Genomic DNA, 144,179 nt, shown 5'->3' on the forward strand with positions numbered 1-144,179 from the left:
ATTTTTAAATATGAAATCATTCTATAATTCGCGTTCAGCTGAGTGAGCGCTCACGAATCAGAAAATCACTGATTGTGACTCTCTGAATGCGAAATAGACGGGTTGCAACCTATCACAATCACTATCGTTAATCAGCTGATGGAAATAATGCTTGGTACATTCCTATCAATGTGCTTGTCGAAGCTGTTGCCATTAGCATCCATCAAGATGAAGAAAGAAGTGAAAAGGAACTGGTGAATGTCACCGATCTGGTATTTTCCGAGATTCACGACATTCAACTTCAATTTTCCTCACATCGATGTTTTTCATCCACCCAAAATTATCAGTGAAGATCAGTTTCCAGATCCAAGATACATCTGTAATTGAATCATAAGACCACGTTGAAATTAACTTACCTAAGACATCTAGGCAATGCTCATATAGCCTGAGCACAACCCATAAGGCCTCCATAGTTTATAAGGAGTTTAAGATTCCTGAAGTAAATCCTAAAAGCCTCTAAAGTTGACCTAAGATATGCCTGGAGTTGATCAATAAGTCTTCCATACATATCTAAAATAAAATAATCATCAACTGAAGTTTACTGTATAACAATTTAGTTCATGGTTTGATCATCCTGTTTTGGATTGAACAGGAGCTTGTCACCCTGTATGCATAAAATTTTCAAATGGTTTATCAAGATTTTTTCTCGATTGAAGCGCCATAACAACGCATGCTTTTTGAAAAAATGTGTCACCACTTAAATGAGAGCGTTTTGTATACTTCAACCACGATGATCTTCCTCGTAATACTTGTAACATATCTGAAAATAATGAAACTGCTTAAAAATATATAAATTTCTATGAAGTTCTCTGATAGAACTTTTTTTAGTTTTCTGAAATCCCCTGAGTTTCTTGGAACTTCTGTAAAATTCCTGTAATTTCCTTCAAGTTTATTGAACTGTCCTAAGGTTCTCGAAGCCAGCCTGAAGTTCTTGCAACTCTCTTGAAAATTTTTGATACTGCCCTGAAATAAATGGAACTGTTCTCAAAATCTTTAAACTTCCAAAAAATCTCTGACCTTCTATAAAATGCACAAAAGAGTGTCAAGAGTTTAAAAAATATCCAGAAATTCTTTGAACCACCCTGAAAATCCTGTCTTGTAAAATTGTGCCCCTTTGTAAAGATATGTTCTGCAACCTTGGGGGCACAAAGGGGTACCATTTGATAAAGGATAATATGCGAAGCGTATCTTCTCCTTTGAAACTACACGTAGCAGAATGATTAAAAATATTTAAACATATTCCATCAACATTGCTTAATAAAAATCTCTGGTCACGTCTTTCTCCGGAAGGGAAGTAAAGCCGTTGGTCCCGGTCCATGTGTGTTGTGAATGGGTGCGATATCCTACGCAGGTGTGGAAGCTGCCTTCCTGCACATTCGATTGCCGTCAATGGATGGCAATCGATGTCCGTCGGTGATTGGCACTAGATTGCGGAACAGAGACCGACGTTAAATAAAGGAAAGAAGAAGAAGAAGAAGAAGAAGAAGAAGAAGAAGAAGAAGAAGAAGATCAAGGAAACGAATACTGGAGACTCTTTAGCATGCTACCTAAAACCACACATCGTAGCATGCATCTACCTGGTGGAGACTAAATTTGAGTACCAATCAAATTGGTTAGGTAAATGTGACATTGCAGTTGGATGCATGCTGATTTCTAGTACCTATTGATTAGTATATAAGTCTTAGATAAAAGAAGAATTCTTCAGTGGTATTGAGTACTTGAAACTGATGAAGTCTGCTAGTAGTAGACGAAGTACGCGTATCTGTAAAAAGATAAGCAATTATAGCGAAATAAATAAATAAAAAAAATCAACACACTCATAAAGCTCTTCATAACGTTCATGGTTTTTAAACTCACCAGATACTCGGGACGTCCCTGAAGTTATTGTGAAAGCCTTAAGATCTCTGAGCTACGCTGATAATCTCTAGACCTATCTTCTCTGAGGTTCTTGGAACTTCTCTAAAGTTTTCACAATTTTCCTGAAGCGTTTTCTGAACTTCTTCAAGGCTTGCTTGACTTACTGGATATCTCTGAAGTTCCAATAGTTTCTTAAAAATTCCTGCAGCTTCCCTGAAGCTGATGGAACCGCCAACTTCTCGAAAATTGCATGAAGTGCCCGAAATTTTACAGAAGTTTCCTTACCATCCGCAGTATGTCCATGAAACCGTCTTCAAAAAAGTCGGTATTTCCTTTCATTATTCAGAACTTCTTCAAAGTTCCTACAATTTTTGTTGACTGCCCTAGTTCTTTCGTCTTTCTTCGAGTTCTCACTGCTCTTCTGATGTTGTTCCTGGAACTGCCTGAAATTAATAAAACTGCCCTAAAGACCTCTAAACTTCGCGACGTTTTCTCCCAAGCAACAATTTTGGTTTCATGAGGGTTCTGAAGACCATGATTTGGACTTATAGAATGCTATAAAACCTTTTTAAAGCTTGCAATGTTGCTTGGCCTGCGTTCTATGAACTTTCCGACAATTTCCTTGTTTTCTCTAACCTGCCATAAAAATTGTTTAGAGCTTCTTGAAGGTTCTCGCTATTTTCCTGAATTTAATCGAACTGTCCTGAAGTTCTTGGAATATCCCATGATTTTCCTGATAATCATGAATCTGCCCTGAAGCTATGTAGAAGCTCCTGAAGTTCTTGCAATTTTCCTAATATAATAGCTATGAAGCTCTTGGATTTTCAGTGAAATTCCTGAACCTTATGGAAAAGGCTTGAAGCTATCAGAACCTACCCTAAAGATCTTAAAATGTCCATGTTGTTTTGAACGTTTTTGGAATTTCCTTTAAATTCTTGGATTTCCATCAAATTCTCAGATTTTCCTGAAGGTTCTCACAATTTTTCTGGTGTTTATGGGACTAACATAAAGTATTGAAAACTTTTCAAAAGTTCATTTTTAAGTATCCACAATTTTCCTGACGTTCGTGTGACTCTTAACTTCTTTGAAATATTTTTGGACTTTGCTCTTCTTTAAAGTTCCTCAAATTATTATGAATTCGAACGCACTTGAAGTTGTAATTATTTTCCTGAAGTTTTTGGAACTTTTTTCCAGATGATTTTGGAACTACCATGCCATTCTCAGAACTTTCCTTAAGCTCTTTAAAAATTTCCTAAAGATCTTTGAACTTACCTGAGGTTTTCTGAAGTTTCTTAAAGGTCTTGTAACGTTTCTGGAATTTTCTGGAAGGTAATGTAGCTGCCGTGATCTATCTCTTATATTCATCTAATTTCAAGAAAATTTCCTAAAAACGGGATGGTCTGATTTTTTTCGGAATTGAGAATCGTGAAATATTTTTAACCGGTGTCCAGAGATGAACCTGTCTACGGCTGAAAGTCTCTTCCATAAAAAAAAAACCAATTGACTTTAACCGGAGTCCAGTTATAATTTTAGGCCTAGTTTGTCAATTGATAGTCATTATTATTATTATTATTATCTCTATTTAGGAGATTTTCAGCCGCAATTGATAGTCATTCGAAAGAAATTAAACTCTGTCCGACATAAACCATGGCCTACTAGTAATGGAACAAACTTTTTTGCTTATTACAGCGCTCATAGTGGACGTTTTTGGAAGCTTTTGACGTCTATTTGTTGACAACAATAATAACAATAACAGTGTATTTTATTCAGTTCGAGAAAACGCTGAAGGGGTATTCAACTCTGCACACCTTAATTCGTGCCGAGTGATTGAGCTGTGCCGAACCTTCTTATTAAGTCCAGTCAAGGTATGCCTATAAAGGTGTCAATATTCCATGAGTTTGGACACCCTGAAAGTTATGACTTTTGTGATTGTGTTTACAATCTCAATTTCTCTGATGGATCATGGCAAGAATTCACTTTAATTCTCTTCAGAGCGTTAGCGGCTCAGGAGGTGGAAGAGGAACTGGAAACCATCAAACCAAAGTGTCTGTCATCAAAGATATAACCCAAGCCTATCGTATCGCTGATTATGATGCCACCTCCTAATTACACATCACCAACCGTTCAAGCCTACCAAAACAACGATCTGATTCAGTTGTGGTACCTTCCGCAATGTACCACCGATGAAAACTATCAAACATCTCCCCCTGAAGATCTGCCATGCTTCGAAAATAAGGTTCTCAGCCACCGCAGACTTCAGCGGAAATGCTTTATCCGGTGCCTGTAGGTCTGTATAGAACTCGAGAAGTTTCCGCCCAATCCACTCAGCTCCACACAGATGACAAACGTAGACGATTCGTGGTTCAAGAGCTTATTGCATTGCTGATGCTTAATTCTAAAGACATCCCTATAAAGTCCTGTGGTTATCCCATCGAAGTCCATACCAATTGAGACTAATGACTGGGAAGAATATACGAGGAACAACGCAGGAGAAAATGTGCATATTTCCGTCCCGAAGTTACTCGGCAAGACCGGGATTCAAATCTAGCCGCCCCCTAAAAGTATCAAATATTAAGTTCAAAAATTAGAAGTGTATTCTAAAATAAAGCCTCCAATGGGTGACCTTTGGGTAAAGATTGTGGGCGAGAATTGGAGCTGCGTGGGAAAAGTTCGCGATATGGCACGAAGTTCATCAATGAAAAAAATCGCGATTCAAAGTGAATTTGGGTGAACTATTCATCAAGCTATAGATGCTCAATTCTCATCGTTCCAAAATTAAATTCGATTAAATTCGATCTTCGCAGGACGCATGGTCCATAACGAATAATATTGTTGGTGTTCCACCATCCCTGTATAGTTGGGATCCATTTGCTTGATATTGATGAAATTGTTGGTGTGGCCTTCCGAATTTTTCATCAAAAGCAACTGTCGGGCATTTTTCATAATTCCATCCTAAATCGAAAACGAATCGTCTCTAGAGGCAACCCGTTTCAGAGGCTCTGGACCTGGTGTAGATGAACGCGACTGAAGTGAGGTCCAAATAGAAGCTGTTATAGATGAAAAACCGATGATTTTTGCTGTGATTCTGAAGAGACGGATTAAGTTTTGCTTGCTGAGATTCATGATTCAGAAAATACTTACAAAACGATTTTCAACACCCGGTGGGTATCCGTTTAACGTATTTTGAATTTGTATTGAACCGAGTAGTAAACCTTAGCAACGATTGGCAAAACATCAACACTCAACAGTGATGCCGTTTTATATTATATTGCGTGTGTCCTACTTATCAAAGTGTGCCTTAATGTACCGAACAGTATGTCATGCTGTGTTCCGGCACAGTGTGCAGAGTTGATTGCCCCTTGAAAACGCTATTTTTTTGGAGACATTCACCATGCAAGAGGAGCGTAGAAAAAAAAATCGTGCACAGTAACCTGGAAAATCCATCGTGGTTCGCGTCCAAGCTGGCTAAAGTGTTGAATTTTCCTAGAAACACCGTATGACGCGTGCTCAAAACGTACAAGGAAACCTTGCCGACGTATCGGAAGCCCCAAAGTAAACGCCGGAGTGGAACTACCAACCGTCAGATCTATGTAAAGTCGTGAGGTCCATCAGAAGTAACCCAGGCATGTCCGATCGCGATTTGAGTAAAAAGTATGATGCCACCCGTAGTACAGTGCAGCGAATTCGGTACCGCGAAGGCTTACAGGCATATCGTGGCAGTAGGCAACAAAATCGATTAATCAAGCAGAATACCGACTTCGGACAGCTTTCAAGACCAAAATTTTACAAGGCGAAGGCTCGAAGAAGGTGTCCCAGGCAGATTGAAATTTATTTTTGCGGATAAATTCGCCCGCAAATATATGATCTGGCAGGGAATTTGCAGCTGTGGCCAGAAGACAAAGGTTTTCGTCACTGAGAAAATTGTTAACTCGGAGGTTTACAAAACAGAATGTCTCCAGCAGAGAATTCTGCCCTTCATCCAGTCACATGATGGTCCGGTGACATTTTGTCATTACAGCCGGGAAGTACAACAATAGTACAATGACAACGGAGTCCAGTTTGTTCCGAAAACCCTCAATCCACCCAATTGTCCCCAGTTCAGGCCCATTGAAAACTACTGGGCAATTATGAAGAGAAAACTGAAGGTAAAAGGTTCAGTCATCAAAACGGCAGCTCAGATGAAAAATTGGTTGGATAAAATCGCCAAAACAGTGGACGAGACCGTTGTGCGCCGTTTGAAAGTAAAAGTTCGAGAAACCGTTAATTCAAATCAGAAATAGATCCAAATGATGTTCCTCCAACATCTCCTGGAAGTTTTTACCAACTTGTTCTGGAAGATTATTTCATCGTTGCCAGAATTTTATTCGGAAATGTCTTCTAATGTTCCCTGCAAGATTCCTCAAACCTACTACTGAAGTATTTTCTGATGTTCCCCCTGAATATTCTTCCCCAGAGCTTGTGACTTGCTTCGGAAGTGTCTTACAACTTCCACGGCAAGTTTTTTAGGAGTTCTCCCGTAAATTTCTTCCAGTATTTCCTGGAAACCTCTTCCAACTTCCTCTGGATATATCTGTTGCCTGGAGGTTATATCGGTTTTCCCTGGAAGTTTCTGAAAATTTATATCGACTTTACTAGAAGCTTCTTCAGACTTCGCGGGAAAGTTTCTTCTAACTACTCCCTCTGGAACTGGGCTCCATCTTTGACAGCTTACTCAAACGTTCTTCTGGCTTCTACTGAATGTGTTTTATAAATTCCACGGGATTTTAACTCACAGTTCCCCCTGAGATTCATTTACATTTTTCACAAGGTGTTTCCTCCAACATCCCTCGAAAGTTTTTACCAGCTGTTTCTGGGAAGTAGAACCAGTTTCCCGGGATTCGGGAAATGTTAATTTCAGTCAATTTCCCGGAATGTCCAGAATAGCAGCAAACACTACTTGCACTTATATTTGGAATAACTCAATTAGGTTGAAACAATCATCGATTTTGTTTTGCTGCCGGAATGTTGAGATCCATGCTTACGTTAGTGCGTTCAATCAATCGATTTGAGGATTTTATCAAACCGGACCGGAACGTATTATACTTGTCGAAATTATTTATGAGAAATAATGAGAAGGTTTGATAGAATCCTCAAATCGATTGTTTGTGCGACATCATCGCCATTCGTAAATTTTGTGTCTGTTTCAACTGTAGATACTCAAACTACTATGATGGAAATATTTAAGGGTATTATAACGCAACCTCCATTTCCAGCACAGTGCCCACCTGATACCCACCAGAACCGAAAGTTAACAAACAGAAACGTAACAAGCCTAAAAGGCCGGGAGATCTAAGCGGTTGACATCCAACAAAACAACAGTGATAAAAAGAGCGAAACGACGAAACGTGGATGAACAGTAACACCCTTCAAACCGGCATAAACCTTATGTAATAATTGTTTTAACTCCCTCGTTGAAAAGCTTTCCCGTCGTGAACCTGAAAGGGGCGGTTAGTGTACGTAGGATCGGTACAACCAACAATGCAACCACGTTGACAACGACATCGACATCATCGCCGACGATGGCCCATCGAGGGAAATAAAAATCAAGATCAACAATTGAAAAGGCCCCATCAGCTTTTGCAAGCAAAACTTCTCGTAAATCGTAGCTCAGTTATGCAAACCCTATCACAAAGTATTGTTGGTATGCGTAGGTTAGCTCCGATTCACGATAAAAGGCCACAAGAAGTATTGTTTGCAAAAGCTGATGGGGCCTTTTCAATTGTTGATCTTGAAATATGCGATTGAAAGGATTTTTCCCGTCGTTTGTTTTTTTTTTAAATTACTTGCCTGCCACAACCCCGGTCCCCGTTGCTGACTTCAATTTTCCGGTGTTTCTCACCTCGTCGCCTGATCTGCGGCGACGGCGGTCATGATTGCTCGGTCAGCAACTGAAAGCCAAAGTTTTGATTGCGTGAGATATGGCTTTTTGATTCGTTTTTTTTATCCTTCTTTTTCGGGGGGTAGAAACATGAGTCACTGGTCCAATAAAGCAACCTGTCATTGCAGGAAACGAAGCTTTTTTTTTTTTGTTGTTTGGGTACAATGTTGTTCTTTGGTGTCTGAATCAATTATGAATAAGCACACAGGGTAGCATTTATGAAATGACCTCGTCGAACGGTTGCACGGCTTGATGTCTTTCTAGTTTTCTGTCGTAGAGCTAATGCCCGGTGGAACGTCGATTTAACATCTCACATAACTCACAGCACGGTTGAATGATCCAGTTCTGCTGTGCCCATGCAAAGCGTTGACCAACCAAACATATCTAATTAACGGAACGAAAATTTACCTTCATCTTGCTTTTGGAAAACCATTCGATTCTAGAACGCTTCAGTCAGTCCCCCGATCCCCGTTGTTATGATTTCCATCACGGCGTTTCTCTACTAATGTATCTTAATGGTTCTGGCAGTTACTATTTAGTTGAAAGGCTTTTAATTGCATCGCTCTTCTTTTTCTTTTTTTTTTGTTCTTGGTGAAACTATAATCCGGACGCTTATTACACTGACTTCTGCCCTGCTGTTCTAACCCTAACTCGCGTGTGCTTAACAACAGTTTTAAGCGATTGTTGACGCCTAACCGGATTGCGTACATAGACATGGCACGGGAACTAAACCCTATTTAGATAGACGTGGAGATGAGAAATGATTGAAACCTAACGAAAAGATGTCCAATAATGTCCAATTCTAAGTAAATATTGCTGTTTTGCTTTTCTTGGAAAAAATCTACCTTCATCCTGCCTCTCGCCGAGATTCGGGATTTTTGTTTTCGATTGCTTGCCTAATTTTTAATGTGTGACTTGTAAATGTATGATTTATCAATTTTAAATGCGCTAAGTACGACTAACGAAAAACTTACGACGAATGGGGTTTTCTGTCTTGTTGAAATTTTCTTTAAATCTCTTGTTGCATTTCTGTTTTGTTCAGCGGTCCGGTTGGATCCAGTACACTGGGGAGACAGTTGGATTTTTGGTGTTAAGTTGTTCAGTGTTTTGAATTGCGTTTGCCATGAATTAATTCTTCGTTTCGAAAAATTGATGTGATTTCAAATGAACAGCAAAGGATAAACGTTTACAATGGTTGTTATCGGAGATCCTTGTGCAATGTATTGTATTTTGCATTTCTAACTTTACTGCGAAATGCTATTAAAAGTGCGCTTTTACGTTGTATCGTATTGGTGTCTTCTGCACGGCTGCTATTGGGTATGAGATATAATAGTAGTGACTTAGTGACTAACATAATGAAAATAGTGACCCAAACGTGACTTTAAAACAGTAAAAAAGTGACCAATAGTGATATTTACTGATCGAAGGGATATGGTTCCAATCTTTCGTTGATTGCGGCCAACTTCGAGAAATTCCATAAACTCACAAATTCATCATGAGCAAATTTTCATTACTTCTCTTTTGCATGCATGGACTCATTTATCTACCTCAATTTTCAGAAAACATAAAATTGATCAAGTTTATTTTGAATTTAGATCGTGAATTGGAGATCAGAACGATAAATTGAGGCACTGAAAAAAATGTTCAAAGTCTCGGCCTTATTCAAAATTTTACCATTTTACGACAGTCAGTTTGAAAGATCTAGCATGTAGTAACTTCTGAAACATAGAACAAAGGTTATAACTCAGAGACAATGTTTCTAGATCGCAGTCTAAGAAAAATCTCATTATTCTTGAACGAAGAAAAATTTCCAAGATAGAAAGATTACGGACATTGAAAATTCAGTATGGCTCTAGGCAAGGTTACTGATATTCGCACCCTTTTTACCAGCGTGAAAGTAAATCATGGATCTGCATGACAGGAATATGCTGCCCATAATCGCAAGTCAATCCCATCTGTAAAAAACTGGAAATGAGAAAACGGCGTTCAAAGATTTTACAACTTTTCTGATTTGACACTTTTTTTGGAGGGATAAATTTAAAAATAAACGTACAATGTGATAGAATGCATCTATGTTTACCATAAAATATAGAAAAAAATATCGTGAAATTTTTATTTTATGGCCAAAATCTGAAGGGACTGACTTGCGGTTACATTTAACGTCAAAGAGAAAAATAACCGCAAGTCAGTCACAATTCTATGACGATGCTGCATTAGTTTAGCACAGTATTGAACAGTAGAAAGATACCATGGTCCCATAGAACGTTATTGAATGTTTCTGGATTTGTTTTGCTGGTTCCAGAGCAAAGGCCGGAACGTATTCCGGTGAGTATGGGTCTTCATCAGACCAGAGCTTTTCATAAACGTGCCAAACCCACCATGCGATAAATCAATTGATTATTCACATAATTCACATGAGAATTCAAAAATAAGATCGATAAGAGTCATTATCAGTGACCAGCACCATGTTGGCCAAACCCGGACATGTTCCGGGTATACCCGAGGAAGTGGTAAATCCTTTTTAAATCAAAATCCATCAAGCGATACATCAAATCACATGAGAATTCAAAGCCATCCATTGGCGGTCAAACTGAGTATCGTAAGAACTATATTGGCCACATCAGGACATGTTCCAGATACCCTAGGGGAAGTGGACAAAATCTGTCTTGAGACAAATCTCATGATGCGATGTGTTGTCTAACATTTCTAACATATTTTTTTCTAATGGGACTAATGACTTGCGGTTACTTTTCGGTGTGGGACAGTTTGACTTGGTATTGTTTTTCATTTTTCTTAAACAAACCACCTTTTTTCAATAGCACATCTCAAAAAACCTAGAAAGATAAACTGAATAATGATGCTAACTCAAAATTGATTAAAATTCAGATGGGACTGACTTGCGATTACCGGCAGTATGAGTGTCGATGCAACACGCAAATATTGCTATTGGGCACTTCCTCGTTCTTCGTATGATGAGCCTAGGAGACGTCAGACGAGGATCATTATGGAAGCTTTGAGTCTTCATCAAAGTTGATCCTTACCATCTGGGCCTTTATTTTTTGACATCGAATTAGTAAGGAATTCTGCCGCTAGGGCGGTGCTGCTAATAACTTTTTTATAGAGCATTTTGAAGAATGGTATCTTCGGCATGTCTTTAAAGAATGCCATTTTGAGGAAATCATCTGAATATACTAGCTTTGCAAGACATACAGTTTTCGAGATTTTTTAGAAACAAAAATATCAATGACTTATTTTTGACCGAAAATAATGTATGCATCATTCATGAGCATAATTCACTATATCGAAGCTACTCAGATATAGTACCCACCATTATAATCTTATTCCGCCCGCGGTATCCTGTGTTATTTTTGAATTGATCAATATATTGAAGCTACAAAGCAACAAACTCGCACAAAATTTGCTGCATCGAAACGCCGCACGCTGTGTCCGAAGCAGTGCTGATAAAAATAATTTCTTCTACACTCAACTTAGGCTCTGCATTTTTTAACTTTTGGTTAAAATATGACAGATGGAAAGTTATCGATTAACCCTGCTATCCGAGCGTGATTATTTCTGACAGACAAGAAATTAAATTTTGACAACCATGGTTGAGTTCTGCTCGAAAACCGATCGATCGGTAACACAGGGATTTTCGAACATAAGAATTGGGTTCTTTAAGGAAATTGAGGTAAATGCATATTCATAATCTGCATTAAAAATGAAACCCACACCCAAAATTTAAGCAATTTTGGTACACCTGGTAAATCACCTTATTAGTGCCCCTCGGTGTCACTTTGTATGGGATCGAGCTGTCAGTTTGTCAGTTTAGTGTCAAACAGTGAAGTTATTATTTTGCTTTAAATCTTGATTTAAAAATCAAGATGGCAGTGTGTGAGTTCGAAAAAAATATCGCTGTGCTCAGAAATCGAAGCTCTTTCAGATGATATATACAACCGATATATTTTTCAAAATCAACTTTAACTTTCGAAATGTCCCTTTTAACCACGAGTTTAATTTAACTGGGGAAATGGTTCACAGGCTTAGCTGAATATGAATAGACAAAACAGCATTCTCTTCATCAAGGCAACCTCTGAGCCGGGACGGGACTTGATAATCAAGCTTCTCACTCTTCTTAATGTTTTTGAAGAATGCCCTTCGGAAATTTGTGCGTGATGTTTGACGGAGTTGACCAAGGATGCCAGGAATGTAAAAAAAATCTATTTTAATTTGGATTTTATTCGGAGTTTCTACCGCAGTTTAGCAGCTTGTACATAATTTTTGCTCAACACAATAAAAACAACAATAAAGAAACAACAATATCCATCGCTTAAAACACACAGTGTACTCAATTTTTCAACTTTCCTTACGCAAATATAAACAATTAACAACGCCATTGACGTCAATTTTGATGCTTTTTATTCCCCGATTGCTACTGTCAAATCGACCAATCAGAAACAGATTTTGACAGCAAATTGGCTCGAAATCGCTACCCGATTGTCAAGTCCCGTCCCAGCCTCTGAGTATCGAAGTAAACATTTGTTTTTCTTTATTCGTGACTGGATGTTCATTATCGCCTTTGATGTTGTCAATGGACGAGTGCATCGATGAATTTGAGTTTATGCACTAACTAAAATTTGACAAGAGAGCGGGGCAATGTTTACTAAAAATGAACACTAAATGTTCATTATTAATGAACATTGCCCCGCTCTCTTGTCAACTTTACATCAGTGGATGAACTCAAATCCTGGACCGATGGCCTATATTAATATTTGTCTTCATGTTGGAGATGATCTTGAGGATCAAATGCAAAATGATTATTTTCATTTTACACAAATATAGCGTTGAAGAACGTATCGTGTTTTTACCGATGGCAAATTATTGCCTCGTGCTGAATTCAGGCATAACATTTGATAACGGCACAAGAGCATTTGTAAACAAACTTTCTAAGGCCCTTTACACGCGAACCAAAGTACACCCACGCAAACCAATACCACTTTCGGAAAGGTGATAGTTGCCCCTATTCGATGATGTTGTTGGTTTGCGTGGGCGTACTTTGGTTCGCGTGTAAAGGGCCTTAGAAAGTTTGTTTACAAATGCTTTTGTGCCGTTATCAAATGTTATGCCTGAATTGATGATAATATCGAGGTTTTAGGCCATGGGGTCGACAATATTCAAAATAATAATTTTGCTCAAAATTAATTTGATTATTTTGGTTTTGAGGATCGCTTCTGATTTTGACAATTTTGGGTTGAACAATCAAGCAATGGTGAATTATCAACAAACGCGTATTCGTTGATGTATACTGAACTCATTTGTTCATTTCGCTCATACGTAACAGCGCGGATAGACGAGTGCACTGGTGAACTTTTGTTCATCTACTGACATAAAAATTGACACAACAGCGGGACCCTGTTTATTAAAAGTGAACACATGAATAATGCTTGCGTAACATTCGAAAAGGGCCTATCAATTTTTGTAACAACTTGCTAGGTCATTTTCACGAGAACCGAAGTACGCCCACGCAAACCAAGAGCACTATCGGGAAGGGGAGCATTAACTAGTTTTGTGTACAACAGTTGATAAGCCCGTTTCAAATGTTACGCGAATATTATTCATGTGTTCATTTTTAGGACACCGCTGTTGTGTCACTTTTTGTCGAGTGAGTGAACTCCAATCCATCCGTGCACTCGTCTATAGACGACTGTACCGATGGATTTGAGTTCATGCACTGATTGAAATTTGACAGCATAGCGGGGCAATGTTCATTAATAATGGACGAGTGCACCGATGAATTTGAGTTCACTCACTCGAGAAAAAGTGACACAAGCTGCGGGCAATGTTTACTAATCATGAACACTAAATGTTAGTGTTCATGATTAGTAAACATTGCCCGCAGCTTGTGTCACTTTTTCTCGAGTGAGTGAACTCAAATCCATCGGTGCACTCGTCCATCGCTCTCCTGTCAAATTTTCGTCAGTGCATGAACTCAAATTCACCGGTGCACTCGTCAATTAGGTACTGCAGCGTGACGTCACAAACATCGCGAACATTGCAAAAGTGTGGTTTACATCTCACTGCAGTCTGAAAAATTATCGAGAAAATCTACCCAAGAAAAAATCGTCTAAATCCATGTAAACAGTACCACTGAGCTTCATCCGATTGAGGTTAACCCCGGCGGTGCAAAACCTTATTTCCAAAACAAACGCAATTCATCTACACTGGGTTGAAGCGCAACTCCTTGCTTGTGATGGTAAATGATAAAAACAGGCACTGATGCGAAGTGGCAGATTAATCAATTTTCATGTACATCCGAAATTCCATCACCAAATGTTAGTTTGGGTGCTAACATTCCTAAACCGGATGGATTTAAATTTTTGGTGCATTTTTACATGAGGAAATTTTGGCTCCTCAGAGTCATAATCTGTTATTTGTACATATTGCAAATTATAATAAAATTGAGTAATAAAATATCCTCTGACAAAATATTTTAAAATGAAGTGATTTAGGAATGTGAGGATCCAAACTAACGTTTAACGCGATGTACATGAAAGTTGATTAATTCACCATTTCGGACACAGCATGCACCGCAGCTCATGTATGGCCATGTATGTATGAAAACCATAGATAAGAACTGTGATTTGACAAATTGTAACCTTCCAATACAAAACATGAATTTTCAAAGTTAGTGCAGACTTGCTCTAGAAACAATGTATAAAAAATGAAATTTCACAAACGGTATTCAACTCTGCACACCTTAATCTGTGCCAATAGATTTAGCAGTGCCGAAAGCTGTGCCAAACGTTGTGCCGATCGTTCCGAATTAGGCCAAGGTGTTAATATCCCTTGAGTTTGACAACCCTAAAGGTAGACTTTTGTGATTTTGTTTACATGTTCAATTTCTCTTATTCATGGCCCTGTCTCATGGCAAACATTTAGTTTCATTCTCATTAGAAAAAGAGCGGAGTGGGTAGTGGAAGACGAACAATTCAACCTATACGACCCATCTTCAAGAAACCTGTGCAGAAGCGAAGGTGTAGCCTGATTGGTGCAAACTTAGAAATAACTAATCTTACACGTGACGGAATCCGTCTTTGACATAAAAGATTAGACGTAAACAAACATGTCATGTAATATTAAGTGCTCCGAGACTGAAACATTTGTTGCTCGACGAAAAGTACGTTTGATTGGGCTATATTTCGCGTCTATTATAACTCAAATTTATGTCAAAATTGACGCTCGTGGTATGTCACTTTCAGAGCACTTAAATTTACATGATTTTTTCTAAGTGTGTTGTGAACGAAATTTTCACCAGCTGCCAGTAAAATCAACAATCAATACGAAACTAACGATTTTAAATTGGCTCACCACTTTAGTAGCCTATTGGTCCCAAGCAAACGATTAACGTACCCTATTCTAGTCGAAATTCTAGTACTACGCAATGTTTGTTTTGATTCGCTATGAAAGTTTGACAGATAAAATGAGGGGTTATTGGTTTTTCCTCTGTTTCGAGGGGTGAATCGATTAGCTTGGGACCGAAGAGAGTACCAGAGCTGAGCCAAAAAGTTGAGCACGTTATTTCGGGACCTTCTAGTCTTAGAGTTACCTCTATGGTAAAATGCTTCCCGACAAAATCAAACCCAGAACTCGAACAGGTCAATGTTCAATCCCGCCCTAGAAACAACAGCCTCGAAACAGTTCTGATCGACTTAGAAGTACGTGACATCGAAGATATCACCCAAAACTATCGTATCGCTGATTATGATGTTTCCTACCACCACTCAATTACCACGTTCAAGCCTACAAAGCTTAAGATCCTTTGCAGTAGTGAAACCTTCCACAACGTACCACCAATCAAAACCGATGGACACCAATCAAAATCCAGTGAAATCCATCAAATGTCTCCCCACTTCATATCTGTCTGGAAATGGTGCGCGATCCAGATAAGCTTCGCATGTGCAGTTCAGCCATAGAGGTAACTCTAAGACCACTGGGTCCCGAAGAAAATCATTATTATTTTTGGCTCACTCAGTACCAGAACAACGGTCCCAAGCAGTCCCAAGCTATTTCACTCACCCCTGCATGTTCTGCATGAATCCACACACCCCTGATGTTATCTGTCAAACTTTCATAGCGAATCAAAACAAACATAGTGTAGTAATAGAATTTCAACTAGAATAGGGTACGTTAATCGTTTGCTTGGGACCAATAGGCTACTAAAGTGGTGAGCCAATTTAAAATCGTTAGTTTCGTATTGATTGTTGGTTCAGCTGCAGGCTGTAGCCTGTGATTGTTATTGTTCATCTGCACGCCCATGGGCTCTTGCCGAACAAAAAATTACTTAGTGCCGTCATGCGGGACCTACAGACCCCGCCGAAACCTCCTTTGCCGTGAATCAAATTTTTTTTTTTTTTGATTGAGCAAGGCCTTATAATTGACTAATTGGCAGGACACCCATTGCACCGGGTCCGTTTGATCCAAACTAGTGCAACAGAAGAGTGCAGATTGGATCGTTGATGATGCGATGTACTTACAGAATATAATTTAATTGCATTCCTGATTGCATTAATCTGTTCCTATAAATCCTATGCTCTTTCGCTAAGGCAATCGTGCATCGGTCAAGATCTGACGGAATATTTGGGGTTAATATCCAACTTTTAATAACTGAAAAATATCTATTTTTCAGGCACCGCAGCGGCAATTTGCTAACTAAATTGCATTTCATTAAACAAACTGGTGCAACGTATTTCAAAATACGTCAGACACCATATTACGATATTACATAAACTGAATATCATTTGAGTAAATATACCTTCAGATTAGGGCTACATTTAAATTTGCAAACATTATGGTACCATTTTCATAACTTTTATTATTCAGCGATAAATGAAAATTGAATATCGAACAAGCCAATATATTACTTTCGTGTAGTCACCATTTCGCATGTAACGACGGCAGTCACAAAACGACAAATGAAATTAAAGATGAAGTCAAACGCAAAGTTCCAGTTGGAACGTAATAACTATGAAGAATAAGAATAAATAATCAAAGGTACACTTACATTCCTGGTGACAGAATTCTGAACTAAATTGTGCACTATCCAAAAGGGTCTTGTCCATCTGAACTACTTTGCCACATGGTGAGGAAATAGGTCTTATAAAACTGAATAACTTTGCCAAAAACAGCATCCATCTGTCTTGTTATCTATCAAGTTAAAGCAAGTAATTAAAAGTCAAATCGTACACTTGTGCCGCCTGGTGGGAGAATTCTGGACTAAGCTGTCCACTATATGTACATATACATTAGGTCTTTGATCACCTGAACAAGTTTACTGAAGACAGTAACTTTCAATCTAGTCGAGATGTAGATCCGAGCAAGCAATTAAAATCAAATGGCACTAGTGGTCAGTGAATATTCAACTAAGATGCCCACCAAAACGACAAGTCTTGTCATTTAGAACCAGTGCGCAAAACATTCCGATTCAATGAGTCATTTCCATATGAATATGAACAGCCATCCGCCTCATCATTCACTGCCTCGTGAGAGTCTGAATTATTGAGAAGTAAACGAGTCACTGACAGCAGAGCACTCAGTCAGTAGCTCAATCAGCACGCTTATTCTTCCGTGATGGTACCCAATCCTAACATTTTCTATGGAAAAATGCCTCAATTACATGCTGTGTGAGCGAAGGTAAGCGGTGTGAGTCGCCTGCTCGCGAGTGACTGAATGTTTTTGTTTGGCTCTTTCATTGCTTCGTCTTTTACCGTTTGGTACTAGAAATACTCAGAGGGAGAGATGCGCGGAGAGAATGTTTTGAGCCAAATGAACTGACAAAATCTGAGCCAATCGAACATTCCCATTAGATTTTGTCCGAGGATTTCTTATTCTTATTAGATTAAATTTAAGAGTATTGCAATCACCTTTATGTTTCGTGTGCTTCTCAAATTCAACTAGTTTTTGGAATCAAAAACAATACATATTCTAACTCTATTAATTAATTGATCTTAGCTGGTTAATTAATGGCACTAAGAAATGTGCAAAATATTGCGATGCAATCAATTATAATTTGGACGTAAATCGAATCAAACATAAAAGTCATGTGAAATGCTGGCTTCTAGCAAGGGTTGCAAGATAATTTAGGTACAAATCCCTGCTGCCGAATTGTATTTTGTTTTCTCCGCCTATCTCTCCCTCTGAGTATTTCTATTTGGTACATACGGTCTGGATAGAGCAATGAATTGAATAGAGCAGTGCTTTCACACTCAGCCTAAGCTGTCAATAATTTAACACTATGTTTAGAACTACTTTACAGTTCTAACCCTTTACAAGTCATAAAGAGTGTTATACCCCGTACAGACTATGGCTTATATCATGTAATATAGGCTGTCTTGCAATGAGCACTCATACATAGGATTTCCAGTGAAAACTAGATGTATGAGTGCTCATTGCAAGACAGCCTATATTACATTATATAAGCCATAGTCTGTACGGGGTATTACAATCAAAATTTGGTTGGCTTAAACTTGACGCATTTCTTTTAATCGAGGATTTAGGCTCTGAACCATTCGTGGATTATTTTAACTTTTAGTTGAAATTTGACAGATGGAAAGTTATCGATGAACCCTGCTATCCAAGCATGGTTATTTCTGACAGACTAGAAGTTAAATTTTGACAACCGTGGGTTGAAAACCGGTCGATTGACAGTACGGGGATTTTCGAACATAGAAAATAACTTTCGAAATGTCACTTTTCACCTCGAGTTAAATTTAACTTGGCAAATGGTTCACAGCCTTAAAAAACCTGAACCCCCTTCATTTTGTAGGTGTGTGTGTGTGCAAAATGGTGCCTCTATTTTGATTTTGACATTTGCTTTTCAGTTATCAAAATGGCGTCCAAGCAAGAAGAGCAACGCATCAAAATTGTGCACGTGCATCGCAAAAATCCGAACTACTCGTACTTCAAACAGACTTTTTCGGCAGGAGTTTTAACAGGAAGGGGAAATGTGGCTGACATTTTCAAACATATGAACAGAACGGAAACGGCAAGGTTGACAGTTGCCACAAACAACATCAAGATGACTAACCTAATACCCCGTACAGACTATGGCTTATATCATGTTACATAGGCTGTCTTGCAATGAGCACCCATACATCTAGTTTTCACTGGAAATCCTATGTATGAGTGCTCATTGCAAGACAGCCTATACGCTTTACGGAATCTACCCAGATTCTGGGAAATGGTTCTAACATATGTAACATAAGTCCTGGGAATACTTTCAGGTGTTTATTTGACGGCATGAACAAACACACATATGTCAACCAATGCACTTGTCGCGCTTATCTATACTACTACTGAACTGTCAAACTCAAATTGCGCAGTAGTTTCCATTTAAAATGTCGTACAAGCTGGATTTATGTGCTCAAGTCACCAACCTTTTTGGACGGCTCAGTACAAGTGAAATTCTAAGCGTGTTCAAAGACAAGCCAATATCAAAATCAACTATTTATCGTGTTTTGAAGGATTGTCGTGATGGCAAAGAACCGGAAAATAAAAAGAAATGCGGTCGCCCAACAAAATTGAGTGCCATAACAACCCAAAAATGTTGTCAAGTGCTGAAAACAAATTTGGTCAATCAACACGCAAATTAGCACGAAAATTTCATGTTTCAAACAAGACAATCCAACGGATTAAAAAAAATACAACGTAATCTATCGGAAACGTCATCGTGCTCTAAAATATACACAGCAACAACTCGAAAAATACCAAAATGTTGCCGTGCACTTCATCGCGAACCGTTTGCGAATGGAAAATGTATCATTTTGGAACTGAGAAAAAAATACCATTTGTACCGAAAAAGGACAATCCATCAAACGTGCCTCAGGCTCGTCCAATCGGGTGTACTCAAGGCTACGGTGTACGACAACGGCTGGGAAGCTCAAATTGAGCAACAATTGGTTGATCGAATCAAGCTAAATTTAAAAGAAATCGTCAAAGACACCGTCCAAACCCTGATTCAACAATTTCGCTGCACACTGCGAAAAATCGAAGATAATGGGACCATTGAGTGTACTGTAAATGCATTTTTCAACAGCTTATAAATAGAATAAAATACCCTGAAGAAGATTTTAAAATTAAATTGTTTGATTTCAAATGGCATGCTTTTGATTTTTTCCCAGGACTTATGTTACATATGTTAATACCAATTTTTCCTATGTTCAAAATGGCGCACGTTGTGAACGGGCGATTTTTTTGCAGTGAGGTTTTTAGAAGTGAAGCAGTGAAAATAAAGCAGCTACGTAATAAAGGGTGATAGGTCAAAATTTGGTCAGTATCAACTTGACGTATTTCTTTCAATTTTGCATTTAAAAAACCTGAACACCCCTCATTTTGAAGGTGTGTGTGTGTAGAATGTTGCTCCTATTTTGATTTTGGAATTCACTCTTCAGTTGTCAAAATGCCGTCCAAGCAAGAAGAGCAGCGTATCAAAATTTTGCTCGCGCATCGCGAAAATCCGAGCTACTCGCACGCAAAGTTGGCAAAATCGCTAAAAGTTGCCAAATCAACCGTTACAAATGTAATTAAAGTGTTTGGGGAACGTTTGTCGACAGCCAGGAAGTCTGGATCGGGGGGAAATCGAAAACCGGAAGCCGCTGAGACGACAAAGAGAGTTGCCGGTAGTTTCAAGCGAAACCCTAACCTCTCTCTCCGAGATGCCGCAAATAAGCTGGGTGTATCGTCTACAACCGTGCATCGAGCCAAAAAACGAGCCGGACTATCGACTTACAAGAAGGTAGTGACTCCCAATCATGATGATAAACAAAATACGATGCCTATGGATTTTGTTTCTGTGTAGTTTTCAATCCGACAAGTTGGCTTACTCAGATTGAACTTTTCCTGGGACGGGACTTGACAATTGGCGATTTCGAGCAAATTTGCTGTCAAATCCAAGCCAGTTTCTGATTGGTCGATTTGACAGTCGCATCAATCTGGCTGGCAGTGATGCCAGAATCAATGTGGACGTCAATAGCGTTGTTAATTGTTTATATTTGCGAAAGGAAAGTTGAAAAATTGAGGGACTGCGTGTTTTAATAGATCGATATTGTTGTTTGTTTATGGTTGTTTTTATTGTGTTTAGCAAAAATGATGTACAAGCTGCTAAACTGCGGTAGAAACTCCGAATAAAATCCAAATTAAAATGAAAAAAAAATTACATTCCTGGCTTCAATGGTCAACTCCGTCAAACACCACGCACAGCTTTCCGATGGGCATTCTTCGAAAACATTAAGAAGAGTGAGAAGCTCGATTGTCAAATCGCTTCCACTGTCATTGCGGTTGGGCCTTAGTTTACAAGGCTATCCATTGCTTTCGGTCAAAACTCAGACAAGAAGTTAAATTTTGACGACCGTAGCTCGAAAACCGGTCGATCGACAGCACGGGGATTTTCGAACATAAGAAATAACTTTCGAAATGTCACTTTTAACCACGAGTTAAATTTAACTCGGCAAATGGTTCACAGCCTTAATTTCTACTCAGTGACTGAGTAGAATATTATTGCCCTCTCTTTTTTTTTATCGCAAGGAAAAGTAGGTCAGTTGCAATACAAATGGGACCCAACAAACAATTTCAGCTGCAGACTAGCTTACACAGGCAAAAATAAGCTGTATAAGCCTATTTTTGCCTGTATATGCTAATCTGGAGCTAAAATTGTTTGTTAGGGAGTTTACTCAGTGACTGAGTAAATTTCTAACGGCGCCGGTGGTGTAGTGGTAAGCGTGATAACCTCTCACCCCAGCAGGCCTGGGTTCAATCCCAGACGGCGCCGCCGGGATGTTCTGAGGCATAAACATCTCTGATCACGCCTTCCTTCGGATGGGAAGTAAAGCCGTTGGTCCCCGGTTCATGAGTAGATGGGTCGATAGGTAGAGTCCAGGTGTGGGAGCTGCCTTCCTGGCACGTCGGTAGCATTGGTGCTCAGCACGGAAAACAAGATCGACGGAAAAAACAAAACCAAAGGAGTAAATTTCTGTGAGAGAAAAACAAACGGCAATACAATTCTTCCCAGCTACTCAGTAGAATTGAAATAGAGTGTAGACCACTTATAAAAAATCATTATATAGTCCATTAGAAATATTCTCTGAACTGTAATTAAATTTGAACGCTAAAGCTGTGAAAAATTGTCTCAATAAGACTTATTTTCAATCAAGATGAACCGGGAAAAAAGTACTTACTAATCACTCAAAATATGCATCAAATCTGACTTTAAAGCAATAGGCTCAGAATAGGAACATGGGCCGGGATCAGACCCGGAAACAGTGCGAACCAAAATGATCAAAATGGGAATTTAAATATTCGATTATACCAAACAACTTAACACCGAAAAGCATTTATGCCCCCATCGTTGCACCCAACTAGCGCTTGTAGTAGTCAATTTGTGTAATCTTTAAGCCTACAGTGTTACCTTGTTTAATCCTACTTAGACTAAGTCTCTTACGTAGTTAGATTATTTGCTACGGATCTCTGCTCTTTTGTTGTTCACGTTGGTTTTTCTTCTTTTTCTTCTACTTCTCGTTCCTAACTCGCTCGGTGTTTTTATGTGTGTGTGTGTGTGTGTTTGAATGTTTTCTTGTGTACGTGTATGTATATAGAATTACCTTACATGGTTTTACTTTAGTGTGGCTCCTAAGATTAGCGATTTTACTTCTTCTATTTTCCTTTCATTAGTCAATTGGTTTTAATCCTATTAGATCGATTTGCTGCTTAATTTGACACCCAGAAGAGACAGTTTCTTTTGTTAAATAGTTTTGCTACTGCTGCTGTTGCTTTAATTTTCTTTTGCTCTATTAGCTGCCCGTGAGCTCCTGTGGTTCGAACTTCGATTGGTCGTAAGTTTAACTGTAATTCCCCATGCTGCTACTGTGGTCGGTATCTGCCATCAGTAACGGTTAAAAATATAAAATAAAAAAGATTCTTCTCGCAAAAAATAACAAACATAAACCATGTTTGACATCTATTACATAGCACCATATTGTGCTCGGTTGATCTTGTAGCATTCATCCAAACGACTATTTCTATTCATATTCATTACTCGGTTATTACTATCATTACCGTTGCGTAGACTTTTGTCACCAGAGATACCCGCACTCATCTTCCTGTTCACCAAACCGACAAGGACATCCGGTGAACGGACAATCATACATACATACATACATGCATACATTACCGACCGTATTGTTCCGGCAGTCAACCGTCATTGCCATTACCGACACCCAACCTCCTCGGAGCGACAACAACAACAAAAACAACGACACCGAGAAATGATAGGTTAGGTCGGAAGCATCATCGTCCTGCGATGAGATCCTCCTGCGTGCATTCCTTCGGCAACTGTCAGTCACCCAACCCCCACCAGTAGCAGCACGGATGGAATACCTCCCTACTAGGAACCTCCCTTCGGCCTACGGCCCGACCGTCTCCGCTTCTTATTTACGACACTTACGTGTGTGTTCTTCTTTCTATCCTCCGCAGTAAAGTGATTTTATCGTTGTCATCGTCGTCGTCGTCGTCGTCTTCTGTCTCGGTAAAACTTACCACCGATGATACCGATTCACCTGTCGTCACACGGCTACCGGGCTCGGATTCGATGTACAGTACGCGCACATGGTGTTGCTGTTTGCCGTTGATGGGGAAGAACCTCGCTAGTTCAAGCAACAGTAGTGGCGTACCGCCAGCAACAGTGCACCTCGTCATAGATCGCTACTGGTCGATGGATTGCCGAGGTTGCTCTCCAGGGTGTCATCCTTGTGTCAGAGGGGTGGTTTGTACACTTCGATCGCGGGCGTCAGCATGTCCACCCGGGTCGATATCGATGAATCACTGGAAGAAGCGGAGATGAGAGAAAAACGAATATTTAATAAGTACGAGTTTATTTGGGTTTTATGATGATATGTCCTAGAGTTAATTTCGGGATTAAAAGAAAATGTTACATCGGAATCAATTACAGACTGAACGCAATACGCATTAGAGAAATTTGGGGGGAAATACGAGGGGGGTGACACATCTAAATCTCAATTCTAGATGCTCAACAAATCTCACACTAGCGAATCAATCTTTGAAAAATCTTCTTTCATTTCTCGCATCGACTTGCATCGCGAGTCTTTTTGCAGGAAATCTTCAGAATCGTCATCAATCTTGTTTCTATCTATTCAGCTTGCGCGCAGCTAACCACAGCAAACCACAATTTTTTCTTTTTTTTTCGATGAACAATCAACCCCTTGACGCTTTCAGTTCTTCTAATTTGCGCGGATACATTTTGACGTAGGATGTTTTTGTGGACTATACTGGGGTGCAAATCAAAACAATTTGTGTTACGAAATAGTGTTAGATTTTAAACGCTTAAAACACAGTCAATTATGAATGTATTTCAATTTTAAATTACACCATTTGATTCAGATTAGATGTAAGATTTGTTTAGTATAAAGATGATAGTTGTCTATCAATTGTTATAAACTGAGAATTGATCAAACTTATTGGCCGTAATCAACCAATCCTGTGCTCGCTCGCTATGACTATCAAGAGAACAGAGAGACGAGCCGATTGCGCGAGGTTATAAAAGAGCGTATCAGTTTGTTTTGTGTCAGTCCGTCAGCGAGTGTGATGAAGGAAGCTCGACACACTGTTAGACGCTATTATAGGTAGACTTCCAATATCGAAATTCCCTTCAAATGGAAGGATTCCAGCAAAGATGTTCAGATGGGCAAGGCCTATTAAATGGAATACAATTCAGTTGAGCGACACAATTTGGCTACGTATTGTTTGCTTCCAATTAACAGCTCCACTAGATAGAAGATTGTGGTTTTTGGCAAATTGGCCCAGATGGATAATGCGTCGGTATCATGCAATATTGTCACAACCAGTGTTGGAAAAATATCAAAAAATCAAATCTCACCAATGCCCAAGATCACGCTTGATTTTCGTAGACAAAAATCAACAAGCAAACAGCTGCGGTTGATTTTGCAAGCTGTGATATCGCAGCTCGGAATATCAAGCTAACAAAACTCACCAACTGCAAATCTCACCAAACTGTGGTGAGATTGAGTTTAATGATTTTTGCTTTACACCCGAATGCAACCGAAACTTCTATAAGGGCTTGCAGCAGTCCCTTCGCGGCTGCCATCGGTGAAGATTAAAAAGAGATAGCAAACTATGCTTTCTCTTTCTAAGAAAACTATGTGCAATGGAATCATGTCTGTGTCGAGTCAACTCTTAGCTTGATTTTGCACGTTGTGAATAGTCTCGCAATATCAAAGGAGCTTGTAAAATCAATATCAAGCATGATATTTTGTTTCAATATCACGCGTGATATTGCGAGCGCATTAGAGCGGAAAAATATCAATTGATTTCTGATTTTGCCAACACTGGTCACAACTTATAATGTACCATTTTTTCCGTTTAATCGGTTAAAGCTTACAAATATTAAACGCCGTACACACTTATACTGTATTGCCGGCACCGTTGACTAGATAGGTACACTGAAAACGAATCTTACTCAGAGAGTGAGTGACTTATACTCATTCGTATGGAAGAATTTTTAAAAGCGTGGATTACTTATGCGCTGAGTGGCCTACGCTTTTAGAAATGTCTCCATACGAATTAGTAAAAGTTGCTTACAACTGAGTTAAAATGACTCGCTGTCTGAGTTAGTTTCGTTAGCTGAATCTCGGCTTGTTTTTTACTGAGACCCAGCAACATAAAATGCCGAGCTATACAAAATTTGACAAAACGGGGAATTCATTAATGAGCATAAGCATATGAGCATGACTTAACTAAGTTTATTTACCTTTTCGTTCCTCTGTCCTCGATAGGAAATATCCATCTAATTAAAGACGATCATTTCAAAACTTACTAAATACGCGTCAATCAAGTATTGCACTACTGCTTGAATGAAAGTTTCAGTACATTATCAATGGTGTATATTTGCACCGATAATGTATTGAAGCGGGGCTTATCATGTGTGAAAATAGATTCGGAATGCTTGCGTTCTTGATATGGGCTATTGTAGCTGCGGTAGAGCTATCACTTTCTAACTCCCGGGTTCAAGCTTCTTGCATTCATAAGAAATGATTGCAGGTAGATTTTATCCATAATGCCACTGCCAGACAGTGGAAGTTAGGCCAAGGAAGAATTTTCATTCTAATCTACGATTCCACATACTATTAAGGTTCAATTTACTTTGATGCATTTGTTTTTAAATTCAAAGGCAGTTTTTTTCGACGCATTATTTTAGATTGCAAAAAGCTCGCGTCATTTTGTGTAAAATATTAAAAGGAATCGAATAGTGCGAGCTTTTTGCAATCTGAAATTATGCGTCGGAAAAAACTGCTTTTGAAATTTTCCAAAAAGCATCAAAGTAAATTGAACCTTAATAACCTTTTACACGTGAGAACCTCCTATCGATCAGAATGAATTGTGCATATATTTAGGATCAACAAACATTTTCAGGCACAAAGGAGCAACAGGATCGAGCTGATAACTTAATTCTTAATTCCAACATCTGAAGACTGATTTGAATAATATGTTTAGGTAATGGGCAGCAACAACGGACAGATAAACTACTTACAGCTTCTATTTATTAAATGCTTGATATAACAATTGCCAGCAACGCCGGCTGGGCGTATCCTATGGCTTACCCTCCATACTAACAAAAATCCACCCTTACCGTGACACTTATGAGGAGTCGTAGAGCTCTCTGCATCTCTCTTAAGCAAGTGTCAGACTAACATTCCTCCCCTTTCCCCACCAGATGCAAGGACGTGGCAAGGACAGCTCTGGTCTGTTGGAGGGAGACACATCCTGTATCTAAGAGGTAGTAATTAATCACAAATTACTATCTAACAGCAACGGATGAAGGTGGGTCTCCATCTTAACAACAGTTTGGAGCTCATACCACCTACGACATTGTGCAACCTGGTTTATGCTATGCTATGCTATGAGCATATGAGCATGACTTAACCATCCGCAGGTTGCTACTCCGTTATTGCCAGATCAGCAGTAATAATACAGAGAACCAATAGGCGATGCTTGGGACCAGCATTCATCCTCAATGTGTAAAAACTGGTGATCTCAAACTAGGCAATACCAACGCCGGCCACGTCCGCATGCAGGTCAAGAAAGGAATGGGTAGGAATGTGTTGACGTGACAATACAGCATCAAAAATGGCCGTTTTTTTGTAGAAATGTGAATGATTGCCCATAAATCACAATTGTTACCAAGTTATATGCAAATCGGAGAAGGTCGAGTTTTTTTTTCGATTGGTTATTTGGCTGATCTTCTCGCAGTCTTCCTAAAGTGATCCAAATTTCCTTAAGATCTCTGAACTCCTCTAGAGATTCCGCAATTTTCCAGATGTTCATAAAGTAATCCCTTAATTTTCTTCGAAGTTTTTAAGGTTACGTAGCTTTCATTAAGATCTCTAAACTTTCGAAAGTTTCTCTAGACTTTGGAAGTGAAGTTTTGAGGACTTCCCTGAAGTTTACTGTGTTTCTTTAAACCTCCCACAATTTTCCTTATGTTAATGGAACTGTCTTGAAGTTCCTAATCTAATCTAATCCAATATAACACAAACGCAGCCAGTACGTGACATCATCCTGGAAAATCATTAGGTTAGATAAGATCTTATCATTTTTCTTGTCAACATTGATGTTTGCAGCATATCTGAGATATTGCAAGGGTAAATGATTAATGTTGATTCAAACAATTTTTTTTTACTATATGAAACAATACTAGAAGCAAAGGCTTCAAATCAAGAAGACTGGCAACTCTGACAGAATCCAAGCGACAGATACAGTAGCACTGCGCTCGAACGAAGGTGGAAGTACAGCTTCGAAAAATGAGCAAATACACAAACCTTTCTTCTGAGGTTGTAATCTTTGCTATCAAATCGTTCAAAGCATTTACCTTTGAGCGGCAGATGACGCGATTGTGTCGGTCTCATAGCGGTCGTATGGAAAAATGGAAGAGTTGCCAGTCTTCTCGATATGTTGTCTTCGTTATAAGGCAAGAACATGTATTTGAGTGGTGAGATATGTGGCGTAGTTTCATGAATGTATAAAGAGAGTTAGTCTCTCCACAAAAGTTGTAGAGTACACTAAAACAAGTAACTGCATCCAAAACAGCAACCTCTATCGCTAAACGTTGACGATATATGATTAATTCGAGGATTAATTGTTTGTGGAAAGTTCATTAAAATCAAAATACACATTTTTGCTGAAAATTGTGTATAGCTATGACACATATTTGAAGGTTTTTATGATTTTTTTTTTACACTTTTTCAATTAAAGGGTGTTCCACATCAAATTGCATCACGGAAAAAACGCTGTAGAAAATTACCTAATTGACCAATCCTTTTCAAACTTTCAGACTATAAAATATAACCCATTAGTAAGCGTTTGGCATATTTATTTCATTCAACTTCAATACCATAACCGTACGCTCGCACCTTACGCTTAACTCTACTCATTAGGTTCTGTACAACATCTGGCTGCAGCTTCTTCTGTACGTAAACCCACTTTTTCTTCATGTCTTCCTCAAATTTGACCTCCTTGGGATGCTTCCGTAGTGCCTGCTTCATAATAACCTAGTATTTTTCGATGGGTTCCGGTACGTTGGGGGAGGAGGGGGGGGGGGTTCATGTCCGTGGGTCCGAATTTGACTCCATTAGCTTCGTACCACTCCAGGACAACATTTGAATAGTGGCACGAAGCTAGATCCGGCCAGAAGATCTTAGGGCATTCGTGTTGCTTCAACAGAGGAAGCAGACGCTTCTGTAGACACTCCTTGAGGTAGATCTCCCCGTTTATAGTCCCGGTAGTCACGAACGGCGCACTCCGTTTGCCACATGAGCAGATCGCTTGCCAAATCATGAATTTCTTGGCGAACTTTGAATGTTTCTGCTTCCTTACTTCTTCCGAACATGAAACTTGTGCTGGGTGGTGAAGAACAGTAGCCCCAGAAGCTGCTGGAAGTCCGCCTTGACGTAAGTCTCATCATCCATGATGAAACAATGTGGCTTCGTCAGCATCTGGGTGTACAGCTTCCGGGTCCATGACTTTCCCACCGTATTTTGCCGTTCGTCAGGATTTGGAGCCTTCTGCACTTTGTACGTATGCATTCCCTCCCGGTCCTTGGCTCTCTGAACGAAAGACTTGGACAGATTCAACTTTTTGGCCACATCCCTGACCGAAGCATTGGGATTCCGCTTAAACGATTTCACGATACGCTTGTGATCATGATCACTATAGAACATTCATTCTGACCTCATTTCTCCTTCCGTTCAATGCTCAGAGTTTCGTAGTAACGTTTAATCATACGACTCACCGTTGACTGCACGATTTCGAGTTGTTTTCCGATGTCCCGATGAGAGAGATGAGGATTTTCCTGGTGCTTGCGCAAAATCAATTCACGACGTTGCTTTCCGGGTGACGCCATTTTTACCAACTTTCGAAAAACTGACAGCGATAAAAAATAGTGTAAACAATACTAACAACTTCTACCTAAATTTTCAAGAGAAAATACCCAATGGGTAATTTTTTACAGCGTTTTTTTTTCGTGATGCAAATTGATGTGGGACACCCTTTAATTTATCTTGAACTGAGGCTAGTTGTGGCAGATCAAAAACTTTCAGGGGAAAATGCTTGTTTTAAATTACAAAACGCTTCAACTTTTATTAGGAGATATTCGGAGGACCTTTGGAATAGAATCACGACTCAAATGGTAAAACGGCATATTTGTTACACAAAATTTATTTATAGAACCAAAGGAACTAAAATATCTCAAACAACATGTAGCAGGGAATGAATCATCAGCCCGTACCGCACAAAATGCGCGTCTTAACCACAAATTTACTGGCCTAGTAGGCCTATTAACACTTTAATTCATCGATTTAGAGCTTTCCATTGCATAGTTTTGCGCAGAAAAACTATCCTACGTATGTCAACCTGTGGATCAGTCCAAGTAAAAACACAGGTAAAGACCGCTACTTTGCACCTCAACGGTAATCACAGTTCACTGTATTTGAATTGCTATATTGATTTATGCCGTCTGTATTTGTTCGACACGACAACTACCGAAAAATCATTTGCAATTCGGCGTCATTTCGCCTACTACTACTGATGGTTCACATTCATTATGCGCTTATCGTCAATCAGGGAAACACACCTGCACAGTTCGAAAAAGTAGTATAATTTTCTGTTTAGTATTATGCACATAAATGGAGCGTCATTTATCTTATTAGTTTACATTATAGATCGTGTAAAATCATGGAATATTTCAAATAAAGTATGAAAACGGGTATTTTTGAATGCAACATTTCTTGCAAGTTGCTAGTTTGCGTGAAAATACATTCAAGTTAAGACGCATGGATGATTACATCACCACAGTAATATTCAGAATTTTTGACTGTGTACGCGCTTTCCGATTCGATTTTAATGAACTTGGTATTTAATCTGAGCCAATTTCCAATGTATTGTTCCAATCCATTATCAGGACCAGTTCAGGATGTTTACCACCGACTGCACCCGCTTGAAATTTTGCTCTTAATGTTTGCAATCATCCTCTGTGCGCTCTACTATGCAAATGATTCGACATTAATCGAAATCTCATTTATATTCAAATCGATTCAACTGCAGTTAGTGGCACGGAGAGGATATTTGGTGGAACATTTTAGGCATCAATAGCATTTTCATGACTTAATCGGGCGTCGCTGTCGCAGCTCAGCTCTGCTGCGTGCCATCATCGATCAGCCGGATGTGTCATACGGGGTCGTCATTAACGATTTAATCGCGGTTATAAATTTCCATCGTTTAATCTTCATTAGGACTTTAAATTCTCTCCCTCTCCGGCACGATTTCTTCCTTTTCATGTTGCGCCCCTCGCAGCTGGTTGACTGCCTTTATCGAATATTACTTTCGTCAAGATTTTCGCTTAACGACCGCGCTATTATCATATTTCTTGTCTTGCCTCCTCCGTTGCGACTCGGGTGGGATTTCCTTCCCGGGTCTTATCAGTAAAATTCGCTCTCTGCTGCAAGGCCCAGTTTGGGGGAAAATGGAAAAGTACTTTCTTCCTGCTTGCATAACTCTTGATCATAAAATTGATGACGAAAGATTTGACATATTACTCCAACGTCGAAGTCTCTCCTTTTGGAAGCAATGACGGTCTTCAGAAGCGGTCACTGCAGTGGCGCCAAATTGACTCAACCATCGAGGGGGGTTAAGCAGACTTCTGACAATTGAATAAAAGTCCCGAAAGGAAATTCTGAATTCAACTGGTGATGTAAACATTCATACATGTAAACTTCCTTTTCACGTAAACCAGCAACTTGCAAGAAATGTGCCATAGTTTAAATGAGTCATAACTATGACAGCAGGATTTTTCCTAGAACTTGAATTTGGTTCTGTGTTCAAAGTCTTCAAAATTTGCATTTGGAAATTCACTCAAAACTTTATATTTCGGATTTAATGCAGTATTTCCTATAAAACAATTTCCCGTTCTTTTCAGAATACTTCAAAAATATATATTTGAGATTCTCTCTGGGAGTCATTTGAAAATTATTTATTTAAAACAGCCTAGAAATTCTTTGCAGCTAACTCCAAAAAAATCATGAAAATTCATCCAAAGATTCTCATTGAATTTGAAACTTTTTCGAAGAATTCACTTTGATTTTATTTTAATTAGCTTGGCGTTTTTAGATTCTTAACTCTTAAGTTGTCTTAAAATATTATTCCAAAACTTCTCTTAATTCTTCTGATAATTCACTTGGAACTCCCATTAAAATTATCTAGAAATTATTTTCGAGTTGCCCTTCAAATTATCCTCGGAATTTCCATAAAATTCTTGGAATTGTACTCCCAAAATTTGATTCCCTTGGTATTTTTCACGGATCCGGAAATCCTCTTCACAATCTCCATGTATTTTTCCACAGAGATACTTAAGAAAATTATTCTGAAATCACATACTGGACTTAGTCAAAACTCTCTTATAGCGGTAAGCTCCATCTAAGATTAACTTTTAATACTGACCCTGTTTAAATAATCTGCAAAATGTGAGCTTAGGGTCGTAATGATTAAATCTAATGTCGACATCAACGTAGCCGGACAATCTTGATCCAAATTTAATCCGAGGATAATACCAGTTGGAGCCTACCTCCATTAGAGTTTCATCTCTAGAATACATTCTTATATCTTGCTTATATCTGCTCAAAGTTGGTTTGAAATTGTTTTTTTTTTTCATTTATAAAATTCTTGAAAATGTTCTCAAGTTTAAAACTGTTTTGCTCGTTCTCAGTTGATTCCCGCCAAAAGCTCTGAGCCAGGAGGGCTCGAGCACTCATGACTCTATCAAAGTTTGTTTGTATACATGTTTCGCCAAAGTATGTTTTTCTGCAATTGAAAATCCAGCTGAGTCATAAAACTATACTGGGTTTTCTACACTCATCACTGAGCATGTTGGTTTTTGTATTTGAGCTTGAAATTAAAAAGGTGTTATGTAAAAGTATGAATCATTTTTATGAGATTACAATGCTTGACGATAGATAACAACAGCAACTGCATTTGTTGCTTCTGAATGTTTGGCTCCCGTTTGACAGTTCATACTGCCTCCCAAATGATAAGCACATTGAGTGAGTCAGCAGTATTCAGGTTGCCTCTTTCTTACCAACGCAAACCCCATCAGACCACGAACACTGCACGGTATAGTGTGCAGACCCCCTTCCGCTACTTCTCATTTCCCTCAACTCTGACGTTATTTCTGCTAGCTCCAATCAGCTCGACTATCTGGCAGCAACTGATGATGGAAGCTTTTTTTTTTTAATTTACATTTATTTGTGAGTGGAGGACAGTTGAGGATCATCCTGAGGATCTTGTTTTGGACCCTTTGTAGTTTAAGGTGATGGCAATCCGCCGTACTCTCCCATATTGAGACCCCATATTCTATCACGGGAAAGATTATTTGCTTATAGACAGCAAGCTTGTTCTTCAGGGACAGACTGCCTCTTTGGACCATTCCACCACTGTGCCGTTCAAGTTGATCTTATTATTCTCAGGCGGAACAAGTCTGGGAGATTTGGAATAAAGAAAGATGATGACCTGGGTCTTCACCACGTTTATACGGATCTTCCAGCTGTTGAAATAATCAGACAGGACATCCAGTCCCAGGCAAGGAAAATCATTTACATTAATTTCATGCATTCATTTACATTCATTCGCCTCTAACTTTTTTCATCAACAGCATTTTGCAAAATGATGAATAGAGCTTTAGTAGGTTTTGTTATTAGCTACAAATTTTATTCATAACTCAAATCTGTATCTCTCATGCATCACGAATTAGAGCGGGCAGAACTTGTTACTGTTTTTCAGTGAATGTAAAATACATTCACTGAAAAACAGTAGTGGCTTCTGTTCTCTCTGTTCGTCATGCATAAGAGATACGGATTTGAAATGTTAACAAAACTTGTAGTTAATATCAAAACCTACACAAACTCCATTTATCATTTTGCGGAATTCTGTTGATGAAAACAGTTAGGGGCAAATGAATGTAAATGAATGCACGAAATGAATGCAAATGATTTTCCATGCCTGTCCAGTCCTCTCTGAAGTTTGTGGTCATAGCTCCGATGACCCTAACCATATAGATGACGGATGTGTCATCTGCGAACAGAGACAACGATCCACCATCAGGGAGAGCCGGCATATCAGAGGTGAACAGGTGGAACAAGATGGGTCGAAGGATGCTTCCTTGTGGAACACCCGCACCGATGTTCCAGGCATCCGATGTGAGGCCATTCAGAGATACTCGGAATGTCCTGTTCGAGAGATAGTTTTGACGTAGGACTACGTCTGTGATTTCTATATGGGGGTACACTTTGTGAAAACCGAAAATGGAACATGTAACAAAATTATGAAAGATTTTGAACGTTAATAACTCAGCTGCCCCTGGACCAATTTCAATAATTTTATCACCAATCGATCAGATATATTTGTACGCATCTTAATCTAGATTTATCATTTTTCAAAATGTCACTATTGAAAAGTGCCTGAATGTGCAACTGTTGCTATAATAATTAATATTATCACGGATTACCTGCGAAAAGCGATGTCCCTAACACAGATTTCAAAGTTGAATTCCATCCGCTCTCACCAAAAGATGTTTATTCAATCACCTCGCGGTGAGTGGTGGTGTTCTCTAGTACACAACGAAAGGCTCCTCGCAAGCAGCTAGCTACCAAGGCTGGCCTCAAGCACTAATCGGATTCAGTTCCAATCACCGTATGAGGTGGTGTCCGGTCGGCGCATGGCGTTGAACATTGTACACAACGAAAGGCTGCCTGCAAGCAGTGAGCTGCAGCTAACATGAGCATCCATGCCCACATGAGCAGCCGCACCGCTATTGATCGGAATCAGTAGCTCTTCGTGAGTCGCTGTGGGCGCATCACCCTCATTCCAAACAACATACAGTTCACCAGCCTCATCTGTGTTTAACACCCTAATAGCTCAGCATTACTCAACCATCACGACAAAACGGTCCTTTTCAGGACCACCATAAATTTGGAAAAGAGTATATTTGGACAGTCCGCATCGTGCTCTCTTGCCGTGCGGATCTATTTGCTTTTTGCTGAAGGAAGTATTACTACTACCTAAAGCTACAACAAATTTAAACAGCACTTTTCAGTGCTCAACCTGTAAAAACTTTTCTACCTTGTTCAACTCTTATTCCTCTTCGATCCTTGTTTGGACCCTACCCGAGGTAATCCTTCTTGGATATCGATTTGGAAAATTCCTCTTCGATCCTTTAGATTCTTATAGTAATCTGCTTGGAAGTCTATTTGGATAAAAATTTACTGCCGCCATGGCGCCTAAACGCAAAAGAAAGGGGCAAACTCTTGACCCCCCTTCTGATGAAATTAATTTGAGTAATCAATTTGATTTGCTCACGGATGATGAGAATGATCCATCATCCAAGAAAAATTCTAGTAAACATTCCCGGCTTAATGCCAAGAAGGAAAAGATTCCCCCTATTGTGATAACCACTTCCGATTTCCATGCTCTTCGCATGGAACTTTTGAATTTCGTGAAAGTTAAGTTTTCACTACAAATTGGACGTCGGGGTGAATGCCGTGTATTGGCTGAAACCTTGGACGGATTTAAATGTCTTCTCAAGTATCTTACTGAGAAGAAGCACAAATTTTTTACTTACGACACCAAAACTGAACGTGTTTTCAAGGTTGTCATGAAAGGGCTGCCCAGTGGTGAATCCCTGGATCAGATCAAAGATGAACTGGCAAAATTACTTGGAGTTGTGCCACTCCAAGTAATCAAAATGAAAATGAAATCCCGTCCTGGCGATTCGCGCAACGGGATTTCTAATGATTTTTATTTAGTTCACTTCAAGTCTAGTGAACTAAACAACCTTAAGGCCTTAGAAAAAGCTAGCCTTATGCTCTATGTCCGAGTGAAGTGGGAACACTTCAGGAAGACTGGAGGAAATTTCCAAAACCTCACTCAGTGCCGTAAGTGCCAGGGATGGGGTCACGGAACTAAACATTGCTACATGCCAGCTAAATGCATGAATTGTGGTGATTCCTCTCACGCAAAGGACGACTGTCCTGTGAAGGAAGATCCTAAGAAATTTAAATGTTCAAATTGTGGTGAAAACCACAAATCCAATTTTTGGGAATGTAAGACTCGCAAAGCGATCCTACAATCTCGTTCTAACCGTCAGGTAGGAAACGCTCCACGTTTCCGGCCAGGTACAAATTCCTCTGCTGTTAACAACGGTCAGCGAGGAATAAATTCTACATTCGTACCCGTAAGTACAAATATCACCCCAGCTTCAAATGTTTCATCTGTACCTACTCCCCTCGCTGCTAACAATGTTCAGCGAGTTAATGGAGCTACCTATGCTGCTATTGCAGCGGGTAGAAATCAAAATACTAACCCACGTTCTAACGGAAATTTTGACAATTTTGACTTAGGAAGCATTACTGCCCCTAAAATGGAATTTTTACAGAATTCATTAATTGACATGATTTCTGATATGCTTAAATCTAACTCCATGTTTGATGCTATTCAAACTGGAGTAAAATTTGCAAATAATATTGTCATGACTTTAAAATTCAGTAATGGATTTTAAAGCTTTAAACATTATAACTTTTTGAGAGTTCATAACGTGCATATTGCCGTTATAACTGAAACGTTCCTTAAACCTGACCATAAGGTTAAGAAGGACTCAAATTATTTAATTTATAGAAATGATCGTCTTGATGGACCCTGTGGTGGCGTTGCCATCATTATTCATAGACGAATCAAACATAAAATACTTTCTTCATTTGAAACCAAAGTTTTTGAAACTTTGGGAGTTTCTGTTGAAACAAAATTTGGACAACTTACGTTTATAGCTGCCTATTTGCCATTCCAATGCGTAGGCCAGCAAAAGAATTTTCTCAAGGGTGACCTCCAGAAACTTACCCGTCATAGGTCTAAATTCTTCATTATTGGTGATTTTAATGCAAAACACCGCTCATGGAATAATGCTCAAAGCAATTCCAATGGTAATATTCTGCTTGATGATTGTTCTGCAGGTTATTACACTATTCAATATCCAAACAGTCCAACATGCTTTTCTTCTGCAAGAAATCCCTCAACTATTGATTTGGTCTTAACTGATTCATTTCAACTTTGTAGCCAATTGGTTACCCATGCTGACTTCGGTTCTGATCACCTTCCAGTAACTTTTGAAATATCCCAAGAAATAATTTCTAATCCCAACAGCTCTACTTTCAATTACCATAGAGCTGATTGGGAGCAATATCGAACATTTATGGAATATTGCAAACCAAAGATGAAATTAATTATGCTCTTGAATCTCTGACTACTTCTATAGTTGAAGCAAGAGCTGCCTCAGTACCAAAATGCGAGGTAAAATTCGATTCAATTATAATAGACGACGATCTTCAGCTCTTGATCCGTCTTAAAAATGTCCGTAGGAGACAATATCAAAGAACACGCGATCCTGCCATGAAGGTTATCTGGCGGGATTTGCAAAAACAAATTAAAAAGCGATTCTCTGCCCTGAGGAACAAAACTTTTGAAAATAATATTTCTAAATTAGACCCGAGTTCCAAACCCTTTTGGAAACTCACAAAAATTTTGAAAAAACCTCAAAAGCCTATTCCAGCGCTTAAAGAAGGTGGTAAAATTTTGATCACAAATTTGGAAAAAGCTCAGAAACTTGCTAAGCAATTCGAGAGTTCCCATAATTTCAGTTTGGGTCTTACTAGTCCTATTGAGAATCAGGTTGCTCGGGATTTTCTGAATATTTTCTCTCGGGAAAATATTTTTGATGATTCCTGGGGGACTGATTTGGACGAAGTAAGGTCTATAACTAAAAATTTTCAAAATATGAAAGCTCCAGGTGATGATGGAATTTTCTATATCCTCATCAAAAAACTCCCAGAGAGTACCTTGTCTTTCTTGGTAAAATTATTTAACAGATGTTTCCATTTGGCATACTTTCCTGATAAATGGAAAAATGCAAAAGTTGTTCCAATTTTGAAGCCGGATAAAAATCCAGCTGAAGCTTCTAGCTACCGTCCAATAAGTTTGCTTTCTTCAATAAGTAAACTTTTTGAAAAGATAATTTTAAATAGAATGATGCTTCACATCAATACGAACTCAATTTTTGCAGATGAGCAGTATGGATTTTGCCATGGGCATTCAACTACTCATCAACTCTTAAGAGTTACCTATTTAATTCGTTCAAACAAATCTGAACGCCAATCAACTGGAGTTGCTCTTCTAGACATAGAAAAAGCATTCGACAGTGTTTGGCATTATGGTTTGATTGCTAAATTGAAAAAGTTTAATTTTCCACTTTATATTATGAAATTAGTTCAAAATTATTTAACTGACAGAACACTGCAGGTAAATTATCAAAATTCCAAATCTAATCGACTACCTGTTAGAGCAGGAGTTCCTCAGGGTAGCATTCTTGGGCCTATATTATATAACATTTTCACTTCGGACCTCCCTGATTTGCCTCAGGGTTGCCACAAATCTTTGTTCGCTGATGACACAGGCATTTCCGCTAAAGGAAGAAGTCTTCGTGTTATTTGCAGCAGACTGCAAAAAAGTTTAGATATTTTCTCTTCTTATTTACAAAAATGGAAGATTTCTCCCAACGCTTCCAAAACTCAACTTATAATATTTCCACATAAGCCTAGAGCTTCGTTTTTGAAACCTAGTAGTAGTCACATAGTCACTATAAACGGAGTTCCAATTTCCTGGTCAAACCAAGTGAAATATCTTGGATTAATACTTGACCAAAAATTAACTTTTAGAGATCACTCAGATCAATCCAAGCCAAATGTAACAAATATATAAAATGTTTGTATCCTCTTATAAACAGGAAATCCAAACTTTGCCTGACGAATAAACTTCTAATATTTAAACAAGTTTTTAGACCGGCCATGCTTTACGCTGTGCCAATATGGTCTAGTTGTTGCACTACCAGGAAAAAAGCACTTCAATGGATTCAGAACAAAGTTCTGAAAATGATTTTGAAGTTGCCTCCCTGGTACAGTACTACCGAGGTACATAGAATTTCGAATGTTGAGACTTTAGAACAAATGTCCAACAAAATAATTAATAATTTCAGGCAAAAATCGTTGCAATCCTCAATTGCAACGATTAATTCCCTTTATACTTAGATAAGATTAAGTTTTAGTTTTTAGTTTTAAGATATCAATTGTTATACTGACATGCAGGTTTAAAAAACCTGTTTAAAATACTGAATTGCCAAGACAGGAACAATGTAAAAATACTTAGATATATATCATAACAATTAAGGCTGGTAAGTTACTGTAGTAGCTGGAGCACCTAGGTTAAAATGAAATGTAATTTATTTTAAATTTGAAACAAATAAAGAGTTAAAAAAAAAAGAGTATATTTGGACATTTGTCAAGGTTATCAATCGGATGTCAGTTCCCATAGCATGATAGAGCTGGAATTAGGACGTAACAGCTTTTGTAAACAACTTCTTTCGCAACCATTCCTCTTCTTCTTCTTCTTCTTGTTCGCATTTCAAGCTTATTGCATATCGCATATTAGCTTATTGCGTGCTCTCAACTTAGTGCTCTAGATGCACTTCCACAGTTGTTCATTGAGAGCTTTCGATGCCTGTACCATTTTTGCATTGATATGATTGTGTGGCAAGTCCAATCATACTTCTATGTCCAGGGAAATCGAGAAATTTTCCAACCCGAAAAATTCCTAGACCGAACCGGGAATCGAACCCAACCACCTCCAGCATGGTCTTGCTTTGTAGCTGCGCATTTACCGACTGAGCTAAGGGAGGCCCCACCGTTCCTCTACCCGACGGTAATATTGGTTTGCATGGGCGTGCCTTGAATTCCTGAAAATCATCGAGAGAAGTCATTGTTTACAAAAGCTGTAACGCCTAATTCCAGCTCTATGTAGATATGTTTAAATATCATATACCATGTACTTTAAGGCAACATTGGGTGTGTGATTTCAAAAAACCAAAGTCGGCCGCGGTATGAAAGTGGTCTGATTTTGATTCAGAGATGATGGATTTTTTTTCTTAATACGCCAATCGATAGGATATTTTCCTACGAATCTGTTAAAATTAAGACTTTATCATTTTTCAAAATGTCACTATTAAAAAGTGCCCGAATGTGCAACTGTTGCTATGATAATTAATATTATCACGGATTGCCTGCGAAAAGTAATTTCCCTAACACAGATTTCAAAGTTGAATTCGATCCGCTCTCACCAAACGATGTTTCTTCAATCACCGCGTGGTGAGTGGTGGTGTTCACCAGTACACAACGAAAGGCTGCCTGGAAGCAGCGAGGTTTAGCCCACATGAGCATCCATAGAAAGAGTAAGAAGCTGCACCGCTATTGATCGGAATCAGTAGCTCTTCGTAAGTTGCTGTGGGCTATCAATGTCAAGTGCGTCATACTAAAGAGTATAAGCAGGGAGAACCCCGCTCAAATTCCTATTCCTACACAAAACACAAGCTGCTGCTGCAGTTAACAAATAAGATTTATTATATAAGACCACATAGTCCTACGTTACCATTGCGTACAACCCATAGGGCTGTCCCTTGTAGTTTTTTATGATCCTCACAAGTAAGATTCGAAGACCGTATAGCTGTAATTTGTTGACCAGGCCATCATGACATATATTGTCGAACGCTTCTTCAACGTCCAACAATGCCATGGCAGATGTTTTAGATACAGACTTGTTCCGTCTGAGAATGTTTGTCACTCGAGTTAACTGGTGAACAGTCGAGCGACCTTTACGGAAGCCAAACTGCTCTTCGAGCAACAAGTTGTTTTCATAGGCTAGGAGTCGGTGGTATACTGCTCTTTCGAACAGCTTAGATAGCCCCGAGAGAAGGCTGATGGGTCGGTAACTTGAAGGAGGGGACGGATCTTTCCCAGGCTTCCAGGTAGGGATGACTTTAGCTGACTTCCAGCACCTGGGGAAGTAGCCAAGTCTAAGGCACTGATTAAAACTCAGTGCCAGTTGGTTGAAGAATCTGGAGTTCTGAAGTGTTTGAGTTCCAGATTCAGACTTTGGTCGATGATTTGATATAGGCCAACAATTCGTCGGCCGTAATCTCGGACTCCACAGGCAAATTGTTGGGAATTTGATGAAGGCTGGCTGCATTTTCAGCAACCGCAGTATCGTATGGACTTTCCATGTTCAGTCCGAAATTATGAGAGCTGACGAAGTGTTGACCTATAACATCAGCCTTTTCTTCAGGGGTTATCACATATGCGACTGAATCATTAGGTTGATTCAACGGTACAAGTGGTGGAATGGGTCATGGCTTATTTTTAAAGATTTTTGTTAGTTTACAGAAGGGCTAGGCACAATCTGGCAGTGAACGCAACCTCCCACTAAAGTCCTCATTTCTGAGGTCCACCTATGCTTTAATAATTTTTGTTAGGCGATTGCAATGGGTCTTCAAGGTGGTCAGTGCAGTGCGATGGCACTGCCTACGTTGGCGTTACGGAGTCTTATAATGTCTTTAGTGGGTCTATCAAGGTTCAGAGTTTTGCTCACCTGCCTGGAAATTGGCACGTGTTGTTCCCTGGCACGGGATATTGCCTCCTCTATGGAACTCAGGCACCGGTCAACGTCTTCGGGGGTGTCCGGATGTTCCTCGTAGTCGATAGCAGTGTTAACGCAGCGTTGACACTGTTCCCAGCTAACGCGATGGTAGCTGCGCCGGAATGCTTGTGACCGGATAGTGGTCGGGTTGTGAGATGTTGTGGCCCATGTTGCTGATGAAGATGTCGATGGTTGCATGAACTTCGGTCCGACTCATTCGGGTAGGAGTGTCCGAGGCCAATATGGTGTAATGCTTCTCTTCCAAGTCCTCGTTCAGGATCGTGCCGTTTCCATTGCGCCGACTATTGCCCCAAGCTTGATGTTTGGCATTTACGTCACCAGGATGATGAAGTTCCCGCACCATCGGGTGAGTTTGATGATGCCTTGCCGGAGAGCCGCTGACGACCCGTCTCTGTTGTTGGTTTGCTTGGGGCAGTAGGTCGCGATGATGGTGATTGGTCGCAAGTGATGTGCTCACCTCAACCCTGATGGCTTCGATTGTTTTTAGCTGGAAGCTTGCTTGTAACCGGCAACTGATGTTCCGTTTGGCAGTGATGGCCACTACCCCACCCCAGAGCAGGTGCGGTCAAGTCTTATGAGCCGAAAGTCGGGAAGGAAGACGTTCAGCTCGGGCTTCAAGCATAGAGGTAACTCTAAGACCAGAAGGTCCCGAAGAAACGAACTAAACTTTTTGGCTCAGCTCTGGTACTATCTTCGGTCCAAAGCTAACCGATGCACCCCTCGAAACATAGGAAAATCCACGAACCCCTCATTTTATCTGTCAAACTTTCATTGCGAATCAAGACAAACATAGTGTAGTACTGGAATTTATCCTAGAATGGGGTACGTTAATCGATTTGCTTGGGACCAATAGGCTAATCAAGTAGTGAGCCAATTTAAAATCGTTAGTTTCGTATTGATTGTTGCTTCAAGTGCGTCTCGGTGATGATAGCGATATCTATAATACGCCCGTTGAGGAAATCAACGAATTCGATGCTTCTTGAGTGAGCAAGCATTCCAGTTGGCGATCTTGATGTTCTCACGGTCCATGATTGTCGATGAAACGTGATGCAGCAAGAATCTGCTCGGTTCAAGTCCTGTAGGAGAGCTTGATGATGATTGCTTCTGTCATTATGGTAATGAGTTCCTCTGTTGTGAGCAGATCTTCGTTTTCATTTGATGGTTGGGCATCATCGCGACGCCAGGATAGTCCAGGAGGAGGGTATGCAGCCGTTGTCGCATACGATTGTCGACGCGGATTAGCCGAAGGGTTTGGGCACCTCAGCAGTTGGTGAAATCAATGCAGCAGTAGCAGCCAAACGGATGTTGAGTGGAAGCGGTGAAAGAACCGGAATCGGACGCCGTGGAAGCCTTTTTGCGGATATCCATGAATTCCACACGTTTTGTACAAAACTTGCTCATAGTCCGATGAGCTGCACTACAATTGGCGCATTGAGGATCAGCGTGCTCCATCCTCTCGCATGCTTCGGATACGTACTGTATGCCACAATCGTTACAGCGATGAGCCATTTGGCAATTATTTGGTCCGGAGTCCAAACATGAGGCAGTTTGGATAACGTTACGGTGGCTAGGTTTATAACGTTCCCAATTAACCATGATGTGAAAAAGGGTCCGAATGCACTGAAGGTCCTTAAGACACGTTGAGTTTTGCTCGAGGTGGACCAAATACAGCTGGTCATGTTACTAACGGGAGGTGTCGTGCCGTTTCATTTTGAAGACTTGGTTCGGCTTTAGACCGTTCTCCTTCAGTTCCTCTGACAGCGCAGTGGTTTCCATGTCGGGTAGACCTCGCAGGACCACTTTGAGCGGCTTGTCCGCCTCGATATCGTGGGAGAAATACTACACTTTTTTCAACAGCTCTTCGGTGGCCTTGTAGTGGTATTTGCTGGAACCATCAGCTTGATACCTTCAGTGCACATGTGCATGGTGCACTTCAGTCTCTTCCCGATGTAGAACTCAATGCTCTTCCAAAGCCTGGGCGGAAATCCCTTCACGAAGAATGGCGGTAGTTTATCCTTCTTTCTAATTTTCGGTTCGTCGCCATTGCCTAGAATGGCGTAACGGTTGTTCGAAAGCAACTTCTTTGATGCTGACTGAGCGTTGGTAGTTTCCTGTCGGGGACGCTTCCCGGAGAAGCTTGCGACCGCATCATCTCACGACAGTTTTTCCATGCTGTGAAATTGATTGAACGATGCTTCGCTTAACACCGCGAAAGAATGGCGCGAACACTATCGTAACGGATTAGCGAGAAAGAAAGAGCGAGTGAAACCGGACTGGACTGCTTGACGGTTGAGCAGAGAAATGAGACGGTGGAAGCGATTTGGCAGACCCTTTTGTGAACAAACATTTCGGCTGCTCTTCTTCTTCTTCCACTATTCTTGGGTAATCAGTTTTCACCGAGCTCCGATCTGTCTTGCCAGTAAGTGCTGTGGAAGGCAAATTTGCGCACGAGCTGGAAAGTGAGGTCCGTGCGAGAGAATATAGATTCATCCCATCCGGACTTCTGATATTAAATTAGTGAGTTATTCCTATTTTGCTCTTAAAATTTATTAATTATTTATCTATTTTCACTATTTGCACTATGCACACAAAAATGCTGGATAAATTCTCCGTTGAACAGTATATTCCATGACTTATTTCTCAACAATGGTTTTGAGAAATATACGTTTGTAAACTTCCCCCATTTTCGGTACATGTCTCATTTTTGATTTCGTCATGTGACCCCCAGTAAGTGTAGTAAAAAAAGATGTAGTCCTACGTCAAAATGAAACCAATAAGTTGTAAATGTAGCTAAATTTGGACTATCCTAAGATAATTTGGAATTCAGATACATTTTGCGTGAATTCTTTGGGTTGCAAACTCATACATTAAGAAAAGCTGTTCTAAATAGAAAAGTTTGTCTTTGACTGCAAAATAGTTGTTAATATCGGCTAAAATAAATGATATTTATCCGATGTATATAAATATATAGGTCCCCCTATATTCGGCACCACTGGCACTGGGAAACAACATCGAGTCCATCATCTGGGCCACAGGGGTTGACGTTAGTGAAGTTTGACGAATCTTTATCTAAGTTAATCAGAGATTAGAGACAAAGAATCCTTAAACCAGCACAGGACTGGAGTGTCTTACTTAACATACGCCCTTTCTGAGTGCCCTGGTGTACTTTGTCCTGACGCTGCAGCACCACCAGACAGAATGGCATCCCCAAACACCCCCACTCCGCGCTGTAGGGCAAATAACATACGCAACAAACGAAGCCCTTTCTCCAAATATCGGCAAAAGGTCGTAAAATATGTAGACATCAGCAGGGAAATTTTTTTATAAACATCGGCAAGTGCTCCGAGCTATCGCTACTAGTTTGGTGGAAAGGGTACACTCCCCTTCACCCCCACCGTCTGCACCCATTTCCGCCCTCCTTCCGGACGGGGAGGGTTATATCGAATGAAGGTTCATTAAGAATTCTGTTGGTGACGACGGTGGAGATGCTATAATAGTCGAATACATAAACACCAAATATACCACCGACAACCAGGAGCGAAGGAGCAGCTCGGCTCGGTTGACTGTTTGTTACTTTGAGACGTCGTCGGTATAGTGGAAAACGCTTGTTAGTGATCCTGCTTGAATCGCCTGAATGAATGACCTTAAAGCGAAGTGAGCCTGCAGTTGCCTGGTCTGTATCTTTTCACTACGAGGGTAGCGGGTAAACAAAGCACAAAATTTAAATGCCAACCCGAGATGGAGAAGATGATAACACGATATTAGTGAACCAGCAGCGTGCGAGATTGCGGCTGTGCCCATCCGTACAATCTGTTGCGGTGTTGAATTGCCAACTTTGAGCGTTTACTACGTCTTGGGAATACTTGATTTCTGGGGATGCGGCTGGGATATGAATTTAATTAATTCTATTAACTTTTTTTCTTTTGTTCTTGGACTGAAGGGGGATGAGGGTTCATAAATTTACCTTTGTTCATATGCCTTTAATATCTTGGCTAGGGAGCTGAAGTATAATAATTTCAGTTATCGTTGTATGTAACATTATGAAGGATTGTATAAACAGATTTCACTAGGGTTGAAAAATTCACCCGGATTTTCACCACTTAAAATGAAACGTATTTACTATTAGTTCATATGAATCAGTTAATGATGTCTAAATAGACAAAACATTGGTTGTTTGACTTGAACAAAATCCACAGCAGCTACATGGTTCGCATTTGCTAGTTATGGGAGGAATCCCTTGGCAAAGCTACACAAAGCACTACGATATCAACGATTTCTGTGTTGTCACAACCGAATCCGATAAGCACAGTAGAGACCTCCCGGTGCTGGGTTGCGATATAGGTCAGGTCACAACAATCTATATGATGTCACCCGCCGCTCTTCGTTTCCAACGTGCTCTCGCGTTGCCTAGCATGATCATCGTCATGGTAGTCGAAATTCAATAGCAAAATCAGCACCCACCCAATCCAGGGGTTTTCCAAGCAGTGGCAAACAGCATAGCGAACCCTTTGAGTTTCGATTTTCCTCGAGGGTAACGTCGTGTTCCTGGAAAAACTAGCTTATTGTGGTTTTAAATAAGCAGTGTGATGCAAACTTCTTGCACTTTCGAACAATGTGAGTTCATTATCCGGATGCCGAAACGTGGAAATTCGTCTGCCGGACCACACAGTTTCAGCACTTTCCTAAAATGCACCCCAAACAACAGGGATTAACTCTATTTCGCTTTAATCGCTTCAGTCGCAACAAATTTCAACAATGAATCCATTTACCCTCGAGCCATTTCGCAAGCATGCAACAACGACCGTAGAGGGACCATCATCGTCATTGTTGTTGTTGTTGTTGTCGCTGTCCACCATCGTCGTCGTCGTCGTCGTCCTTGGTGATGCATTCTCACATGCCATCGGGCAGACCAGACGACTTTTATCTACATACACACACGTACACCGGAGAGGGCACATAAGTGCATTTCTGGTACGGACTGGTACATGGATTTTGATGAGCTGTATTGTTATCTACCCATATTGCACAGTGCGCGCACACACAGAAACACCAAGCCATCAGCTCGCAGTCTGCTGCAGCACGGACATGCAACGTTGCAATATGGGCCATCCAACTCCAGCTGCAGCAGGGATGAGTGGGTACCGTTCTCTGCTATTGCTGATAAATTTGATTGCTGAAACATTTATTGTATTTTGATGCTTCATTAAATTTTCCATTCCGCTGGGAAAATGGCAACGGGCAACGATTGTAGTGACACAATTTGAATCATTGTCTGCTAGGGGGTGTGGGTCGGGTTGCTGGGTACCTACCAACCTACCTACCTACGACGACACATTACCAACCGTAGGGGAATGTACGGAACAGATGAAAACCAATAAAATCAAGTTTGATTTTCGGTGTCAGGTGTGGGGCCCTTTTGAACTCGGTCAGGACATATCCCTAGGAGTCGGTTTCAGTCGGTCTCGGAATGAAACAGCGTTTTTGTAGTACTTTCCGAAGGATGACTCAAGGCGAGTTAAAACCTGTTGATAGGTACATCTCTTGCCCCATGGTGGCAATGGTATTTGAGGGTGATGTTTAATTTTAGGGGTAGGACAGAAGCATGTTAGCCATGAATGTTAATCAAACGCACCAATTCCCCTGGGTATTCTAGCTGGTACATCAGAACCTCTCGGTACAACAGCCCCTGCATAGGAATGCAACCGAGAATTACCGTGGAAATCTTGATGGAAGGCCCAAATCGTCGCAGCCCAGTGCCCCCTACCGCAGCATCCATTCATCACAGCCGTCTCGGTCCTGACCACCCCGGGAACTACTAGACAGCTCCAGTGTAATGTTAATGTACCCCGAAAACTTTTTAATAAAAACATTGATATTTTTTCTAATATTCTTCCAATCGACTCAGCATGACGGGATCGGAAAATGTCTGTCTGTTTATGTGTGTGAGAGAACGCGTAAGACAATTTTCTTAAATGTATTTCTCGGCAACCACTCTACCGAATTGAACGCAAGAACAAGTGCTTAACAACCTGTTCAGGTTATCATCCGAAGTATGTGTGATATGGTTAAACCACAGACAAACAGACATAACTCTCGCAAGTTGTTCATCGAACAATCATTTAACAGACAATTTGAAAGTATCGTAGTTGGTAGTACCGTCACCTGTGGCGCTCATAGTAAATTTCCTTGCGTTTGACGTTTACATACTACCGCCATCTGTTCAGTGTAGTGCCCACCACAGTATTCTCAACAGATGGCGGTAATGTTTTAGCAACTATGTTTTACAGTGAAAAATATTTAATGAGTGATGTCTGTTTGTCTGTGCTTAAACTATTTGGGTTATGGTTCGTGTATGGAACATTTTTATTAGGGTGGTGCTCTCGGGGTAATTTTTTAAAAGAATATCAGAATCTACAGAAATATGGTGGATTAATTCAGTTTTTTTTTATTGTGACGTTTATTGAACTACACACTAATCAATTGTTCCTTCATCCTCCACGGAACAGTATCAGTTTAGAAACTTTTTTACGTAGTGAAATCTTGATCCCACCGAAGTTTTTGGTGTACTGCTCCAGTCGATATTTAAGATAAAAATCAATGCATAATTTGATCAACATATTTCGATGGTTATTGACAGCATCATGATCTAAAATGTGCTCTGCCAGTCGATAAAAAGTGTGAGTATGATAGTTGGAAATATTCATTGGTATTCGATTTTCCATCAAACAATAGAATTTGCGAACATTAAAGTTATCCCTGTTATTAACGAGTATCTTTAGCTCTACTTCCGAAATTTTGCATATTAGAAGAATGCAACCATGTACTTCAAGGCTCTGAGCGTTTCCGGTCAACTCTTTCAGGCAATCCTCACATTTCAACTTCGTGGTGAGTTGTTTTTGAACGTGCATCGCTGAATATATGACTGGTCAATAAAGCTATCATCAACAGGTTCATTTACTACTGCGTCCGAGGTCAGTTCTTCAAAAGAGGTATCTCCTTCATCGTTTTCATGCTCAGTGACCATTGAGCTCCAGATTGAATCAATGTAGAACTTCAATTTTTCCTCTGCATGTAGCATTTTGATTTCGTCAAAATCATTACAGTTGGCATAAGTTGATGATGTTACGACGTTGTTTTTAATGATTCTTTTGTACGAAGCCTCAAATTGATTAAATTCCAATATATAAATAAGGAAAACAATACAACACCAGTAATATGTCTCATTCAAAATGTATTCTTCACTGGATAAAGTTTTCACTTAGTTTCTATTAGGACCGCATATAGTATTTTTCCAAAAACAAAAACAATGATTTTTACCTGAATATCACATAGCATTAGAAATTCAATATGAGAAATTATATAGATTTCATTGGACACATAACGTTCATGTGATTTAATGGTGCAATTTCCAACTATGGGATCACATGAAAGTTATGTGAAATTCACATGGATATTTTCCACTGGCTATGTGATTTATTTTATGAGTGTTGGTTTGCTTTCCACGTCCACATAAAGTGAAATAAAAACATGTCTTCTGATGTGAAAAAAAAGTTCACCAACGATGGCTGACCCCATTGTTTACGTACGGTGGAGACATCTACAATTTGCAAGTGGGTACGTGAAACTAAGGTTTTCTGTCTAGATACTCGGGGGGTGGTCCTGACGTAAGTAGATCTTCCACCATGCAAGTATCTTTTTGATATTAGTTTTTCTTACCTAGATTATAATGAAGCGACGTCGTTTTCTACCACGCTCCGGACGAATGGATTAACTTCTCAACCGGGAAGCCCCAGTTCTTGTAGATCTGTCGTGCCAATTCCAGACAGCTTTCACCATAGCTGTCCCGACCGTGAGTTTAAATTTTGATCGGGCGTTTTCAACTTGTTCAACTTTTTCTATGTCTACAAGAGCAACTCCAGTTGAGCAGCCCATGATGAAATCCTAAATGCTCATCTGCAAAAATTTAGTTCGTACTGATGTCAAGCATCATACGATTCAAAATTATCTTTTCAAAAACAAAAAGTTTTATGATTTAATAAAGCAAACTTATTGGACGGTAGCTAGAAGCTTCAGCTGGATTTTTATCCAACTTCATAATTGGAACAACTTTTGAATTTTTCCATTTATCAAAAAAGTATGCCAAATGAAAACACCTGTTTAACAATTTTCTCTGAGAGTTTTTTGATGAGGATATATATAATTCCATCATCACCTGGAGCTTTCATATTTTGAAACATTTTAGTTATAGATCTTACTTCGACAAAATCAGTCCCCTAGGAATCATCAAAAATATTTTCCCGAGAGTCTCGAGAAACCTGATTCTTAATAGGACTAGTAAGATCAAAACTGAAATTATGGGAACTCTCGAATAGCTTAGCAAGTTTCATAGGGTTTTCCGAATTTGTGATCAATATTTTACCACCTTCTTTATGCGCTGGAATAGAATTTAGAGGTATATTCAAAATTTTTGTTAGCTTCCAAAAGAGTTTGGAACTCGGGTCTAATTTCAAAACATTGGCACTTACGGCACTGGGCATTGGCGTAGCTACTGGGGGGGGGGTGCCAAGGGCCCAGGCCCCTTCCATAATTATCTAGATCCCCCCCCCCCGCAGAACTTTTGGTGTTTTTCACCGGTATTTTGTCAAGCTTGTCAAGTTCGATGTTACTGATCTTTTTTTAAAGTCCTTTATTTGGCTACTTTTCTTACGTTCTGGACTATAAAAAGCAATTTTGATAAATTATACTATATCGATATTTAATCGATGGTATAATAAGACGTCTACATGCTCTACAGGGATTTTTTTTAAACTTCTGGGATCGTAAAACTACAAGGACTTCTAAGAAGTTCAGGGAACATCAGAGAAATTGAGGAAACTTATTATAAATTTTGGGAACTTCATAGATCTACAGAAAAATTCGTAGGAACAAGGAACTTAGAAAAGTTCGAAAAACTGCGAACAAGTGGAAAATTTATTTGAATTTGAGAAGCTTCTTTGAAGTTAAGGGACAATTATTTTATTTCAGGTAAGCTCATTAATGATCGAGAACCTCTATATAATTTCAGAGCACTTTTTTGAAGCCTCATGGTCTTGGAATAGTTGTGGAATTTACGTACAAATGCAAGAAAGTCCGTTCGTGGAACTTCGCGGAAAATCATCGAGAAACGTAGAAGTACAGCAAACTTTGTAGAAGTTTTGCGAATTTCGTAGGATTTTGAGGAGCTGCGGAACTTCATATAAATGCAAGGATTTTTTTAAAGTTCATGGAATTTTGCAGATGATCTAAAGATAGTTCAATAAACTTCTATGAACTTCAGGGATCCTCACTTCAGTATAGAGAACTTCGTTGCAGTTTGTCAGAGATCTTAATTCGAGAAAGCTCCGTGAACTTCTTGGTGGTTTTGAGAACTTCGTTAAATTTCAAGGAACTTTCCAGATGTTCAAGAATATTTGTAGATGATAGGTGCCTTTCCAGAAGTGAAAAAATGTTCGGAGATCTTCGTAGAATTAAGAGAGATTGACAAAATATGGAATTTGGAATAAATTTAGGGAACTTCGTAGAAGTTGAGGAAATTTAGTAAAACTTAAGGGAGTTTTGTAGATGTTCAGGAAACGTAGCATAAGTTACAGGATATTCTTTCAGATATCCTTTCTAGACAGCAGGACATATTCAAAAGATCTCCATATATCCACAGATATAAGTAAAGTTCTCTGGATATTTTTCGAACACTTCAGGTTGATCAAGTTCTGAGGATCTCCAACTGTTTAAAAATTCAATTGAATTTTGAAAGAACACAAGACTGCGTTGCACTTTTAATTGTCACATGGTCGGTGATAGATTTCAAGAGAAATCTTAAAAATATATCATCATGAGACTCCAATAATTGCCTTGATGCGTTATTCCTAACAACAAATTTTGTTTGCATGAATTTCCATTTGATAGAGCTGACGTTATATAATATCAACATCCAAACAAACGATCCTAGGACTGCAACGATTGATGTCATTACCATTCAAGTATCATGTTTTTCTAAACTAAGTGTCAATGAATCCAAATTATTTAATAAATTACGGTATAATGTTTCAAATACCAAGAAATCCAGGGCTTTTGGCAAAACTACCAGTGATTTTGAATTAAATTGCCTACTTTTAGGCGCAACTGTGCATTTAAGACATCTTTTTTTGGCGCTTCTGCTGAAAACACTTTTCACACAAGGGTTTAAACATCTGAATCGGATTCAGGGAACCCACATAAGAACAATTACTAGAAATGCACTGGGAAGCCATTTGAGAAGTTGATAAATTTCACCCCATATTGATATTTTAAAATTTAAGATTTCAAAAAAATTCCTAAAAATTAACAAAACATCCAATATTTTAAGATACCATGCAGGACCTTGGAGCCCTCATAGCTTCTTATTTAAGGGGGGAAGTAAGTAAGTAAGTAAAAAAAAATTTTATCGATTTTTTATATTTTACTTTTAATTTTTTTTTATATGCTACGAGCACGAGGAAGGAGTGATCTATGGCTCCGGTATCGCCGATTAACCTTAAGTTCCATTCAAAGTGTTTTTATGTTACTTCATACGCGAAGTTAACGATTTTCAGAGTTGGTTGGAAATGCTAACATGAAGCTTTAGTGTGATGATTTATTAGCTAGAGAATGATCTTTTAGAAGAGGGTAGGTGGATAGTTCCGTTAGAGTACGGCAGTATGAAAATTGAATAGAAGTTGAAAATGAGCGAAGGGCCATTAATGCGACAGTTTTTAGAGATAGACGCACATTTTTGCCTAACCCGTACGATGTACGCGGGGACTTGAAGTATGTCTCCAAGTCCACAGGCAAAAATGTGCGTCCCTCTTTTTGCTCATAAACTGACTGCGGCTGTGGAATAGTTCTAGCGACGTTTTCATCACTACCTAAAGCCCCACGTTGCGAGAGCATTTCCAGTCGATGGACTACCCTCTTCTAAAAGATCATTCTCTAGCTAATAAATCATCACACTAAAGCTTCATGTTAGCATTTCCAACCAACTCTTAAGTTCCAGAAATCATGGTTTCAAACAACCCAAATGTTTAAACACGATTTTCTCGAAACGGTGTTTTCCAAATTGGCGGGAAAGATAACTCAAAAAGTTCTCATCCAAATGACTTGAAATCTGGCGCATCTTAAAGGAAATAGATTTTTACTCTATGTGAACTACTCATCTCATGAAAAAAATTACAATAAATAATTTTCAGGTCTGCCTAAAGTGGAATATAGAAAGTGAAAAATCAACTTTTTTCAGATATTTTTTTCAAAATTTTTAAATCGTTTTTTTTGGGTTTTTAAGGTTCTCATAGAACAAAAATCTTTTCTGAATAAGGTTGATAAAAGTAAGTTTTGTCCATTTTTCAGGTCTCTAGAACGCCTGCCAATTACCAATCCCCACCGGAGGCGACCTCCTTCCGATGTTACCTAAAGGAGCCAACAATGAAAAAAATCTCAAATCTAGAGGAAGATTTAAGCAATTTAATGCAACCCCAAACGTTTGCGTTGTTTCATTTGCTCACAAAAAAATTTCGAAAATCGTCGAGTTTTTGACGTGTTACTTGTATCTCCCCCCTTAAATACCGTTATTTTTTTCAATTTAGTTTATTGTAGAAATTTATTTATTTACGTAGGGTAATTGATTCTGGTTGGACCTATCCAAAAACTGATGATGGTTGGACCTATTTTTTCAATCGCTAGTTTAGTCAATCTTAGCTAATTTTTTTTTTTTTAAAGATCACTTTACTATCATAAAAAACTCCTTTTCTTCAATTTGCATGGGTGTTTTATTGAAAAAACTTCAAAACAATTGAGTTTCAATGTGTTTTAAAAAAAGTTCACTTTTCACGCATTAGCTCGTCATCATGCCTTACTTTCAAACATACAAAAAAGGAATATTTTTTACATTTATTTTTATTTTCATGCAGTAAAATACTGCTTTAAGGTGTGAACAACACGTTAGTATGCCATTTATCCATTGGGTTCACTAAAATGTTTGAATAATTGACGAAATTCGAATAGATAAATATGATCATGGTTGGACCTACGCATGATGATGGTTGGACCTATGTGTTTCCTAAGACGGCCGCTAGGTGCGCTTCGGTTTGTCTACATCCTTCATGAGCAGCTGATTTGAAATTCGATTTCGTTTTGGCCGAGTGATCAGTTTCTTCGATTGAAAAAATGTCTAAAGAAAAGAGTTATACGGTCGAAAATCATCAAAAGGCTGTTCTTTTAGTAAGAAATAAATCACTTACCACGTATCAGGCACAGAAAAGGTACAATATTCCAAAAATTAAGGGAAGCCACGGCAAGAAATATGGAAGGGAAATAGTGTTGAGTGTTGATTTGGAGAACCTGCTAGCGGATTGGGTTTGTATGTGCGCTGCTTCTGGCAGTCCCAAGACGACCAAAAAGATCTTGGAAGCTGCTAAAGACCTTGCGTCACTAGTTGGGCGTAAATTTAAAGGAGGAATTCCATCGTCAGGTTGGCTGAAAGGGTAACCACCGATTTCCGAACTACCACGAAAGCGCCGAAAGAATCTGTTAATATGAATTCACATTAAGCATTTCTCATACACCTTACCTTCTGTGTGTGAATTAACTTGAAATAAAATATTAACAAACTAAAAATTGCTAACTGAAACTTATTTCCGAAAAAAAAAAAACTGGTAGAAAAAAAAACTATAAAACCGGAATTAAGTTCTGATTTTCTGTCATTTTAAGCCCCTAAATTCCCCGGGGGCACCCAGAACATGCCCGGAAGTGGCCAATGTAGTCCAATGTACTCAATTTTGTTATTGATCTTGTTATCGAATTTGGAAGTAATGTGAAGTGTCGCATGATTGGTTTTATTCCTTCCATGTCAAAATTAGGTCCATGTTCCATATGCCCTGGAAATTGTTCCGGCCATATCTCCGGAACCAGTTGACTGATTCCAAAAATATTCGATAGCTTTCAATGGGACCACAATACCTATAGTTTGACGTTAAAAAATTTCCAAATCGGGTCAATGATTTACGAGAAAATGAGCCACGATGAATAGCTAATGCGTGGAAAGTGAACTTTTTTTTAAAAAGGAAGTTAAACTCAAATTTCTTGATTTTTTTTTAAATAGCAAATTCATAAAAATTTTATAAAAAGGGTATTTTTATGATACCAATAAGCTCTAAACAAAGTTTTTGAACAAATATGGGCTAAACTAGCATTTGCAAAAATAGGTCCAACTATCATCATTTTTTAGGTCCCACCAAGATCAGTATAGGTCCAACCAACATCATAATTCTTTGCTGAATAAAAACGTTTTATAAAATCATTTGTTCATAATACATATTTAACTTTTTATGTTATTATTAGAAACAAGAAAGGTAGATCTTTCCCCTAATCACGCATTTTTTATAATTATATGTTGAATTCATAAAAAAAAATACGACATGAATGTTGACGTCGTGTGAAACTGGCCTAAATAGGTCCAACCATCATCAGTTACCCTATTCCCTTTTTAGTGATCAATTTATCCCCGGATTACGGTATTCAAAAGTTTTTCAGTTAATTGAATCTGATGGAATCTTGAATGATAAATCTAGATTTTATGGACATGTTTGTTCATTTTCTATAGGGAAGACCCGTGCCTTGGTGATTTAGCTATATTGTCAAGAATCAGCACTGCAATAACTGGATTCCGGGCATAAATTTTAACGAAGAGATGGAAATTTCTACATTTAAGGGGAAATGGCTCTAATGTTGGCCTATGGATGTAAGATTGTGCCCATCGTTAAAAATCTGCTATTTATAAATTTTGGGACGGTACTAATGGATATTTTTGGTCGTTATTGAAAATTTAGTCGATTGCTGAATTTATGTATGGGCCCAAATTAGGGGCATTTAGGCCGATATTACATCCATTTCCCCTATCTAATATGTATGCATTTCTTTCTTATCGATGCAATTTATGCCCGAAATTCAACTGCAGAATAGTTTGAATGCCTTAGCGCATAAAAAATCCTTTCTTTTTGTGTGTATTTTATGATTAAATAAATCAAGAACACTGACTTTTTTCGAACTCGTGTAAATAATTAATTGGTTCCAAATGGGTTTAACCAAAACTAACTTCATTTACAATAAAAAAAAATCGCAATGCTTTTGTTAAAACAAATTTAATCATTATCTAATTACAAACAGAGATACAATCATTCAAGTTTCGAGTTCATTCCTTTTGATTTTCGATTATAGGTAAATCTTGATTGATACCGAATGTTAGTTAGTCCGATTCATCGAATTAACATTGTTCTGAAAAAATGCTTTATTACTTTCTTTTCTCTTCAAATATCAGAATCATGACTAATTATAACCAGACTTTTCTATATTTTTCGAAATTTTTAAATGTTAATCTTGAACATTTTCAAATCTTAAATGTATGAAATTTATTCTGTGTGCATGTTTCAAATTCAAACTCCTACACGAATAGACACTTTGTTCATATAAATATAAATGTTCATTCTCTTGACAGATAAATTATTCAATATATCTAGTTCGTTTATTTGTAATGCTCAATCGCGTTAGCTTTACAGAGCCGATAATTCATTGTGCTTTGTTTGTAACAGAATTCACTTAATTCTATGTCTAGTAGGAGTTAAGCCGAATACTCGCGGCTTACCCGAGGTAAAAGGGTACATTTTCGAAGGATAGGAAAAGGAGAGGAGCTTGGGAGTAGGGTTTCGTTGTCTCATCAGAGCGATGTCGTCAGTATGAACGGTAGTGTGATTCTAGATTCGTCTGTAGTTCGACCAGCTATGGTGACCAGTGGGGGGACGATGAGACTCATCGAGACGGGGGACAAGACAAACAAAAACTAATAAAGAGATACAAAAGACAAACTAATTAAATTCTTTTACTAGACATTTGCAGAAACACATAAATCGATTGCATATAGCAGAGATTGCGGGTACCCAACACGATAGGGATATAGGGTTGTCTTCCTTGGTCCTCGAGGGTATTCAAAAGTCGCTCACTGGCGGCGTCATTATCCGTACATTACCAAACTGCGTGATCGATGTCATCGTAACCGTTTCCGTGCGAAGAGCATGGCAATCGGAAGTGGTTATCACAATAGGGGGAACCTTTCCCTTTTTGGCATTAAACCGGGAATGTTTAATGGAATTTTACCTGGATAAAGGATCATTTTTATCATCTGTGAGCATATCAAAGGCAAACATACTTTTGAATATAAAAACTAATAAATGATCCATAAAATATTGGAAAATGTTCCATAAAAAACATCCAAATGATCCATAAAACATCGGATAAAATCCTTAAAAAATATGAATGATCCATAAAAAATATCAATATGATCCATATTTTATGCAAAATTTAGCAACACAATTGTAAAAATGTACCGCTAAATTTCTAAAGAATGGGCATTAAAATTGTACGAATTACCCATAAACATATTGCAATTGATCCATAACACATTCAGCAGGAAACCTTAAACTATAGAAAGTGATCCATAGAAAATCAAGTTTGCACACTTAAAAATATAGCCATGTTCGGATTAAGCTAATATAAAATCTAAACCAATCTTAATGCTTATAATAAAACCTATTTAAGCTTCAAGCTGTCCAAAACAAGACTGCTCTGAGGAAGTTGCTTACATTTATCCAAACATTCTTGAAGAACAACATCGGATATAATCACAAAATGTCAGAGGGGTCAACACCACTGTTGAGTGAAGAACAGAACAGCGATCGAAACTGTACGCTTTGTGAAGGCCATGACCACGTAGAAGATATGGTCCAGTGTGATGTCTGCGATTTCTGGACCCATTACAGTTGTGCTGGTAAGACAACAGCTGTAAAGGAGGTTCCGTAGACGTGCTCAAAGTGCACATATATGCTGAAGGTGCCGAAAGGAACCAAAAAGTCTGTCCCAAAGAAACCACCTAGCAGAAAGAATACTTCGAGGAGTGATGCCGGATCCGAATCTGGAAAAGGAAGAACCAATGAGGTCAGCTTGGAGGAGTTCCTGGACCAGTTGAAGCAGGAGAAAAGCGCTGGAGGAAGAGAATCCTCCATGAAAAGCGATTGGAGGCTGAGCGGGAGATTTTTCAAACCGAGAGTTATCTTCCGTCACTCTTTCAACAAAGATTTTGCTAGCTCTAGGATTTAGGAATTCAATTTTTATTTTAGTTAGGCTCGCAAACGATGTAAAATGAACTACTTACAAGTTACTTAGGGTAAACCAAGTATAAATATAGCGTTTAGGAACAAATGGTAGGTTACCATATTTTATTATCAAATTGTAGTATTACCAAAGCTGTCATTACCCCTGCTACTCGAAACAAACGTTTTGGTTACTGCTTTCCATCACTAAAGAAACTTGATCTATGTTAGGCAGACTTAAGATTATTGAGAAACTGTTCATTCGGGTAAATGATCCACTCGGGCGAACGGAATTCGGGTGATTGTTATAGAATCACGGTTTTGGTTATCTTCACGCGATAAATATTCATCAAATGATCAACTTCAAGATTTTCCAACGCAGTACAAATCTCCGCCCCAACGATTACATTATACATTATCGGCTCCGAAAACACACGTGAAATAAATGGCCCAGAAATTGAACAAATTCGGTAACATCCTTCCAGCAAACGCGAAAATAATGTGTGTTAGAGAGAAAAAAAAGAGCTTCCATTTTCCCGTCACCCGTCACGCTAGTCAACTGCACGACAAAAAAAATACGTATCGAACCGTGTGGGCAGGTAAGTAATAGGTAAATACCGCTCACATGAGAACGAAGCAAACAGAAGGCATCGTGTGCGGCAGGAAAGAACCCAGGGAGGACAACAACGACACCAACCGAAATACATCGCAATCACAACATTAATCGTAATGAAATAACAAATATTCCTCCATTGTTCATTTGTGGCAGCTTATAGAGGGAAGTCACGCGAAACACGCAGCCAGGCGTCGTCGTCCATCGTCGCTATATAGGCAGGTGAAAGAAATGTGGCAATGCCGCGCCGCAGCCGAGCGAGATGAAGTAAAACAATCCAACCACTGAACCGGAAGACTGATGACGATGGTGTACTAAATCAATGCCGATTGGTGGCGCGCAGCTTTTTTGGTCAATCATCGCCACACGTCGTACACGGTCGATCAGACCGAGTGGACTCGATTTCGTCAAAAGTAGATTTACTCAAAAGAGAGTTGAATTTTCCGGCTTTCCACGGATTTTCCTGGAAAATTCAACTCAATTTTAAGTCAGGCTAATCGACCGTGTATGTGACGGTGACGTTCCAATCGCGGAAGTGGAGGCCGTTACGGTTTTTGCCCCGTCTTCTGTGGCTCAACTCAAGCTGATAGAATGTTTGTAGGTAAAAGGTTTTTGGGTCAAGATTTACCGTTCGTTCGTCAAAGTTTTTCGCGTGCAGACGGATGCAGAGGGAAAGCTATACGTAGCTCGTTCCTGCTGCGGTTCGTCAGCTCAAGTTCGGGTAAAATTGAAAGGGGGAAACATGGCGTGGCAGTGCATAATTTTGCTCTATCCGTTACCCCCCGTTCCTCTATACCGATGGTGCGATATGCCATACCATGCCAAGCCATCCATGCCGGTACACTTGGGCTAAGTAAGTGCGGGGCTGAAAATTATGCGTTGTCAGTGTGAGCAAACTTTTGAAGGTTGTTGAAACAGCGCGGAAGGAGTGTCTGTGTCTGTGTGTGTATGTGGAGTGGGGGTGCATTCGGGAAGAGGGTGGCTTCTAAAGTTTCGTGCTCAAGTGTGGCTTTTCTGGGGAGACCGCAAAAGGTGGAACGGATGGTGCAGGATAAAGCATCACCAGCTTGAATGCAACCCTTCATAATTGACGTGCATTTACCACACGCAAGTAAACTGGATTAGGGGCTTTTCATTAACACATGGTTTGTGAGGGTAGAGAGAAGCGTCGCATTGGTTGCAGTTGACTACTCCAGAGGATAAGCATATGAATGAGCTTTTTTTAGGTTCGAGTGCGAGGTCATTATAAATTATAAACATTAAATGGGAATCAGCTGATTTTAAAAGAACAACGGTTTTTGTAGGTTTCGTGGTCGACCATAGCATGCTATAATTACGATTGGCATCAAAATCAATTTTTTTTTAAACATTTTAGCATGTGAAAAATCAAATGTTTTTAGGTTTTTTACACATTTTTTTACACGGTGTAGAAAAAGGCCCGAGTTTAATTATATATTAATAACATTAATTCGTGGTATTGGATTACTTTGAATATTTAAATCATTATTAATTAATTAATTAATTTAGCTTTATTTAGGAGGCTTTCAGCCTTAGGCTGGTTCGCCTCCGTTTAAATCATTATCTCTTTAAACAACAATTTCAGCTTTTTCTAGAACAATCTTGTCTCCTCTTAGATGGAATTCGACTCCTTGATTTAAAGGGGAAGACTGGTTCATATTTATATGTATATGTTTTTGATCACTTCGATATAATAATTAATTACTTTTCCATATTTGAATTCTGAGAGACCTTCAGGTATTATTTGAGCTGAACATATGTACTAAATAAATAAAACCTCTATATTTCAGTTTTACTACCCGTACCAGTAAAGCACAAATATTCTTCAGGAGGTCATGATGAAGCCGAACTATTACAGCTTACAGTTTACTCCTGGCTTGAATACAATTGTTGAGCTTCAAATATTACAAAAAAATCCAGATATTCATTTCGGTCGCAGGAAAGTTAACTTTCATAGTCTCGATAAAAATTAAGTATGCTCGAAAATGACGTATGTTTCGATAACATAATTAGCTCATACCTGGGAAGTCATTCCATTCGTAGTGAATTGTAGTGATATGAGGGGTGTCAGTAGTAGTAGTAAAATTTACGTTTATTTTCTGGGTTTTATGTTTCAACATTTGATTTTACATTTCAATTGGTTAGCCTTTGGCTCTTCATCTTTGTTCTAGTTAATTGGTTATTCTAATGTGATGATTGCGTTTAGCGCTAATTTACAGGATACCCTTTGTGGGATTGTTTTGGTTTGAATTTAAAAATTTGATAACCTACCTACTTGAGCACCTAACTACTTATACTAGGTTGCCAAATCACGAATGATCTGGTGGTTTGATCGCAGACAGGCGACTCTGAACCTTTCCAGCGTGGAAGTCTTTCGCTCCTCGAGTGATTGAAGACCGGCCAGGTGGTGAATCTCAGAATTACGAGTTCGCGGTGGACTGTTAAGGATCATTCTGAGGATCTTGTTTTGGATCCTCTGAAGCTTTAAGTGGTGGCACTTAGCACAACTCTTCGAGATTGGCATACCATACTCAATAGCCGGCAGAATGATTTGCTTGTGGACAGCAAGCTTGTTTTTGAGGGACAGGGTGGACTTCCTGTTTATCAGAGGGTAGAGCGACCTGATCAAGATGTTACATTTGGTAGATGTCTTGTCCACATGGGATCGGAATAGCAATTTGCTATCGAGGGTGAGACCAAGGTAGACTACTTCACTCGACCATTCAATGGGAGTGCTATCAAGATGGACCTTGTTGTTAGCAGGTGGAACAAGCCGAGGTGAATTCGAGTGTGGGAACAGAATGGTTTGTGTTTTAGCTGCATTGATACAAATCTTCCAGCTCTTAAAATAGTCGGACAAAACATCCAGGCCTGATTGTAGTTTACTCGCCAGAGCACGGATCACTCGACCCTTATAGATGATGGAGGTGTCATCTGCAAACATTGACAGGATACCACCACCCGGCAGGGGAGGAACGTCTGACGTGAAAATGTTGAATAGGATAGGCCCAAGCAGGCTACCTTGAGGGACCCCTGCATCAACGTTGAACGTATCAGAGGAGACATTGTTCAAGTAGACCTGGAATGATCTGCCCGACAAGTAGTTTTTGATGATCTTCACGAGGTAGTTCGGAAAGTTGTATCGATGCAGCTTGTACACTAGACCATCATGCCAGACATTGTCGAACGCCTTCTCGACGTCCAACAATGCCATGGCAGATGTATTGGAAACGGACTTGTTCCGCTTGATGATGTTAGTAACCCGTGCGAGTTGGTGGATGGTAGAGTGGCCTTTCCTAAACCCGAATTGCTCTTTGAGAAAGATGTTATTATCATTTGAAAACACCAGCAGACGGCTGAGTATCAATTTTTCGAATAGCTTCGAGATGGAGGACAAGAGGCTTATGGGGCGATAGCTTTTGGCACTGGTAGGGTCTTTGCCAGGTTTGTGAATTGGAATAACTTTGGCTAACTTCCAGCATGCAGGGAAGTAGCCAAGCATTAAACACTTGTTGAAGACCACTGCAAGGTGCTTGAAGAAGTCAACACTCAAGTTTTTCAGCTCGAGGTTGACCACTCCATCGACACCAGCGGCCTTCATGTTCTTTGTTGATTTAATCGCTGCTATCACCTCATCAGCCGATATTCTACTTTCGTCAGGGACAACTACGGGGGTGGCAGCGACACTAGCCATTGCCTGTGATACTGCAGGCTCGTGGGGACTCACCATGGCGTGGCCAAGGTTATGTGAATTTTCAAAGTGTTGTCCAAGAGCATTGGCCTTTTCAAATGGGGTTATTAGTAAAGATGGGTCCGAATTTTGGTTAGGAGAGGAAAGGGGAGGAATGGGCCTCGGCTTATTTTTCAAAATCTTTGCCATTTTCCAGAATGGCTTAGCACAATCTGGGAGAGAGCGAATCTTGTTTGCAAAATCGATATTTCTGAGATCCACCATCCTGGCTTGGATGATTTTGCTCAAACGATTGCAATTGGTCTTCAGATTAGGCAGCCCAGTACGCTGGTACTGCCTACGGATCGTGTTGCGGAGTCTAATGAGGTCTTTAGTAGGCCTGTCAAGGTTCAGAGTGTTACTCACCTGTCTGGATACTGGCACATGTAGCTCCCTGGCCCGGGAAATTGCTTGATCGATGGTGCGCAGACACCGGTCAACATCTTCGGACGATTCCGGTTGGACATCGTAGTCTACAGCGGTGTCGACGCAATGTTGGAACTGACCCCAGTCAACACGATGATAGTTGCGCCGGAAAGCTTCAAATCGATTTACGGAGGATCCCACCTCAGTCACCACCGGGTAGTGGTCCGAGCTGAGTTCCTGATAGGTGATAGGTTGAGCGATGTTGTTGCCCATGTTGCTGATGAATATATCGATGGTAGCGTGAACACCGGACCGACTCAACCGGGTGGGAGTTTCCGGACTCAAGATGTTGTACTGCGCTTCCTGCAGGTCGTTGTTCAGGATGGTGCCGTTTTGATTGCGCCGATTGTTGCCCCAAGCTTGATGTTTGGCGTTCAGGTCGCCAGCGATGATAAAGTTTTCCCGTCGTCGTGTTAGCTTGATAATATCTCGTCGCAGATCTGCTGCTGATCCGTCCCTGATGTTGACTTGTTTGGGGCAGTAAGCCGCGACGATGGTGATGGGGCCGATAGGAGTAGAAACTTCCACCCCTACGGCTTCGATGATCTTCAGCTGAAAGCTGGGCATCAGTCGACAGCAGATGTTTCTCCTTATTGCAATAGCCACTCCTCCTCCTCCAGAGTTGGTTCGATCTAGCCTCACGAGCCGGAAATCGGGAAGGTAGACGTTTGTTTCAGGCTTCAGATGGGTTTCAGTTATGATGGCAATGTCGATGTTTCGTTCATTGAGAAACTCAACAAACTCGATGTTTTTGCTCTTCAAGGAGCAAGCGTTCCAATTTACGATCTTGATGGCTTCACGGTCCATACTTAGTGACAAGGGACAGGGCAGCATGAAGCTGTTCAGATCGAGTCTTGCAGGTGCGCAAGATGATGATGACCTCGGCCACGAGCGTCACAAGTTCCTCCGAGGTGAACGGAGAATCGTCGACAGGCTCACCTGAGACAACACCAGCGTATGATAAACCAGGGGCGGTGGAGGGACCTGGCATTGGCTGGGCAGCAGCAGCAGCAAGACGATGCTGGACTGTTCGATTGTTAGGAATACTCACATGCTTGACTTGTTGGTTGTTGAGCGGAAGTGGTTCTAAGTTCGGAACATGTCGACGGGGCTGGAGAGCTGGGTACTGGACTTCCGTGCGTGCAGGAGGCGAACGATGATTACGGAGGCGACCGGGCTGATTATTGATCGTAGCCTTCCGACGGATATTGATAAACTCCACTCGCTTGGGACATCCGCGATTGGAGGCTTGGTGGTTACCACCGCAGTTGACACACGTTGGCTCGATGTCATCATCTTGCTCACAGGACGCAGTCGAGTGAGTTCCAGCACACTTGCCGCAGATAGTCTTCATATGGCAGTTTTTGGTGCCATGGCCGTAGGAGAGGCAGTTCATACACTGCGTAACATCACGATGTTGGGGTTTGTAATGCTCCCAACTGATGATGACCTGAAACAGGTCCCGGATTTTGGATCTCAGAGCCGCTAGACTGGTGGATCCCTTCGTGAAGTGCACCAGGAACAACTGGTCACGGAAGCTGGTGTTGTGGTTGGAACGCCGGTTTATTGGGAACACCGCCTCAGGTTTGAGCCCAAGCCGCTCCAGCTCGGATTTAACCACAGCCGCCTCGAACGACGGTAATCCACGCAATACCAGCTTCAGTGGCTTGCTCGATGGCAGATCGTGCGTGAAGAAGTCAACGTTGTTTTCCTTTAGGAAACATCCTGTTTGATTGTACTCCTCCAGGCTGGAGCACATGATTTTGGTGCCGATGCTGCAAAGCTTGAAGCGAGGCAGCAGCTTGTGTTTTGCCAGTTCGGCACGCAGCTTGGCAACATCCTTCTCCGGCGTGAAAAGCGGGGGAATCCGCTCTCTTGCAGCGATGTGAACGACGTCACCATCGCCATTTTCTTCGGGGAGCACCGCAAACTGGTTGGCTTGCAGTACACGTTTTCCGGCGTCATCCTGCGACGCGCTGTGCTGGATTACCACCTTCTTTGAAGGGCCCGCTGCTGAATCATTGGTACGTTTACGCACCATTTGTTTCGTGTTGGCAAGTTGCAGTAAACTTGCCAGAACGCGCGAAGGTGGCGACGCTTCCACGGCGCAACGCGACAGCACAAACCGAATCGAAGCGAGAACTCGAGCGCAAAAGAAAACGAACTGAACAGCTCAACAGTCGAGCAAAGAGTGATGAGGGGTGTCACTCATCTGGTACTTCTATATATGCAATTATATTAACCAGCAAAGTCCATCCTTTTTACATATTCTGCACAAAAGAAACTTTTTGCTCCGCCCCATTCATAAAAAAACGGTGGGAAATCCTATCAGGTTCTGAACCTGAAAAGATATAAAAGAGCGCTGCTGTCATGCTTTTGCTCATTGTCGCTTCGGACGGCGTGGCACTTGGTCCTTTGGTCCTGCAGTAAGCAGGACCAAATCAGCGGCTAAAGGTGGATCACGGCGTGACCAGAATGAGGGAAAGTAATGTATGTAAACCCCCTCCCCTTTTCACAACAACCTCTTGCCCTCCTCCCTTCACAATAATCTCTCCCCCCCCTCAACAACCTGTCCTAACCCCCTCCCCCTGAACAACGTCTCAAAAAATTAATTAATCATATTGTCGAGCAGTTTTGGGGCAACCTTCTACCAGCGATTTTACGGAAATGAAACAATAAATTCCAGATTTTTCAAGCATATAACAAATAAGACCCTATTTTCTCGAGGTTGTAGAAGAAAAAATATCAAAATATTGTTCCACGTTAAAGTTCGAGTGGTAGGAAACGTCATTTTAAACTGCTTGAATGATGCTAATATGTGATGACGGATATTGCATTTGATCATTTTTGTCTCGGATCGGTGGAACTTGCGATAAAGCTTTTTAAAATATTTGCCAATCGGTAACAGAGCCTTCTCCACATCATCTCTATTTAAATCGGACTCGTCAATGTTGTACGCTTTATACACTTCTTGACTCATTTTTCGAACTTTTTCAATTTCACTTCCTTGGGTTTCCTTCCAGAGTTGCAGCACTTACGCTTATCAATTTTAACTGAACAAAAAAGTTAGCATGTTCCTTCAATGTTTCACAAATTTCAATAAGTTTTACGAAGATTAAAATCAATACCTGATGAATAATTGGACATTTTCGATGGATGTTTCTTGAAAACGATGTACTGATCTTTTCTTGGTACTTGAAATGCAGTAACAGGTCTTACGACAGCAGCCGACAAACTATATTTTTTTTTCAAATAAAATATATAGTTTGCTTTGATCATTTTTCCTCCTTAAAAACAAATTACAGTCGAATCTCCCTAGCTCGATATCAAAGGGTCCATTGTGTAAGAGAGGATGTCAAAATCTTTTTGTATTAAAAACATCACTTTTAAATTCGGTGTTATGTTTTGATTAATCTTACATGTTATTTTACTTTTAAGTTAGTTTAAAATAAGTAAAAACAAACTAGAAATTAAACAAAAAATCAAGACCATTGTTAGTTAGCAAAATATCGTTTTTACTTGAATAGCCCCATACAAAAATCTTAAATCTTTGTTTCCACCACAGTTTCCAGGATACTAACGGATACTAATGATCTCCACAACATTTCAAGTACAAATTCTGAGCTTTCAAATGAAACTTGTTGCAAGTGCGGCAATTTGCGGCCAGCTTAGTTATAGCTTTTTGAAAAAGGGTGATTTTTTGCTTAAAAATCACTGTATCTCTCGCCAATCAAATCATAGCACTTTGGTGTCTTCAGAAAAGTTGTGTGTTTAGATATTATCTAAAACTTTGCAGAATACACCAAAGAGATACAACGTGAATAAGACATAGAAAAACTCAAACAACTGATTTTAAGGTGGAACTGGCAAATAATCACTTATATCTTCATACAATGAAGTCATGGCAACTTGATGTCTTCAGCAAAGTTTCTTGAAATTGAAAGCCCTACAACTTTGTACAAGACATCATCTCGATATCTGTTAATATAAAAAAGTTAGTTTTTTGAAGTGCAGTTGCACCTTAAGAAAAATTAAAGTGAACATTCCAAAAGGTGCGGAATCCAGAACTATGAAAATCTTCTGAAGACACCTTAATGCTAAAACGTACGTACATCTCAGAAAACAATTAAGTTCACGAATTTGCACTTTTAAACCACTGTGCATTCCTTTCCTGACCTGCATTTGGACGCGGCTGGCGCTGGTATGGCCTAGTTTGAGATCACCAGTTGTTACACATTGAGGATGAATGGTAGTCCCAAGCATCGTCTATGGGTTCTATGTGTAATCACAGCTGATCTTACAATAACGGAGTAGCATCCGCGGGTGATCAATCATGCTCATGCTCGTTATAGCTCTATATTAAGCAAGGGGAAATTTTACGCTTTTGTTAAAATTTACAGATAAATCTCTATTAAAACTAATCGAATGCCGAATAGTTCTTGGAGCAATTATGAAAAATTTGAACACATTTTCAAAATACTCCCATACTTGGGAAAGTAAGCGTTGTTAGCAATTCATACCAACAAAGGACGCTCCATGTTGCAACTTGCAACCAGAAGTCATCTGGTTAAGACAATAAAGTAAGTTTTTTTTGCAATTCCTCTAGTACAAATCAAGATAACTTCTAAAGTCAGCAGCCTGAAGTCATGCCATCAACATCATCATCTTGAAGAAATGTGTAGAAGACCTAGATTAAAAAATTCAGAAAAGATAAAAGCTATTAATAGCATTCTGAGTCTATCTCAAAATCTCGATCCCTGTATTTCATGGAAATTCATCAAACATAATGCACCTTCAAAGTCTACTTGCCCAAGCTTCACCAATATTATCACCGGATATTGCATTGAAAGCTCTAAGACTTCAATTCCGGAGTTTCGACATTTGAAGTCCCATGAGTCTACTCTTGATATCATGCTCTAGGGGATGTTTTATTTATTATCGGAAAAAAATGTGCCCAAGGTTCTCAGAGTTTTATGAAACGTTGCCCACTGGTAGTGATAATGGTTATTTGAACAAACTAATATCAGACACTTTGGAGTGGTCTATTTTTTATTGAAGTTTTAAAATTTTCCCGGACATCACACATTTTGAAAATTAATTAGTGTAAGATGGGGAAGATGCACTCCAGGACACAATGACTTTTTGGTGTTTAAAATACCTTTTTTACTGCTTTTTCAATGTCTGAACTAGCATAATAAATCCACGAAAAAATATTCAAAATTTGCAAAAGGTCATCTTATTCCAGGGGTGCATCTTACCCCATCTTACTCTACTCATGAACCAAGAATTTTAGAAAATATTTTGAAGTTTTAGAGCATGATTTTTCCTATTTTTCTGTGCAATTTCCCACCAACGCAAAAGAGTACTGTGGGTAGAGCCGATCGGTCGTGTTTCGTGTTAGCTCCAGATCTGGTGCGTGATAAGTTAATTAGATTAGTTTTTCGCTACATTTCGTTCCTGAGTTATGAATTTTTCGGATGTGTTTTGGAGGAACGGTGATCGAATTTTATTAGCTACAGACCCCGTGGCGATAGTTTGATGTAATGGAATCAGGTGCATTAGGTCCTAAGTAACATTGACTGATTCTCTTTGTCGACTTTCTCTTTGTGTCCCCACGGCCATTTAATGACATCCACAGGTCTTTTCAGCACACAGATCGTTAAAAAAAAGCTTTTATCTAGCATCTAATAGGACAAACACAACAAGAAACGGTTATGTACTCAAGTTATTAACGAAAGAGAAAGTCGACGAAAAGAATCAGTCAATGTCTTATGTAAAGACCAAACCGAAATTATGAACGTGAAATAAGAATTAGGTGAAGGCATAAATGCTGTAACGTAGCTTCATGTCTCTAGTTCAATCACCACGACTGGTTCTGGTGTAAGGGGCACTAAGCTCTATTCCACTGCCACCCTAATCAAAAATATCCAAATGTGTCATTGATCATATTTCATGAAGATGTGATTTGATATTTCTTCTGTCATATTTAACCATGAGAAACAATCATTTCGACCATATGGAAAAAAAATCCGGAAAATCCAGAGCCGTTTCTACAGTGTTATTGTTTTGTTAGTGCTATCCAGCTTTCCACGCTCGGTAATGGCGGCCTACGCGGGTTTTATAGTAGTTTTTGACACTTACTGGGGGTTTGACGCACTGGCGTGCACAGGGTGGGGCAAGGTGGGGCCAATTGGTAATGGCGAACGTTATAGTTTATTTCGCAGTACTGTGATAAATATTCAATTAATTAAGTGTGAAATTGTGCTTGTGCCGCGGTAGAATTGATCCTACGCGTGCCCCGTAGTGATAATTTATTGGATAAGTAGGAGAACGGTTGCTGTTGCCGCTGGTTCTCGTTCATTTTTTTGTATTTTCCTTCGCCCGGCAAGCTAATTGGTACCCTTTTAGTAAGCTACGGCATTGTAAATTTTTGCTTTCGTTCGTTTTTACTTGTGTCTCTGTAGTGTTGCATGTAAAGTTTATGTGTATAGGTGATATATATGGCTGAGTGTGCAATATGTAATTTGGGGATTTTGGTAAGTGATTTGCCGGTTATCTGTGTGGGTAAGTGTGCTCGTGTATTTCATTGCAAGTGCACTACACTCACGCGGACTCAGGCAAAGCTTATCACAGATAATGCAAATGTTCTATTCAAGTGTAGTAATTGTCTGTCAGATCAGAGTTGTGACGAGCAGAATGTATCGGTTTCGGATACCAAAATGCTGGGGGAAGCAATGAAGCAATTGTCTTCTGTTGCTGACTCTATCACTGCACAGTGGTCCAGAATGCAGATTTAGGTGGAATGATATGTTTTGAGCCTGAAATTGAAACTTTAGACTAAAAGTCTCTTCTACAAAGTTGTTCCTTATAGTTAGGCCCTCATTTTTATGACAATGAATTCTAGGGTGGTTCCTATTATCATTAAAATCAAAAATCTAACTTTTTTGTTTGAATAAATTAAGGTATACATTATTCAGCAAAGTTATAGCTAAGCTAATTGCAAGCAACTTTGTTGAAAATAACTTTTTTGTATCTCTTAAATTGGCCGATTTAGAGCTATTTTCTTGAATTGAGTTAGGGTGGCTCTTAAAAAAACAGTTTTTTTGCTCTAGTTTTCTTATTTCGAATTTCTCAGCAAAAGCGTCTTCAGATAACATTTAGATCTTAAGAAGGCGCAAAAATTTATCATGAAAGTCATCTTCTAGAGACTTTTAAAACTCTTTAAGGCGAATGTTTTATAGCTGGATTTGTTGCCTGTATCTCTTCTAATAAAAAAGATATACTCAAATATAGTAAAAATATGAATAAATTCAAATTGATTTTATACGAGTTTAAAAAATAACATACCTCCAATTTTTTCATATTATTGAGAATAACATACGCCCTTTAAAATGCTGCAAAAAAACTTTTTTTTTGTTTGCCCCAACCAGAGCTGTTAACATTTGAAAAGTGCATATTTTTAGTAAACAAACGTCAATAACTCTTGATCGGCGAAAGATATTGACAAGCTTTGTGTAGCAAAAATTTGCGCCTTCTTAAGATCTAAAAGTTATCTGAAGACACCTTTGCTGAAAAATTCGAAATAAGAAAAATAGAGCAAAAAAACTGTTTTTTAAGAGCCACCCTAACTTAATTCAAGAAAATAGCTCTAAATCAGCCAATTTAAGAGATACAAAAAAGTTATTTTCAACAAAGTTGCTTGAAATTAGCTCAGCTATAACTTTGCCGAAGAATGTATACCTTAATTTATTCAAACAAAAAAGTTAGATTTTTGATTTTAATGATAATAGGAACCACCCTAGAATTCATTGTCATAAAAATGAGGGCCTAACTATAAGGAACAACTTTGTACAAGAGACTTTTAGTCTAAAGTTTCAATTTCAGGCTCAAAACATATCATTCCACCTAAATCTGCATTCTGGACCACTGTGCACTGGTATACGAAACAACGTTGCTGCTCAGATAGACAACGCGTTGAGAATTGGCATGGAAAAAATGCAACAAAATATGAACGATTCTTTAAGTTGCTTTGAAAAATTAATTAGTGAGAAATGGAATACGATGACTAGTTCATGTTTTGAAATTAGCACGGAAAAAAATTTAGCTGCAACGAATGGTGCATCTAGGACGGTTCATTCTGAATCGGACCGAAATCCCAGACGCAAAAAACGTAAATTTCAAAATAGTGACAACGATTCGACTGATGATGTTTTTCAAGAAAATGCGAGTTTTGCGGATGTTGTAAAAAGATCTAGTCATGCAAGTAAAAGTAAAAACATTAGTAACAGTAATAGTAACATTAACAGTAACAGTAACATTAACAGTAACAGTAACAAACAGAGTAATCGTAAGACTCGTCCGGTCATTGTGATCAAACCAAAAGAGTCCAAACAAGCTTGCGAAGATACTCGTAAGTTTTTGAAAACTCAGTTGGATCCAAAAACACACAAAATCAGTAATTTTAGGAATGGTAAAGATGGCTCTATTATTGTTGAGTGTGCAACAGGAGCTAATCTTAATGATGTAAAAACTGGTATTGAAAGCAATCTGGGTGAACAATATAGTGCTGTTGTTCCCACTTCGGTGCCAAGATTGAAAATAGTGGGCATGACCGATCAGTTTTCCTCCGATGTCTTCATTGACTACTTAAAAAGTCAAAATGAAGACATCGCTATGAATGATGTTAAAGTAGTGAACATGTTTGAAAATCCACGCTTCACTTATAACAAGTTTAGTGTTGTAATTGAAGTCGATGTCGATACTTATAAATGTTTGTTATGTGCGAAAAAAGTAAATGTAGGGTTTGATCGGTGCTCGATAGTTCCCGCGATTAATGTGTTGAGATGCTTCAAATGTGGAGAATTTGGGCACAAGAGCATGGATTGCAAAAATTGTGATAGATGCTCTAGGTGCAGCCAACAACACAAAACGTCGGAGTGTACGTCAACTGTATTGAAATGTATTAATTGTTTGAAAACGAATAAAGAACGAAAAATGAACTTGGACGTCAACCATGCCGCATTTAGCTCGGAATGTTTGCTTTATAAAAGACTTTTTGATCAGAAGAAAAGCAGCTTGCGTTTCAATAAATAGCAGCCAAGTTCCAGGAATGTGAATCAATTCTATTTTTTATACTTGAATATTGCGGGGTTGTCAACAAACTACGTAGCATTACGTCAGATTGTTGAGGAAAAACGTCCTCTTTTAGTTTTCTTATCTGAAACTCATATTGTAGAAACTGAAGCTTTTGATCAGTATAGTATTCCGGGATATATTGTTGCTGCTTGTTTATCACATTCTAGACACACTGGCGGTGTTGCTATTTATGTCAAAGAATCAGTTCAATTCAACCTTCGTACCAACGAAGTTATTGATGGCAACTGGTTCTTGGGCATTACAGTTGTACGTGGCATGAAGATGGGTAATTATGGTGTTTTGTATCATTCTCCCAGTTCTAGTGACCAGCGTTTTGTTGAAGTTTTAGAGAACTGGTTTGAGACATTCCTTGATTCTAGTAAATTAAATATATTGGCTGGTGATTTTAATATTAATTGGCGTGATAACCATAATTCGAATCATTTGAAGCGTTTAGCTGAGTTTTTTAATTTAAAGCAAACGATAAATGAGTATACGCGTATTTCCAGGCACAGTAGAACTTTAATTGACCACGTTTATTCTAATTTTGATTCCATTTGTTCAGTTACGGATACTGATTTGAAAATAACCGATCATGAGACTTTAGTGATTAATGTCTTAGACCATGTTAACGATAACGATAATTTTGTAAAATTGAAGTGCTGGAGGAAATATTCGAAGCAAGCTGTTTCGAATCTTGTTGAGAGAAGCCTGGATTTTCCATTCGCGGCCGATAACTTAGATGAATCTACAGCTGTTCTTAATAACGCTTTGAAAACGTGTACCAATCAACTAGTTGAGCAAAAGTTTGTTTCTTTGAAAAACTCGAACAGCTGGTACAATTTGGATCTTTTGCGTCTTAAACGGAAAAGGGACAAATTGTACAAAAAGTTTTGTAGATCTAATAATGACAATCATTGGACTAGGTACACAATCGCGCGTAATAAGTATTTACAATCGATAAAGAAAACTCGTTGTGAATATGTTCAAAGGAAGATTGATTAGCATCAAAACAACAGCAAAGAGTTATGGAAAATTTTGAAATCTTTATTAAAACCTAGTAATTGCAAACCGCAGTCCATAACTTTTAATGGCACATTAGAACAGTCAGAACAAGTAATTGCAGCTAAGTTTAATGATTATTTCGTAGATAGCGTTTCATTGATTAATCAATCTATTGAATTGGTCGATGAACCTGACGAAATAAAACAGCCAGTTAATAGTAGTTGTAGATTTGAAGTTTTTCACCCAATCACATTAGATGAACTTAGAGTTATTTGTTTTTCATTAGGAAAATCGGCTGGAGTAGATAATGTTAATGCTAGAGTTATTCAAGATTGCTTTCATGTCATTGGCCACATCTTGCTGGACCTTATTAATGAATCATTACAAACTGGACATGTGCCACAAATTTGGAAGGAATCCTTAGTGGTCCCTATTCAAAAAGTTGCTGGAACGATTAAAGCCGAAGAGTTTCGTCCCATCAACATGTTGCACACATTAGAAAAATTTTTAGAACTTGTTGTTAAAGGCCAGCTGTTGGAGTATTTAAATAGTAATAGTTTGTTGATACCAGAACAATCGGGATATCGGGAAGGTCATTCTTGTGAAACCGCGTTGAATTTGGTATTAGCGAAGTGGAAAGATAACTTGGAGTGTAAAGATACGATTGTTGCTGTTTTTTGGATCTTAAACGCGCTTTTGAAACAATTTCTAGGCCCTTATTGTTAAGATCAATCAAGCGCTTTGGAATTACGAGTACTGCATATAAATGGTTTGAAAGCTATTTGTCTGACAGAACTCAACGGACTGTTTTTAATGATTCTGTTTCCAGTCCCGTGGGGAATAACCTTGCAGTGCCCCAGGGAAGTGTATTAGGGCGCCTGTTATTTATTATGTATATTAATGACTTGCGACGTGTTTTACGATTTTGCGACATTAATCTTTTTGCGGATGATACTGTGTTATTCATTGCAGCTAAGGATTTAGATGATGCCGTTTTACACTTGAATGAAGATTTGCGTTCTCTAAGTAGATGGTTGAAGTATAAGCAGTTAAAATTGAATACAAGTAAAACTAAATTTATGGTAATTTCGCGGAATCGAGTAAATAAGAACGTCTCTGTTGTAATTGATGATGAGACTATTGATCGCGTTCGGGAGATTAAATATCTTGGCGTGATTATTGATGACAAACTTAAGTTCAACTCTCACATTGACAATGTAATCAAGAAAATTTCCAAGAAGTATGGAATTCTATGTCGACTGAAAAACGATTTAACTATTGCCAGTAAAATACAGCTATACAAATCAATCATTTCCATTTTATTTCTGCCCAATGCAACACAAATATCGAGATTACAGCGCTTGCAGAATAAAATAATGCGTTTGATTTTGAGATGTAATAGATTCACTTCCTCAACTTTGATGTTAGACGCCTTACAATGGTTGTCGGTGAAGCAAAGAATTGTATATTTGACTATGGTGTTCATTTTAAAGTAGTTAACGGTTTGCTGCCTCGATATTTGTGTGATCGAATTGAAAGAGGAAGTGGCTTTCATAGATATAATACTAGAAACGCAGTTGACCACACCACATTTCTTGACTTGTGCTTCACAAAATTCATTATATTATAAAGGAATAAATGTTTTCAATTCGATGCCTAGACATATCAAACGTTTAGCAACACTTACAGAATTTAAAAGACACTGCATTTCACACGTTAAAACTGTCTTTTGAACAGTTATCCAGTGATTTTTTTATGAATTGACAAATTATGTATCTTGATGAAGTTATCTCTAACGGATTATTTTATATGGATAGCTGTCATAACGACTTTTTAATAATTATTGTAGCACTGCAAAAACTATTTCTGTTCGCCACGAGGGTGATGATGGATTTTTAATATATGATTTTATAGTAGATTAATTAAAAAAAAAAAAAAGTAGTCTACAAAGGTTTGAGCCTCGCGCGCGTATTACGGATATAGAGGACTGAATTTAACATTTGATAAAAAGAAATGCAATTTTGAAGCTTATTTGGAAGATACTTTGAGTTAGTAGTAAGTTTTCTGGCAAATGTTGGGGGTTCGTGAGCATTCCTGACATTGCTGAAAATTATGATAGCATCAGATTGCGGGGTTACTAGTGTAATAGGATGCTTTGTTGATTGTTCATTAACTCTTGATTGCTTGTAATACTTATGAATATTTTAGGTGGACAGAAAGGCGAACTAAGAGGTGGACGCCTGAGCTTTTCCACATTTATATCGCTGTGAAGCAACTGTAAACTTTAGAGGGAATCTATATCTGTAACTGAAACCAGTTCGATTTTGTTTGCCAACCTGGTTAAAATGTCATATTCAATTATCTTAAAGATAAATCGTCCAGCTCAAACCTTTGTAGGGGTAAGAGGTGGGACCATCATCATCATCATCATCATCAATTGCCCCCCCCCCCCCTTTTATAAATAAGATTTTTATTTTCTCATTTACAAAATTAAAATATAAAATAACTTGATTTCTTGATAACTTGGTTTGAAGGTAAAATAACTTCATTTCATAATATCAGGGCACTGAAAACCTTTTATTGCGTCAATTCCTTTGAGATGGTGCCTGAAAATTGCACCACAAAGGTGTACGAAGGGACAAACTTCAATGAAATTTTTTGGTCAAAAAATTGCACCACAGTGGTGCAAACAAAAAATTTCTGGTGTAATTTTTATTTTCATGGAGGTTCATGAAGGGTTAAAAGAAGAGGGTAAATTTAAGGTTGAAAAATTCACCTTTGTGGTTGTAAATCGACAAAAAAAGTTTTTTATTGAATATTTCTGGTGTAAAAATATCATCAAGTTGGTGCATGGAGGGATTAATCAAAATGAATAACTCTGGTGGAAAAATTGAATCACGCAAAACATTTGGAGGTGCACATTTAACTGAAAATTTCTGGTGCAAAGTTCGCAAGACTGTGGCGAATCTTCTTTCCTTTATTTAACGTCGGTCTCTGTTCCGCAATCTAGTGCCAATCACCGACGGACATCGATTGCCATCCATTGACGGCAATCGAATGTGCAGGAAGGCAGCTTCCACACCTGCGTAGGATATCGCACCCATTCAACACACATGGGCCGGGACCAACGGCTTTACTTCCCTTCCGAAGGAAGACGTGACCAGAGATTTTTATGCCTCAGAAAAATCCCACCGACCTCGGCTGGGATTGAACCCAGACCCATCGGGGTGTTAGAAAGCAGCCACGCTTACCACTACACCACCGGCGCCGGCAACTGTGGCAAATGTAGAAGCAAATTTATTCATTTTTCTGGTGCATAATTTGCATCGTTCTGATGAATGCAAGCTTCATTGAAAATTTATGGTGGAAAATCTGCACTATTCTGGTGAATGAATATAAATTAAATAAACCACAAAGGTGCATGATGAAACAAACTTTACTGACAATTTTTGGTGCAACTTTCTGGTGAATGGAGGACCATGCTTTATTGAAAAATTTGCATCGCTCTGATAAATGAAATTTCTGGTGGAAAGCTTGCACTGAATTGGTATGGTAAATGAAGGTACAAGCTTTATTTAAAATTCTGGTGGAAAATCTGCACCGTTCTGGTGAACGGATGGGCAAGCTTTTCGGAAAGTTTTTGGTCTTAAATTTGCATCCTTCTGCTGAATAGAGAAACAAATTTCAATAATAATTTCTGGTGTAAAATTTGCACCATTCTGATGATTGGAGGGAAGCTGCTTTACTGAAAATTTATGATGAAAAATCCGAAAATAGGGGCAAGCTTTATTTGATGGAAAACCTGCAACATTCTGATGATAGGAAAGCCAGATATATTTATTTATTTATTTGTCGTCAATCAGTGTAGACCGTTTTACAATTGTTGTCTTAAGAACTATGTTTACAATTTTGTCTTTGTTTATATATTTTTTATAATATGTCTTGAGAACAAGTTAAAACATTACTTCTAGCTAACGTTATGCGAGTAATTAAAATATTGCTTTAATTTGGTTTTTGTCATTGTAAAGTCAATGTTATCGCAGTGCTTATTATATGTATCCATCATTTGGTTCAAGGGTCCAAATATGGCATAATTCGGTGACGATTTGTAGCAAATATATGTCTATTTCGTAAATGCCTAGATGGTGTATATAAATTTAAGGATGACAATAGTTCTATTGAATCAATTCGATGTGATACGATATCGTTTACGAAAGAAATCATAGCAAATTCACGACGCTCTTTTAATGTTTGGATATTTATGAGCATACACCGAGCTGTGTAAGATGACAGAGGAAATACAGTCCAACCTAACTTGCGGAGTGCATACAATATAAACTGCTTTTGAACGGACTCTATTCTTTCTTCGTGTTTTATTGAAAAAGGAGACCAAACTATGCTGCAATATTCTAATATCGATCTTACATAAGCAATGTACAATGTTTTTATCGTATACGGATCGTGAAAGTTGTAGCAAAAACGTTTTATGAAACCAAGCATGTTGTTAGCTCTGTTAATAATTGTGTTATAATGATTCGTGAAAGTAAGTTTTGAGTCCAAAATAACACCTAGATCCCTGACTCTATCACACTTTTCTACGATATGGTTTCCTAAATTGATTGTTATATCGGGTAGGGTTCGTTTTCTACTAATGGTAATTGAGTTACATTTTTTTATATTTAATTGTAACAGGCTTTTTAGACACCAAGTATGGAATATCTGTAGTTCCTCTTTGAATGTGATGATGTCTTTGGCATCTTTTATTTCCAAAAAAAGTTTAATGTCGTCAGCATAGATTAAAACTTTCAATTTCTTAATAATGAAAGATATGTCATTGACGAAGAGAATAAATAAAAGCGGTCCTAAATGGGAGCCTTGAGGAACTCCAGAAGTGACATCAACGGGATTTGATGTCTTTCCTTTGTATTTTACTATTTGATGGCGGTCAGTTAAATATGATTCAAGCCACTTGAAGAGTGCGTAATGAATTCCCATTTTTTGAAGTTTAAAAAGAAGCATGGGTATGTCAATTCGATCAAACGCTTTGCTGAAATCTGTATACAACACTTCTACATGGTTTCCGTTATCCATTGCATTCAAGGAATAATTAACTAATTCGAGCAAATTCGTAGTTGTTGAACGGCCTTTAAAGAAGCCATGTTGCATAGTAGTTATTCTGTTTTTAATTTGAAGAAAGAGTTTTTCATTCACAATCGCTTCGAAAAGTTTCGGAATGCAAGAGATAATAGCTATACCACGATAATTAAGTATGTCGGATTTTTTGCCAGATTTAAAGATAGGCACTAAAAACGAGTTTTTCCATATTTTAGGGAAGTTTCCGGATTCCAGTGACATATTGAAAATCCAAAATAATGGAGCAGTAAGTTCAGTTGCTAAAGCTTTCATAAAAACTGGCGGAACACCGTCAGGGCCAGGACCTTTAGATGCATCTAAATTGTTTAAACCCTTTAAGATATCATGAACCTTTATTTGACTTACGCTGATGTCACTTGAAAATTCTGGATAAGATTCAAAATATTCACGGTCACGGTCCTCTTCTGAAAACGTAGTATAGATTTCTTGGAAGAAATTTGCAAACAAATTGCATATATCATCCGAGTTCTCACCTACCCTATCGTCCAAATGCATCTTTGATGGAAAATTATCAGATTTTAATTTGGTTTTCACATAATTGAAGAATTTCCTAGGACAAGATTTTATTTCAAGTTCAGTTTTTAAATTATACTCCTCAAATGCCACATTCACGGCCAAATTTAACTGATCGCAAATGTCTAAATAGTATGCCAAACCTTCTTCACTATTATATTTTTTATAAAATTTGTGCGCTTTTTGCTTTTTATTTTTTAAATTTTTCAGTTCCCTGTTGTACCAAACCGGATGTTTTGCATGACTCTGACGTCTTCTTCTTCTAGTTGGCACTTCTTCAAGTATTATTTCATGCAACACATTGTAGAATACGTCAACTGCACATTCAACATTTCCTGCAGTTCTTAGTATTGCTTGCCAATCGACAATGTTCAACCTATTTCTGATGTTATCATAATTTGCTGAATTGAAATCAAAGATTTCATCAAATTCACAGTCGTTGGTTCTTTTATTTATGTGAACGAATAAAGAATATTCTATTGCTGTGTGAAACATTTCATTTCTCCATATGGGACTTAACGATTCAGTCACACAGAAATCTTCATAAGTATTTGTTAATAAAAGGTCTAAATAACAATTTTGTTGATTTTTCACATGGTTAATTTGATTAAGTCCTAAATGTGCAATTTTGTCAAAAATGAAATGGAGTGTTTCATTTTCCCCAACGACTGGAAGTAAGATGCTTTCATTGTCCATATCAGAAATAAAGTCAACATTGCGTTGGTTAAAGTCCCCATATACATGTACTTTCAGGGGGTAAACTAGACAAAATTTCTTCCGCTTTTCCAAAAAACTTATCATACGTGTCCTTATGCGCATTGTTCGGAGGAAAGTATACCGAAGCAAAGACATGAGTTTCATCTGCTACTTGCGCTTTTACCCATACATGTTCGAATTCTTTAAATTTAGTAGCCATAATGATTTCTGAATTCAATTTGGTCGAAATCGCTATTAATACTCCACCTCCCGATTTTTTTCCAGACAATTGAAAATTGCGGTCGTCTCTATAAACATTATAATTGTTAAAAAAAACTTCTTCATTTCTCACACTATCATCCCAACATATTTCATTAGCACATAATGGTCATTAGCACATTATGACATAGTAAGTAGAACTTAATATATTTTTGTTAATTTCATTCATTTTACCGGCGCTTCTCATGCGGTTAACATTTTGGCAATATATCAAAATTTCTGTACTGGTCTGAAGATTGGGTGAAGAAGCTGATGGTAACCTGTCATTCATAAAACTATTATCAAAATTATTTCCCCCTGATCCATGTTCCGAATTTGTTTAGTTCTGCAAAGTGTGGTGATCTTCGTTATTTTCTTCCTCTATGGAGCGTGTCAGTTTTGTAGAAAAAACGAGTGCCTCTCCTTGATGTAGAGAAGTCGTCAAGTGCTGGATAATGTCGTGGTCTGCCGGATCATTGTCTTCCTCCAAGGGGTGCGTCAATTTCGTACAAAACACGAATTCCTGCATACACACGCCTCGCATGATGCAGTTGCAGCCATCCCGTTATGCAAGTGCGCTGGAACGGTACGTGGGTAAACATCGCACGCCGGGTAGGGGTTTAAGATTTCCCCTCGTTGGAATTGCATTGTGGGTCGATAGTTAGCCTGCGGCGGTTTGGAAAACCGATCTTTCGCTGCCGCAAGAAGCTCTCGATCAGGTGGCAGTAGATTGTTTCTATTCTGACTAACACTGCTGTGGAAACTGTTACGGTTAGTGTTGTTGTTTCGATAATTGTTAGATATGTTATTGTTGTTGTTGTTGTTGTGGTTAAAAATGTCTGATAGAAAATGGAAAAAGGAAATCTGCACGAATCAGAAGATTGGAGAAGAAATTTTTATTGAACACTAGCTGAGTGTGCCCGGCCTTGCTCGGGATTCAATATTAGCTTGAGTTTATGCACCCCTTGAAGAAAAAAACATGCTATATTTTACGTAGCCCCCCCCCCCTCTTATCTAAAGGGCTACCTATGACCTCCACATGCCAAATTTGGTTCCATTTGCTTGATTAGTTCTCGAGTTATGCAGAAATTTGTGTTTCATTTGTATGGGAGCCCCCCTTTACAGAGGGGGAGGAGTCTTGAACCATCATAAGAACCTTACCCTGTCCCAAAACCCCTGCATACAAATGTTCACGCCAATCGGTTCAGTAGTTTCCGAGTCTATAAGGGTCAGACAGACAGACATACAGAAAAACAGACAGACAGAAATTCATTTATATATATATATTAACGGTGGAAAATTTACACCATTCTGGTCAATTGAAATTGGCTGGTCTAAAATTACCTGGGGGCAAGTTTGTATTGAAAATTTCTGGTGTAAGATTTGCAACAATCTGCTGCATAGAGGGGCAAGCTGAATTGAAAATTCCTGATATAAAAATTTCACAGTTCTGGTGAATGTAGGGGCCAGCCTTATTGAACATTTCTGGTAGAAAATCTACAACGTTTTGGTGAATGGACGTACAACTTAAACTTGACTTCCGAGAAGAAATTCAAGGGTATTGAATTCTGAGGGCTGTTCCAAAAGAAAAGATTTCTGGGGATGATTCCATTATAATTCTGCAAATAATTTCTAGTGAATCTTGCAGATAGTTCCAAGATAATTTCGAAAAGAATACCAAGAAAATCAAATTTTGAGTGAAATTCCAAGGAAAATTTCAAGCGAATTCCGAGGATAATTTCTAGCTCATTCCAGGAAAAATTTCTGAAACTCTTAAGCAATTTCAGTTTCAAGGTGTTCTGAGAAAAAAATCATGAAGAGTTCTAAGTATAATTCCAGTGGACTTCATAAATGAATTTCAAAAAAGCTCTTAGGAGAGTTCTAAAAAATCCGAGAAGAACCTCAAGGATATTGAGTTTTGAGGACTGTTGCAAAGGATTTCTAGGGAGTATTCCAAGAAAATTTCGAAAAGAATTCAGAGAAAATCAAATTTTGAGTGAAATTCTGGGGATAATTTCACCAAATAAAGCTCATTGCGAGAAATATTTCTGGATAATACTGAGGAAATTCTTCTGAAACTCTAAGGGAATTTCAGCTCCAAGGTGTTCTAAGTAAAAGTCAAAAATAGTACTAAAAATAATTCCAGAGGACCTCTGAGAAGAATTTTAATAGAGCTCATAGAGTTCTAAAAAATTCGAAAAGAACCTCAAGGAATTCTGAGGATGGACTTTTTTGCAACTGTATGAAATTTGAAGACAGCTTTTGGATTCCCTTATTGAAAAGTGGGTATTAGTTTGCCATTGAACCTTGGTCTATTGTTATCTTACTAAGAATTCGTCTAAGAATCTTCTCTGAAAATTTAAAGTCATTTGTTACCGCGGTTAAAAAGTTACAGCTGTTTATGTGCGTTGCAATAAATTCGGGATTATCCTTTATATCATCATTAAAACATGTTGAATGTTCTGCATCAGTTCTTGCCACCCCGACTGACGATCCTTTGGGCGGCGCTTTTGTTCCAATCGTTACATATTTTTTAATCCTTTTTAATGATTAGCCTTGGAATTTAGATCAAAATTTGAAGAAAAAAAATTAGAACTACCATTTGACCAAGTTCAACGTACTCGCAACGGTAATAGTAAAGTGTAACTACAACAACATATGCTGGGCAAACACAATCGCAGTGATACCCATGTTGGTAGTATGGAAGAGTGGAATAATTTCAAAACCAGGAAGGGTATCGATGAAGAACTGGGCCACCAAAACAGCTATGATTGCTGCTAGTGAGGCAAAGCGGCTACAAAATCGCTATATAATGGAACGTTTCATCGATATTGTGCGCATACTTTGCAAAGGTGGCCGAACACTTCGTGGACATTCGGAAAGAGCGGAAAGTGTGCCACCCAGTTGGTGGCTAACTGTAATCCTGTGCTGGAAAAACACTTGGCGGAAGGTGCCACAAGCAGGGCTCTACAATTTCGAAGCTCTAAAATGAACTCGTGTTTTGTTTCTCTCATACATACGTGTTCGACGCTTCATTTCTATAACGCCTACCCGAGCAAAGTCGGTTAACAAAATGAAAGCAAATCGATATTAAAGTGTGCAGTTCCTATCATAATGAAAACTCATTTTGAATTCAAATGTTGCAACATAAGTCTGATATCATATTGTGCTTTCATTATGCAGTCAAGACGTTTTAAATGAAAGCAACTTAACTTGAAGTTCTGCTGTTTACGTCTTGTTTAAAATTTAATTGAAATTCATCTGTCGTTGAACTAATGATTATCGTTTATCTGATTTGTTTAACACATTTTAGGTCATTCGTGACTTGCCCGCGGTGAGATTGGAGCCTAAGTCTTTCAGCTTGAGAAACATGAATGGTAACCATTTACACTAGGCCCGTTTTCAGTTAAACATTATGAATGCAAAATCAGTAATCAAATTGATTTCATTGAAAGCAGGATTAGTTTTCCGTTTGCTTCAACAGTGTAAAATTTTGCTCTCATTTTTGCTGTGTTAACCGTTAAGTCAACCAAAATGAGAGCAACTGGAGTATTCAAAATAAGTTACATCATAACAGCAAATTTTGATTTCAATTTGATCTTCAGCTTTGCTCGGGTAGCTAGACTATCAGCAAGAAACGAAAATAAAAAAGAAGGACGCTTGGAAGGAAAGGCTGGCTGTGGAACTTCTCGTCGTTGCTTTGCTCATCGCTTTCAATGTAAATAACGTCGATTTTCTAGTTAAACGAACTTCATTATGGCTTTCAATCCCCTTTCACGAACACTCTATCGCCGCTCTTTCAATTTGTTTAAAATGCGTTATGTCCCGTTTTCGATCATTTTTTTAGATAAATAGGGTATACGTCCCTAACCTCGGTCTAATATGCAGCCATCGATTACGTTTTTAATCATAACTCATCAATGAATTTACCTGCAAACGATATTCTACTGCTAAATGGTATGCTTAGATATGCTTATCATGTCGTTTGCTATCAGAAACCACGAAAAGTTGAAAAACTTACTTTTTTTAAGACAATAACTCACGAGGGAAATGTATGTAATATGGGTCTATTGTCCCCAAATTGGGTCTATTTATGGATGCAACTTCGTCCTATCTTGTTTGATCCTCAAAAAAACGCTCTTGGTAACGTTTTCTGATGTATTTTTTTTTATCACTATCACTGTTAACTTAATGCTCTTCATTCCTCAAAACATTTCTTAGAGAAAATTTTACGAAAACTACATTAAATCACTCAATTTAAAAATTAAAAATTAAAAATTTCGCTTATCGTCTTTTGACCGCAGAATATCTAAATCAGAACATTGTGATGTTCATTATACAGGTTTGTATTATCAGGTAATTCCAATCAATAAATGCCATAATCAGGCCATTTGATGATCGTCAGTCAACCTTCCCATCTTAACCTTATAAGTCATGGCGGCTAAAAACTCCGAACATTGTGATATTCTCAACCAGTTTTATTACTTACGAGAGCTGAAAATGTATTGAAATGTTGTGATATAAATTGATTTGTGTGTGGTACACATTTATCAACCATCAGTGATCAATATTTTCCTTATTTTTTGTGTAATATTCCTTAATTAATTATTTATTTGCGTGATAGGCCGAATGAAAGGACTAGACCCACATTACATACCGTAACCCTATATGGATGGAAGATAAATTAGAAATATGACGTGTAATCTTCAAGTGTTTTGACGTGAGAAATGCTTTAAATGTGTTATTTCATTTTCCGTCATATACGTCATGAAACCTCTGTTGATGTGTTTCATGAAAGAGAAAACTATCAAAGTCGAGCGCTCTTTCGCTCATCCATTTCGACGAAGCTTGAAAGGAAGACCAATGGAGCGACGGGAGAAAGAGAGACAAGCGATTGAACATTTGTTTGTGCACGCCGACTGAGGTTCTAGAATGCTGCGAAGCTGTTCGACTTTAACAGAAAAAGAAAGCCAGCAGTCTCTTCGTCGCATCGATTTGGTCGATTGAAGCTGATATTGTGACGCCCTGGCCACAAGTAACCATATTCCAAATGACATGATTACGTCGTTGCACAATGTAGTGTTGCGGAACATTGCGAAAACCTTGCGAGTTGGTGGTTGTCATCAGGTACATTGATAATGATGGGATTAAATTGCCAATTCCATTGGATGTCTAAAAGCAGTTTGCATTGAAGAAGATGAACCACCACCGGAGCAAAAAATAAATAAAATTAGCTAAATTGAACAGAAGGGAAATAGTGGTGGGTAGACACGCACTTTGGAGTACTCCCCATCCCCAGATTAAATGCACCTTAGAAAAAAAATTGCCCCTTCTTAACAAGATTCCTGTGCACGCTAGTGGTTTGACGTTGCCTTACTCCGTTTCCCTTGCCTAAGAACATAGGAAAATGAAAAGACATGTGCCAACCAGTTAGTGTGGGAAACAACAGCGAACGCTGCATTTTAAAACTCAAGCAAACCACCATAACCGAGCGTAGAAAGCTGGATTAGTCATATTTTGTCGAGTTGATGTGTCGGTTGATATTGTTATGAGAGCTATCAATTTTGAGAATGTGAAACCATAACCCGGAATATCCTGAACCGGATCTACGGTGATCATATGGCTCTACGCCTATTTTTTTTGAGTGCCTTTGGTCATATTTCGTCGAGTAGATGTAATCTGATATGTCGATTCATATGGTTATGATAGATAATAAATTTAACAATATGTAGCCATAATCCGGAACATACGGAACCGATTCTAATGCAAACATGAAGATCATGGCATCAATTGATTTTTCTCTATCATTTCCGGGAGTTCTATGAAAAAAAAAAAAAACAATATATTGATCAATATGATAGGTAAGATATATGATAAAGATTGTAAAAAAACACCCCGTTCTAACACATTCTGGAATATATAACAAAGAGGGAGGGATCTGGGGCAAGTACCATCCAATAGATGTAAGAACCACTAACCTGAATAATGTTAAAACAAAGCAATTTAATCGGTCCTGGCATCTCTGAGTTACAATTTTTTTTAAATAAAAGGTTTATCCCGAGCTTTTACGGGTTATACACATGCCACGTCACGCCAAAGACTGCATTACAGAAGCTGTACAGTGAGTTATTACAGGTTCTGTACCGTAAAACTGAATATTTCTCCATCCATATCTTTTGTGCACAAACAGATACCTTTCAAACATGTACTAACAAATTCTTTTCTAATGTATGAATTAAGTGTTTAAATTGTATGTTTGGATTAGTTTTTAGAATAAGAATAAGATTGAAAATGCAATTTTTTAATTCTGGGGTGAAGTTGATCATGCAGATTTTTATGCTATGCAATATTCAGAATTTATATGATTTGTAGCTGAGGAAGAATCTGATGTTAAACTTGCGATATAAGTAGTTGTTTGCGAAACACTACAAATTGTGTTGCAAAATAGTTTAAAGTACGCAATAAATATCAGTTGTTCATATAAAATCATTTCTATGGTACGAAACCATTTATTTTAACGAATTATGATTTCAGCAGAACAAAATTAAGTTAAATAAGAAATTTTCGCCTAACACAGCACCAGAATAAATGCTGATTCTTGTATGATTCATAGGAACAGTCAAAAGTTCCATATTTTATCACTTCCACAAAATTGTACATTTAGAGTGGTAGAATGCAGAGAATTTTTTCAAACTGCTTAATGAAATACTAAACAAATTATCTAATAAATATATCATGAAATATAATTGCTGAGAAGTGAGAATTGAACGGTGATGTGATCAACTTCACCCCGTTTTACGGTATACCTTTTACATAAAAAATCGCAGGAGAATATTCTCCGGTTGGGTGTACCCTGGTAAGATACGCTGCATAAGTAAGGAAAAATAACCTGATTCATCTTGAATTTTGAATACTAAAAAACTAACATACACTCAACGTAAATAAAGATACTACTCGAAAAAAATGCAACACTTTCTTGTGTGTATAACTTTTTATTGCATGGGTAAAAAAATAGATGAAATTTTGAGTAAAACTATTTTAGAGTGTAATGTTTACCTGTGCAAAATCTCGTCACAATCTATTAAGTAGTTATCGAGATGGCTTTCTAGCAAGAAGTAATTCAACAAAAAAAGTAGAAGGGTCTGTGCCTAGGGGCACGAACGGAAGCTTGACGTAGGACCGCTAGTGGATGGAACAAATGTGAACATTTAGTTCTTTTAATTGATCAATCATCAATTATCTTAACTCTTTCCGTTTTTTTATTTGTAAGCGTATCAAATTTTTAGTATTTATTTCAAAGAGAAAGTTGATGAAGAGAATCCAAGGGACTGTCAACTTAAGTATTTTCGATTCAAAAAGTGTATTTTGAATTTTTTGTTTTCCTTTGGTTTGTTTTTTTCCCGTCGATCTTGTTTTCCGTGCTGAGCACCAATGCTACCGACGTGCCAGGAAGACAGCTCCCACACCTGGACCCTACCTATCGACCCATCAACTCATGAACCTGGGACCAACGGCTTTACTTCCCATCCGAAGGAAGGCGTGATCAGAGATGTTATGCCTCAGAACATCCCGGCGGCGCCGACTGGGATTGAACCCAGGCCTACTGGGGTCACGCTTACCACTACACCACCGGCGCAGTTGAATTTTTTGTTATTTATGAATTTTTAAGTTTTGTGCATTTTGGTATTAAAGTGTATTCAATTCACCCCTCACAGGATTTCCTTCCGAATTATATGAATGGGGCGAGGCGGAAAGTAAAGGGTGTCCACGATGAAATTGCCACACTATGAAATTGCTCTAACTTTTTAACCGTTGGGTAGAATTTAATGAAAATTTGGGTGGATTTAGTTCATAGTGCATTATTTACATCCTGCAAGTTTTAAAGTCCTGTGATCAAAACTCGCAGAAATGGAGTCGAAAGAACAGCTCGTGCGTGATAAAATCTTGCGCATTCATCACGAGAACAAGGATCTCTCGCATCGTTCCATCGCTAAAACGTTGGGAATCGCGAATTCCACGGTGTCGCGAGTGATTAAGCGGTTCGAGGAACGGTTGACCACCGATCGGAAGCCCAGAAGTGAAGGAAAAAGTATTCCGTACAACACCAAAAATCACAACCGCGTAGTTGGGGCCTTCAACCGAAATCCGAACGCCTCCGTTAGGGATGTGGCTAAGAAGCTGCACCTAAGCCGAAGTTTTGTCCAGAAGGCCAAAACTAAGGCTGGGCTTCGAACGTTCAAGGTACAAAAGGCTCCTAATCGCGACGAGAAGCAGAACAAGTCCGCCAAAACCCGTGCCAGGAAGTTGTACCTCAACATGCTGACGAAAGTTGAATGCTGCATCATGGACGACGAAACATATGTGAAGGCCGACTTCAAACAGATCCCCGGCAACCTGTTTTTCACGGCCAAGGATAAGTTCAGCGTTCCGGAGCATGTCCGCACTCAGAAGATGTCCAAATTTGCGAAGAAATTCCTGGTTTGGCAAGCCATCTGCACGTGCGGGAAGCGGAGTGCACCTTTCGTGACCCAGGACACGATGAACGGACAGGTGTACATAAAAGAGTGCCTCCAGAAGCGGCTGCTTCCTCTCCTGAAGGCCCACAACGTCCCAACAATCTTCTGGCCGGATTTGGCCTCATGCCACTACTCCAAGGACGTGCTGAAGTGGTATGCGGACAATAAGGTCAATTTCGTGCCGAAAATGTTCAACCCTCCCAACACTCCGGAGCTCCACCCCATCGAGAAGTACTGGGCGATTATGAAGCAGCACCTTCTTAAACGACCTAAGGTAGTGAAGACAGTCGAGGAACTGAAGAAAGTATGGGTTTACATGCAAAAAACGGTTGATTCACAGGTTGTGCAGAATCTTATGGCCGGGGTTAAGGCCAAGGTGCGGGCATTTACGTATGGACTGTAAATAAAATACGAGTAAAATGGTAAAATTAAGTTTAATAGTTATTTCTCAATCCCTGAAAATTTGATGGCAATCGGATGAAAACTCGAATTTTGCGAATCAATTTTGTGTGTGGCAATTTCATCGTGGACACCCTTTATCTATTGTGCAGAATTTGTAAAAAAGGAGGGACTTCGAGAGATTGAACTCGTGTGAGCTAATTTTCTCACAAATTTGATTTTATTGGCTTTCTGGAGACGGAATATACACCTAAAGCGAATTATTCCCACTTCTCTCAAATTATATATGGATTTTTAACACTTCCTACCAGCGTGTTCTGGAAAATGGTCGGACGATGATTAATCTCACCAATACATTCGGGCCTACAATTCCACACCTTCTATAGAGACCAGGTTGAGCCTTGATAGCTAGCTGCTTGCGGGAACTGATGACCTTGACAAATGTACAAATAATACTCTTAAAAAATTTATGGTGGTCCTGAAAAGAACCGTTTTGTAGTGATGGTTGAGTAATACTGAGCTGAGCACGACGAGCTGATTCCGATCCTAGCCTAGCGGTGGTACTTCTTTCTCCTTCTCTATGGTTGCTCATATGAGCTCTGCAGCTCGCTGCTTGTAGGCAGCCTTTCGTTGTTGTTGAAAGCACTCCTGCTGCTGCTGCTGCTTCTACTGCTGCTGGACTGGACACCACCACTTACGGTGATTGAATGAGCACCGTTCAGTGGGACCGCATTGAATTCGATTTTAAGTCTGTGTTAGGGAATGCGCTGTTTTCAGACATTCGGTGATAATTTTGATCACCATTGCAACAGTTGGACATTTGGTATTTTTCAATAGTGACCTATTGAAAATTAACTAACTGTCCATTTTAGCAGATTGGTAGATAAATTTCCAATCGTTTTGCTTGTTTAGAATTAAAATCTATCTGCTATTGGTCGAAACCTGACCTCTTTTCGTAATCCTGTGCATTTTGGTTTTTTGAAATTGCGTGGATTCTATAAATCCTGTGGAGATCTATCTAGCCCTGATGTATGTGTTGGTAGAGGGAAAAATGTAAACTTTGCGGGAGACGATGTCTTAACACTCGAAAGCAATTTTGTGAAATATGAAGTAAAACAAATCCTAGTTCTGCATGTTGATTTTGTTTGATTTTATTTATTTGTAAAGTCGCCGGGAAATACCAGCTGGCGATTTGTTTTTTATGATAACTCCTTACTTGAAACCAGGCAAAAACTCACAAACGGGGTGCTGTTTCATGGTATACAGTGTGATAATTCGATAATCAATAAATTATCTCAACATTTAGTTGCAAGCCATTCATAAATTTGGGTAACATACGAAAAATTCTATAATCCACATTAAATTTCATATGTAAGCGCCGATTGAAACAATCTTTTCGACGTCGCTTTAAGGGTGATTGATTAAACGAAAGAAACGAATCGTGCGGAATGAAAGCCGAGGAAAAACACCACCAATATATTCAGGCCTACAATTCCACACCTTCTATAGACAGGTTGAGCCTTGATAGCTAGCTGCTTGCGGGAACTGTTGACCTTGACCAATGTCCAAATAACACTCTTTAACAAATTTTTGGTGGCCCTGAAAAGGACCGTTTTGTAGTGATAGTTGAGTAATTCTGAGCTGGGTGTTCAACACGGATGAGGCTGTCGAGCTGTATGTCGTTTGGAGCGAGGGTGGCACGCTTGGCATAGATGACCGACCCGCAGCGACTCACGAAGAGCTACTGATTCCGATCCATAGCATAGCGGTGCAGCTTCTTCCTCCTTTAATGGTTACTTATGACGGCTCTGCAGCTCGCTGCTTGCAGGCAGCCTTTCGTTGTCACTGGAGAACAATTTTCAACGCCACACGCCGTAAGCACTGCTACTGCTGCTACTAATTTCGACGACCGAACACCACCACACAGTGGTGTGGTCGTTTGGAGCTTGAGGTTCTGAGTATGGCGATGAGTGTGCAAAATATTACGCAATTCCATCCTCCCTATTTGCACGTGCCCGGGGATCGGAGGCGAATGCCACTTCGACTTGTTTCGTCTACTTACTACTCTATGACGACTGTGCTGGGGAAGCAGCATATGCATGTAAGTAATTGGTGGATTTGTTAGTTAATTCGACGCTTTTGGACAATGCTGGACATTTACCAGTTTTTCAATAGTTTCTTGTTAAAAAATTAACATTCGGAAGCATTGTTATCGATGCGAAGCCATATTTCTGATCGATTGGTAATAAAATTATTGAAATTGAACCAGGGGCAGCTGAGTTATTAACGTTCAAAATCTTTCTTAATTTGTTACATACTCCATTTTTGGTTTTCACAAAGTGTACCTCCATATAGAAATCAAAAACGTAGTCCTACGTCAAAAAATATGGGTATGATCGTGGACGATTCAGGCCAGTCCCACAGGTGGATCGTGAAACAGTTTGGAATCGATAATTCGACCGTGTTCTGTGTAGTAAAATCTTTCAAGGAGACCCAGACGATCCAGCGGTGAGCTGGCAGCGGAAGAAAAGCGAAGACGGTCGACCCCGTAAACACAAGGAAGGCGAGGGATTAATTCAAGCGCAATCCGAACTCTTCGATTCGAGACGTGGCCAAGAAGGTCAATTCTTCCGTCTGGTTCGTCCAGCAGACAATGAACCGGGCCGGACTTCATGTCTTTAAGGTAAGAAAGGCGCCTAACCGAACCGATGAACAGAATACGATGGCCAAATCCACGGCCAGGAAGCTGTACCGCGAGTGGTTGGTGCAGTCGAAATGCATCGTAATGGACGACGAGACGTACATTAAAGCGGACGCCAAGCAGATCCCCGGCTTGGAGTTATTCGTCGGCAAGTCCCGCCTGGATGTTCAGGAGAAGTTCCGGAAGAAGAAGTTCGACAAATTTGCCAAGAAGTACTTAGTGTGGCTGGCGATCTGTGGGTGCGGCAAATTCAGCAAGCCGTACATGACGACCGGCACCATCAACGGCCAAATATATAAAGAAGAATGCTCTCAGAAGCGCCTGCTGTCCTTCCTGTGGTCTCACAAAGGTGAAACTCTGTTTGGCCGGATCTGGCATCGTGCCATTACGCGAAACCAGTGATAGTCAACGATGTTGTTTTTGTGCCGAAGGAGGCAAATCCGCCAAACTCGCCAGAACTTCGCCCAATAGAAACATTTTGGTCGATTATGAACGGCAAGCTCCAGAAAACAGGGAAGGTCTTCAAAAATGACAAGGATTTGAAGAAAGAGTGGATGAAAGTGTGTAAGAAAGATGGAGCAAGTGTTGCACAGGATTTGATGGGTAGCGTTAAGTCCAAGGTGCGGGCATTTAGCCTGTCTTTGTCTCTGGCAATTCGTAATTTTCGAAAACTTAAGCTTGGTTTACAACTGTGAATTTGTGTGATATTTAAAAAGTCTGTGAGACATGAGTTTTCAATGCTAAATATGAATCAGAAGCAATTTTATAAGTTGGAAAAGCTCAATTCTCACTCATATTGTGAACCCACCCACCCTTTCGAATTTCCCCCATTAATTTAAGTGATACTGAAATCTACACCCAAACCACTCACCTGAGATTCTCTATCCTAGGCCGCCGGTGTCGATGCCGTCGTCGTCGCTCCTTCTTACATCTACAATCACAGTGCATTACGCAGAGAAACACCGACGAGACGACCGTAATGATGAATGGAATCACGAAAAAGTGTATGATCGTCTGCACCTGTTCCTCCCGGTTGTAGGAGGTCATCACGACCGTTTTGTTTTGCTTCGAGTAGAAACATGGAAACACTGCGCCCTCGAAACCGTAGAGATCGGTGAAGTTTTTGCACTTGACCGTCGGCGGGTAGCCGCAGCCTTTGATGTTCACCAGCAGGATCGCTTCCTCCGACCGCTCGATATCGGTCAGATTGAACAGCTCCGAGGGCGTCGCATTGAAAGGGAACGTAAAGTTCAGATCGTCGATGAACGTCACATAAATATGAGTGCACTTGAACACATCCGAGGTGCAACCTTCGCGACACGAACTCCACGAACAGTTGAACAACCCGGTCATATCTTCGCGCCGCGTCGTAACGCACATTGTGGGCCGTTCGACAAAGTCGCCAACCAGCGTCGAGATCGCCGGATCGACATAGAGAGGAACCAGAAATAGCAGCGACGCCCCGGCTGTCACCGAGAGGAACGCCAAACTGGAAGTCGTGTAGAAGCTGGCATTTTCGCGCAGCGTTCGCTTTGGAGCGGGACCATTCTTCGCCTTCTTGGCAGCCGCTAGTTCTAGCAGCTTTTTCTTCCGTAGCTCTTCTGCTTGTTGCTCGAGCAGAAGTTCTGAGCTACCACTCCTCATTGTTGGTACAGCGGCCACTCAGCAGATTGCACCTGGTTTCTTCCACTTTGCTGGCGCTGTCTGGGTACGACTTGGAGACAACGACAACGACGACAACGGCTAGGACGGTGGACCACCACATCCCCATCCAACTTTCCGTATCCTTCGTCTTCTTCTCTTCACTTCCTACTTCTCCTCTTCTCACACTCACACACTCCGATTCGATTCGTCGCGTTCACTTTTGACTCGCTATTGGAAAAATCTAAAACTTTTAACCCTTCTCTGTTATGCAGAAACGGCTTCTATCTTCTTTATTTTATTTTCCGTTTCCACAATAGCCGAAAATAAAAGAACAGCACCCACTACGAAGCAATCGTACTCTAAAATATTTACGTGGCACTTGGCAGACGAAAACTCGTACTAGGGGACACCCTTTTCTTTATATTTCGCCTGTTGTGCCCCTTCTCGGTAAGTATTTATGTCAAAACGAACGCTGTATGTTATGTTCTCTTTATCCCCCACACTTTCACCGTTATCTTCTTATCTTCGTCAGCTCTTCTTCACCGCCAAATTCCAAATCCTCTCCACACGCACGCACACAGCAGCACACGGCACAATGAAAGGACCCCACCGATGGATTGTTGTCAGTCGGGCGGAATCTACCACCCACTTTGATGCTCTTGCTGTCTAGCTTTCTCTCTTTCGCTCCCGCTCTCTTTGAGGCAATCGTTGATGTCTTCGGACACCAACACAGTCAGCGGGCACAGGGAGAAAGCTTTCGCTCACTAACCTAAAGCAGAGACACAAAGAGATGCGTTTCAATCAATTACATAAATTGGACGTGAAATTCATCATTCGCTTGGGTCGGTTTTTCTCTTTCTCTCTGCGCTCCCACAACCGCCATGTCTCAAGGATACCTACATGTGTATGTTATGCTTTTCGCTCAGAGATTGGAAGGATTTGGCACGCGGTTTTTTGTAGGATCACGGTCACACTTTGTGGGAGTCGATCGCTCCGTCGGTGTGGGTGCGTGGAAATGTTTGGGATAATCCTTGCTTACAAAAGAATGACAGCACATGCATACATGCAAAGGACGGTGACACAGAGAGAAAGAGAACGATTAAGGTGTTTTCCGTTTTCTGGTGTTTTTCTCCAACTGGTTGGTTGGTACAGGTTGTCTGGATGCATTTTTGGAATGGAATCGTTTTTAGTTTTTGCAGAAAAATAAATTAGAGCTGGACAAATGAATAGAAGCCCCCTCCCAAACTCTCCGGAAGCTCAAGCTGGGATTAAAAAGGTTTAGCGCCAACCATGCACATCAACATTAGATGTTTTATTGCGATCTGGTCACTGAATGGCTGGATGGTTGGAAATACAAATACGATGCTTGCATTTATAGCATTGCTCGTCAGTGGCGTCGAGTAGGGGGGGGTAAGATCACTCAAACCCCAACGTGGCATTTTGTTTACTAAACTTAATCTCGAATACTGAGCTCTACTATCGTTGATGGCATTATAAATCGATAACAACAGTTACAACAGACATTCGAGATTGTAGCCCATGTAAGAATAGCAGCCTTCCGTTCTAATTCCGTTTCAATTTGTAGTTGAATTGTATTCGTTGTTAAGGGCCGATTTGTTCATCTGCGCTTAAACCAGCTTTAACTATATGGGTAAACCTGATTAAAGATTCAGGCGGAGCTGAAGAAATCGGACAAAGGACAAGGCCCTATGTGTAACTAGGATGTTGAGCTGGTAGGGCCATGGACCTCGCTGACAAGACATAAGGCATCGGTAGAATGGGAAGAGGGTTTACTTTATCCTAGTACTTTACTGGTAAAAAATTCACCAACTATAAAATTTTCATGGGAAACATTTCTATATGTATCTTTGAACGGAAATCTGAGAGGAAATGTAATTATCGCAAAGAAATATATTCTACGCTTACTCGTTTATGAGTAATGAATTTACAAAATATGGGATGTTTAAGTTTATTGGAAAATTCAAATGAAGCTTAATGTTAAATAAGACATCCCTGTTTTCTAAAATTGTGTTCACTCAAATTGTGTTCTCACACTGTCCACTCACAAATATTCTATAGGGTCGACTGCCAAATTTAATTCCGAAATAAAATATTTATGATTCTAAAAAAATAAGCGCAACAAAATTAAATTATGTAAAAGTTAAGGTGAACTTCGTAAAAATGCAGATAATTAAGGGCAATTTACCTAAATTTGTAGAAATTTGGGGAAATTTGGGTTTCTTCAAACTTCAGCAACTTTGGAGATGTTCAAGGAAAACCTTAGAAGGGAATTTAATATAAATTAGGAAAGCTTCGGACAAATTCTGAGAATCTTCCTAGAATTGGGAAACTCAACCTCAATGAAGACCTTGTGGGCTCGCAACATGCGTAACCGCTCATCTTCTAATGAGAGTGAAGAATACTCCAACCGATGGATATTCGATTTCACTAAAAAGGTCTGTCCGGACTCAGTTCCAGCATAACACATTCTCCGAGAAGCGTCTCCGAGCGGCGGCTCTCTGGATAGGCCATTCACAATGCTGGAATTCTTTATGGCGCTTCTTTCATCGAACAACTCCTCACAGGGAAGCGATATGATTAAATTCAATCTATTGAAAAATCTCCCAGATATCGCTAAAAGACGCTTGCTAGACTTATTTAATTCTTTACAGGTCAAAGTAATAGCCATTAAAAAAACCCGAATTTATCCACCTATGGTGTGATCAGACCCTTCTTACTTATTCAAGTTTATTTATTTTATTGTCATTATCAGTGACCAAGCCCCCCACCCCCGTGTCATCCAGTGACGCTACGCCACTGCCTGGGGGTACCCGGAATATATCCGGGAGTAGTCTATTTGGTGAGGCTACCAATCACCTTATCATCATATTTTAATGTGATTTAATGGGTTTTAATTCAATTCATATTCAAGCAACTTCCCCGGGGTACCCGGAACATGTCCAAGTGTGTCCAATGTGGTCTGGAACACTTAACACGACTTGCATTGATCTTATTTTTGAATTCTGTTGTAATTTGATGTGTCGCATGATGGTTTTGATACGTTTTCCGTTAAATCCAGCGTGAAGGCCCATATTCACCGGATCTTATTCCGGCCATATCGCAGGAGCCGGTTCACCGATTCCAAAACCGTTCAATAGACCCCAAGACCTATCATTTGGCGCCGAGTTTGTCCAAATCGGTTGAGCGGTTGCTGAGAAACGTGAGCGCATTCATTTCGTTACATACACACACACATTCACACATACACTACACACGTACACACACACAGACATGTTCCGATCTCGTCGAGCTGAGTCGAATGGTATATGACACTCGGCCCTCCGGGCCTCGGATCGATAGTCGGTTTTTCAAGTGATATCTATACCCTTCTTTGTAAGAAGGGTAAAAACCTGGCAAACCAGCGTCTGACCATAACTCATACCGTCCGATTGCTATGCTTACGTGCATTAGGAAATTGTTGGAGAAAATGATCCTTCGGAGACTCGAGCAGTGGGTCGAAGCAAATAACTTGCTATAAAATACACAGTTTGGGTTCCGCAAGAGCAAAGGAACAAGCTGCTTTCCACAGATATTCAACTGGCCTTTGCGCACAAGGAGCAATTGGCTTCAGTATTCTTTGATTCAGTTTCCATTGGAATTCTGTCAGACAATCTGCACAGATGTGGACTTTCTGGAATTTTAATAATTTTCTTGTACAATTTGCTGTCAGAAAAGCAAATGAACTTTTCCCTTGGACAACTGACAACTTCCAGAATTAGTTACATGGGCCTGCCCCAAGGCTCATGTCTCAGCCCTCTTCTTTATAACTTTTATGTCAAAGATATCGACAACTGTTTGGCAGAACAATGCACGCTAAGACAACTTGCAGATGACGGTGTGGTTTCCGTAAGAGGCCCACATGCCGTGGACTTGCAAGGACCATTGCAAAGTTCCTTAGATAACTTGTCTTCCTGGGCTAGGAATCTAGGGATCGCATTCTCGCCGCAGAAAACTGAACTGGTAGTGTTTACTCGAACGCGGTACAAAGCCCAAATGCATCTTAATCTTTTGGGCAAAAACATTACTCAATCATTGTCTTTCAAGTACCTTGGGATCTGGTTTGATTCAAAGTGCACTTGGAATACCCATATTACGTATTTGAAGCAAAAATGTCAACAGAGGATCAACTTATTGCGTATAATTTGTAGCACATGGTGGGGTGCTCATCCGGAAGACCTCATAAGCTTCCTGATGAATGTGGGCGTCTTAGTGGAATACCTGTATAATGAGAGAGAGAAGGATTAGTATTTTCCATTTAATTCCACTACTTTATTTGCTTATCCTTGACAGATACGCGTATTTCGTCTACAATGTGCAGACTTCTTCAGTGTCTTGTACTAATACTCGACTATTAGTACAAGACACTGAAGAAGTCTGCACATTGTAGACGAAATACGCGTATCTGTCAAGGATAAGCAAATAAAGTAGTGGAATTAAATGGAAAATACTAATCCTTCTCTCTCTCATTATACTCATAAGCTTTATAAAACAATAATTCTCGATTACTTTTTCAAAGGGACGTCTCAGCTTTTGTAAACAATGCATGTGTGCGTCCACTTGGCGTAACTGGTAGCTCGCACACGCTTACTAACACCACTAGCAGGTAGGGTAAAATTTCCCCTATCTGATGGTAGTGTTAGCATGCGTGGGCGAGCTACCAGTTACACCAAATCGACGATCAAATGCATTGTTTACAAAAGCTGATACGTCCCTTCGAAAAAGTTATCGAGAATTCTTTCTATTCTAGAGTACGGCTCTTTTTTGCTTTTGGAACGAATTCAATATCTTTGTCTGCGTATCGCTCTCGGCTGCATTCAACGCATAATATGAGTCTCGAGGTTCTAGCAGGAATAACACCTCTCCAGAACCGTTTCCGGGAGCTCTCTCTCTCTCTCTCAGGATACTAATCAAATGCGGAGTGACGAACACGCAAATTTTGAAGCAATTCTTGGGCTGAACACAAAACCTCGATTTATGAGAATCTATCTCCACTACATATCTTCGGATATGTATCTTCCTTAGTATACTCCAGACCAGTGCTGAGATTTGTCATTGTCATTGACAGACTTTCGCGCGATATTGACAAAATTGTTCGTCACATAGTCACTGACAGACTTGATCCTCAAAAAAACCTTTGTCAAAATCTCATTCATTTTTTCGTCAATGACAAAGATTCACCTGGTAACAAAAAGTGTAATTTAGTACATTCTGTGTCACATTATTGTTATCCAAGTAGCTCAGGACGTAGATACTTGTTCACTAAAATGGATCCATGTAATTGTTTTACTCAAGTCATTTAATTTTGTTACAAATTTAGCTAATAAACAAATCTGCAAATGTTCGTCACTGACACCATTGTCATTGACAATTGACATGGTTTGCCTTGACTATGACTGTTAGCTAAAATGAGTGACCAAAGCAGAATTGTCAATATCACCGTGTACTGTCGAGATTTTGCAGCACTGCTCCAGACCGTGCTTACTTCACCATTAGTAGTTCCTCAATTGAATATGATCTGTCCATGAAACAAGTGATTCATGGGATGCCAGATCAACTTGGAACTATTATTATCCCGCGTATTTTTACTGAAAAGTACCAACACGTCAATTGCCCGAAAAGATATGTTACAGCCGTTCACGACTCAATGAATCCCCTGGCTTAAGTGGCTTCAATGAAAACTCTAGCGCCTTCCGCAAACTTCAGGAACCTTGCTCCGTTTATGTTTCTGAGCTGGCAGCAGTCAACTTCGCATTGGGGATGATTTCCAATATGCGTGCTGACCATTACTTCATCTTCTCGGATAGTCTCAGTTCGATTGAGGCTATCCGGTCGATGGCCTCAAGGTAGGCACTCATCTTATTTCTTTTCAAAGGTAAGAGAGCAGATGAGTGTGCTGTTCGAAAGATCATATATGATTACCTTTGCATGGGTCCCCTCACATTGCTCAATCCCAGGAAATGAGAAGGTGGACTCTCTCGCAAAGGTGGGCGCTCAGGAAGGCAAATTTTATGACAGGCAAATTTCACACGATAAATTTTACCATTTAGTGCGAAAGAGTACCCTTTCGAGTTGGCAAACCGATTGAGATACTCGAAATCTTGGCGTGGTTTAAAAGCTTGGACTTAAGTCGTGACTTCATTCGCGTGATGAGTAGACTTATGTCCAACCACTACTCGCTAGATGCGCAGTCTCGTGGACAGCAACATCTGTCGGTGTGGAAACGGTTACGATGACATCGATCACGCAGTTTGGCAATGTACGGATAATGACGCCGCCAGAGAGCGACTTTTGAATACCCTCGAGGCCCAACAAAGACAACCCTATATCCCTAACAGAGACGTGTTGGGTACCGGCGATATCTGCTATATGCAGTCGATTTATGTGTTTCTGCAAATGTCTAGTATAAGAATTTAATTAGTTTGTCTTTTGTATCTTTTGTATTAGTTTTTGTTTGTCTTGTCCCCCCGTCTCGATGAGTCTTATCGTCACCCACTGGTCACCATAGCCGGTTGAACTCCAGACGAATCTAGAACCACACTACCGTTCAAACTGGCAACATCGCTCTGATGAGACAACGAAACCCTACCCCCAAGCTCCTCCCCTTTTCCTATCCTTTGACAATGTACCCCTCTAACCTCGGGTAAGCCGGCCTAACTCCTACTAGACATAGAATTAAGTGAATTTTATTACAAACAAAGAACAATTAATCATCGGCTCCGTAAAGCTCACGCGATTGAACCTTAAAAATAAACGAACTAGATAAAAAATGGGAAACTTGTAAAAGTTTGGGAACTTTGTTTTATTCCTGGAAACTTTTTAAAAATTCTGGGATTTTATTTAAATTTTAGTTCACTTTTTTTAATATTAATATTGGAATAGTTTAAGGAAATCCGTAGAAGTTAAATTTTGTATTTATTTGCAATGTAGAAGTTCAGGAAGTTTCGTAGATGCTCAAGGAATATTGTAGAAGTTTGTTTTAAGAATTTCATTTTTTTTTTCTTTAACTTTCTGGAAGTTTTGGGAACTTTGTATCGTCCATATGCTCAGTAAAGTTCATAGAAAAGTTAATGGGGTGTTTGCAGTTATGCTAGCTTACTAGCTCCACCAGCTCAACCATCTAGCACGAATTTCAGTTGCTCCTGAAATAACATGCTGGTAGATGCTGACCACTTTTTAGTATAGTTCTAGAACTCTAGCGCTAGCACACCAACACAGATGTAAACATCCCATAATAGTCTTCCCGGAAGTTTGAAATTGGTTTTGGATGTTCTGAGATCTTGGTCAAATTAATAAAGCTAGTAAAATAAATGGTGGTGCCAGTTAAGAGTATAATGTATGAGTTATAGGGAATAGGTACAAGTTCAGAAATCTTGATAGATATTCAGTTGTAGTTTGTAAATCAGATAAATCAGTAAAAATTCGTAGAAATTGACACTACTTTCCATCATTTCACAGAACTTCTCACAAATTCAGGAAACTTTATAGAGATTTAGGGAAGTTTGGATAAGTTCAGTGGTTTGGAAAGTACAGAGTACAAAGTTCAGGGAACTTTGTTTGAGTTTATGGAACTGAGTGGAAAACTTAGTAGAAGTACAGGAACCTTCAACTAAGTTCAAGAAACTTCAAAGAATTTTGAAGAATTGTTGATATTCACGGATTTTCAATAAGATATAACTTATGAGCAATTCTCTACATATTCGCAAATCGGTTTATTTTTGTACTTTTTGATTTGGTTGAAAATTTGTAGAAACGTTCCTTATGACCGACTATGCCATTTTGCATCTTCATATCGCCAATTTGAATACAGCATTATTTTTTAAAAGGGCCGATAGAAAAATATCTAGCCTACCTTCAGAAAAATTTTACTCGAAAACTGTTTGCCTGATCGGGTTGGTGTCAATATTGCAGATGATGAATGAGAATATTTGTAAAAAATATGCACCCAACTTTTTTTTTAAATTTCAAATAAAATCATAAAATCATTTTTTCTCAAAAAAATATTATTGTATTTTTTTTTTATTTGTTGATATGTTTTAGGGGACAAAAAATGTCATCTCTTGCACTATAGGTCAAGATGGAGAAATAATGGACAAAAAAGTTATAATTTAAAAAAAAAACTGAAGTTTTTGGAAAAATATTCAAAACTTGGTCCAATTACTTTTTTGACTTTATATAATGAAAGAACACCAAATTTTCAATAAACAAGCGTTTGGGTAAAATTTTGCTAAGTCACACCATTTTCGAGATGTAGTGGTTTGAAAGTAGATATTTTTAAAATGTTGGTACACCGTTTGAAAAATTCATGTAATTTTCTGCGAGATATAGCGCACATAAAATTAACGCTAGATTTGGCATAAATTTACACGATATTTCGTGTAAATTTAAGCGCAATATCACTTAAATTAGCAATATTGTATGCAAGCTTGTAAACGATTTCATTGTTTATGCCAACTGTAGCTCAAAATTAGACGAGGGGAGATTTTACGCGATAGTTAAAATTTAGATTTTTTTCTGTGTAGTTTTTGGCCATTTTTAAATGTATTTCTTCAATATTTTTTCCGAAAGATCAGAAAATTTTACAATGAAAATGCTCTTGGTGGCTAATCGATATGATCTAAATTATCCGGAATGTGTATGTTTCAGTGATGCAAAAGTTAGAGAGTTAGAGCCATGCAGGCTTGCCTAAACTCCTCAAACTCAGATTATGCCGTATAGATGCTCATTCATCGTGAGCTATTTCATCCCTCACATATAAAGAGCAATGATGTCAAATCCAAAGAGCACAAAAGAGCTCGAGCTCAGATTGATGCTCAAGCTGGACTTCCACAAACACGCATCACGATGAGCGATGCGGGGTCGTTCTTGGGTGAGGAATGATTTACATCGGCTCTGCTCACCAAACAACATTTTGAACTTCGGGATGGACTCGGTGAAACGGTGAACTTCGTTATACTTTCGGAGAGAGCACGCACGGCCTTTGATTGATGCACGGTTCTTCCATTCAATATTATGATACACAACAACACAACAATACATTCAATGGACTATAGGACCATTCCCAGATAACGTAACATTTTAAGAGATTGATGTTTTTTAAACTTGGGGTCCACTTTTTGGGTTACTCAAACTCAGTCACAAAAATCTTTGATCGTTTTTTTCCGCTAAGTGCTTTATGAGTGGATATACGAAATTATATTTCTGACGAAACTAGTAAAAGTACTAATTACTACGTTTATGGATTATCCCTTGGTGGTGTTTTCGTATTCTCCTGTTGCCTTTTAACATGTTCATTCATTCAATTCGCTACTCTCGCTGCACACACGGTAGCTCGGAAATCTTTCTGGACCAACAATTGAAATAGACTGAACAACCCAACGTAAGCAATGGTTTTAAACAAATAATTCTCGAGAATCAAAACACTACCACGTAAACTAAAATTGACATTCGATAAAGGAAGTTTGCTCTATCAGATGATGGTATTAGATTGTTTGGATGTGCTTTGATTTTCGAGGAATTTGTGTTAAAAACAATTGTTTACGTTTGGTTGTTCAGCCTATTTCAATTGTTGGTGTAGCGTTTTGGATGTGGATGTCGCAGAAACGCAAATCAAATTTTGGTACGGCTCTGTTCTTCAACAAGTTAGAAGATTCAGTAGATGGTGAATTAAAGTGTAAATCTAGTGAGAAAAAAAAATAAAACAAAACACAACTTCAATTTGAAAATAAATTTAAATCAATGTTAATTGAAACGCTATTCAATGAACGTGTGATAATTATAGGTAGTATAGTTATCACGCGTTCATCGATTAACATTTTAAATAATCAGCTGGGTAAAAAATGCATTTACTCTACCTCAAAATTCAGCATAGCATTAAATTTGCAATGTGCAACTCATACATGATAGAAACGCGTAGAATTTTAGTATCTACGACTTTATGTATGTATTCCCGGCATAGCCCGATATCTCTTGAATCTCAACTGCGATATTAGTTTTCAACACAAAAGATGATCCGCTATACGAGACAGTTGAAATGCCGAAATCGTGGTTTAGTTTACAAACACGAGAGCTATTATGATTTGCCTAAAATAGGGGCGTTTACCGAGAATATACACAGTTATCCTACGAATACAATTGCCACTTTGCATTTAAGGAATATATGCATACGTTCCATTTTTTTTTTAAATTTCTTGGTTTCTTTCTCGAATACAACACAAAATCACTCATTCATGCGCACTGGGAAAAGCTATCAAGAGCCAAACATCACGAAGCTCCAAGTTTACTGCTTTACGCGAGCGCATCACGAAGTTAAAATTTCTGCTCGGTAGGCAGAATCGATGTACACCCGAGAACGAGCTCCACATCCCTCTCAGCGATGCGGGTAGGCAAGAGCATCTAGTATAGCTCCGTGAGAGCAAAATATATCGACAGTGAGCATTCATAAGGGCGTATACGCGATGATCGATTCTCTTCATCGATTTTCTCTTTTGTTAATAACTCGCTAGATTTAACGTTTGTCGGTGCGTTTGCTGTTGCTTTTGGTAGCCAATGCAACCTGTTACAACTCTACATTGAATAAATTCTACAGAATTGTTTCGCTTAGCTGTAGCAACGCAAAGAGAAAATCGATGAAGAGAATCGATCATCGCGTATAGGCCCTTATGCATGCTCACTGTCGATATCATCATCAAAATATGCTGGAGCTCAGCTTATTGATGACTCTTGATGGAGCTTTTGGCAAGCCTGGAGCCATGGCAAACAACAATCACCAGTAATGGTCGCTGCTCACAAGCAAAACGTTACACTCGCTGCTGATGATGAAAAGCACAACGAAAACAGTGAAGACTTCTGCAGTACGATCATGAGAAAAAACGAAACGACAGAAGAAAATGAAAACAATGCCTACGCACGAGACGGCTAATACATAGGTGTAACAATCGGAAGAAGTGTTAGTTTGTTTACTTAAATGAACCATGCCCATTTTGTTATGGCATGTTTGCTATAAGAAATGCGCCTCGTGTTTATTAGCGAATTTCACATCAAAGATCGATTAATTGAGTAGGAAATCAGTTTGGCACGGCATTTGTGACCAGCATACACCTTCCGGTAGTATGAAACAGGTCAAAAACTGTTCAAATCCGCAGATAAAATTTTTGTTTTGAATTTCTGTATAGCAAAATAGTGAACTTTTCGTGAACATTAACGGCAAAGAACTCACCAACACTGGGAGACTGTGAGTTCCTGCCCACCTGTCATTTTCCATCGTGGCCTACGCATTCCAAGTTCGTCTCGGCAGGCGCGACTGTGTGAGTTACAAACAAAGCAGGCAACATGAAACGGAAGCTGTTGGGTTCACTCACTAACACACTCACATAAGCAAACAAAGCAACAACTGCTTCAAAACGAGCACAGATGAGTGTCGTGATTGTCGGGAATGACCAGATCCGAGATGGGAAATGACAGGTGGGCAGGAACTCACGGTCTCCCAGTGTTGGTGAGTTCTTTGTCGTTAATGTTGACGAAAAGTTCATTATTTTGCTACACACAAATTCAAAACAAAATTTTTTATCTGCTGATTTGGACAGATTTTGACCTGTTTCATACGACCATAAGGTGTATGCTGGTCACAAATGCCGTGCCAAACTGATTTCCTACACAATTAATCAATCTTTGAAGTGAATTTCGCTAGTAAACACGAGAAGCATTTCTTATAGCAAAACTTGCCATAACAAAATGGGCGGTTCATTTTAGTAAACAAACTAACACTTCTTCCGACTGTGTCACCTCTCTTACTCGCCTAGGACCAGATCGGTGATGAATCACAACAGAAGACGACATTCATCAGTTGCTTTTTACTTCTTTCGTCAACTTGATGGATGGTCATGGAGAGAGCTTCAACGAGCGCATTGATAGGAATGTACAAAGCGTTATTACCATCAGCTGTTTAGCGATCGTGATTGTGATAGGTCGCAACTCTGGTATGTTTTAAAACAATTTTTTTTTTGCAAATACACATTTCGCTCGTTAGCATATGAAAATATCTGCGATTTTTCGAGAATGATTTCATATATTTTTACATTGTTCGATTGATATAGTTGTAATAGAATACTTTAATTTTTAGTAATATCAACAATTTTCATTTCATTATTACAGTTTGAAAAGTGTCTGACTTCTATTTGTCTTTCAGAAATAGAACCTGTATGAAGTTAGGCTTATTTTAGTAAAACGCTCGATTTTCAACTTTTTACCTAGTGGACAAATTTTCGAAAAATTAGTGAAATTTCAATGATCTTTATTATGACTAAAATAAGCGAAATTTCAAGAAGTTTAGTTCATTTTATTTTAAGATATTAAGGTATTCCAAGAAAAAAGCGTTTTTCTCAAACAGCTCTTACTTTTAATAAACGCAACAAAATAAGCCTGTACCAATAATTGATAAATGTATAATGATTCAGCAGCCAAAAATTCAGAAACGTATCTCTTCAAATTGGACTTTTACAGCTGTTTTTCTTTAATTTAATGACTTCTGTACGCTCAATTTTGAGATACACTGTATCTTATTGAATATTTTTCACTACAAACATCGTCGCTTTAGTACACTGTGCCGAGCAGTACGCTCAACAGATAGTGGTAGTGTGAAAACGTCAAACGCGAGGCAATCGACTATGCGCGCCACAGGTGGCGCTACTACCATATAACAAAAAAATAAATCAACCGTTAACTGCGTGATCGATGATCTACATGCGAGAGTTTTGTCAGTTTGTCGGAGGTATTACTGGAGGCGGTGGGTTTGATTCCCGGGCTGGTCGAGTAAAAGGTTTCGGGTTGGAAATTTTCTCGACTTCCCTGGGCATAGAGTATCATTGGTTGTCATAGAAAGCTCTCAATTAATAACTGTGGAAGTGTTTCAAAACCTTAAAGAGCGTTTCAGTGTTTCAACACTGTTTTAAGAGCATCAAAGTCAGGTAGAAGAAAATAAGAACATTTTCCTGTGTAGTTTATGTATCAATGATGACAATACGTTCCTATTATGGTGTGTGCGCCTAATATGACATATGAGTTTCATATATGCCATACTAGGAGGAAACCGTAATAAGAACGTATAGCCAAGATTGGCACACCTATCCGAGTACCCAATTCAAAACATGCATTGCTGTAGTGAATTGTTTCTGGCTAGGTTCAAAATAGAAGTTCTTTGCCAATTTTCCAATACAGCCAGGTCGCTCAAGTCGTCTAGATTCATCCCCAAAACCCCACATTATTGTAGAGTACCGTGTTTCTCTATCTCCCCCAGATAATTCCTTGCCAATTAAACTTTATTAATACTTAACGTGACGGAAGCTCAGCTTTCTCCTTAAACTCATAATCCAGACAACATTGTACCCCCACCACACTCGTAGGGCGAAACACTATCCGGGCCCTTTCAACCCAGCTGGTTCCCACACACATAGCTACGGAAAACTTTCCCCCTTTTACATAATACAAACGAACCGGTGGTACTCCCTTTTTCTCACCTAATGAGTGCAATTAACGTTTGATTTTATTACAACTGGGGATATCTCTGTTCGTGTGGTTGTTAGCTCTTTTTGCTTGCCGCAATAGATACAAGCCAGGAGGTACCTTTTCCTGTGTTCTAAATGCACACAGGCGGTAAAGGAGAACGTGCTCTTTGTCTTCACATTCTTCACTACTCCATTACGACGCCGATGACGATGGCGATGACCCCCCAGAAAAGGAAACAACGTTGACACCTTCTCTAGTCCAGAGGAGAATAGCACCCCTCGAGGGCAATTTTTAATCCAATTCTGATTAAACGGAATACTTTGCAACAGTCCACCTCTGTTGGCATTTTCCGACGAATAATCTAATCGATCTCGTTATTGTGGCAGCAGCGGATGGTTGTGCTTCTAGGGCTTGGTGGTAGATTGCACACGAAATCACCGTTGGTCGTTTTCCGAGCCAAATGTCGATGCGCCAACGAACCGAGCCGAGAGATCACCTCATTTTTTCGTGGTGTGCCCCTTTCGGCTTCAGTAAGCTGATGACCATCTCCACATCCAAGTATAGTACTGCGAGTTCACTTCGTAGTTTAGTTCGTCGTCGGTCACTTGGCTACCGTGTCGAGTCGAGGTAGCAGAGAACAAAAAACACTGACCTGCTGCTACCACCCCCAACTTCCGCCGGCGCGTTGTTTCTCACACAGAGCACCAGTTCCAGTATATAGCCTCACTTTTATGATTATTTTATTGATTTTATGATATTCTCCCGACCCTCTGCTGTGGCATAGCACCAAGCACACTTTCTCACTATACACACTTCTATATGTAGACGGTATGGAAGCCAAAGAGCCACAATGTTGTTTTTCACGATTTTCTTCTTTTCCAACTCCGAGCAGAGCACATCACAAACAACGACTCAGAACAGCAGCACACACTCGATCCAAGGAGGCCAGTCTGTGGCGCGGGGGAGGTGAGTTTTCCTTCTTCTCTACTATGTGGAGGTTTTCCTCTTCTCTTTAGCATCCACAAGGTGGCGCCTCCTTGGTAGCACTCGAAAAGCCTCGCCGGAGGCCAGCAGCGGAGGCAGCTTCTACGGCAGCAGTTTGCAGGTTGACCGTGGCACACATATTGCCACTGCCGCCACCACTACTGCGCTGCTCTCTGCCACACTACACTATTGTTGTTTTTGTTGTTGTTGTTGTTGTTGTTGTTGTTGTTGTTGTTGTTATTGTCCGAGTTCTAGTTGCCACTAATCGGATCTCTTCTCTTCAACAGCCCAGGAGAGTTGCAGCAACGCACATAGTTTCCTCGACGGCTGTCGTCCGTGGCCCGAAATCGGGACAAACCGAGAATGTGCGGGGGTGGTGAGCAGAGCGCCTGTAAATAAATAATAAGATTTGCTCTCATTAGGCAGACATATGGACGCGCGGAATAGCGAACTAGGTAGGTTGGTTGCTGCTAAGGACAACAACGAACGGTTGGCAAGGAAATCAGTGACGATTTTTCGGACTGGTCTGGGGTGACTCGGTGGGTGAGTGATCATAGTAGCTAGGCGGTGGTTCTATGCTGGACACTCTACTTGACAACCAGGAGGAATAACGAGAAATATGGCTTACAAATTTGCATTGGGGTTGTTTTTTTTTTGTGTGACTGATATTTGAATCAATACCATGTGTAGCGCGTTTTGACCAACGTCAAATGAACGATGTTTTGTTTTCAAATTTGTGGAAAATGCCCTACGTTTGGAACAGTATCATTCGCATCGATAGTCATTCTACTATTATGTGTATAAGTGATGGAGAAGCATTGTACATTGTGATCACGGCGAAAAATTTACATGAAGTCAGCTCTCGACTGAGGCTACAATATGGTGAGTTGCCATCCTGGAAGGTGCGTAATACCTAGCTCCGGTCTTAACAAGTTCCTACCTCACGCCTTCTCAGCCTACCGGCTGAAACATAGAGTCAACAGGGAAACAAGCTCCCCACTGTACGATATTCTATAAGTATAGAGACGAAAGGTATGAAGACATGTCTTCATATTGAATATATTTGAAACTCTGTGAAGACATTTTCATCCCACAGACATGTTTAAGGCACTTTACGTTGTGTGAAAACGTTTGAAGACAATGAATCGAAGAAGACTTCCAAAGGCTTTTTTAATTTTTAGCAAACATGTTAAAATTTAGCTATTGATTTTGACCCACTAACCCCCGAATTATTTCACATTCATAATAAACACGTAAATTTTTCTGGAGCCCTTTGATTTAGTTTAAAAATAGTTTTAACTCAGCACATTGTGCCGAAATTAGATTCGGTACAGTTTGGGCACATCCATCGGCACAGCTTCAGTATACCTTTGGCACACATTCGGCACAATCTCGTAGACATTGGATTGTTGTAAATAAAATGAGAGCACTGCTGGACAACTGTCATTGAAGTTGTTCAAAGCATTACGTGCTGTTTGACTGTATATTCAGGAACATCCTCTAATTGAATATACCAGAGGAGCTCATACCAGTAGTTCACTAACAGATCTAAAAAAGAAATAATCTAGAGTGGGCTCAACAGAAAGAGGCAGTTAATGAGACCCCATTAGTATCCATAATTCAAATAATGCTGCAACTCACACAAAACAAACTACAGAAGTCTATTCATCATCCTTTATAGTCGGTCTCAAACAATGTTCCCCATCGGTTCCAACTCTTTCTGGCCGCTGATAGACCGTTGCTTTTCACATCACGAAAGACTAGGTTTCTGGTCTGCCTTTGAGGGCATTATAAAACCCTAAAACATGAGACTTTTATTGTCCTATGAACACAAAAATTTCGCGCACCCGCCACTTCCCGCGTCATCCTCATTCCGATTTCAAACCAAAACATTAAAGGTGACAGAAACACCGGGTTGCCAAGATGGGTATTTTACAAACAATCGCAGCTTGCTCTATGACCGGCACAATCGGCACACCTGTGGCACACTTGCGACAAACTGACAAAAAAGATGACCCAAGATTGGTGTGCGGAGTGACCTGCCCCTTGACCTAAACATATTTATTCTTAAAATATGTTTACCACAATTTAATTTTTGAGTGTGCTTCGAATCACTTGAAGGTCATAAATTGTAACTATGAACTATTTATAAACCATGTAGACACTTTGGGGGAGGGGGGTAGTGCGGGCTAGCGATTGTAAATAGTCCTTACAAATTTCCAAAAAAAAGTGTAATAACGATGGTCCACGCAGAGGGAGAGAGGTGGTCTAAAACCTATCAAAAACGTTCTACTTAGTTTATCAACAGCCCCTATTGAAACTAACATTGAAAGCTGAAGCAAAAATCAGGAAGCTATAGAGTTCACCAGTGTCGAACCAGGTAGACTCATTGAGTTTTAGTTGAAGCATGCCCAAAGGATAGCAGCAAGGACTCTACGGAGAGCAGCTACACACTTAAAAATTCCCAACCTTGCATGTGAAGGAATCCATCTTTGACATAAAGGAACGTAAACATACGTAAACAAACATGTCATGTAAAATAAGTGCTCCGAGACTGAAAAGTTTGAAATTACGTTTGATTGAGTAAAAACCGGGTAAGACCCGCCTTGTGTGGGAGGCGGCAGTGACTGTGCAAGGGGTTTCTCTGAATTCGCAGCTGCTGAAAGGGCCCAACATGCTGGTTCAACTGATCAAGGTTCTCTACGGTTTTCGCGAATGGCATTCGGTGGAGATTTGAAGGAAATGATTCACCAAATTAAGATTCGCGCAGAGAACAAACAAAAGCAGCGGTTCGTCCTTAGAAAAATCTCCGAACGACTCACCAAACATCTACGTCATGGACGTGGCGACATTCGGATCGATGAGCTCCCCTTGCTCAGCTCAGTTTGTCAAGAACCGTAACGCTGAAGAATTCGCCGCTCAGTATCCCGAAGCAGATGCTGCGATCACAAATCGCCACTACGTCGGTGATTACTCCGACAGCGTCGACTCGGTGGAAAGGGCTGTGAAGTTGGCGCAGGATGTGCGCTTGGTCCACCAGAACGCTGGCTTCGAGATCCGGAACTGGGTTTCCAATGCACAAGGAGACATCTAAGGAAAGAGTTCTGGGAGTCATCTGGTATCCGGACATGGACTCATATTAGATTAGTCGCACCGTATTCTGGACGGATTCTCGAACCGTGTGCTCAATTCCGATCAACACCGATACATGCAATCCGTTCGTCCGGATTGGTGAGATTCAAGAGCTGATGAAGGTAGTGGATTGGAGATGAGTTCCGACCAAGATGAACATCGCATTGCAAAGTGAAGTAAGATTGGTTCAACGCACTCCTGTATCGGCCGTAAGAGCAGTGGCCAAAGCAAGAGATGATGATTGAAGAGACGAATGAGGAAGCAAGAGGTGTAGTGCTGTTCCACGTGGTGATCGACGTCGAACCGATTTTCGCTGGACAAAACTGTTGCGGGTGACAGCCAGCGTAGTACACTTTATCGCCAACTGCCGACGAAAAAGATGAGGAGAGCCGATATGGCGGGCTACGGCGAAGCTGCGGCAGCTGATCGAAGCGACGGCAGTGAATTACACCTCGGTGAAAGTATCACGCGGACAGGAAGAGCTCCAGCAGGCGGAAACAATTCTTTGGCGGCAGGCACAGTGTGACAGTTTTCCGGACGACAACTTTAAGCGTCATCCAGACGAAACAATGGCGACTGTCAAGAAAAGTAGTTCAATCTACACATGTTCACCGGTGTTGGACAGTGAAGGCGTATTACGCATGGACGGTCGACTTGCGAATGCCAAAGCGAGTTCTTTCGACAAAAGGCTTCCGATCATTCTGTCCCGATTCCACTACGTGACCCAGAATCTGATCCAGCAGAGTTCGGGTACGCAAATTTGGAGACCGAGTTCAACAAAATGAGGCAGCGATACCAGATTCCAATGTAGATCCAATGCATTAGGCTATCCAGAATGTAGTTAGCGATTGCGTCTGGTGTAAGGTACTTAAACAAGTGTCGTCCACGATCACCGAAGATGGATCCACTTCCAGTTGAGCGAGTCACTCCTCATCTTGGGCCTTTCAGCTCCGTGGGCATTGACTACGTGGGTCCTGTCGAAGTTACGGTTGGGCGGCGTAATGAGAAGCGTTGGGTGGCAGTTTTCACCTGTTTAGCCGTACCGGCGGTGCACCTGGAAGTCATGCATAGTCTCACGACTGAGTCGTGTCAAATCTTCTCCGATAATGCTACATGCATCCAGGGAGCAACCAACGACATGGCCAAGATGGAAAAAAAAATCAACCAAGAGTGCGCGGAGATCGCAAGCAGTTCCACAACCATCTGGGATTTCATTTCGCCTGAAACTCCACACATGTGTGGTATCTGGAAGCGGATGGTGCGGTCGGTGAAACAAGCGATGCACGCGCTAAATAAACAACGGAAAAAAGCTGACATGAGATCCTGATCCGATGAAACCGAAGCACTGATGCCGTACCATTTCTTACGGGGGACGGTGTCTGGTGCAGACTCGAGAGTAGATGATGGACCGACAGATCTTGCAGAAGCTCTGCGAAACCTTTAAAAGCGCTCGCAGTTCCTGGCAGATTAAATGTGGGAAAGATGGAGTAAGGAATACCTTCCGACGATCAACCGACGGTCGAAATGGTTCGACGATCAACATCCATTGAAGGAAGGTGACCTAGTATTCGTAGTCGACGGGAAGAATCGCAAATGCTGAAGACGAGGCATCGTGAAAGCAGTGATCAAGGGCTCGGATGGACGTGTTCGACAAGCGGACATGAGGACCGCTGATAGGAAAGTGCAGAGGTGAAGCGTGGTGAACCTAGCGGCGCTGGAGGTAAGGTAAATCCGGGAATGCCGGATATTACGGGCCGGGGTGCTGCGACGCCACTTGGACATCCCTACTTACGGAGCATAGCAGCTCTCGCGAAGGAGTGGTAGTGGTAGTAAAACAAAACAATACAGATAGGAAAGGATAAGTTCGCCATTGCAATAAAATTCGATTACTTACGGAGTTTAATGCGATAGTTTGAAGTGGTTAATATAGCTTAATTTCACTATTAGTGGATAGATAGGACAACAACCAAGGAGTTCCAATTTTAAGAGCAATGTCGCAACAGTATCCAAGATTTGTGCTCTAAAAACTTTGAAAACACCCTGAAATTCTAATAAATTTGCTGAACTTTTACGAATTTCGCTGAATTTCCACTGAAGTTTGGTAAGCATCTTCTAAGTTTGACTGAACTTTTTCAAAACTCCCTACATTTTTATAAAGTTTTACAATATTTCTCAAATTGCTACTGATTCATAATTGTGGGGTGAGTATATGCAGCACACTTTTACAAAATTCGCTGAATTTCGTTAATTATTTGTTTTTCTGCGAAAATTCCTGAAGTTCTACAAAGTTAAGTTTAATAAAACTTCTACGAAGTGCCTGGAATTTAAAAGATGGTCCCGAACTTTATGAGATAGCCTTAATTTAATTCCTTAATTTCTACGAACTTCACCAAACTTGTTCCCACTTTGTTGAAGTATTCTGATTTTTTAAAAAGTTCCCTGAAGTTCTCAGATTATCTACGATGTTCCCTAAATTTCAACGAAGTATCTTGAGTTTCTACTACATTCAATTTCTTGAAGGTGATGCGATACAGCCACGGGAAGGATAGTTGTGTTTTGAGGTGCGTTATTATTTCACTGTGGTAATTGATGCGATCGGTTAAAGCAGAATTTGTTTTCATTCAAATCTCTATTGGGATAGAATGAGGCATAGCGACAAATGCGAGGTAGGAAACGGTACTGGGATTGAGCTCCACGACCTTCTGATCAGTAAGTAGAAACGGTAACCACTGCGCTACCGAGCCTCATCCGCCAGCCACAGGTTTAATCATTTCATTCTTAAACATAATCTACCATGGTTCGGCGTATTCTATTTCGCTTGTTTGTAGCCTACATACTAGCCTATAAACTGAACCAGAAATAAATTGTTTGCAAACATAAGTTACCCGTCTGTTTATAAATGATAATCGAATTCATCCCACCGAATCACCGTCAATGTTGATCCGTTCCAAGCCTGATTTCCATAAAAGAACGCCACCGCAGAAGCTAATTAAAAACCACTTGACCTTAATTCTCACCTTACGGGCAACTGTCGCAACCGGAAACAGGGACAGATGATGTTGCGCCATCTTCTCTGGTCTTCCACGCGCCACAAAAAGGGGAAGAAGCCGCAGTTCCAAACTCGTTTCTTTCCATTGTCAGCCGTCACGAAACCTTCCTATCCAAGTTTTCCGTGGAATGATGGTTTATGATAATCGTGTTTGTGATTTTGCATAATCCAATTTGAGTGGCTTGTCATGATACATGATAGCTTTTTCTGGAGGGCACCAAATAATAAAGATCCGGTTTACGGATCTTATAACTCCAGTTCTAAGTTGATCTTTCAGCCGGAAACACAAATATCTCAATCAGTAATCACGCGAATCATTAAGTGGACAGTAGCTTCTGCAGCAAACAACACGATCGTGAATCGGTAAATCAATTAAAAGCGGTAATTGGTCTGTGGTTCAGCACTATATGCCACTTAAAAACGACCGGCCATATTGGGCAACAAATTGGATTGGCTTTTAATTGCGCACAACCATCATCGCTGGCTTGCCTGACAGGCCAAGGGCAAAAATGCATTCTTGGGACTCAATTTGCCAAACTCACTCTCGCTTGATTGGATCGGGCAGACCACACGTTTTTCATAATTCATTTTCCAATTAGCATATGACTTTTCTGTCTCCTTCCTGAGTTTTTGGCTTTCCATCGCGCAACAACATGGCCAAAGAAAACAAGACCAACATCGCTCCTAATTGATTATTTATGGCCCCGGACTGCAGCTCATTCAATCTAGTTTTTCCCCGTGCTTGATATTCCACCCGCCCCACGCTAATTCAAGCTTTGTCTTTTTTTCCCAGGAGAAAATTATGTGTCACTTCATATAAATGACCGTGCTTGTGTGCTCACATTAGACTAGTCAATCAATTATCTACTCTGCAGTACAACATCGATTATACTCGGAGGGCACTTTTTCGGCATAGGATGAATTGTTGATACGCAGTTTCTGCGATTTTAAATTTTAGCATAGCTCGGGTTTCCAATTTGTTTTTGTCCAATAGGTACTGATTTCAGAAATGGAATTCACTTTAGAATTCCTGCAATCACCAAATTCCGATTCTCTTCAAATTGTTATCAGAAAACACTTGGCATTCCTAGCAGGATACTTTTCATGTTTGTAAGAGTTTCCTTGAAATGCTTATGAGATTTTTTTCAGATTTTTCTTCGAATTCTCATATATTTTGCAGTAATTTTCCAGGTGGAATTAGGGGAAACTTTCCCCAACCCAAAGATGGTGTTAGTTTGCGTAGGCGAGCCTTGAGTCACGTGAAAAGGGTTTCCGAAGTTTTGTTCGCAATAGTTGATGTGCTCTTTTCTGTTGTTGATCGTGATTTGCTCGATTGGTTCCGCTATTTGACAGCTCAATTGGTTCCCGAGATTCCATCCGCCAGACTATGAATATAGCGACTATAACATCGATCGGAGGGAAGACTTCTCGCAATAAGCAGCATGACTGGGCCGCCGTCATCCGGTCGGCATCGACTTGCACTGGTGTGAAAGAGTCAAGTAGCGCTAGTTGTTCTTTCACAACAATCCAATTCAATGTTGATCGAAGCACGACTTGGTCTGGTGTGAATACTGCCATATACTTGCAACTAGGAACGCTCTGACGAAAATACTCCAAAAGGGAGGGGCCTAATTAGCTATTCTGCAAGTATAAAACGTGATCATTCTCTGCTGGAACGTCACCGACAGATCTCATTAGTATCGTTTCAGCTGTTCAACAAGCAACAATGACTGGTCGAGGCAAAGGCAGATTCTCTGCTTGAACGTCAAGCAGTACAGTTCGGTCTTTGCTCGCTCTGTCGAGTTGTTCGAAAGTTCCTAGTTTGTTCCAAACATTCGCAGTTTAATCGCGTCGTCAGTAGTGTCGGTCACTTCGTGTGATGGGAAGACAGCGCTCACGGAGCAGGCTCCGTGAGAAAGCGGAAAAGAAGAACAGTGACGAGGTGACTGTACCTATTTCAAATAGGTACGCTACTCATCCCACCGATGTTGAGAATACCAACCTAGTCCCGGTGAAGCGGACGAAAAAGAGGAAGAAGAATCAAGGACAGTCCGATGGTATGAGCGGACGCGACGATGTGACCACGACGAACGCCAGCGACATTGGTGATTTCGGCGACGTCGTCGAGACCGAGAATTCTGCCGGCCCGAGTGCGGCGAAAGTCAAGCTTCCTCCACTGGTGGTGAAGGTAGTGCCTCTCAGGAGCAGGATCGGCACTAAGGTGATGTTCCGGATGAAAGCGGAATACGAAATCACCCTCAAATGTCTGAAGGATTCCAATGCGGAATACTTCACGCACGACATCCCCGATGAGAAGCCCTTCAAGGTAGTCATCAGGGGTCTACCGAATGTTGATCCCAAGGCGATCGAAGAAGAACTCAAGGACCGGTACAAGCTGGCCCCAACCGCTGTCTTTCGAATGACGAGGAGAGACGAAAACGTGAAGACGTACCGGGATTGTCTTTTCCTGGTGCACTTCCAGAAGGGATCGGTGACGCTGAATGCGCTGCAGGCTATTCGCTCAATGTACTCCATCATCGTACGATGGGAGCCGTACCGTGGAGGCCATCGCGATGTGACCCAGTGCCAACGATGTCTGAACTTTAGACACGGTACTCGCAACTGCAACATCAAGCCACGCTGCAGCAACTGCGCTCACGAACACGCCACTTCTGACTGCCCTGCGGATGGAGCCGTGGCGTTAAAATGCGCCAACTGTGGTGGTGCACATCAAGGTTCTGACGGACAGTGCTCCAAACGCGAGGACTTCAAACGCATCCAAAAACAGGCGACAACTAATAACCAACCAGGACGCAAGAAGGACAAAGTCCCGGCATTTCGGACCGAAGATTTCCCGCCTCTTCGTGCTCCTCAGCAAAGGCAAGCGAACTCGCGGGTGCATTCCGCTCAAGCAAATTCAGGTGAATCTGCTGGCCAAAGCTCTCTATCCTCCCCTGGATTCTGGAGACAACCAACAGCACAAAACAACAACCCCGATCTGTTCTCAGCGGATGAACTGATGGAAATTTTCGTCAACATGTCCGGTGCTCTTCGTAAGTGCCGCAATAAGCCCGAACAGATCCAAGTGCTCGGTAAGTTCATCATCCAGTATGGCGTCTAAACCGCTAACTATCGTCACCTGGAATGCTTGCTCTGTAAGAGCAAAAGAGATTGAGCTTGCCGACTTCCTCCGCAAGCACAGCATCGACGTGGGCCTTCTAACCGAGACCCATCTAAAGTCCGGCGACAGATTCTGGTTGCCTGACCACAACATTATTCGGCTTGATCGCACCAGCTCCAGGGGGGGGGGGTGGTGTTGCGATCGTCGTCAAAAAAGGAATAAAATACCACACTCTATCCCATATCCGCACCTTTATCATCGAGGCCCTTGGTGTGGAGGTGGAGTCGTCCACTGGATACGTCCAGTTCATCGCCATCTACTGCCCTCGACAGTGTGCCGCCAGCAGTGGACTAGCGGCTAAATTCAAGAAGGACCTGTCCACCATGATCTAGATCCTATATCTAAATGCTCGCCGTGAGGCCTGGCGGAACTACCAGCAGAACCAGAACGGTCGTCTGCTGTTCGACCACTCGCAGCATGGGCTGTACTCCGTTTGGTTTTCGAATGAGCCAACATTCATCTCACCGGCGGGCAACCCATCGACGCTAGACCTGTTCCTGTCAAATACCAGCTTGTCCAAGCCGGTAGCCTTGAACGAACTCAGCTCCGACCACCAACCGGTGGTGGCTGAACTGGGCTACAACGTGGCCCCTGCTCCAAGTCTGCACAAGGACTACCACCGCGTAAACTGGGCCCAGGTTGGACGCGTGGTAGATAGACACATCATCGACAACCCGCCGCTTAACACCGTGGAGGACATCAACCGAGCGTTGGAGGGACTCCACCAAGCCATAACCGTAGGTAAGTTTATTGCCATTGTTGAAATTGAAAATAACATTCTCCTTCCGGAATAGTTTTGATTCACCAACCACCAGCTGGTACGGGTGATGAATAACATCCGAAGTAACAAAGCTGTATCCAGTTCCACAGCCATGGCCTTGTTAGACGTTGAAAAGGCGTTTGACGATGTTTGGCATGACGGACTTGTGTACAAGCTTTGTAACTTCAACTTTCCTTTACATCTGGTTAAAATCTTTCGTAACTACCTCCAGCAAAGGTCGCTTAAGGTATCGTTGAATGGTTGTCTTTCAGACACGTTTTCCATCCCAGCAGGAGTCCCGGAAGGCAGTCTGCTGGACCCCTGGCTTTACAGCATTTACACCTCTGACATTCCTCCTCTCGGTGACGGTTGCGTTGGGAACATCCTGTTCGCAGAGAAAACCGCAATAGCCGTCAAACGAAGGATGCCTCGCGAAATAACGAACAAACTTCAACGATGCTTTAACGCCTTTGCTGATTATGCCACCACGTGGAAAATCAAAATCAATCCCTCCAAAACTCAAGCGATCATGTTCCTCCATCGGCAATCGCCCAAAATAAAACCGGCTCCATCTTGTACTGTAATCATGGGTGGCACAAGGGTTGAGTAGTCTGCAGAAGTTACCTATCTCGGGATGTTGTTCGATGAAAAGCTCCTCGTCCGTTCGCATGTAGAGAAAACTGTAGTCAAGTGTTCTGCCTTGGTTAGGTGTCTGTATCCGCTGATTTGCCGCAGATCCCGCCTCTCAAGGGTGAACAAACTGGCTGTTTACAAACAAATCATAGCACCTGCGATCCCCTACGCAGCTCCGGTGTAGGAATCATGTGCACAGACTCACAGGACCAAAATTCAGGTCGCTCAGAATAGAGTGCTGAGGATGGTACTAGATCGTCCTTTCGACACTAGAATAACAAATTTACACGAAGAGGCAGGCATTCCCAACATATATTCCAGAATTAACGAAATCAAGACTAAATTTGCACAAAAATATAATACATCAGAACATGCTTTGATAAGCAATTTGTATATAGTAGATTAGGTGTATATGGTGCCTCCCTTAGCTCAGTCGGTAAAGGCGCAGCTACAAAGCAAGACTATGCTGGAGGTGGCTGGGTTCAATTCCCGGTCCGTTCTAGGAATTTTTCGGGTTGGAAAATTTCTCGACTTCCCTGGGCATAGAAGTATGATTGGACTTGCTACACAATTATACCAATGCAAAAATAGTACAGGCATCGAAAATTCTCAATTAATAACTGTGGAAGTGCATCTAGAACACTAAGTTGAGAGCACGCAATAAGCTAAAATGCGATATGCAATAAGCTTGAAATGCGAAGAAGAAGAAGAATAAGAAGAAGAAAAAGAAGAAGAAGAAGAAGAAGATTTGGTGTGTATATAGTAGTTGTAGGTTAGTTGTAGTTTTTTTTTTTTTTCCTTTGGTTTGTTTTTTCCGTCGATCTTGTTTTCCGTGCTGAGCACCAATGCTACCGACGTGCCAGGAAGGCAGCTCCCACACCTGGACCCTACCTATCGACCCATCAACTCATGAACCGGGGACCAACGGCTTTACTTCCCATCCGAAGGAAGGCGTCATCAGAGATGTTATGCCTCAGAACATCCCGGCGGCGCCGACTGGGATTGAACCCAGGCCTGCTGGGGTGAGAGGTAATCACGCTTACCACAACACCACCGGCGCCGCTTGAAAGCGCCAGCTCATCCTACAACCAAACGAGCTGAAACTTTCGGATAGTGGGTTTCTCACTCAAAGGCAGAAATCTAGGGGTTAACCCGTGGAAAATTAGAACTTTTATTTTTGAGGGCCAGTCTACAGCCGTACTCTAACAGAACTATCAACTCTATACTTTCATCTCCTCATCTAGTGGTACCGGTGGTATAGTGGTAAGCGTGACTGCCTCTCACTCCAAAAAGCCTGGGTTCAATCCCAGTCGGTGCCACCGGGATTTCCTGAATCATAAAATCTCTGATCACGGGAAGTAATGCCGTTGGTACCCGGTCCACAAGTTGGGTATTTGTTTGACTATACTCATCTCATTTTCCAAAACTCAATCACCATCGAAGAACCAGTCTACTCTGTTCACCCATGAAACAACCGAGCGTGTGATGCAATAGGTACCCAAACGACAGAATAAGCGCCAAATTAGGAGTAGATATTATGTAGGTATTGGTTTTTGCACATCTCAGGTTTGCGTCTCGTCAATAAAATCACTGCTGCCTTGTCGCCAACATCCAAGCATCCACTAGTGTGGTGTCCATCCCCCAGCACCCGATCTAGGGGTATAGAACTACAAATCATGAGAATATCGGATGTATGACTTCCATCATAGCAACGTACACACACCCGCTCAAACAACAAATGCTCCCTCGGGGGCTCGGGTTTTATTGTTTTTCATAATTGATTCATTCATAATCAATTTAACCCACAGAGTGTGTGACCATAGACCATATCGTATATATACATATATATATATTTGTGTGTGTATGTATAACTAGAACAGAGCCTAGGACACACGTCCATGGTGACCAACAGTGCCGTCCGCTGGTAGTTTTCGAACGAGAAAAAGTGAGGATGCATTTCCATGTAATTAGGCTATGTTATGTCGGAGGGGCCCGCTTTGGCCAATGTTATTAGGTAAAGTGATTAATTGCTAATCGATGATGAATTTTATTGTGTTTTTGATGATTTACTGCACTACCCGGTCAAGCAAACATATACGACGGTATAGTTTATGGGATATAGAATTAAGCTATGGCAAAAAAATAATTTAAATAAGGTTAATGGATTTCCGAGATTTTTTTTATCTTATTCACGAAATAGGCACTTCCCAGAGCGTGCAACAGTGCTTGGTATTAGGGTACATACATATGACAAAAAAATAGTTTGATTGATGAGTTAGTTTGAGTAGGGTCGCGCAAAAGGTGTAAAACTTGTTATGTACACCCAGAAAAATTTACCGTCGAAACAAGCATATTTGAGGTAAATTTAAACGTAAACTCAGTTTGTTCTGGCCACAAACATAAACTAGGTTGATTTCAAACGTATTCCATGTTTGAAGCCATTGTTAATAATGTTTAAAACAAAAATATTTTTACTTTTATTTTAAAAATACTCGTGTTGAAAATAAACGTGCTGATCGCGCACGTTCAGGACCCTTTCCTACGTTGTTATTTGATAAATAAAAGACTATGATTTCGACCGTCCTGCCATGGCAGAGGCAGATGATACTGTGTTATATTTATTGTATTCGTAATTCAGAGACAGCACATTACAGATAAACAGTAAGAACAAGTGGTGGTATTGTTAAGGTTGATATAATGTACTTAGGGTCAAGGCGGTAAATGTCGCTTGCACGAACATACCGGCCCGCCAAAACCAATGGTTTTAAAATAATTTGATGACTTCTATGATCTGGCAGTGTGAAGTGATGAAAAACAACAAACTCGCTGCTCATTGTAGACTGCAGCCGAAAAGGTATATTGTTGTATGATGCAAACACGCAGTCTGGTGGACATCCGACGTAAGCACTTGCCCGTTGAATAAGCATTCGCTTCCAGCCAAATACTGTGCCGTATGCAGCAGTATCAGAGGATGAGCTGGGTTCGAGCGGAATGCTCTGCTAGATGGCTACTTGAAAAGCCACACCATCGTAGCCGGTAGCGTTGTGGAATTTTCCATTGCACTGGTGTTGATCGCAGCAAATATATCACGACACTTTTAAACGGCGCGCGCTATCCTGGTCACGGCACCATATGATCGCGCACGGGAGGACCCTACTGCGTTGTGATCAGTAAATAAAATAAAACTACACCGATTGCTTTGCCGTCCTGCCATGGCGGAGGCATACGAGACACTGTTTATTGTTTTGTATGGAGGTTTTGTAGGCTGAAGTATCGATACAGTGGGTAAGGTAATTGTACATATATGACGTTGTACAAACACGTGCATATATATGGTTGTCAAATATGTGATCAAAAATAAATATGTTTATTTTAAACATGCTTTTCATGTTTAAAATTTAAAAAAAGACATATTTTGAAATTATTTTAGCATTTGAATGCAAGATAAAATAAAATATTTAAAATGGATAGCAGATAGATGGAAGCCGGCAGACAGGGCATCTATATTCCTGCTATTTTCGGTGCGATTAAGGGTGGTCTATGGGTGTTGGGATCCGGGGGCCGTCAGAGTTGGTGTCCGGGGGTTCCAGTTCAGTAAAACCGGTGAAACTTTGTGATATTAGCGTCGTTTTTTCGTTTCTGACGCAGGTCCTCATATCGGCCTTTTTCCACCGACAAACCGACATGAATGACCATACAAAGTACCATCAAATTTCTGATCAAAACACAAAACTGACATCTGCCGCCGTGTTCGCGAAAAATGTGTACCCTAGCCACGAACACGCATACAAAATGTATGAGTTGGTTGGTGTCTAAACTATTCCGGGTAAATTATTTTTATCTAGATAACAAATTTCTATGGTTTTGACTTATGGGATCGCTGCACATTTGAATCCGCCGTTATGGATTCTCGATCAAGAATTGAGCTTAAGTTTCATGTCGGTTTGTCGGTGCTCTTTCTACGTTTAGTGTTGGAGGATTATCTGTTTTTCTTTCGACGTCGAGTGGGGGTGAGGATGATATGGGGATCGGCATCAGAAACGAGGGAGTGAAGTTGATATTGTGGAGTCCCACCGGTTTTGTCGAGCTTGGAACTCTTACTTGCGTGGGTTTTTGGACCATCTACTTCGGTTTCGCCGCTTGCAGCACGTTTTCGGTTCAGCTTGCCGAATGTAAACAACAAGGAAAAAAAGACACGCTGAAAATTGTTTACCCAAATAAACATGCTTTTGAATAGTTGAAGATGCTAATTTCAAATAACAGACTGTAGTGGTAATTTTTATACGATAGATGGAGTAGATGAAAGCATAGAGTTGATAGTTCCGTTAGAGTACGGCAGTGTGAAGATTGCATATAGATATTAGAATAGCGAGCTAGGACAACTTTTTAAGAAAGGTACAAATCTCTCTTTACCAAACTCCCCCTTACCATCAATTACTGTCAATGGTCGAAAGGTACAGTAGCAGCACCTACCCCACCCGTGTCCCCTCGAGATCGTCAAGTCAACGATGAAATTAGATTATTTTACAGGAGTCAGTATTTTTTGTACTGAGTTTTTGAATTGCTGAAAAGGTCGCTAAAGTCAAGTTACCGTTATCCGTAAGGAATCAATGAAATCGACAAATTTTATGACGCGCCATGACGCGCCATATTGAGTAATCCAGCGGATTAAGATCGGAGCTGGATGGCGGCCACATATCCTTCGCCTAAAACGGAAGATTTTCCTGCAACCACTTCTGAGTGCGGTTCGAGGTGTGGCACGGAGCCCCATCTTGTTGAAATACAACATTTGGCTTCGGGCCGTATTGTTCTTTGATCCACGGAAGAACATACTTACTTAAAATTCCGATGTAAGCCTCCGTGTTGACCTTGTCGTCTTCTGAAATGAACACCGGGTTCCATTTTTTGCCGTCGGAAGCCACCAATCCAAACACCATAATGCTAGCAGGATGCTTGGTGAGATACACGTTCTTGTGCTCGTCGGCCACGTCTTTTACCGGAAGAGAACTAATATATCGGTCGGTTCTGGAATTTGATACGGGATCGACGGTAAACATGCTCTCGTCGGTGAACAGGATTACCGGATTTTGTCGCTTAAGGAAGTTCAACATTTTCTTGCATCGTTCGACTCGTAGCTCCCGGATGCGGTTGGTAATAATCATGTGAGTTTTTTTCCGTGCCCTCAACTTCGCCCCGCAATCTTCCTTTACGATCTTCCGTGCCGTAAAGTCACTGATCCCGTATTTCTTTGCCATTTTCCTTATTGAACGCACTGGATTCATTCGAATCTTCCTTTTTATAGCAGCGATAACCCTCGGAACCCGAGCTGACCTCGAACGACCTGTGGCCACCTTCGCGGATAGTTGTCCTTTCATTTCTCGGTCTTAAATCCTTTTGACGGTCCATCGGGACACTCCCACGGCGATTGAAATGTCTTTTTGCGACATTTGCGCGTGGGAAAAATCACGAATACGCTGCCAATTTGTCATGGTGCAACTGTCAAACTAAATAAATCATTTTCTTTTATACACAGCCTACTATGGTATGAGCTATAGGATACGTGCATGCAAAGAAAACCAAGGCATTGTATGCACAGGTGAAACATGAACCTTATTTGTACGATGGTGCAAACATTATCACGCATACGGTAGATGGCCCACAGCGACTCACGAAGAGCTACAGCATCCGATCAGTAGCGGTGCGGCTTCTTCCTCCTTCTTCGGTGAATGGACGCTCATGTGAGCTGCAGTACTGGGGAACAATGTTCAACACTACGCGTCGAAAGCACTGCTACTGCTGCTGTTGATGACGACCGACCGGACACCACCACACACGATGATTGAACAAGCACCGTTCAGCGAGACCGGATGGAATTCGATTTTGAAATCTGTGCTAGAGAAAGCGCTTTTTGCAGGCAATCGGTGATAATTTTGATTAGTAGATTTAAATTTCCAAACGATTGGCTTATTTAGAATTGAAATTCATCCGCTATTGACATTGTTATAAGTGGTCAAAATCTGACAACTTTTCGCAACGCGGTTGATTTTGGTTTTGTTTAATAGCACCTCTAATATGTTTCCGAAAGACGTAATCCTACGTAAAAAAAAGTTGTAGGGTGGTGTACAAGACACGACCGCATTTTTGACGTAGGACTACGAAATTTTTGTTCGATTTGATAGTTTGTTGTTTTGGATATTGTTTTGGAATAAAGTGAATTTCATAACTCAACTCTTTTGTAGAAAGTTGTGGTGGCCCTCAAAAGGGCCGATGGTTTGGGTGGTTTTATATAACAGTGTAGTGTACAAAAAACGAACACCCCTGTTTATCACTCGGCAGTCAAACGATGACTGATGACAATCCGTTGTAATCCTCAATTGCAGCGATTAATTCCCTCTATATTTAGATAAGAGTTTTACTTTTTAGTTTTAAGATGACAATTATTATACTAACATGCAGGTATAGGAAACCTGTTTTAAAATACTGAATTGCCAAAACAGGAACAATATAAATAATTAAGACTGGTAAGTTACTGTAGCTGGAACACCCAGAATAAAATTAAATGTAATTTAATTTAAATTCAAATTAAAAAAAAATTAAAAGCAAAAAAAAATAAAAAAAATAAATAAACCACAGAATGCTATGGAAAATTTACATGCAGCCCTTCATATGTAGTGGTGCCACAAACGCCCCTTTCTAATGTCGTATAGCAATTATTCGGGTTTGTCTATGACTCGCGTTTGTTGGTGCCACTATACTGGTCTAGCTACCAGTAACACGAGAACGACATTTGGACAAATTCGTCTAAAACAGACCCTCCACCGAATTCCATTGATCCATAAACGGTAAATCAATACGGGTCCGTTTAAAAAATACGATAATTACATTCTCCGGACAAGCATTAGCTCAAGTAGTGCAGATGTACCTTACTCCGCCACAACCACGGATGTCTGTAGTAATTTAGCTCCTATCGAAATCAAACTTTAGTGCTGTAACCATATTTTCAGCGAGACCAAAAGAACTAAGTTACCTCTCCCCTTAGAATACATAATAAAATGATTATGTTGCGGAAATCAGCACCGACAGCAAACGAAAATTATTCAAACGAAAGCTCAAACAGAAGGGGTGATGATGGGGGTGTCAAATTCCGTATGCTTTCGCCCATCTAATCGGATGTCGGTTCAAATTAGAAACAGTGCGACAACGACGACGACGACGTTTTGGGTACCATGGTACCACACTCCACCGGCTTCGGTGAACAAAGACAGAAAAACCTTTTCCAGGAGCCTGTGAATGGAAAAATGTACACCGAAAACACCCCAAAGAGGATTTACGTAATAAAAAGGAACCCACTGCTGTTGTGCACCGCCTTTCATTTTCCCATCGGCAAGATATATATTCTTTCTGTTTTCAGGTTTTTCTTTTACATCTTCAGTGCAATCCTTATGCTTCAATGTTTTATTTTTGGATATTTTACACAGTTCCGTTTTGAAAACTTTACACAAGATAAGCAATGTACTCAGGTAACGGACGTACCCTTAGGATTTGCCAACGGGAGTTGATGATAGTGAAGCGCGCTAAAGAAAGAAGAATCAATCAGAAAGGATTTATCCCTCTTTGCCGGTAGGTAATCCGGAGGGAATGCTACCGTTTGGAACAAGGATCCTTCTATACCTACTATTTCTGCATCTATAGAAAATGCGCCGCAGGGAATGATGTAATAATCAACATAGGTTTTCATACACAAGGGTAGTCATACGTGAAGACGCACTTTGTTTTTCCAATATTCCTTTGCTCCACAGTTTGATGCAGAAGTGCAAATTCCTGTTCCATGGAATCATGTAAAGTAATGAAATAGGGCATGAAATATCTCGTATATCACGAAAACATCTATCTTACTAAAAACTTGCTTGCAGGATTTCCCTAACATGCAGGGTTATTTACGTGATTGAACGTTTTATGTGACAAATAATTACATATACAATTTGGGCTCATGTCATAATGCCTGAAAATATCAAAGGTATTTGCATAGTGCAAACATATCGTCCATCGTGCAGTGGTAAGCGTGATTGCCTCTCACCCCAAAAGGCCTGGGTTCAATCTCAGTCGGCGTTGCCAGGATTTCCGGCTTCATAAAATCTCTGATCACGCCTTCCTCCGTTGGTCCGCGGCAGTGCTGAGATTTGTCATTGTCATTGACAGACTTTTGCGCGATATTGACAAAATTGTTTTTCACATAGTCAATGATAGACTTGATCCTCAAAAAAATCTTTGTCAAAATCTCATTCATTTTTTCGTCAATGACAAAGATTCACCTGGTAACAGAAAATGTAATTTCTTGCATTCTGAGTCACATTATTGTTATCCAAGCAGTTCAGGACGTAGATGCTTATTCACTTTCATGGCTCCATATAATTGTTTTGCTCTTGCCATTTAATTTCATTTCAAATTTAGCTAATAAACAAATCAGCACATGTTCGTCACTGACAAAAATGCTACTGACAATTGACATGGTTTGCCATGACGATGACTGTTAGCTCAAACGAGTGACCAAAGCAGAATTTTGAGTATCACCGTGTATTGTCGAAATTTTGCAGCACTGGTCCGCGGTCCATGAGTTGATGGGTCGATAGATAGAGGATAGGGTCCAGGTGTAGGAGCTGCCTCTATGGCGTCGCGACGCGTCGGTTGCATTGGTACTCAGTATGGAAAACAAGATTGACGGAAATAAATCAAGGAAAAAAGTAAGAGGTTGTATCTAAGACACGACCTAAGATTTGACGTAGGATTAAGCGCTCGGTACAAGTATTCGGCAACTGTGTTAGGAAAACTTCTTTTTCCCATCACGGAAATGCCTCGTTTTCTGATGACAAAATTACGTATTGTCGTGCACATAACGTACGGAATTTTTGGTTTTTTAATAGATAATAAAAAAAGCGACATTTGCTTGATGGAATTTCTTTCTAAAACGACCGGACACCACCACTCACAACACGTGGTGATTGCATAAACACCATTTAGCGAGACCGGATGGAATTCGATTTTGAAATCTGTGCTTAGGGAAAGCGCTTTTTGCAGGTAATCGGTGATAATTTTGATCACCATTGCTACAGTTGTGTAATTTTCAATAGTGGCCTATTGAAAAATTTTGCAGTGTTCATTTTAGCAGATTCGTAGAAAATTTTCAAATCGATTGGCTTCTTTAGAATTAAAATCCATCCGCTATTGACAGAGTTATAAGTGGTCAAAACCTGACCACTTTTCGTAACACGGTAGATTTTTGTTTTTGAAATTGCACCCCAAATATGTTGCCAAAAGACGTAATCTTACGTCAAAATGGCAAATGCTGATTGTGAAAATTCACAGATTTTGAATGTGACAGTATTGAAACCGGCGATATACATCGCATGAAAGCAATCTCCGAATCTTTTCATGATGAACATTCTCCTTTCCTCCAGTGTCTGCAGACCAACTAGATGGAATATCTCTGAATTACGTGTTCACGTAAAATGAAAAAAATGTGTGAAATGAAAATAATCTATTTGCATTTGAAATTCAAAATCATCTCCACCATGATGAAAATTAAAAACAAATGTTGACTTCCAAACTCAGCAGTTGGCCGGTTGCCTTGATCAAGAGAATTTTGTCATGCAAAAATCAAATTCATGCAGGTAGTTGCTTTATCTTTAAAGGTTGCCTTTTTTATTATTTTTTTATTTGTTCCAAATTCAAAATAAATTACTTTTCATTTTAACCTAGCTACTTCAGTAACTTACCAACCTTAATTGTTATGATATATATCTATGTGTTTTTACGTTGTTCCTGCCTTGGCAATTCAGCATTTTAAACAACTTTTCTGTACCCGCATGTCAGTATAACAATTCCCGCATAAACAATAACCATATGAAGCGCCTAACCACCAATTCGGGATATCATCCCAACTTTATGTGGTATGGTCGTACCATCTATGATATCGTTAGTGTATGGTACCCATTTATTAGGGTTGACATCTTAAAACTAAAAACTAAAACTAAATCTTATCTAAGTATAAAGGGAATTAATCGGTGCAATTGAGGATTGCAACGATTCTGTCCGAAATTATTAATTATTTTGTTTAACATTTGTTCTAAAGTCTCAACCAGGGGTTGAAACGGTTGACGTTATTTAATACACTCGCATCATTGTCGTGCGCGGCAATCTGTATGCATTCGTACACTCATGTTCACACAACGAAACGGTAGAACAATATTCGAGCAAAAAGAAAATCATCAAATACCTATCATATTACGATGTGTTATTTCGATCGAATTCCTAATTTTTTTTGTAAATTAAGCTATTTCTGATCAGAAATATTATGACTAGGAAATCACACAAACATAACATTAGCAGCTCTTATTATGAGAAAAACTAAAATAAATAAATACGCAACGGTCCTCGGCGACAGTGTCGTAAGACAAAGACTGTCATGTGATATATTAGTTTCATTTTAGATAACGTTTGCATTTAAAAAAATGGACAAAAATTGGCGATTTTTCATAGGTTTACCTTCACCCGCACTGGCGAAACTACCCATACAGCATCAATCATAGTAACCCATGAGTCAGCAGACAAAATTTGACAGCTCTATCAGTCGAACTCTAACCGTGATGGCAAAAACAGTGAAGCAACTCCGTTCAGAAGTGTGCGCGTTCAAAGAACGGCACCCCACCGCGTCGAAAACGGACATCGTACGGCACTTTGTGGACGCCGGATACGCCCATTCCGGCATCTACAACATCTTGGCACTATTAGACAACAATCAGAGCATCGAAAGAAAGCCCGGTTTCGGACGGCCAACGACCCTGAGCGACAAGAAGCTCCAAAGGATGTTGTAGAGGAAGACCGAGGTCGGTGCAACCGGCCAAACAGTGAAAAAAATACCTGGCGAACATGAACACACATGTCAGGAAGCGGAAGTTACGTCCACTGGTTTCGGAGCTGCAGGCAATGTCGCAGCGGCAGCGGCTGAATAAGATGGTCAACTCGTTTTTCCCGGCGAATCGCGACTTGGCGGTGGTGATGGACGACGAGACCTATCTCACCCTGGATGGCAACGTATTTTACTTCCCCCACGAAGGAAGTGAGCTCCGAGGTGAAGTTCATTTCACACACCAAGCTCCCTAAGAAGGTGCTGCTGTGGCTGACAATCAGTGAGAAGGGGATGTCGAAGCCGCTCTTCTTTCACTCCGGACTGGCCGTGAACGGGAAAATTTGCAGTGCGAAATGCCTGCCGAAAGTTGCATCGTTCATCAAGAAATACCATAAGGGCGAAGACGTGGTGTTCTGGCCGGATCTGGCGTCGGCCCACTACTCGAAGCGATCGTTGGAAGAGATGGACCGGCTGAATATCGATGTGGTACCCAAGTCGGCGAACCCGCCCAACGCCCCCCAGCTGCGTCCCATCGAGAATTTTACCTGAAGCGTAAGATCCAGTCCGACAATTTTGAGGAGGAATTGATAAATAAAACGAAGCAAGAACTCAAAAATATGCCTACATGCATGTCCGCCATGGCGAATGTTCCGGTCTACTACCTTCCATGGGAAATTTATCAAAAGAAATTATCTGTCATAGCTTTTTTTTTATCACCATCCGAAAAAGTCAATTTTTTTAATGCAAACGTTACTGTACTTTGAAGTATCGGAAGCAAAGACAGTTGATTATGACAGAAAATGCGTCAACAACGGTGACCGCTTATAACACTGCTCTGGACTGTTATACTACAAAGAAAGATTCAAGGGGGAAATTCCAAAAAGATTCACAAATTTATTTAAGAGGAATCTAAATAGAAAATTCAAGAGAATATTCAAAAGAAATCATGCAAAGAGTTATATGCGAGTTTTCTAGATTGTTTTACACGGACAAATGTTGCTGTCTTTGTAATTACCAAGGGGTGATCAACTCTGCACACTGTGCTGAAACACAGCATGGGGCACTGTTCGGCACGTAAGGGCACACGTTGACAAGAAGAACACAACAAATATAATATAAAATGGCATCACTTTCGAGTGTTGACGTTTTGCCAATCATTCCTAAGGATAAATACTTACAATGTAAAGTCCAATAAATTCAAGGATTGTGACATACCTTATTTCGAAAATCTGTACGTATCTCTGTAGTGACAAAACTCCTCTGAACGGTGACTAAATTGTGCCGGCAGCAGCAGAATCTGTTTTCACCGGTTTTCGAACAAACTTCTGGAAATAGTGTCTGTAAATAGATTCGAAGCCCTTGGAAATAATACTTTTTGTTGCAGTGAATTTTTTACAGACTAACCGAAACGGGAACGGCCGGAAGAATATCATGCATCCTGCGATGATCAACTTTATCTTTGGAACGAATGATAGGGCAGGATATTCTATGAGAGTCGAGCTACATGTACAAGTTTGCTGTGTAGAAATGTAAATGAAATATACATCAGCCTGGGGTCCTTCATCCTAACGTCCTTCAGCTTAATGATCCAGCGCAGAATAACCAATAAAGTCAAAAAGCTTATCGTAGAGGTTTTTAGCCAAGTTCTAACATCGGTTTTGCCGAGGATCTTGCGGTATGGAATTTTTCTCGTTTCCCCTGAGTTTTTCCTCAGATATTCTTGTTTGTCATTACGGCTTTTTCTACCAAACGTGTAACTCTCTGTCACTAGTGAGGTGACCAAAGTCACGTCGTGTGACGTGACTCTCCCAGGCATATTCTACGAGTCGTATGACTCTCTGTCACTAGTGAGGTGACATTAGTGACCTCGTGTGAGGTAACTCTCCATTTTATTTGTACGGAGAGTCACCTCACTAGTCAGTGGAATTTGTCACCTCACTAGTTCAACTTGTTCATCGCAAGAAGCCCCGGTGCGATGAGTGGCCTACAGATCGGTCAACTGTAAGGCCTGAATTTATAAAATTTGACTTACTGTAGAGTAGTAAGTCAAATTCGGTATGCTCAGAGGTTCCCACTTAACGACCCTAAGCAATTTTCTGATTAGCAAGAGCCTATGGGTGTGCAGATGAACCAACTACAATCGACCTGCACATGTGAGGCATATCCTAATTGCGCTTTAACTACATGAATATATTTGAAAATCTGAACCCCTAGCAACATCAACACTAGATTGTTGACCAAATTATGGACAAGCAAGCAGTAGTAATAATTGTGCAACACAGATTTACAGATTTCAATCCGACTCACACAGGATTGCCAAATTTATGAAATATTGACACCTTGATTGACACACTTTGACCTACTTCGACACGTTCGGCACAGCGCTTGGCACAGTTTTCGGCACAGCTAAATCACTCGGCAGAGATTGAGGTATGCAGAGTTGAATACCCCTTGGTAATTACTCATTTAACCTAGTGATTCTTTCGGAACAATCACATTCGGTTTTATGCTTCATTAAAATGTTTATCGCACAAACGGAACATTTCCCAAAATTTTGGAAAATACACTGGAAAATAACCGGGAAATTGTTAATCGGAATTATCTGGTCACCATGCAAATTAAAAAAAAAATACTTATGCATATTGACATAAATTTCAATTTTGGTTTAATTACTCATTTGACCTAGTAACCCCCTTCGGCCTAATAGCGTCCGGTCTAATGGCTTTCAGCTTGTTGGAATCCCACTTAAACCTCCGTCATCCATTGCTCCCTTTTATCAAAACCTGGTTACGCGCATGGTCAGAGCTAAGATGACCCCTTCCCCTGTAGACGATGAATGAGTCATCTGCGAACAGTAACAACGTACCACCATCTGAGAGAGCCGAAAAATAGGAGGTCAACAGATTGAACAGGATGGACTTCACCTAATAGCTACACTGATCTGCTCAATAACGACATGCCATTATTGATCCGACCCCGAAGTAAAACTGTTAAACATGGAATTTCCATTTGAAATTAAACAAATGAACGATTGCACTGCAAGAAATATCTACCGATCTAAGTAGTCACAATTTAATGTACCTGCAAGAAATTAAACCTAGCGTACGCTCATTGAAATGCACTAATCGTGCTTCATATCAGTGCCTGAATTCAAACCCCACTAGCGCTTACACCCGCTCATACATACAAACATACACGAAGGAGAATTCACTTTTCGCGCATACACATACACGCATATATAAAATGCTCCAACTTCGAAACGGATGGATCCTTGGAGCTTCGGGGTGGTTAGTTTTATTTTCCTTCCATCCACAATGCAGCGCTCTGTTGGGAAAATATTGAAAAGGAAACGTCAGAGACGAACCATCATTTCCACCAGGAGCAGCTACAACAACAACAACAACAACACCGATAGCAACGACGCATTCCAATATGGTCTTTGTTGTGTGGGCGTATGCATCAGGCAGAAGCAGCAGCAATGATGTTGCATTTTTGCTTCTCGTTCTCCTGACTGGCGTCCGCTGCCGTCGTCGGTTCGTCGGTCGTTCATTTGTGGCCTTGCTGCAGCTCCGTTAGAAATGTTGGTTGGAAGCTAATAATGGTGTGATCGTGCACATTTTTTTTTTAATTTCATTTCGGCTAGGGTTGAATTGGAAGGTTAAACTTGTTGATTTGCAGCGGAATGATATGTATATTGGAAAAGGATTCGGCTACGGGTTTTCCGATTGGCGATGCCTTAAGGTTATTGATTGGATATGTTTTCATCCGTAAATATTTTAATGAAGCTTAATGGAACGATTGAAGGTTTTTGTTTTAAACATCATACAATTTCGATGGTTATCATTGAACTATTCATCCATTTGACATGTCTCTGTAATTTTTTAAATCATCATCAATTTTTGGAAAAGTCTGCCTATGAAGGAACTTCCAAATATTATGTTTTTATAGGCTTCGATAACTATAAAACCAACTTTTACCCCACATTACGCTACACTTTAAATAATAGTTATAGTACACATGCGTCGATTTTACCAATGGAATATACCGGTAAATCATTCCAATTTCTCAACTAAATTGTATTTATCCATAGGTAAAAGGTACATAATAATCTCGAATAATGTCTCGAATGTAAGTTAAACCAATAACTGTGTAACACTAAATGTCATATTCACGTTTAAGCATCTTACATAACTCGGATAACCTTAATTTCTGTCATATATGGCTGCAGAGCAAATGTTGAAAACTTCCAAAGAACCACTAGGGTTGGTTATTGGATATTATCTAAACAGAAATTTCTCTCCGAACGAATGAATACATAAATGTTTTTAAACAAGAATTTTGGAAGCGATAATCGTACCATTCGAATGCGAATGCGGATGCGAGTTGAAGATCACCAGAATAATACTAGATCAACATGAAGCCTTGAAAAACATCCAGAGGACTTGAGTGAAATTTTCAATCGCCTGGAAATCTTTTGAATACTTCCTGATCATCCTACCGCCTTGAGTGACATCATTTCGTCATTTGAATTTCTGAAAACTTGAAGATCTTCAGAAAAATACTTGATCAGCCTGATGTCTTGAAAAAAACATCCATGAAAATTGAAATCTTCGATCACGTGATCGAGTTCATCATTCGAAATTTTGGACTTAGACCTCTTGTACCAACTCTAAATGTCAACGAAAAAGCTCAATTTTTAATGTGTTGCTTAATTAGTCCCAATGATAATTTTCCACGTGGGAAAACATATCCAAACATTGCTAAGGTGGTGCAGGGGGGTATTGGGGCTGGTAAACGGCTGGACAATGCGTACCATTGATACTTCGAGTATCTTTTTTTTTTGTTTATTAATTTATTTGATAAGGCTCAACCGAATTAACTTAACAGAGCCGAGAATTCTTGGTCACGATACAATACATCTTAAAACTATAGTCAAAAGGTACAACACAATAAACACTTTATCTTCCGCTATCCAAAAAGCCTCATCCATCAGAACTGGAGCCGCTTCTAGTAGTTTCATTGAATGGCAGTTACGCCAACGAGGGTCAGAGCGCTTCCATTGCAGCAATGGACGCAAAACGTGGTCAGCACTCACACACTCATCACTAAACGGTTGCTTTCCAAAGTCGACGACGCATCGACCGAAAGAACTGCTGATGAAGAACAATGAGGAGGACCACACAATGGTTGCTGCCGAGAAAACAGACGATCGCGTAGCACACATCGAGAGTGGCCTGCTTTTGTCGACAGTCGAGTGAACACTGTACTTCGCGTATCTGCAGGTATAAAATAGACCACACTAGCGGTCCTTAGCCTCTTGTCCAGTAACTCCTATCCCTACCTCCCCGCGGTTGTGGCTGGGATACGAATAATCATAAGGAAGATCGGTTAACCAATCCCGGTGGGACCTTGGCCGTATGCTGACAGGGAAGGGGGGGGGGACTCCAGAGAGTGTAGTCTTCGAGCGTCTGTTCACCATGGAGGTGCGGCTCAAAACGGCGTCTGTTAGCCATGTTAGGAGCGGCTGATCAACGTCCTGGTGCCAGCGTGGGACTCTAAACAGTGCTGTGCACGATGGTCCCCCGGCGAGACAATGGGGGTTGATGCAGGCCCTACAAGCCAGCCGTAAAAAAAACAAAAGTACAGGAAGCAAGCAATGGAAATACGGACCGGAACAATCGAAATAGACCAAGCAACGGAACCGGACACCGGACTAACGATTGAAAACTCGGAACATGGAACTGCAAGTCTCTCAATTTCTTGGGAAGTACCCGCATTCTTTCCGATTTATTGAGGGTCCGCTAGTTCGACATCGTAGCGCTGCAGGAGGTTTGCTGGAAGGGATCGTCTGTACATACGTATAGGGATGGTTATACCATTTCATCGTGATGGGCGAAATGCAGAAGCGCGTGATTGAGTGGTGACCAATCGATAGCAAAATGTGCAAGTTCGACAACTTGCACATTTTGCTATCGATTGGCCACCACTCAATCACGCGCTTCTGCATTTCGCCCATCACGATGAAATGGAAGGCCGTTTCTTCAGTGTCAGCATAATCAACGTGCACAGCCCTCACTTAGCAAGTGACGATGACGATAAAGACGCTTTATACGCGCAGCTGGAACGGGAATACGACAGCTGCCCAAGCCATGACGTCAAAATCGTCATGAGAGATCTTAACGCTCAGGTCGGTCAGGAGAAGGAATTCAGACCAGTTATAGGAAAGTTCAGCGCTCACCAGCTAACGAACGCCAACGGCCTTAGACTTCCAGCATAGTCTCCCATATCGGTACACCTGGAGATCACCGCAGCAGACAGAATCGCAAATCGACCACGTTTTGATCGACGGAAGGCACTTCTCGGACATTATCAACGTCAGGACCTATCGTGGCGCAAATATCGATTCGGACCACTACTTTCTAATAGTCAAGGTGCGCCAAAAACTTTCCGTTGCCAACAACATTCGGTACCGACGCCCGCCACGGTACAATCTGGAGCGACTGAAGCTGCCCGAAGTCGCAACTGAGTACGTGCAATGCCTCGACGCAGCGTAGCCGGATGAGGGAGAGCTCACCGAAGCCCCTCTTGAGGACTGCTGGAGCAACGTGAAAGCAGCTATTAACAGCGCCGCTGAAGGCGCCGTTGGGTTCGTGGAGCGGAATCGACCGAGCGATTGGTTCGACGAAGAGTGTCAGACGGTTTTCGACGAGAAGAACGCAGCGCGGGCGGCGATGCTGCAGCAAGGAACCCGTCATAATGTGGAGCGATATAAACAGAAGCGAAGACAGAAAACCCATATTTTCCGGGATAAGAAGCGCCGCCTGGAAGAGCTGGAGTGCGAGGAGCAGCTGTATTGTTCTCAAGAAACACGCAAGTTCTACAAGAAACTCAACGCATCCCACCAAGGCTTTGTGCCGCGAGCCGAAATGTGTCGGGATAAGGAAGGGGGTATCTTAACGGACGAACGTGAGGTCATTGAAAGGTGGAAGCAGCACTACGATGAACATCTGAACGGCGCAGAGGCGGAGGACCAAGGCGGCAGGAGGAATGGCTTCGTCGGTACATCGGATGAGAGGGATATGCCAGCTCCCACGATAGGTGAAGTTAAGGGTGCTATCCGACAGCTTAAGAACAACAAAGCAGCTGGGAAAGATGGTATCGGAGCGGAACTTATCAAAATGGGTCCGGATAAGTTGGCCACTTGTCTGCACCGACTGATAGTCAGGATCTGGAATACAGAATAGCTACCGGAGGAGTGGAAAGAGGGAGTAAAATGCCCAGTATATAAAAAGGCGACAAACTAGAATGTGAGAACTATCGAGCGATCACTATTCTTAACGCGGCCTACAAAGTGCTTTCCCAGATCATCTTTCGCCGTTTATCGCCGCTAGCAAGCAAATTTGTGGAAAGTTATCATGCCGGTTTTGTGGACGGGCGATCCACAACGGACAAAATCTCTACGTTGCAGCAGATCCTCCAAAAGTGTCGTGAATATCAAGTCCCTACGCACCACCTATTCATTGATTTCAAGGCCGCTTATGATACTATTGACCGTGAAGAGCTATGGAAGATTATGGACGAGAACGGATTTCCCGGGAAGCTGACCAGACTGATCAGGGCTACGATGGATGGTGTACAGTGCTGCGTGAAGATATCGGGTGCGTTATCGGACTCGTTTGAAACTCGCAAATGACTTCGACAAGGCGATGGTCTTTCCTGCCTCCTGTTCAACATTGCACGAGCCGTGGACGATGCTCGAGGAGGACCTGCAAGCACTGGATGTTTTTGAACGACGAGTGCTTAGGACCATCTTTTGCGGGGTATGTGAGAACGGTGTATGGAGGCAAAGGATGAACCACGAGCTGGCGCAACTCTATGGCTGTATCCAGAAAAGTGCGAAAGCTGGACGGGTACGATGGGCGGGACACGTTTTAAGAATACCGGACAACAATCCCGCAAAAATTGTGTTTGCCTCGAATCCGGCAAGTACAAGACGAAGAGGAGCACAGCGAGCAAGATGGTTAGACCAAGTGGAGCAGGATCTTGGAAGTGTGGGATGGTCAAGAAATTGGAGACAAGCAACCACGGACCGAGTGTATTGGCGTAACATTGTGATGCAGGGGCAATCCTGAGGGATGTCGGACCAGGATAAGTAAGTAAGTAAGTAAGTAAGTAGGGGGATATTGCAGCTGTCATGTCATCTACATTAACGGTTAAGCAAACATATCAACGATTTTGACATTCAGATTCTATGGGATTTGGCGTTTTGCTACCATTATGATTAACTAAGAATCCATCCAGGGGCAGGTTAGATATAACATTTTTTGAAAAATTTTATCAAATTCATCCAGGTCCATTGATCTTTTGTTGTTCACATTTTCGAGTTTAAAAAATATCCACCGGGTATCCCAAATAAGTTTGAAGAAATCAAGAAAATTTCCAACCCGAGACGTACTTCGATCATACCGAAAATAAAACCTGCCACCCTCAGCATGGCTTGGCGTGACCAACTGCTTAACCCTTGCGGTTATTGGAAGCTCCCTAAACATTCAAAATTTTCCAATACTCTAATTTTCTCCATTTTGCATTACATCATAGCTCCACAGCACTCGGACAACGCCTACATTACACAAATCAGCTGTGGGAACTAGCTGCATCACCACCACACGCTCAGACGCGTTCTTGGCGCTGCATCATCGATTTTAATGTCGATGTTTTATGAAGCCAATGAAAAGGATAGTTTCGCTGGCTGGTTGGCCCTCGGCTGCTACTAACCGTTATGCTACCCCCCATTTGGTGTTTTGCTGTGTCCGTTCGCGGCGCGAATTGTTAGCATGCGGCTCTCTACTACTGCTGCTGCACAGTTACCTACATACCTACATTTCTGCATTTTTCTCCATTTACTTCCGTACCGTAAAAATGCAGCGAAATAGCTCAGAATGATGTAAAAGTAAAAAAAAAATAAAAACAACCACTAGACTGCCAATTTAAATGGATTGCAGCTACCTTACGGCAACTGGGTATAACTATCATTGGCAGAAGACATTGTTCGAAAGTAGGTAGCTATCTGTTAGGGTAGCGGGGAAATCATTTTTCCACTTGGGTGAAAATTGGGCGGTGAAAATAGTGCTGAAAATGACACCGTGATGAACGGTGTACGTTCATGAAATTGAAGTCCCAATCATATCTAATCTGGATCGATTGGGCTACGATATTTGGATAACCAACCTAAATGGAAATGTGACACCACGAACTGAATCAGAATGACAAAGGCACAGATAGCATGCAGCTGATAAAACAAGACGGACTACAGTGAACTTGTCGTTTAACGGCAATGCCAGAAGAAAGAAAAGAAAAGCCAAGTCAAGTTACCCCATAAAAATTTACTGATGGGAAATTTCACTGTCGACCGGCGAAATCGGGTATTTACAAAAAAAAGGCCTATTAATAAACCGACAACGTCGGGATTAGTACATTAGTTATTTTCGACAACAGAGTCGTTAATGTATTAAATCGGATATCGCCGGGACCGTCGGCCATAGATTTTATCTATTGTAAAATCTGGCAATTGTATGTTTTTAACGGTGATTATTTTAGTTTACGTATTAATATACAGACGAAGTCCGTTTTATGTAGTGATTATAAAATAGTGGCAGTGAGTGCAAATTTATTATCAATTTTCATTACAACCTAGTAAGTTAGTATTAATATTTTTGTTTTCTAGAAAATCATACACTTACCAGGAACGATACTTCAGGATTATTCCATTTTTACCCAAATTTCTCGTAAAATTTTCAACGTGCACAAAATTTCAATCCATCCTATCTATTTTTTTATATTCCCAGCTTATCCTTTCTGCATACACACAAATAATCAAGCAAGGCAAGACGTGCAGTTTCTTGCAGTTTTCAGGTGGACCGCGAGGCACTCTGTCATACTTGCTGTCAGTTTTCAACGATCTCATTAAGGGAAAGTTCACCGCTCCGAAAAAAATAATTACGTTTTGAGAATATTGAAAAAAGGTATCAAAAATCTAAAAAAATCACATTTTTTCTAATTTTTCAAAGATTATTCACGTGCAAAACCATTTTTTATAAGTCATTATGGCATAAAGTTGGACTCAAAAAACCACAAAACATCGACTGTTCGGTTTTTCTGAGAATCCAATTTTTTTTCATGATGAGATAGAAAAAATATTTTTACATGTAATGTTTGACAAAAATGTAAGGAAGAAACTGATTTTCTTGGATTTTTGATAATTTTTCCCAATATTTTTAGAAAAATAAAAACGTTCAGAAAATATTTTTTTTTATTTTCGGGCCGGTAAACTTCCCCTTAAAATAGACGATAGACCACTCGTTCATAACCAGTGTTCACTCGGCTGTCGACAAAAGCCAACCCCTGAGTATCTAGACAGAAAACCTTAGTTTCACGTACCCACTTACAAATTGTAGATGTCTCCACCGTACGTAAGCAATGGGGTCAGCCATCGTTGGTGGCACAACTTTTCTCCCATCAGAAAATATGTTTTTGTTTCACTTCATGTGGACGTCGAACTCAAGCCAAGAATAAATTATCACTGAGACGTATTACTGATGTTGCATTGTTTTCCTCATAACGAACCTTATATAAGATTGGAATTTAATCGATTTGATGAAAATTTGAAACATTCATTATTTGGCATGATGGGTTTTGATTCAATTCCCCGGGGGCATCTGGGACATGCCTGAAACTGACAAATGTCGTCCGCGGCGCTCGAAATGGCCGCAATCCATTTGGTTATCATATTTTGAAGTAATTTGTTTTGTCACATGATAGGTTGTATTCCTTACCGGTCAAATTTAGTATCATGGTTCACATTCTCCGGAACATGTTCCTACCACATTTCCTGCACCAGTTAACCAATTCTGAATCTGTTCAATAGTGTTCTATAGGTGAGGCTATGGGATCATGATACTTTTCGTTTGGTGGTTGACGCGAGCAATTCGCATTAGTGGTTACCGATAAATTTGACTTAGTTCCCAAAATACATGTTTTTCGGAACTTGTGCCGCCCATATCTCTAAAAATAGTTGACCGATTCTAAATTTGTTCAACATTATTCAATGTGATCATAATACCTTTTATTTGCTGGTTGTTTCGTTTAATTCGGTTATGTGGTTACCAAGAACACCACTTAGATACCGAATTCCGTGATTTTCGAATCTTTCCGTCCAAATCACCGGAACCAGTTAATCGATTAAAAATCCGTTTATTAAAATTGTATAAAATCATGCTACCTTTCATTTGGTGGTTGTTGCATTCAATTCGGTAGAGTGGTTGCCCAGAAATACGTTTTAGAAAATTGTGTTACGCGCTCTCATACACACATACATTGACAGACATTTTCTGACCCCGTCCAGCTATGGCAATTGGAAGATTATTTAAAAAAATATCAATGTTTTTACAAAAATTTTACAAAAACGTGAAAAAAAGAGTTAATCAAAAATAAGACCAATTGTAAATTTACTCCACCATTATTCGATTTGACAGAACCAGAGTACCAGAATTTTCGGGGTACATAGACATTACACTGGAGCTGTCAAATAGCTCCCGGGGTGACAAAAGCAGACCACTCGCGATGTGTGCCACGCGATCGTCTGTTTTCTCGGCAGCAACCATTGTGTGGTCCTCCTTATTGTTCTTCATCAGCAGTTCTTTCGGTCGATGCGTCATCGACTTTATAAAGCAACCTTTTAGTGATGAGTGTGTGAGTGTTGACCACGTTTTGCGTCCATTGCTGCAATGGAAGCGCTTTGCTCCACGATGGCGTAACTGCCATACAATGAAACCACTGGAAGCGGCTCCAGTTCTGATGGAGGAGGCTTTTTGGATAGCGGAAGATAAAGTGTTGACTATCGTTTTAAGATGTATTGTATAGTGACAAAGAATCCTCTGCTCTGTAAAGTTAATTCGTTTGAGCCTTATCAAATAAATCAATAAACAACACTCGTTCATAATCGGTCACGGGGACAAAAACATCAAGCGCATCATGGAAGAGACGGCAACGCACATCCATTTGCCGGACTTAAACCGATCGAATCCGACGGAGCAGAGCAACCAGGTGTCGGTGTATTTAGTAGCATGAAAGGTGCCGAATTGCTGATCCTAGCCCCGGGAAAAGCCTTGCCGGACAATAAACCCCCTACGTAGAATAGGTGGATTAAGAAATTCGTTTTTTCTACTCGACCCTACACGGAGAACAAATTCGTTTAGTTAAGATAACAATCCTAATAGTTACTTTCACATGGAAAAATATTGTTGTTTGAAAGAAACCTATAGTTATTCCAGATTAATTTGACCGTCAACTCAATCATATCTACCTAATAGATTCAACTGTTGATCTTATACTCAATTTAACTATAACTTTGATCAATTCTAACAACCGTTAAATGTAATTTATTTATATAATTTGGTTTCAAGTGATCATCATAAATCCACATACTTTTAACTAGTGATGCGTAGAGCAAGCGATAAGATAGCTGGCTCTCACGCAGATGAACACGGTTCAAATCTAAGTTGAATGTTCTTGTTCACTTTTTTATGAGTTTGCAGTTGTGTTTTTGAGAACGATAAAGGAGCAAAACAAACTTCCTTAATATGTCGATAATGAAGAGCAGTTCGTTTAATAAACATTGTAAAATTTTGCTTTCCTAACAATAGTTTTCTTGAATCAACTAAAGCATAGCAGTATGTTGAAGTGTGACGTCTGTTCATCTACTGAAAAATATAGTTGAGCCAACCGAGGAGCCAACTATGGACTATAGTTGTTGCTCTCTATATATAGTCAAATTAACTATAGTTTCGGGTTATCTCTAAAACAATTGAACAATATAGTTATTTTGACCGGAAAAATAATTGCGTCTGCTATAATTTGTTCTCCGTGTAGCTGTACTCGTGGCTGGGGCTGATCAACCTACTGGCTGATGGACTTTCTGTTCGCGAATATTGCGAATCAAATTCCCGTCCAAATACATCCGGGAATAACCGAAACCTAGTGATCCATCGCCACCACCCGTTCCTTCTTACTTTACGGAGAGTGTTTAGTTATACATTTGTTTTTCTTCCGCTGCACCTAGATATAAACTTGCAAGCCTGACAGCCACCATATCTGAGAATAAATGATTCAAAATTGTATTAAATAATCACGCAAAACACATTTTGTTGCTGGACATCACGACTAACATTTGAAAACAAATTATAATTTGTTAACTCCGCATCGTAAAAACAAATTTATCAAAAGTTATGCGTAAATCTAAAAAAATTATTATTTTACTAAGAAATATGCAATTTCGCTATATTTTAAAAATGAACATTTTTTTAAAAAATTATGGAATTTTTTTTTCATCACATTTTTATGGATTACTTCAGCTTTTTTACAAAAAAAATATATATATATGAATGTCAAATACGAACAACCATTGCCTACACGCTACTTGAAAACTACCCAAAATGGGTAGAGTCTACCCAGTTCGGTCTAAACTGCACCTACCCAAAAATTGGTAAACATGCATTCATTCAAATCTGGGTAAACGTACTTTCGACAGAAGCTGGGTAACGGTTACTCAGATGTTGACATTTAAAAACATTACAAAATAGAGTATATCCCCTGATCCATTCCAATCTATTTTTTTCGATTTTTTCTATCCCTGCTCTATTTTCGTCAATACGACACACTCAAAAAAATCCCATCAATTTTCCCATGTTTTTCCCCGAAAATCCCAAGTAATGACTAGAGTGAAAAAATGCATCCAGATGAGTGTCGTTCCCCCTGTTGTAGTCTTTGTTTACAAAATCGGTAACGACCTTTGATTATTTTTTGAGTCTTCATATCATTGAGAACAAATATAATTTTCATAAATTTGCATGTTAGATTACATAAAAAATCAATAAGAATTTCTTAAACTGATGTATACATTTTGAAATTACGCATTTCGTTTTTCAAAACCCCTAATGCGTCATTATGAACTAAGCTATGCATTATTATGATTTCATTACCAAATCCTTGAGAAATTTCTAAGAATTGATTTGCCTAATAAATTTAATTTCATAATGTATCGTAATCATGAGAATTGCTTGCGGCTAAATTTCAAAAGGTGTTTAAATGAATATCTAATGTGCATTTACGTGCGTGTGAGCCATTTAGCTCCCAGAATAGTCGCGTCCGGGCAGTGGACTCAGACTACTCCGACGGAGAGCTGCCAGGCGGTGGAAGTTCTCCCAACTTCGTCTTTCACTTCACACTGGTGTTTATTTATTTATTTCGTCAACCAACGTAGACTATGTAGTACAACTAATACAAGTTTTGTTTTCTTAAATATATATTTATATAAAAAAAAAGTAGTGTCAGCTTTCTTGTCTTTTCTTTTATGAGTTGTTATTTCTTATGGAATAAAAATATTGCTTTAGTTTATGCCGAGACATTGTAAAGTCAATGGTTTCGCAGTGTTTATTGTAAGAGGCCATCATGCGGTTTAATGGCCCATATTTTGCATAATTTGTGCGATGATGTTTTATGGCAAATAAATTTCGATTTCGGAGTTGCCGAGTGGGTGCATGGAAATTTAATTTTGATAAAAGTTCTGTTGAGTCAATTCGCTGCGAAACTATATCATTTAAATGAAACCATTGCATATTCACGACGCTCTTTTAATGTTTGTATGTTTATAAGCATGCAGCGTGCTTCATATGATGGAAGAGGAAATGAAGTCCAACCTAATTTACGAAGAGCGTATAATAGAAATTGTTTTTGTACTGATTCTAATCTTTCTTCGTGCGTGATTGAAAATGGAGACCATACAATGCTGCAATATTCCAGTATTGACCTCACATAGGCAATATATAGTGTTTTAATTGTGTAAGGGTCCTGAAAGTTATAGCAAAAGCGCTTGATAAAGCCTAGCATGTTATTTGCCCTGTGAATAATTGTATTGTAATGGTCTATGAAAGTTAGCTTAGAGTCTAAGATAATTCCTAAATCCCTAACTCTTTCACATTTGTCTACAGTTTGATTTCCTAATGCAATTGAAATGTTTGAAGTTGTTCTTTTTCTACTAAATGATATTAAGTTACATTTTTTTACATTCAATTCTAGTAGACTTTTTTTGCACCATATGTAGAATATGTGTATTTCATTCCGGAATATATTGATGTCTTCTTCATTTCTTATTTCCAAAAAGAGCTTTATGTCGTCGGCATAAATAAGCAATTTAAGTTTTTTGAGAATGTAAGATATGTCGTTTACGTATAGAATAAAAAGGAGAGGTCCCAAATGAGAGCCTTGGGGGACGCCTGAAGTGACTTGAATTGGGCTCGATTTCTTTCCGTTGAATTTAATTATTTGTTGGCGGTTAGTTAAATATGATTCAAGCCATTTCAGGAGCCCTGACTTAATTCCAATTTTTTGCAGTTTAAAGAGTAACATTGGTATGTCAATGCGGTCAAATGCCTTGCTAAAGTCTGTATAGAGAGCTTCTACGTGGTTTCCATTATCCATTGCATTCAATGAATAGTCTATAAATTCAAGTAAGTTGGTCGAGGTCGAACGACCCTTGAAAAAGCCGTGTTGCATGTCAGTAATTCTATTTTTGATTTGGAGAAATAATTTTTCGTTGATAATTGACTCGAAAAGCTTAGGAATGCAAGAGATAATGGCTATACCACGATAATTACGTACGTCAGATTTTCGACCAGATTTAAAGATAGGTACTAAAAATGAGCTTTTCCAAATTTTAGGGAAGGTTCCGGATTCCAGGGACATATTAAAAAGCCAAAACAATGGAGCAGTGAGTTCCATTGCTAGACATTTAATAAATACTGGAGGAATTCCGTCAGGTCCAGGACCTTTTGAGGCATCTAAATTTTTTAAAGCCTGCAAAATGTCCTGCACTTGAAGTTGATTGAGGCCAATGTCCCTTG

At 40.0% G+C, this 144,179-nt stretch overlaps 1 protein-coding gene across 1 annotated transcript; it reads right to left on the bottom strand.

Moving 5' to 3' along the window:
* Positions 1-22,147: 22,147 nt before the first annotated feature.
* Teh1 (tipE homolog 1) lies at positions 22,148-92,664 on the bottom strand. The gene is made up of 2 exons (XM_065223612.1): positions 91,246-92,664; positions 22,148-23,680 (listed from the first exon to the last, which is right to left on the bottom strand). Exons 1-2 carry the CDS (start codon positions 92,016-92,018, stop codon positions 23,611-23,613), a joined length of 843 nt encoding a protein of 280 aa, XP_065079684.1. The 5' UTR covers positions 92,019-92,664; the 3' UTR covers positions 22,148-23,610.
* Positions 92,665-144,179: the final 51,515 nt, after the last annotated feature.

This window comes from Ochlerotatus camptorhynchus, unplaced genomic scaffold (genome assembly GCF_037179485.1).
Source record: "Ochlerotatus camptorhynchus isolate MF236.1 unplaced genomic scaffold, CSIRO-AGI_Acam_v1.1 ptg000193l, whole genome shotgun sequence".
Lineage (NCBI taxonomy): Eukaryota > Metazoa > Arthropoda > Insecta > Diptera > Culicidae > Ochlerotatus > Ochlerotatus camptorhynchus.

Bases quoted from the DNA above. Each gene is read 5' to 3' on its own strand.
- Teh1 (XM_065223612.1), bottom strand. From the start codon at position 92,018: ATGAGGAGTGGTAGCTCAGAACTTCTGCTCGAGCAACAAGCAGAAGAG. The intron at 23,681-91,245 runs GTGAGTGGTTTG...CGCTTCTTCCAG, and splicing joins CCTAGGATAGAGAATCTCAG to TGATTCATCGATATCGACCC.